This window comes from Anticarsia gemmatalis, chromosome 1 (genome assembly GCF_050436995.1).
Source record: "Anticarsia gemmatalis isolate Benzon Research Colony breed Stoneville strain chromosome 1, ilAntGemm2 primary, whole genome shotgun sequence".
NCBI classification, from domain to species: domain Eukaryota; kingdom Metazoa; phylum Arthropoda; class Insecta; order Lepidoptera; family Erebidae; genus Anticarsia; species Anticarsia gemmatalis.
The window spans coordinates 6336231-6480409 of NC_134745.1; the positions used below are offsets into that span (position 1 = coordinate 6336231).

Consider the following 144179-nt stretch of genomic DNA (forward strand, 5'->3'; position numbering starts at 1 on the left):
TCATCAATTTCATCTACTTTTGCTATTTAGCGTGTCACGCTTGGCTTTGGCCCGCATGACATGTAACCTACCCCTTCCAAAGAGGGAGACAAAAAACGTATATTTAAAATAATAATAATAAAGCTTTATTTTCAGACCAGGTCCATAATGTTTTTACATCCATAAATATACAATTATTATACATATATTAATATTATAACAAATAACTAAGTGGAACATTATTATTAATCTAATTATACATATATAGGTAAAATACTTATTTTCTATACTGAAATGACGACCGGTGGGTCGTCATCCAGTGCCACATTATGGGACTGTCCATTCTACCTGCGACAATCTTCGACATTATGTATCGAAAGGAAAATTACAACAGGTATTTTTAGCTGTTGTTAAATATAGAGAATTTCTAATTGACGTCCAGAAAGGGTCTACTAATCCCAACGTAGGTGTAATCTATAAATGTTTATAAACTTTTGCGACTAAGCAGATAGTTAATAATAGATAGCCGTAAACAATGACGACCACTTTCTAATGATTTTGCCGGATTGAATAGGCTTGAAGGAGGTTTGAAGGCTTATTTGGTACCGAGTTTTATTATAATAGTGTTTTATTGACGGCACGTGCGATGTGGTCAAGGTGATTGCCATACACTTCCAATGCACTGCGTGATGTGAGTACAAACGAACACTTATATGCGTTGCAGGAAAAGTGGTGTCGGGTGTGATTGTACTTTCTTTACAGACCATAATTTGTATCTAACAAGTCTTGTATAGAATTCATTTGATTACCAGTAATACTGTCGCAAAAAAAGATTGACAATATGCAATGTTATTTTTTGTTGATATCATGGTGTTGAAATCATATGGAGTATGTACCCGAGTATGTCGTGAATAGAAGCGTTCTCCAACTATATTCTGGATTCTTAATGATAATGTGAATATCATACAAATATTGTCTGAGTATCAAGTAATCCAAGTTATTAATGTCTCATCTGCAAACCAAATTGGTGAGATTCTGGCTGGCGTAGCAGTTTCTCTAGATTACACAATGAAGACAAGTGTTTGCTGAAATAAAAATATTCCAACTCTTTGTTCATTTGTACTAACCTTTTATTAACGAACATAAAAGTATCTCTAGTACCATATTTACAACTACAATTACACACACATAATATTGGGCCTATTTCAGAATTCACTAGGTACCAGTGATTGTAAATACCTAAAACTTTACAAATTCCTCAGATTCCGCAGTCCTTCAACTCGAGATGTGTAAGAATATCCGTATGTATAATTAATTGTAAGCGAGTTTTCCATGCCAAAGGCCCGTTAGGTCAAATTACCTAAAACCCATTATACAAACACGCAAGGCGCAACGTTTCGCTCCTTTCCCTTGTTTTACTTTGCATACGAAACTCTTATACAAGTACACTCACCCCTACGTCAAAATACAATCCCTTTCAACCTTACGAAGTTACATTTATCGCTCACAATATTTCTAACAACGTAATTTATTCCTTTAGTCGTGTTCCTTACTCAAATCTGAGCCAATAAGAGAGACGAAACACAGCAGTGCAAGATGCATTCTCCCAGTGAATGTTTAATTTCTACCTACTTTCTCAAGAGCATAACTTTTATTCGGTGCTGCACTCTAGTGAACAATATAGTTTTCTTATTCAAAATAAAACGCCTGCAATGCAGACTAGTCCCAGAAATGAAAGAAAATAATTTAAGTGAATGCGAGCCTTTTCAGAACCGGACTCACCATAATACGACGTCAACGAAATGCGTTGCGCTCTTATGTACTATGTAGCATTCAAGCGTTCTCTATAAAAAATAATATTAACAAAATGTAGTGTAAATGTTCAAGTAGTTGTCGAATTAGTTAACGTGAAACGGCGTTAGATATAGATCGATAACTATTTCAGGGCAAACTCAGCTGAATAATTTCGATTGCGTGAATTTACGTAAGTGCTACCGAATTTATAAATATGATTCCAAACGCGATAAAAGAAAATGAAAATTGTAAATTGCCGTGTAAATTTATATAGTTCACTGGTTTGATAACAGCTCTAGTGTATTTTTCACGGGGCTTTCGACTGAGCGCTGCTGATAATGTCGAGCCTTGTGATATTGTTTGTAGGTAAGTTTTATATCGCGAGCGTATTGTGTCAAAAATTATAACCAATTTTTTTATTAAAATATTATATTTGCAGTTATAGTAGCAGCAGTTGTTCCAAATGTAGTCGGCAATATCTCTTTACAGGATGTAGATCTAAACAAACTTATTGATCTTGTACAAAAACAACAACCGCAAAGAAAGATCGATATATCCTCTTCATCCGATTCATCGAGCTCGAGCTCCTCAGACGACAGTGAAGACGATTATACACGTAAGGGAAGATCAGCAGAAAATAATGTGAAACAAATACTTAGTAAACTTGCTAACAAAAACAAAAATAGTAGAGTAAGCTCAAACAACAATAAGAATCGTAAAGTGAGTAATGTGCAGCGACCTCATAAATATGCAAAGAGTAATTATAAACAAGTCATCTCTCAGAATGACAATACCGCACAAATTTTGGAACAACTTTTAAACAAGGGTCTTAAAGGCGTGGAAGATAAACCGCTGTCAAATACTGGAAATCCCAAAAAGCGTCTCACACCGAACCGTTTGTTAGGGAACCCTAATGTTGGTGAACTAGATGACTATTCAAAAATATATGTACTTTTAAATACCGAAGCTGTGGAAAAGAGCCCGCATACGAAAGACGCGGTCAATAATTTGTAAGTTAATTCCAACATATAAAGAAAATCTTGTTTATTTTATTCCCCGATTGATGTACTTAACGAGTGCTTTAAAAATGTGCAGAATATCGAAATTATTCTCATTGTCGTCGCCATCACAACGGGATCGGACGAAGCTAAAACAAAACCGCTATTTGGGATTCTCATTGAAACAAAACGCCAACAGAAGGCGTGGGAGGGAATCTAGAGAGAGTGAGTTTAATTTTTACATTTAATCACACCTTTAGCCAAGAACAGAACTATGTAAAACTACACGATCACATCTTCATCCCACAAAGTTCTTTAAGAAATAGAAGTTGAGTGCCTTTTTAGCAATAATTTCATAGTACAAGCTACATTTGAAGATTTTCTAGTTGTAAACTCAGAATGAATTGCTATATCTTTATTTTTAAGTTTAAAAAGTTTACTATTCCATGACTTCTAGCATAACTTGTGATACTACAAACTAGTCATATCAATCTGGATTTAACCTGGCTTAGAGATCGTAGCATTCCTATCCATCCTTCGCACAAAGCCTTCAGTCCTTTAATCCCTAAGGCTTTCGCTTCATAAACACGAGAAGTTATTGCATAGGCGTGTCCAAAAGCAAACTGTCCTTACAAAACGTTTCATATAATTTAACTGGAATAAATATTTTATAGCAACCTGTCAGAGTGTTACGTTTTTATTTCATATTGTAGAACATGTCTTCGTACAATTGCATATTTTCATATACAAAATTGCTCGCGCTTCATTCTTTTGTAGTTTTTGTTTGTTAATCCCCTTCAGACTCTGTTGACTATTACCTGACGGCCACGATACCCTGCATTGTATTTTTCTTTAATGAATAGTGATTAATACTTGACAATATAATGTGACGCGATTCTCTACAACTAGAACCATCGTGTATCGAGTTACGTTTAAAATGTACTGTCAAAATAATTTCTACGACGTCCGCTAGAGGCGCTGATCACTACATAGTATAAAACAAAGTCGCCCATTTTGTCTGTAGTCCCTTCGTATGCATAAAACTTTAAAACTACGCAACGGATTTTGATGCGGTTTTCACTAATAGAAAGAGTATTTTCTCCGACAGGTTTTTATATATAATTGAAATACATTGAAACTATATTAGCTGAGTTATAGCGATTTATGTCCAAGAAGTCAGAAAAAAATCTAATTGAAGATTGCATTTGTGCGTGCGCCGCTTATACCGTTGGATACAAGTAAGAACAATGTATAACAAAAACATTGGTCTTTATTAGTTCTACAAAAAAGTCCGCGATGACATATATCCAGCTTTTTTATTTAAGTCACAAAAACTACTTTTCTGTATTAAAAAAACATTTAATTCGTTGGGTGATGTTTAACTGGTGATATAACCAATAATACATATATCCTTATCAAAATAAGTAAGTTCATTATCACGAGCATTTAATTTAGATTATTTTTGCAGTTTACAGTGTGTTATTTAGACATATAGTTTAGGAGATATCACGATATTAGTATTGCGGCACGGTACGGGCCGGCCGCGGCGGCGGGGGCAGCGTCCCTATAAATAATTGTAGATAATCTTTAATTTTAAATATATGGGAAACCTTTCTCATCGTTAAAATGAAAATGTATGTATACCTTATATTATATTTCAAAAAATGTAGACAAAGTTAATCTTCTAAAAATAAATGTAAATAAAAAATAAGTAAAAGTAATAAAATGTAGAATGTAAATAATTTAAAAAGTAAACAAGAAAATAATAGTTAGATGTATATAACAAAAGTAGGTAAGTACATAAAAAAAAAACAAAAAATATAAAAAAACGGTACATAAAAAATAAATAATATTAAAAAGTAGGTACTACGACTTTGATCTATACATATAAGACAAAAAAAATCTGTGCATTACTTAAATATTTTTTCCAAAAACTGATAGGGGGGGCGATCAAAGAAGAGTCACAAAAACCAAAAAACATTTTAATATTTTAAACGCGGTTAAGGGAAAGAGAAGTTATTGTGAATTGAAAATTAGTATCCAATATGTGTTGGTGCGTTGACTGTATTTGTCGAAGTAGCGGGATACACGCAAACGAAGTTGCGCGGGTCAGCTAGTTAGATTATAAATATCATACAAAATTTCTCGAAAGCTTGGTTATCGATAGTCGATGGAAGCAGAGAATCGCTCTACATCTCAATGGTTATCAATTTGATGTGCACTAGTAAATTTTACTGACACAAAATACAATCAAAAGTGGTACCTCCATGCGGTACCGCCTTCAATATGAGGTTATAATATATAAAAAACCTGAGCAATCTTTTTAATAAAGGGTGTTTATTAAAATGAATTATAATATCTATGACTAATGTAATGCAGACGTGTTAACTTTGACCCGCCCAGTGACAATGCACATCGCGTGAGCGCCACGGTTCTTTTGTTTCATTTGTCACATACTCATTATTAATGCATTGGACTTCAACAAGTGTTCACGTGCCTAGTGTATCAAAGGAATATTATATACTTTGTACTGTTTGATGAATTATTTGTACTCTATAGTCCAAACGAATTGTTCAGAAAAGTCGTCTAAAGTAACTAGAAAATGTAACATCAAGAATCGTGTAATTGAAGACAGAAATTATTAATAAATTATAAAATAAAGTAATAAAGTTAACCCATTAATGTCCCACTGCTGGGAAAGGGTCTCCTCCTAAAAGAGGGGGAGGGGTTAGGCCTTGAGTCCACCACGCTGGCTAAATGCGGGTTGGGGACTTTGCATGCCCTAACTAAATGTATTAAACAAATATTAGGCATGCAAGTTTTCCTCACGATGTTTTCCTTCACCATTGGAAATATAATTATTTCTAATACACACATAATTATTACTAATAACTTATATTTTGAATAAATATTGATGTTTACAGTGTACAGTCCTTCAAATTCGGGGGAAGATAAGCCAAAGCGAGGGCGAGCCAGCGCCGGACACACAGCCATCCCTTACATAAGGCACCGTGGGGACAACATATACGAAAGAGATAATTAAATTGTGCGTTTAGCTGCCAGAATTAAACAAATTATAATACTATATATACACGCATATCAACAAATAACATTATGAAATTCCAAGATCCCAATATTTGGATGGATTATCCAATTATGTAGCTTATTGAAATGTATTAAATTTTGAACTTAGGAGTAAGTCGTATTTATGTACAATTAACATCTGCCAGCATGACGATCATTTGTAAAAAGAATTGGCGCAAAAACTCTGAAATTTTTATAACTTTTAATGAAAAATTACGTTTCTTGATTTTTCTTGTTTAATTTTGTTTTAAAAGTTTAACGATACCCTTTTGATATTATCTATAGCTGTGTTTGTATAATAAATATCTACTAACCAACTTTATCTATCTCAAATTTCTGGAGTTATAAACATGAAAGGATCGTACCTTACTCTTAACGAAACTAATTTACGAAATAAACAGCGGTGTTGAATCATAATACTTTGAGACTGAACCACAAAATTATTTTACAAACTATTTGTACGACCAGTTAAGACCAGACATTTTTTAATACAGTTGTTATTTTACGTGTAAGTTTCAAAACATATTGTTTTGTTTAGTCATATCAAACAGTTGTATATTAACACTAATAACTTACCCATCCAATAGGTCATGGTTATTTTCTTCTTTATCTGTAAATAGCCTTGAAATAAAATCTTCCGTACCTGCTAGCACGTTAAAAGGAGTCTTTTTTCAGATTTTGAATATGCTAACTCATAATGTAGATAGTCGTATATCGCTCCCATCGTTTCTGGTACTCCCATATCTCGAATGGCACGTAGAAATATCATCTTCAGTGATGGTCATCATTCGTGTCTTGTCGTTACTGTTAGTAAGTCATTAAGCCTGAGGTCGTCAAGAAACAAAAAAGGAAAACGTTAAGATAACTAAAAATCCTGTGGCCTAGCCCTAATTTAATTAAGTAAAAACCCAATTAGCAATTTCTCTTGCGGAGAGATGACACACTTTCCATTTTACTTGAAATTCTCGAGGGTAAGTTTGCGAGTTAAGGATTTTTTCCTCTCAATCCAAACACGGTTAATACTAGCATTCGTTCATAAAAAACGAGCTGCAATTTCCGCAAAAGCCGCCATAATGACGTTGTTTTAAATAAACCGGTTTATTTCGTAACTAGATTTCACGCGAAACTTTTGCGGTTTTTCGGTTTTCCCGGTGAAACATTTTCGCCTCAGAGGTGAAATATGACCGATATCTATTTTGTTGCACCTGCTTACTTTTAGACAAGGTTAGCCGAATCTCGCTTGCGGTTTCGGATATTCACATTCTCCAAAGTTTTGAATAGTTTGTGTTTATAGTTCAGTTATTTGAAGTTGTATGAGCGCGAATAGTATTTGAATATAGCTCCCCGAGGATATGTTTATGTTCAGCTAATAAGGGCAACATTTATTCACAGCACATGTTTGTGGTAATAAAATCGTAAATAGTCGTTTCCCACAGATTACACTGGCTTAACTGCTCGAGTTCATATGGAGTGTGTTGGCTGTTGCGGGTAAGTATATAATGCTTTTACGATGTACAATATACATACATTTCTACTTAAAACTGGTCGCTTAATTACGTAACAGGAGCTGTTGACAATGCAGTTATATCATCTATGTTTTTCACTAAGACTTTATTTTCGCATTTGATGATAAAAACGTAGGAAAATTGAATTAATCTTGTCTTTAAACCACATTCACCGTACAAAAGATTCTGACTTCTCTGCGCCAAGCCGTTAGGAACCGAGGGGCTCGAAATATTAAGCAATAAGGACGAATTAATTCACGATCGAGTTCACTCCTTTCTCGTTCTTGCACTCTCTCCTTTTATTTGTTCATATTCAACACTGAAGTGGTTTACGCATAGTTAATATGTCACAATGTAACACTCAAGTAAGGTAAGCTGCGTAATGAGCTCTGCATCTAAAATCAACTCCTGAAATTTAAACAAGGTTCATAAAGTAATTAAAACTGCTTTATAATTCAATTACGTTTTTACTAATGCATAATTATTTTCTTCTATAATAATAATTTTATATTACGAGTATATCACAGTCTTCACTTTAGTAAGTGGATTATTATAGTAGTGTATTACACAAATTGAACCATTAGGCTATAATGAATATTGACTAGATTATTAACAGTTTCAAATAATACAACACAATGGTCGACTACGTGTCGGGTGCCTATCAAATAAATTATTTTGTGTATAATATAACTAGTTGTGACTCTACGTATTACTAAAAATATTATTTATTAGGTACCTGTGTTTGCAGTGCTCTACATACAAAATAAACGACTTCCCTATGTGGATATAATTACGTAATTATACCCATTATTATTATTATCATGTATTACTGTTATATCTTATCAACAACTATTAAATGTAGACATATTTTAGGCAACAGTTTACTATAATAATCATGTCTAGGTAAATAGAGAACATAATTATCTATATTGTAATTAAATATTAACTTAACAATTTTATTAGAGGCGCCCATAGCCAGTTGCGCTCACCGGTCGGTAAACGATCTGTGGGTTAAGCAACCCTTGGCGCGGTCATTCCATAGATGGGTGACCGCATAGTGGTATTTGAACTGGGCGTCTCCGTGCTTCGGAGGGCACGTTAAAAGTCGGTCCCGGTTGTTATCTACTACGATAACAGTCGTTAAGCCATGTCAAAGGCCTTCGGGCGGCTTGAACAACTTTGACACTAGGTTGACCACTAACCATACGATAAGAAGAAGACAATTTTATTAGAAATATTTCAACGAAATCACAAAGAATATTGCATGCAAGTTTGTGTGTAGTTCTAATGTGTTGTAGTGTAAGAGTAGAAAAGAAAGTTACGTGTATGTATCCTTTTTCTTCGAAGTAGAAATGTACCTACTTAGACAAGATGTTACGAAGTTTAAACATATTTGAAATTAGTAAATACTTCCTTTTCATACATTTTGATTTGTTCCATGCCCTAAAACAGGCTATACTTGTAGTTAAACAAAGACAAAAATAAATGTTGCATCACGCATGTAAACATTATTTGTACGTAACTCGAAAACAAAAGTTCTATAATATTTGTACAAAACAGTTATGTCTGATATACATCTGTGTTACGCGGCCGCGACAGGACAATGTTCATGAATAACGTCCTTCGTCGAGTCCAACACAACACCCCGACAACAGACACACTGCCATGGAGTTAAGTAATTACCATTTTAAAAATACATGACTGTGGAACATGACTGTAATATTATAGAGCAACGTCACAACTGCCTGTTTATGCAAGAAAGTGAACCAAAATCACGTACCGTGTTTGTGCGTGATGCGTTATCACGCTCTACTCCACCAAAGTTCTATATGCAGATCACGAGATGAAGCGATAAAATGGATACACACATTTAATAAATATGCCATCCAACTTCCTTGTAAATATTTTATTTCTCTTGAAGGCAAAACATGCGCGGTGCGAGTGCGAGCGCTCTTTGCTTGTCTTTGTTCCCTCCGATTCGTATTGAAAAACAATTTCGGGATTTTCATAAATGAGTTATGAGTTTTTGAACATCTGTTGAATGTAAATTGTACGATGTTTTTATATTTCTATATAATTTGTTAATTTTCTTTAGCTTGCTTACTTTAATTAACTTAATAATTTAGGGTATTAGAATAATTGACTAGAATATTCAATTTTAATTCACGTAATAATGACTAGGCCATAAATAAATAAAGGATGTGGTGTTGTTTGGAACCCACTTAATTATTTAGTAAATTGTAAGTAGTTTTTCTATTTATAATTTGTTTTATGTGTGATAACTTATTGATACGATGTGACGTGTGGTAAATGACTAGAAATTAAAGTATATGAACATAATGATCCTGTAAGAGATGACTAGAGATCCTTATTTATTTATAAGGATATTTTAAATACATACCTATAAGCATATGCTATAGATTTCTAGATTATCAAGTAATGAAGTGAGTCGTGAGAAGAATCTACTTAATACATAAACAATCTTTAGAAAAAACTATACAGATCGAAATTAGAAGTAGACAGATATAACCGCGTAAAAAAGTTAACCTAACATACAAATATTTAATGAAAATATAAAACACGACACAGCCATTAATGCAATGACCTACGGTGCAAAATAAATACTAATTACTTGTATTTAATACTACTTAAACGCAATTGATCCCATTCCAGGCAATTCATAATAATTAAACCTATGCATGAATGTATGCACTTCTTACATGACTATTGAGTTACTTATACTATACATAAGTACATAATTGAACTACTATGATAGTACGATCTTGGAATCATCCACTCTGAACGTTTCAATTCTCTAATTCAGTTACTAATTAAACAATGTAATGGACCCATTCATTTTCTGCACAAAAACGTCATCACTGTTATTCACTTTGAGTCACACGTTCGTTTTTAGCATACCGTGGAGGCGATGGGCGTTTGTTCGAAGCTGGGCCGCCGCGTGGGCGAGACCTGTCACCCTCAGAGGTAGTTGGGCCGTGACACACAACAAAGTACACCCATGCCTTTGTACAGAGATCCTCTTCGCTTATTCCTCCATAGCCCGTTAACGTCGTCACCTTTCAGCGCAATGTTGCTCTCTGCAAAAGACGGAGAGCGTACACATCTTTTGTGAATATATTTGGGCGCATAAAATATTAAGTGTCCATTTTCATACGTCATGCTCCGCCATGCAATAGTTTCGAAGTAACGCTATTCCATTCACTACGTTTGCGTTAAACAAATGTTTTCATTGTTAGTTCTAAATATAGAAGTTGAACATGCAATAGTACTCGAATGACTACATGAAATGTTTTGTTTATATCGACTTTCCGACTATGTACCTATTACTAGTTTTATTGAATCATGATTTTTGTTGAAAACAAACGTGTTGTTAACAATTCTTTGAATATTGCAAATTAGCTGGAAGCAGTAAGATTTTTCTACGTAAAATAACCACATTGTTACGGACAAAAAAACGCGTGGTTTTATTTTGTAAGGAGATATTTATCAGGAAGGTAAGAGACAATTTGGCCGCTCTCTTCTGCAATGGTCTCAATGTAAAGACGGCGGTACAGAGGCTTAGAGTTTGTAATCCTTTTAGCTGAAATAGGGTGGTGTCTCCTTCGTTTTGTAGGAGGTAATGCGTTAACCTGTGAATGTGAGTGAGGTATTGTTTCGCCGAGAGGTGTGAGCGAACAATGGACACACCGCAGGGAATGTGCGAGTTCTTCCGCTCATTACATCCAGAATTTAAAACACAAAATGCTTGCGTTAATTACCAAAGAATGTTCACGACTTTTAGGAATATATTTTCGTTTATATTAATATCGAAGACTGATATGGAAAGGTACTAAAACAAAATTGTGAATTATAAATCGGTCAGATTGCGGCAATATTTTCGTATCAATGTTAAATGATCGGTTCATACATTAGCATGTAAATGCCGGGTTCCGATACAAATTAATTAACAAATACACGAACGTATTGTTTACCATAATGGGCCTCATTAAACCTGACTGAGTTATTATTGATTGATTATTCGGCGGAAATAGAAGTTCTACAAAATACATAGCTACAATAATATAATAATATACTAATCGAAAAGCTTTATTCACTCATTTGAAGTAGCTTTTAGGTTCTGATAAAAACTTTGAGAAACTATTAAGTCTGGCCAGTAGTTAGAATTTGTATAACGGCGATTTTTGGTTCAGCTGGCATAGTCCTGTTTTAGATGAAAGCCTAGCTCTATCACATACACAATATGATATATACAAAATAGACATCATATAAATTCTATAGCAAAATTATAAAATCTCCAATTCCTTGTTATTATTATAATAAATAGTCTTCAAAGAACAGACTCAAGGGATTAAGGGCCAGTTTCGCAGTAATCGGAAACCTGGCGGATAAACTATGCTATAGACAAAGTGACAGCATATATATTATTATATGAAAAATAACTATTAGGTCGGGGAAGTCTTTTTACTATAATACCTAGTATGCATGAACTTGTAATAAAATCTTTTCTCTACACAAAAAAGCTCGATATTTGGGTACCTCAAGAGCTCACTGAAAGAAACCTAATGAACCGTGTACTCATTTGTGATTCTTGAAGCCAACGAAATTTTATTACCAGTTCATACATACTTGCGAAAAAACTTTTTCCCCGACCTAATATAAAAACTCCGCCTTTGCTAATCAATACCTATTTAAAAGTGAAAAAACCGGAGCGAAATAAACTTAGGAATTATCAGACATTTTCTATATGACTAAGTAGATATTACTAGATTAAATAGATATAATTACCTAAGTGATTCAAGTTCTCATGCTGCGGTAAATACTCCTGTATGTCGTTGACTATTCTGGTGATTTCCTGCGTGTCTTTGACGATACTGCACAGCTCCTCCTGGTTGAAGTCCGGGGTGATCTGCTTGCAGAGCAGGATCTGACTTATCACGTTGCCGAAGTTGGACGGACCGGCCCGGTTCTCTGTATCAAAATATTTATATTAGACGTTGAAGAATATACAGCCGTTTTATTATAAACGGGTAGTTTTCCTACTACTTAATTTTGGAATGGGATTGTTTTTTTATATTTTACTAGCTGACCCGCGCAACTTCGCTTGCGTCACATAAGAGAGAATGAGTAAAAATTTTCTCCGTTTTTGTAACATTTTTTGCTGCTACTCTGCTCCTATTGATTGTAGCGTGGTGATATATAGCCTATAACCCTCCTCAGTAAACGGGCTATCTAACACTGAAAGAATTTTTCAAATCGGACCAGTAGTTCCTGAGATTAGCGCGTTCAAACAAACAAACAATCAAACAAACTCTTCAGCTTTATAATATTAAGTATAGATTAAAAGATCGAGTTTCCCTGTGAGGCCGACATAGTCTTTTGTTGGCTATAGGCCGTGCCTATAATTTGAATTAACAAAAATGTTTTGTTCTATGATGAACGGGTACTTTACTTACTTACTTACTCGCGTATGAATAGTTAGCAATGATATATCATTCAGGGAGAAAAATCTATAAAAGAAAACTCCAAAGTCTTTATTCAAAATTTTTGCTTAAAAGATTTACTTTCACCGGAACTATAGAACCTTAACACTGATGTTCTTCTGTATGGGACTTTAATGAAAATAAAAAAAAAAATATATAGCTACGAACGGCAACATCACTTTAGAGAAAGAAATGATTGAAGTTTGATTGACTTAACATATGCGTATTGCATAGTAAAACTTTATAACTTACTCATTACTGAAATTAAAGTACGGAAAACAACAATAGAAGGAGTGAAATAAGGTATGTTCTATATTTTTCATTCGTATAAAGAATGAATGTATATAAAGCCTAATGTTTGTGTATGGGGCCTACTGAATTAATTATTCATATTTAAAAACGTAGTGGATTTGCATGAATAAACTCATTCTTTTACATTTATTACACATACATCCTGTTCACGCGATTCATTGCTTTGAATTTGTGTAGGTACTGTTTGTTTTATAACGAATTTTATTTGTTAGAAACTGACCAATAAATTAGTTGGAGTGTTGTAGAAAATACTTGAAATCTATCAATGATATACAACACAGATACACGAACTTTATTTTGTTATATTCTAGCCCTCTTTTTCATAAAAATATATGAAGTTATGAAAGGCTTACAAAGAGTTTTGTTTCTTTCACTCCTCAGCGAAATGAAGAAGAGAAAACATATTATAGTAGTTTTTTAACTAAAATAGGTTTATAGTGTGTTTATGAATAAGAAGGTAGAACTACAAAAAAGAACCAAAGAAACAAAATAGTAAGAAACAATAAATTCTCTTATCCCGTAAATCCTAAACTCTAAATGTCAAATCAAAGACATTTTCATTGAAACATTTTCATAAAATCGCCTCTTCCGTATCGCGCCGCTTCAAAGTTGGAATAGAAATCGAAATGACATCCGCTTACTTCATATTATCTTCGGATTCTAACTGAATAGGCTTTCAAAAGTGAGATTAAACTTATATACCGCGGCGCCTTTAGCTAAGGCGAGTTTCAATGCAAGTGAACGTACAGTAGTGCGATTCTCTACCAATATCGACAACTATATAATAGGATACGGGAATTAAAGCGAACACGCATTTTTATCTTAAAGTGCCTAACATTTCAGCGCAGGTTGCACTCGCCGTGGTCGCAGGCTGACTGGAGCAGCGATATCCTATTATATATTAAACATGCAACGCGAGAGTTTAAAAGTCATGAATAACTGGCTAGCTATCAAGTAATCTTTTATTAAAATCTGATCAGCGCCTCTAGCGGGCAGACTAGGAACTATTTTGCAGTGCATTTTAAATGTCAAATTCTCGAGACTCGATAGTACCGATTGTGATTGAGAATCACGCTACAATTGTGTTTGAATCGAGAGAATCAGTTCACCGAAGACCTTTGTTTATGCTCACTGCTTGCATGTATTGTGTTGCACAAATATATAAGATCTTGTTACTGAAGCTCTCTGCATCCAAAGATAATGTTTTCCCGTTAGTATCGACAAAATTCGCGACATTATTGCGTAAAATCTCGACGCACATCCCGCCTGGTGTCTTTCGCAAGTGATTTATTGCTACTTATTCTTCGTTTTTGTGCGGCTGTTTTAAAATAAACATTTGCATCTAATTATTCTCAAAAATAATACTCAAACGTATTAAAAAAACGTGCGTGCATGTTTTGATTACAATGGTAGTATTTATACAGTTCATTAAAATTCCGTAGTTGAACTTAAAGTTTAACTCTGTTACATGTTCAGTAAATGTTTTATTTGCGCAAATATTTTTATACACTACAAGTGTGGGTCGACGTCAGTAAGTACATCTTTTGTAGGAAGCACATACTTACTTATCTTAATGTTATAAGTCTTACAAACTGCCTGTAAGTACGCTACAAAACATAAGAAACGAGGCAGGTACTCAATAAATTGCTGAGGTAAATCGTTTATTGTCTACCACTCCATTACCCCCAGTTACTTCCGAGCCCGGGATTGTCCGGGAACGAATACATCTGCTGCTTATACACCCAACGATTTCATTTCATTTACACAAAAAGAAAAAAGTTTTATTAAAATTTCGCAATTAGGAAGTACCAACAAATGATTTCAGAAATGTTTAAACTTTGTTTTCATTTGTTATGCTAATGTATTTTTTGTCGTAACACAATTAGAATACCTTGCGTAAAACTCCCAATTCTATAGAAACTTTCATCTTGAAAAGAACTTAAGTTCTATGAATAATTAATTAAAAACTTTATACACCGTTTATTATGAATCGAGCAGGTGTAGGTGGGTATAATCGATAATAAATATAGAAAATTGCGCAGTTCATTTTATTTTGCGAGCGTACGTATTCATCGGCAAGAAGACTAGCCACTTTCTATCTTATGACCTTTATATTATTTTTATATCACAAAAGACATAAACAAAATTACTCGAATAAATCAAATTAAATAAAATACTTGATATTATAAACGATTTCTTTGCTTAGTAAATGTATAGTTACCGTAATAAGAGGTCATGTCCATTGGCACAAGCTGCACGAGTCTGTGACACTTGGCGAGCTCCCGCAGTAGGAGTTGTGCCATGAAGTACAGCAACACCATCTGCGGCTGTTCCGTGCAACCCTCGCTCGTCGACCTGACCACAAAGTACATTATTCTATAAGTCCTGTTAAATTACATTATTTATACAATTTTCTCTAAAGAGCAGATTATCAATCTTTAGGAATACTTAATACTTAGATTTTTAAAGTCAGCCAATCTATACTAATACTAATACTATACTTATATACTAATATACTAATATAATATAATACATAATATTATTATAAAGCTGAAGAGTTTGTTTGTTTGTTTGTTTGTTTGAACGCGCTAATCTCAGGATTCGAAAAATCCTATTTGAAAAATTCTTTGAGTGTTAGATAGTCCATTTATCGAGGAAGGCTATAGGCTATATATCATCACGCTACGACCAATAGGAGCAGAGTAGCAATAAAAAATGTTACAAAAACGGGGAAAATGTTCACCCATTCTATCTTATGTGACGCAAGCGAAGTTGCGCGGGTCAGCTAGTTTCTTAATATTTCTAGGCATGCAATGTCCGCAACCTGCACTTGGCCAGCGTGTTGGACTCGAGGCCTAACTTTTCCATAATTTCGGAAGAGTCTCTCGTCAAGTAGTGGTACAGCAAAGGATTGTAAAGATTTTCGTTAAGCTCTTTGTACAATTTTGCAGAATGTTTTTCAAATGTAAAAAGTGCCTTCGTGTTAAGCATTAAACATATAAATAAATTGTAAGCGAGAATTGTTGCCAGCATGTACAAAACATTGCTTCGGCGTTAACAAGATAACAATGCTATCTTAATGCACTCGCACACTAAATTGAGTTTTAGTTGGTGCTTACTTACTTGCTCTTGTAATTTATTTAAACTTATCTACTACGAATTATAGATATGAAACTACACGAAGTATAGTGAATGAAAAATGTTTTACTTAATTCATTTTAAAATTGGGTGAAAGCATTTCAGCACACGTAATTAACAAATATTTTATAAATTGTAAGAGTATCCGAGGGCCATTCACAACACAATTTATTTTCAATCGTCAGATATTAAAGCTAGTCCAAAAATAAAATCCCACTGAACCGTGCCTAATTCTTTAATCCTGCCAATAAAAGCTTATTGATGCGAAGTTATAAATATCAAGAGACTTTTATAATAAGAATTAAACTCGATCAAAACGAATCCTGTAAACAATAATTCTTTATCAATCCGTAAATCTTTGAACTGAAAAGATTAGCTAGTTTCACATTCCGTCCATAGAGAAAGGCAAAAACTTTGAGTGACGTAATTAGTTCTCTTTCAGATTTGACACCAGAGATACTGAATCGGTTCGTCTTTTGAAATGCAAATGGCGGGGGCTTAGTCATGTAGTTAAGCGAATAAAATACAGCTTAAGACACAATTTATCTATTAAGGTGAATGTTTCGTACAACGTAAAACAGAATAATGGAATGGAGTACAAATGGGAACTCCGGGGGGCGAGGCGACGCTATTTCAGGAAATCCCTTAACGAACAAAAGAGTTACAATTTTAAAGATAAAAGCTCAGTAATACATGTTGCCGAGTGAATGGCGGCGGAGTTTTAAATGGGAAAATTGTTTTTTATACATTAAGTGAATAATATATGTATTGTTTTGTGTTAAACGGACGGCCATTTATCTAGTTGGGATGGCGCATTAATCTAACCGTAGACAACGATCCGCGGCCACACGGGAGATTCGATTTAGAAGCTCGCGGCTACTCTTTCCATTACACAATACACACACCGATATTATATCCCTCCGAATTTAATATTTACGTAGCACGATTAGTAGTTTAGCCGCCATTCAATATTGATTTAAAGAGGACGTTCTGTCACAGACAGAGTGCCCGTAGATAAATAAACAGTAACGGTGTTAACCCTCCTCAAATTGAGATATCGGAAATTTCAACTCGATCTTACACGTGATCGATTCCTTGGAATGCGCGATGAAATACGAGGCTGCCTTTTATCTAACTGTAACGCGATACTTAGATGTTCTCTCGAAGGAGCCTGGTATTTTAGTTTAGTTATTTGGCTCCTTATAAATATTTCAATAATAGATTAGCTATAGCTTTGCCGGTAATAGGAAGTGAAGACTTTGTACTCTGGAGATTAATCTGAGATATTTTGGGGTCGTTTATCAGACACAAAATACAAAATTTTTACTTACCTATCAGTTTTGAAAGGGTCATTTTTAAAGATCAAAATGTTTAAGGATATTTATACAAAAAAAGCTATAAATTAGCTTGCTTCATATAAAAATATTAGAAATATACAAACTTTTTACAGTTAGGCAGCACTAGCTGGCTGGTCTGCTTGGTGGCCTCGACGCATGCGCGGCGCAGTCGCCGCACGCGCTCGCGCAGCTCCGGGCAGTCATGGGGCTGACCGATGTGGATCAGCAGGTCGCGGAACAACGCCAGCTGCACGTTGATCTCCGTTATCAGCTAGGGAAAAAAAACCTAATTTAGCAAGGAGTTAAAGCTACCATTATAAAAAAAAGTATTATTTTCTGGATTTATCAAATAATACTATAATATGTACTTGATACTAGTTAATGTATATTTTAATAGCTTTCCTCGCCTTGCTGTCTCGTTACCTAGCTTTGGGTCTTTTTCTTGTTTCAAGACTAATGAGTTTCGGTTAGACATAATAACACGATCCCAAATAATAAACAAGCTGGGATGACCTAGCTAAGCAATCGCGAGCGCGGAAAAACTTTGCTCTCGCCCATTAATTCAATCAAAATGAACGACTGCGATGGAAATCAGAACGCCCAAACACTTCACAGCCTGTTGAACTGAGTTAGCAATATCTTGCCTCACTAGTTTTCTACTGAATTAGGTGACATTTATGTTGTGGAATTAATAACGCTGTTAGCCGCATACACTGGGCGGCCGGCCAAATAGCTGTCAGTTAACTTAATGACTCACTTTCATACTTCGCACACAGCGACCTATCAACCTTAGACCAGCATAAAATATCTACTTCACAATTTCATCAAACTTTTTCCGTCCGTTGTAAGTCCGTTGGTATATTTCCACAAAAGAACTTTCCTATTCGGTCAACACATTTCATAATAGAAAAACAAATAGCAAACAATACTGTCCCTTTCTTAGGTTCTGACAAAAAAAAAACACATAGATTCAATCGTACGGTTCACGGGTAGTACATATCGTAATCAATTTGGTGTGACCGCAAGCGAATTGAAGAAATCGAGCGAAAAAATGTAATGACGCAGTGTTTCGGCTGTGCTGGTGCGATAAATCGGATGAATTCGGTACAAGTTCAAATACTAGCTTAGTGTAATTAGTAGCGAGCGGACCGTCCATCAGTCGTCAGTCGCAGCTCCCACTCATTTTTCAATCCTCCCAATTCGTTTTTTTTTGGATTGCTTCGGAAATAGATGAGTGTATTTATTGGTTGTCTGTGTAAGGCTGTGCTCGTTAAAGTCGAACTATTTTCACGGATTTTATTTCACATTATTTACTTTTACAACTTTCTTTTATGAGCTTGTATGGGTAGTGTTATTATGTCTCTTGTTTCTCGGATTGATAAAAATGATTTGGCATAAAATAAAATCCTTACTAACGCTACAAATATAGCTAAATTTTATATAACACCAGGGCGTAATGTGAGTGAAAATCTGTTCATATTTTCTTGTATTATTGTGTAATGTATTGGTAGAAAAGTACAAAGCTGACCGACGGGAACACATGTCCGCAATTCATAACAGGATATAACAAGCGAAACCGCCGCGCCGAGTTACGGACACGCGAATGATCAATTTCATTATTTATCACGTAACGTGATCGAGTTCTGTATCGCCTTCTGCAGAGGAAATAAGTTTTTGTAACAAACGACTCCCTCAATTACAATCTTGAAATCTACCCGCTTTATACTATAACCAATGTATAGAGTTATAATATATGTTTGTACAGGTTTTGATATAATGGAAAAATATTTTCTTTTACGCACCTATCGCGTCAGTTATATTTAAGGCCAAGAAACGCTACCTATACCACTGATGTTTCGCTATATTTCGCCTATTTCCAAAATTGGAAAATAAAATTTTGTTCATGATATAGTACTTACTACAAAAGCTATTCCAATAATTTAAGAATGAAACATAATACGATGAAACTGTAAACAACAGACTAGAGTGAGCTTGTCAGGCGAGAAGACGAGCTGACCTCCATAACCACATCACTCTACGTCTAAATAAATTGGGTTTCGCAAAGTGTTATAAAAATATATTGACTAAGAAATAGGAGCACGACAGTTATAAACAATTTTTAGTACTATTTCACTGTTCGACTGTTGATCGCACCAGTAGCCATATAACGCAGGAACATAAAACACCCGAGTATATTTCAGGTCAAGTACGTACGGCGAAAAGATTTATCGAAATCCCACATGTGAAGAGAGGAAAATACAAAGCGTAATCAGAAAGAGGTGCCGCGCGACTAGTTTTATATTCGCTCGCGTGATCTTCTCACGTGTCACTCATTATTTCAACATTTCGTTACTTTATTACTTGAAGGTTGGAGTTATAAATACTTGTACTATAATTGTTTTACTCGCTTCAGTTCCCTCTGAGGTCACGCCCTCGAGAGGAGCGTTGCGTGTTATCGGCGTGGGAGTAGCGAATTACAAATGGTATGTGTAGGCTTTGCATCTGTACAAATGTGTACGAGTATCTATTGATAGTGGCACGTCACGTCGATAATATCAATCACGTCAATACGTTGCGGGAAGCCGTTTTCTACGCTAATTTATTATCGGATCTCGCGGATATTTCTTTGTTGCTATTTTTTGGCTTTATCTTGAACAAGATCCAAGAATACAATTTCTTGTAGTCAAAGAATTACATTCGGATCTTTTCATGTGTAGTATAAAGCGACTGTTACTACTGAAACTTAGTTGTTTCCCTAAATTCAAAAAGAAAAACTTAATTCCACTTTATCCGACGTGGGAATTGAACAGTTCCGCCACCAAAGAGGTTGTTTATCTTACAGCATCATCTGTTACGTCGTATACATGTTAAGATGCAAATTGTTTTTCTTAAAGCGATAGTGTTGTATGCTTTTGACAAGAATGTAAGGAAGGAAATACGTGAGACATGTTTTTATGCACATAATGGTTCTTGTTATGACGTTATATTTTGTGACTTCTGCACTTGTCTTTACTACTTTTACTAAAGAAATTAATCTTCGTTTATTTTACAGGTGAACGAATCACGGCGACGAAGGACACAAAGATACCCAAAATAAATCTGTCGTGTGAAACCATGGTTTATGCATTACTAATCACTTATCTACTACTTAAATAATGTCATAGTACATTTCAAATCTCAAATTTGAGTCAAAAAGAAAACATAAAAAGCTTTTAGTTCACAACTTAAGCAGTAGTAGGTTAGTGAGTCAGCTCGCTCATGGTGCATGTAACACGCACATGTTCGGAGTTGGGACACGAAATCTTGGACGTAGCGTGCGAGCTCGGTTCAATGAGCGCTTTTGTTCTATTAAGATTTGAACTTTAGTATTACTCGTGTTACTAACTGGCTGGAAAAAAATGTAAACTGTGCTTTAAAAAAGAACAAAATAATATTAAAGAAAGCGGTGTGTTTATACCTACACTAGCTGACGCTTGCAACTTCGCTTGCGTCACATAAAAGAAAATGGGTCAATTTTTTTTCCGTTTTTGTAACATTTTTCATTGCTACTCTGCCTATAGCCTTCCTCGATAAATGGACTACCTAACACTGAAAAAATTTTTCACATCGGACCAGTAGTTCCTGAGATTAGCGCGTTCTAACAAACAAACAAACTCTTCAGCTTTATAATCTATACTTATAATAAATCAGTAGAGAGTTCAAGGTCAGGTTTTTTCCTGTCTGTATGTTACGCTATCACGTAAAAACAACCGGATAGAATGCACTGAAATTTGGTATATGCATAGAATAAGTAGTGGAGCAAGTACTGGGATACTTTTTATCGCATAAAATTTCATAGATTTTTAGAAAATTGAAAAAAATACGTAGAATTCGTTTGAACCTGCGTTTCCCTAAAGAGACCATAGATGGCGTTGCAAGCCATTTCACAACATTCGCATATAGTTAACGCGGTGCCTGCCGTATCGATACCTGCTGTTCGCACCAACCAATAGATGGCGATATAGTCCGCAACACAGCATGTTTTTCCTAATTAATTTATTTTGATTGCTTTATTGTTAAAAAAATACCTTTGAAACAGGCTATACATTTATAAGATTTTCAAACATAAATGTTGTATGATATATTACTCAAAAATGTTGGTTTACGTGGTTCCGGTGCGATCGGGATATCCTAGATGGCAAATCGAGTAATTTCGTTTGTTGTCGTTGTTCGCCGCAACTAACAGATGGCGTTGTAGTTTGTAACACGTAACCAAATTAATTGGTTGCATCAAGGTGATACATTGGATAGCTATGAAACAGACTATGTCGTAAGTTTTAAAAAATAAACAAAGGATGATATATAAAAAATAATAACGGGTTACGCGGTTTCGAACGTATCATCGCAAGTATACCTACATTATTACGCGTGTGAAGAGCTCCGGCGCAGATAGGTCTGTCTGTACCTATAATAATATTCTGAATCCAGACGGGTAAGCAATGGTCAGTGTATAATAAAGTATTATATTTTACACTGTAAACTGGTACGGATACAGACGAGAGCGGAAAAGAAGGTAACCACAGGAAATCAGACGCGCCTGAGCCTGTGTCACATTGTGTGCTCTTCGGGCCCCTTTCGTAAATAACCATTAGATGACAAAAGAGTTGTTAGCATTTTTATGCGAAGGTGTGTAGTGCTTCGCAATTCGCGTGCTCAAACGAATAAGCAACAGTACGAAATTCACGCGAGCAGAGCCGCACGGGTCAGCTAGTATTAGTATAAAAGTATAGATAAAAAAGTAAGAACTGAAACTGGTGTCCCAATTTTGAATAAGTATCGGTTAGCTTATCTTGTTTTGTGGAGCTGGCCTTTATTACAAAAACATCTGATAAATCTTGGTTGCAACACATTTTAACCTTAAAAAGATTATTCAAGGTCAAGTATTTTTTTTAAATCACCTCTGTATTTACCCATAACACGTCAGATTTTCAATGGAAATTAAAAACTAAAAAAAGGAATAGCAACGCCTACCTTTTACAACGTAGAGCCTGTTTATAAGTACTATTATTAAAACAAACATTGTATTAAAACAGTATGTATACAAGTGTGTAATTTTGCGTGTCTGAACTATCGAACCGATTTCTGATAAATGAGGTATTAACCGACGCGTGTAAACTCTGTTGCTGAGTGTTTCCTGTCAGAATGAAATACAATGTACCGCGTATTGCCCGTATTGCTGGCTTATGCCACTCTATGGTCAGCTTTCAACCGATAACACTGCAACGCCGTAAAACAAACAATTTACATTTACCCTTTAAATCTCTCTGGCAGTATTGTTTTTTCTTTTGGTTTTGTTACTTATTATCTTTCAGTCGCGTGATTATCTACAGTCCACATTACCGAGTCACTTAAAATGTCATGCATAAATAGTTCCCATGGCGCCCGCTAGATGCGCTGATTAGTTTAAAAAAAAAACTTGATAGCTAACCGGTTGTCGATAGTCGATAGAGGTAGTGAATCGCGCTACAAAAAAGAATATTTTATTTGCTATAAATATCAAGAGCTATCAAAATAAAAATTCAAATTTTCACTTTTCTTATATGTATAATTTTATTTATGAATATATCTTAAATTTTCAACGTAGGCCGAGTCTATCATCAGTATTACACTGTATCCAGTGCTAAAGTATGCCTTTGTTACAACCACTTAACGTAATCTTTACATAGCTTTATTCGACTCTGACTTGCGTAAGTCTCTCTTTGTAGGTGTATCAAAATAATACAGGTCTATACATGGTATCGTTAAAATTATTATTGGTGTTTGTTCACGATATTTACGGCTTAAGGCTTTTCTTCCTGCTACGTTGAGTCGACAACGCGTACGTCGACTAGCGTTCCCTCGGCAGCGAATGACATAAAACGTCTGCATCGCTGTACAAAGTGTAAATATTTGTATGCTTGACCAAAGTATGCGACTGACTTTAGGTATCGGAAGAAAGGTAGCCTTCAGATATTTAAAATTGAAATTAAACGCCAGAAAAAGGAAGGCATTTTCACATCCCAAACTCATAAAATATTAAATAGTTAAATTGCAATTGTTTCATAAATCGTGGTTTTAGCAGGCATCAACTGTTTCTGGCTATCTAACTCTTTGCACCAAATCAACTAATTTTAATTCAGATAAAAAGATCCTATGAATCTCTTCTTTCATTGTCCTGTCCATATTCGCTTCTTACATTTAGACACCTTGCCAATTGGGTAACCATTGTAACTCAGTATTCGGAAATCTCTTCGAGTTTCTTTCGGCGAGATCTCGAGATTTGTCGTTAGGAATCTGTTTACATAGACGTAAGAGATGACGGTTCAATGAACTCTAGTCTGTGTTATTTGACTGCTTTTGTATTTATAAGTCGATAAGTCGTAGGTGTATTTTCAAAACAGACACTGTGCTTAATGACTTCTAGTTAGTAAGACAAAATTGAGATTTTCAGGTACATTACTTTAAAATTTGTTGAGGTGTTTAGTAAAATCTTTATCAATCCTTAAGATTAAAATCTTTTCAATGGTCGGTGTGGACTAAACGTATTTAATATTGCATGTTAGTTTATCGATATTCATTTGATCTCTTTCAATTGAGCTGAAATTATGCGTACATGTGTAAATCCGAGGACAATGCAGTACTATTGCTTTGAGATGAAACCGCAACCAGAATAGGTAGTACAGACTACGAGCATCTCAGTCCGGAATATCTATGTATGTGTAATTCTTTTGTTTGTACAATATTGTTAATAAATATATTGTCGATTAAACCTGGATACCTTATGAAAATAGTCATTTTTATTATGTTATATCGACTAACATTTGTCAAAATATAAACAGTTACGAAGTATATTAAAAATAAAAAACTCAGTTGATAACAAGTTAATGTTCATCACATAAATATTATTCTTACAAAATGGGTCGTAAACATTAAACATTCATATTTTATTGTCACAATAAAAGTTTCGAAACTGTAAACTTCGAGCAGTTTAAATATTTTATTTCGAGGATACAAATTCATACAAACAGAGAAGAGGCTTTACTCGGACTGGAATACAATTAAAATTCAGTCGAGTGTGCTTGCCAAAAGGGAATTGCATTGCGGAACCTCTGATGCCTCGTGCCAATTTGTTTAGATTATATTTGCATGGTTTCATGGCCACAAGGTCCCACAACTGTTTCAATTTTGAACTCTGGAATACAATGACTTTTGCTCGTGTTACAGTTCCATCGACTTAAAAATGTATCGACATCGACACTAATGAACACCTGATCGCTTCGATTAACGAATAATCGATGAAGTAACTTGAGAAACAGGCGAACGCTCCGGAAAATACATTATTTCACATTGTTTTCGGAAGTTCACAAAGTAACGATCCTTCGCAACTCAATAATTATTTAGACTGAAAACGTATATCAACGGATAGCGTCAATAAAAGTTAAGTCGTTGAAAATCCGACTGTTGTCATAGACCGACACAAAGCCAATTGTGGATTTTTGGTTAGCCAGTTTGGTGGGACATTGCTGTCAAAATGCCAGCCCAACTTAGGTGTTTCGTAACAAAATGTTTGTTGCTGTTGTTTTTGTCAGGTGTCATTTTCAAATCTGTTGGATTTATGAAGCTGAAATGAGCGGAATAAATATTTAAAATGATGAGCAATAGTAATATCAAAAAGATAGTGTTAGATTACTATTAAATAGTAATAAGAAATATAGGCTCGGTTTTACCACTCTTGAAAAATTATAAGATAACTTAAATCCAGATAAAATTTGACAGTCGCTTTCATCTGGGGGCACGGAAGTGCCCCCGCAAGTCGAGCAAAAAAAAAGCGGCACGGCCGTAACAACCTTTTCTCGAAGCAATTCGGGCTATTTTTGACACCCCTATAATTTCGTTGTGGATAAAACAAGAAGCCTGGATTTTCAGCAACTAATCAGTCATTGTATAAACACGGTATATTTAAAATTTCAGTCAATTTGAACCAGTAGTTTAAGAATGACAACTTGTTAAAATTTTGAATTTTGTCACTCACTGATTCACTGACTCACTGACTCACTGACTCACCGATCATCAAAAGTCTAAGGTACTTCCAGCAGACTTAGAAGCTTAAAATTTAGAATACAAATAGGGTTTAGTGTCTTAATCATGGGAAAAATTTAATATTCTCTAATTTCGGTCCACTTTTCTAAATACATCAACTGCAACAATAACTTTGTAATCCCATATAAATGTATAAGATTACAAGGTTACATTTGCAGTTAATGAATTATTATTACTGTAGAAAATAAAATAAATAGGTGTAAATAGGTACCTACTATATGAGGCATAACGGAGGGTGGTAAAGGGTGGGTAAGGGTGTTTAGCCCATGAAACTGAACAACATTCCCATAAGAAAATATGTTGAATTATGAAAAAAAAACGTCTTTCCATACAAATTGGACTTATGTTCGCTCTACAAAAAGAAGTGGGATGCCATCAAAAACATTCTGTAAAAACCTCAAGTCTCGCCGTAAAAAGTTGTGAGATCTATATAATACCAAGTCGATTAATCTATTTAGTCTCTACTTAAAGGACCTTCTGCCTTAAGTTATTACGTATGTTATTATCATGCCAATTTAAAAAAAATACCTTTAAAACAAATAGATCGACTTGGTCATCGCAAGAAAACACAAATTCGCCATTATTAACATTTCAGGAGCATTAACTTCTTGTCGTGCTGTGTAGTGTGATACATGCTAATAATCAAATCATGCGATGGCCAGGTCGGTCTATTTGTTTTAAAGGTATTTTTTTAAAATTGGCATGATAATAACATACGTAATAACTTAAGACAGAAGGTCCTTTAAGTAGAGACTAAATAGATTAATCGACTTGGTATTATATACATAGATCTCACAACTTTTTACGGCGAGACTTGAGGTTTTTACAGAATGTTTTTGATGGCATATACTTAATACCTACATAATGACTTCTAATCTGTGAAATTGAAGTTCACGCTTTTAAATTAAACAAAATACTTTTTTTTAAAGAATACGGTTAAGTTATTTGCAAAGGTAAATATGCAATGAGAATGTTATTTTCTTGGTTGACATAATATTATACGTGAGGCTCTGAGAACGATGATGGTAGCGTCAGTTGCTTCGCCGGGAAGTAATTATAGCTTAATGTGAATATATAGATGACGTGCCTCCTGCGATACTTTCCACGTTATACTTTAATAATAATTATTATAAATTTATACATTTGTTATTTTAACACGTCTTTATCTATAGTACCGACATAGATTCTAATTAGGCATAACCATTTATGTTACGTAATTAGTTTAAGTGATCAAGTAATATTAGGCTTCTGCGCTGCACAAGTTTTGGACACAATGGCAAAAAAGCAATGTCAAAGTACTTTTTACATCCATTTCCACATTAACTAATACCATAAACAAAATACAAATAGGTAAAAACATTGGTGAAAGAAAATTCGTACTTAGTACTAGTGTAATAAGTTGAAGTTAGATACGATCTTAAATTTACACATTGAAAGATCTTTCTTCTCTTTAGATAAAGAAAAATTGATAGTTAAAATTTAAATAAAGTAAAAAAAAACTTTGTTCAAAGAAACGTTTAATACATTTAGAGTGAGTGTAACTAAATCAATGCATATTTGAGATTCTATCTGTTAGTTCGCGTGGATAATCTTTGAAACTGTATAATGTATTTGAATTCGCTTAAAAGCCTTTAAAGTTTTTAAATGCCTTTTATTGAAAATATATTTGAGACATGAGAGTTTAAAATAAGCTTTGAAGCTTTAAATCCACAGATAATGGAACTGAGACGACGGGGTTTCGATCACAACGGAGTATTGAAATCTTGGAAGTCTTCTTTTACTTAAACAGTGTGGAAGCGCTGCTTATATTGCACGATATCGGAAATGCGCCAACCTATGAGTCGTCCTCAAACCCGCGACGATTTTATTTACTTCTTATGTCGCATTTTTGAGATAGCAATAAAATGTTCACGTTTTTATTTCCACATTGTAAAAATTTTACGACTTATGTCACTAAGAGGGTACATTGTAGGGACGTGTTATTCGAGCGCACCGTCCTTATTGGGATCAGACAAATTATGTTGTATATTTTATATTTAATGATGCCGCAGTAATATTGTATTCTACTTTCCGACTTTCTCAACTGTAAAGGCGTAGGCTTCGTTCGGTTTATACCGCTCGGTTTCTGAACTACTATAAAGTTACTCGCTGTTTTGTTCATAACAAAAGCAAGCTCTTTCCAGTAGGCGTTTCTTGGTAATGAATTCCAGCTTATGCTTCGGTTTAGGCTGACAAGGTCACCTTTAGTATTATGTTTTTTTAGTATTTGTTATTATGAAAACTCCATTTAATTGTGTGCTCAATAATCAATAACATGCGGTGGTTGGTTTTGACATAATAATGTAAATCCATTATCTGTTTGTAATTCTATTAACTCATGTATTTTCGTACGTCATTTAGGTTTAAACGAAGACGGTTCAAATGCATTATTTTGTAATACAATGTTTAAGTACTTTATAAAATATACTTTGTGTGGTATTATGCATGGTTTCTCCATACGTTTTCCTTTATCGTCAATGATTATTATTTAGATCAGATTATTACATGCCGGCTAATTATCACCAGTGATTTAGTTAACTATGTAATGCCAGTTCAACATTGCATCATCCGCACATTATTATTTAGTATGTTTGCTCAATATAACGTTCGTTGCATACACAAACAGATTATTTGATTTGGCCAGATTATTGGAAAAAATACCAGCAGTTAAACGCAGTAAATATTCAGTAGTTTCCGAACGAAACGAGTGTGATCTGAATTTGTACGGATTTAATGATTGGTAATTTCAGAGTAAAATTATTTGCCACGTGATTCCGGCGCGTAAAAATATGGGTCTGCAGGTTGGTTGGACTTAAGGTGAGACAATTACTTAGGAGTCGATCGAGGTTACTTAGCGGCTGAAGTGATTATAAGACGTTTGAAACATCTTCGCGTGATTATCATTATCATAATAATTATCCTGCGTCCATCTATAGCAGATAATTCAGGTGGCATCACATAAAGGGATACTTCCAGTAAAAGAACATCTTCGTTCGTGGCTACAGATCGTTTGTTCTTCTTCATTATCGACACCTTATTGAAGAAGTTGGGAGTGGTAAGTTGACTTCAAAACTGCAATGTTGAAGGCGAATGGGGAAATTACGAAACTAAGTTTAATAATTATGGAGCATTTACGTCACCGAGTAAATGCTCCATAATTATTAAACTTAGCTAGCTCCTAAATCTATAACAGTTTAGTTTCAAGCGTTCGCTAATAGTGGGGTAAAATGAACGTTTCTTTTCTATAAATCTGTGTTTCCGAACCGTTCTCAAAAAGCGACGCGTTACAGAGCTAATTTGCATAACAAAAGTTGTGCTATAAAAGTTATTACAAAATGGCTAGTTACAAAATGGCTAGTTTTACTTTTCTGTAGTTTTAAGTTTCTTGGACTTTTTGGTGAGGCTTAAGATATTTTTTTTGTATTCTGAAAAAATACTCGAATTTAATACAGCGCCTGTTCAAGTAGATATCAATATTAAAACATGTAGTGCCTTGATTGGTCTTTAAATAATAATGAGAGTGTTTTATTCTTACAATATTAATAAACGTATATAAGTTTTTTTATAACGTTCTAAATTTTTTTAAATAGTATAAAATATATCCCACATTCAAATTCAAATTGGCCTTCTTAGAGGTCAGAGGCCATGACTTAATCAGTCCAAACATTTACCGTTTACTTTTATAAATAAAAACCCTGTTTGCGTGAAGTTATTCATAAAGAATGTTTGACATTGTACGAGTGTACTGAAATTTTCATTTTTTGTAGCAAGTTATTTACATAAATATACATAATATTACGTTAGTAGATAGTGTAATGAGTTTGACTCTCATTAGAAAAATTGTACTTAGAAAATATTAGGGGTGTAATTGGAGGTTCAAGAAAACGTTTACGGGCTGGTAACTACAATATTTTCTATGTTATAAGTTAAAAACGTTCACGATTATCGTCTGTCAAAGACAAATTGGCTATCTAGAGAAGGCTATAAATTATTTGAAAAGGTTTATCCCTAGACCACTAGTAATAAAAAAAATAAAGTGTGTTCTTTTTCAAACTCACCGAACTAGCAGTAGGCTCCGATTCATGGTGGTAGGTAGAGAGATGTCGAATCGTCCCCGCCATGCCGACTTCACTCAGCTACATGTCGAGATGTCACGTGACTCTATACGTCATCGACCATTGACATATCACCTCTTTTCAACGCGACCTTCCAAATCCATGGCAACTCCCACGCATTTATATTTGGAACTAAAAGATTTGAATCTATTTTTAGAACTAACTTTTTAAAGCAAAACGTGACTTTTTGACAATCAGTAATTTATTTTTAGTGGCATTTGTTTTTTAGGGTTCCGTATACAAATGGTAAAACGGGACCGTATTACTTAGCCTACTCTGTCTGTTTGTCTGCCTGTCTCCAGGCTGTATGTCATAAACCGTGATAGCTAGAAAGCTGAAATTTTGAAGTGTTTTTTTCGTATTTTTGAGTACGGAACCTTACGTGCGAAAGTCCGACTCGCACTTGGTAGGTTTCTAAGTATGCAATCTATTTTTAAAATATAGAAAATATCAAGATATTGTCGGTAAAGAAAAGAAGCTTAGCTACAAAGTCGCGGGATTAATTCCACTTGCGACATCAGACAGAGGATTTGGTGGGATAAGTGTCCACTTTCATTGTATCCCGCAGAGATACGTGAATAATATATGCGAGCACATACGTCATTTAGTTATTAGATAGTATTAACAAAGCTATTGTTTGTTTAGAATAGATTTCAATACGATGTTATAATTTATATGTTGTAAAGTTTTGTGTATTTGAATATTCATGTACTGAAAACTAATTTAAACTATCCATCATTTATATTTTGATAGACAATAAGCTAATGACTTTGTACAATTTGTTCGGATTAGGAAATAATACTGAAAAGTTAATTACTAAAATATATTATTAGTTATCATTAAAGAATAGATAACGTTTTCTAGTCACGATTGTATCGGGATAATTACCTCCACAAAGCCTCCTCGATAAATCTTAATTCTTTTGTTAACGACCTATCTGATATAGATTTCTCTAGCTTAATAAGAAATTTATTGGAACAGATGTTACCCAGTAATATTACTTATAAATCATAATATTATTTTACAATTTGAATCACAAAAAAGTAATATTAAGTACGACAAAGACTTTACGAACTGCGTTTAGCACAAAGCCGTAACAAATACGTAAGTAAGTCGTAAGTAACCGCAAAGTTTAAAAAGTTTGTTCGGATGTATTTTTCTGTTATGTGGAACAATAGTTGAACTCACAAAGTAGGACTTTATTCACTTTGGTTAAGGTCGCGCGCACGCTACGCCCGGCTGTAGTCACGTCGCGTAGCGCTACGAGGCTACGAAGTGTTCGGGGTAGGAGCCGGCGGGTACCGGCGTAGCGGCTGGCGCTCGACTGCCGCAGAGCGCGGCGGCTGGCTAACTCCGACCCGCGCACTCCGCACCGTAATGATTGACAAAATACTTCACCTGTGTTTTCTTACAGTAGAAAGCTTGTGTAAACAAGCCTTAGGAAACACACGTCGGTGAAATCGCGTCTTTCGAACTAATGATCCCAAAAAAATCAATTGAAGACTAATAAAATACTTTAACTTTTTTTCTTAATAGACGAGTATCAATGGAAAATAGTGTAAAGAACGAGGTATTCCAATACGTTCAGTGTCTTCATTTATCAAGTTTGGCAGCTGATTCAATCGTCCCGCGTAAAAGTTAGAATTGATTGTCTGAAATGAAAATTTCTTGCATGTTCTTTTTCTTTAGTTTTATCGCGTGAGAATAAATTGCATTTGAATTTAAATACGTACAGTCGTTGAATAGTATTTTGTATAAAATATTTTAAAGCGGTGGAAAGTGTGTTATAAATTTAAAGTGGAACAGAAACATTGAATGTGGAACACATCGGCTGCTTATCGACGCGCATGAATTAACATAACACTGAATAATTATACGTTCCAAAGACTTAAAACAAACACCGTTTATATTTATAACGTGAAAATAAAACAGTATTTTAAATAAGTTACTGGCTTGAAGTGCGACTGTACAGTTTGCGGTTCAGGGTCGGGAAAAGTCTTATTAGTTTTGTGCTGTACTAATTAATTGTGTTTGGGGACCGTTGCCGATAAAAAAGTAACAAGAATGTTAAAGTTTTAATTATCTTATGTATTCGTTTTTGTAACTAAAATGTCTCGTTCTAGTGGCAAGTTAGATAGGTTGTTTCTGAATTACTATCTAATGTTTAAGGGTCGCGGCGTGGCGGTGGCAATGGAGGTAATGCAATAAAGTTTCATACATTGATAAATAAAAATCTCCGTTCTAAAAATATTTTTTTTCAATTTCTTCCTATTTTTTTCTAACTAGTTATTCACTCTTCAGTTATAATACGTAGTTTATAATTATACACTCATAAAAATCCCATTAATGTTAAAACGAGTTAGTTCCAAATAATCCGTTTTTGAAATACCCTCACTCGTGTTTCTACGGACTGTTGTGTACATTCGGAACACGAACTGTAGTTTTGCATCGCTAATTATGCACCAGTGCCGACTTTAAACCCAATCAGTAAAACCTTGTGGCCTAATAAAGAACGTTTTTATTTGTTTTTAGTCCCGAACGATGTGGTATTTTAGATTGATACATAAATTACTGTATTCTTGAAGCTTTCAACAATAAGTGTATTGCTTCATGCCTGTGGCTGCCTCTGTGCGTTAGGTGATAGTGGGATTCGATTTCCAGCTTGGGAAAGTGCTATTTTCAAATTTGTATAAAGAGTGTAGATCTCTGGGTGGTACCGTGCTCGGTATAAGGCATTAGGCTTCCCCATGTATGAAATAGATGTACGGAACGAGCAAAAATTGGTTGTATTTCATATACCTCTGCCTACGTCTTCGAAATGCGAGACCAAATTATCTACAATTTGAAATGTAGTATTTGGTCCTCTCACATTATTCATATGTTTATAATAGTATCCAACAATTTGGACGTGAACTAAGTTCTCCAGCTTTCGAAGAAAATCTCCGTCTAATTTCATTTAAATTAGTTCTGTGCCTAATAAGTTGGGAAGAAGTATTAGAAACAAACTTGCGTATTTATGAGTAGGGGTTTTACTTGGCATTGTTATTCAAAGTGGTCGAAAATATCTTAGTTAATGACAATAAGTTAAAACTACTAAAACACCAAGTTTACAATCACTGGCCTTATGACTTTACAGTTATAATTAGAAAATAAGACCATTAACATAACTGGGCCCTTTAAATAATCTTTTCACTGAAAGTACTATAGTTTTTGTGCAACCGGTAAATCGTCATTTACGCGGCCCGTCGTAATCTATTATGAGTATATGCGAGTGCATAACGAGGAGGATGACGTCTACGAAGAAAATGTGTTTAATTTTATGGTGAATCATAAAATAATAATACTAAATCTAAGTCTAATTGTAAGCTATAGTGCTTGTAAGTTCTTAAATGTTAAACATAGAATAACAGTTTATTTATTAAAAAGAGGCATCATTACTGTCGTTTTAACATTGTTCAAATAATTACCTTAAGTTACAACTACATTTTCTGTCAGTTTAGAAGAGTAGAGACAGCTAGTAAGAAGAATTTGCGAGTAACTCGGAGTCAGTTGCAGTTACTGTAGAAGTTAGTGTTTCGGGAGTTTGTGGAACTTTGACATCATGATACAAAGTTGCTACATTGATGCAATATTGACGACAACGTTAGAAAACAGACTTTGAAGCTATCTAGATTATTCTGTTAGATGATAATCTTTTCTCTTCTTACTGTATATCCCGTCTCGCGATTGGGTCCAATTTTCTATTCGACTTTTACTATCTCTTTTTTTTTTTTTTTTCGTCAGGAAAATGCATTACTGCATGTCCCGCTCCAGGGAGGAAGCGGGGGTCTGTCGGGCTCTCCCGCCGCATTGAGAAGATAGTTATTCTTTTATTTTATCATTTATAATTTATTCATAATGTCGAACAACCACTTGGAACCTCTAAGGGTCGGAGCAAGATACACGTAGGTATGTTATTAATGCAGCATTATTCATTACATGCGTAAAGGCTTTGCATGCAAAATAAAATGATTTATCAAATGGAAACATAACAACCTCGGTGAAAACTAAGTTACGGACGTAAAGGAAATACAGTGTCTGACACATCTTCGATCCCACGCAAATGAATTAGGTATTCATATTATAAACAGCCTTCTTAGTATGCAGCAAATATATTCACAAAATTAATATTAATATCGCTAAATTTATACTTGCAAATGCAGGATTAACAGCTGCCAGCATATTTTAAATATTAAGATTGGATTTCATGATAAATGCTGGTGTTGACCTTTTGTCAAATTGTCAATGTCACGTGACAATCATTCTCTTTACCTCTAGAGAAGTTGATGACGTCACACATAACGCATCTTACCTACATATTATAAACTGTTTTTAAAAACTGAGTTTTGCTATTTCGTATGCTCACATAAATTCATAATATCGCACCTTCTTCCCATAGGGCAAGCGGAGACCAGAGAACTACTAACGTTTACTTGGTATACTATTTCTAAATGTCATTTACTCCACTGTACGGGGATTTTCGGGCAGAGATACTTTCAAAAACCTTAAAGTTATAAGATCTCTTTATTGTATGTTTTCTGCAATATAATGCAACTAAAAATAACCTAAGTATATTTGATAATAAAACTCAATGCACATAAGAATTTCTTGAAAAATTAACGATTTTACAGTAGCGCAGTGAGGTACAAAAATAGGTTCACTTGTAAAATGTAGGTAAGTACAGAAAACTTTCCTCTGTTGATAAGAAAATACAGCAGTACGTAGGCGTTGTAAAGCTGCAGTTTATTTGACTTTATGTGCTACTCTTTATGTACAACATGTCTATAAATTGTTGAAGCATTAACGGAAACTTTACACCCACATCGCGTTAGTTGTCTCATGTAACAAAGGAAATGGGCGTTTAGGCGACGTTTATGAAATCTTATAAATAAAATTTCCATGTCACAATGTTAGTTACCGTACTGCTTGAAACAGCTTGACCGATTTTCATGAAATTTTGTGAGCATATTGAGGAGATCTGAGAATCGGCCAACATCTAATTTTCATACCCCTAAGTGATACTTTTTTTTCATTTATATGACAAAACAACGTTTGCCGGGTCAGCTAGTAAACATTTAAAATGAATTACAAACAAGCAATTTATATATTCCCAAATATTGTTTCTATCATATGGTTAGTACTATTCTCAAATAATTGTCATTGATATTGGTATGCTGCCGATTCCTTCGCCAACTTTAGCGCAATTCTCTACAGTCGGTACAATCGCGTATCGAGAGTTTGATGTTTAAAATGTTTTGCAGAATACGGCGCCGGCTTGAGATCAATTCCCCATGAGCTTCTCATACAACAGTTCTCGATAGCCAAGCGGTTGTACAATACGCACAAAATGTATTATATATTTGTCCAAATGAATACAGCAATTGCTTAATATTCGACAAATTAACTGTTATTCGGCTCTATTAATGTTAACAACTAAACCGTACAGCCTATATTTAGTTATGCAAACGCATTTATGTACCACCATATGGCAACAGAGAATTAATTTCACATGCATGGTTACAAAGCGATACATTCGGGGTCATGTATCAAACTAATTGATCAATGCTATACATGACTGCTCTAAAATGAACACAATGCTGTGAAAACAAGTATTGCAGCAATTGGCTAAATCTCTCTATTAGTTATTTAAACGTGAAATATACTGCAGGCATCGCACTCGGCTGGTAAAGGAAACACACGTTCTAGAACGCTTGGAAAGTATTTATGAGCAAATTTTCTCACCATGACTAGAGATGAGGAGAAAATGGTGTTGTCTGCATGCTCACTTGAATAGCTGGAGTCATTTAATAGCAAAAACTAACTTTAACGATACCTTCATCTTATTTAAACGCAATTGTACTACTTAAAATACCTACCCCCGGTTTCTGAGTACATTTAGCGGTAGTTTATCTATGCAATAGCCTTTTATTTATATGAGTTTTAACGCTATCTATTTAAATGTTTCTGAGGTACAGAAACCGGGGGTAAGTGATGGAAATACCGTGTAATTTTAAGAATAACTAAACTAATCGAGCCATAACATAACGCTGAGAACTCACTCACTTCACAGCCTCTAACTTCATTACTTTTTTCTACCATAAATGAGGAAAGGTTTTAAGTGCATTATGCCACCCAAGAATATTATATAGTTATATGCAATACAATATTCAATGTTTCCTCGAGATTTTAAAGTCAGCGCTAGTAAATATTTATCAAACAGATTTTAGACTGCCCGTCCTATACATTACATAATATACATACATTACAAGCTCATTAGCACAATTATAACTGAATTTACCGTGACAGGTTGAGTAGTCATTACCATAGTGGTAGTTTACACTTGTCACTATGTCGTATGATGCCTGCTTATCGACCAACTAGGATCACGCTATATTTCGGTCCCGTCATTGTTCATAGACATGACTTTACAGCAAATAACCTGTTTACACAAAGGCAGACACAATTTATTATGTTCCTTGACAATATTTCCACGATGCACATAATAATATATTAGCCTAGCCTTTCTTATTTCTATCCACCTAAAAGGTTGATAGATTACTTTGTGCATCACAGAAGCAGACGTTAGCTTCTAAAAAAGGAGCACAAATAACCTTTCTTGTTTAAGTTTTGGATAATGTTACCACCAGAGTTGTGCGCGAGGAAATAGTACCAACAATAACGCTAAACTGTGCTACACTTCGCTGTTTCTCTTAACAATCCAGTTTGGTGGCAGATCTCCTCATTACCGCGTACATATTAAGTAAAACGCAGATTAAATGGCAGTTTAACCGCTTCTTAATAAATATCGCTCAGATTTTCAGGTCGAATTTTGGTAGATTTTTTCGTGCTTTCATTTGCTGTCGCTTTACTTATTGGATAGGTTACCGGAAAGTTACCCAAAAGCTGTAAAATTAACCCTAAAACTCATAAAACTATAACAAATAATATTCAAGCCTAAGTTCGATCAGTTTGCGTGCGTTCAAGATATACACCGTCAATAACGACACGGCACGTCACATCGCTACCTGTTGAAAGTAACGTGAACGTATCGATACTAAACTTATTAGCTGAAGCACGTTTACACGATATCACGTAGGATGAACTTTTAATAAGATCGCTCGCTAGCATTTTTCATGCATGATCTAGGAGGCAACTTTGAATCGGTTTTGAGGTCAAGTTCACCTTGTATCTGGTTTTATTTTGATCGGAAATTTTGAAGAGTATTGCAATAATTGTAATAATAATTGTGAGTGATCTTACAGTATTGTTTTAAGATTTGAGATTGCATGTGTTATTTCCAAAATCGAGAATGTATTAATATTGTTGTTCCAAACGATCTATCCATAATAAATTGCTGTAAACCAATATCCTATCAATAGTATAATAATTAATCTTCATACTGAGAAATACTCAATTCTTGCAAAGTTTCGTAATAGCGCATCATTAACGAAAATAATTATAACGTAAATACTCCGTATTTTACTTTGAACCTGCATTTAATCATTTGTAATGATCAAGCACTTATGTTCCTTTGAAAACGTTTGTGTGAGCGATACGTTCAATTGCCAATATTATAACATGATTCATTGAACAAAGCTTTGTCATGTTTTAATAGCAAATGATTATTTATTGTACCGAGAGTACATCAAATAAATACGAGGGCATGATTCCGCGAAGCTTGTTGGTTCTGTACTTCGCTAGGATTTACGACATGTGTTCGATTTTCCTCTCAATTACATCTACTTGTACTAACAGTATTCGTGAGTATAAATAACGTAATACATATTTAATATAATACACAAATACAAACAGTATTATGATCAATGTATTCCACGTTCCAACGATGGATATCGAGGCGAAAGCAGAATACTTGCGATGTTTCGTATTCACTCAACAATACTTTGTTATCGTGTTCATCATTTGGAAGCACTTTTAAACGGGTGAAATAGCATTTGTGAATATCAAAAGTTATTTTCAGTTATGTGTCACCTCTGCATAAACATTTTAGGCGTTGTGGCTAGGAGGATCAACGGGGGCGATCAAATATTTGCACTGAGCATCGGAGGTGAGGCTATCCCGAGGGAAATCTCAAGTTGTCTTTTCGTTCGCTACAAAAATGTTCAAGAAACAGAAACAACACCTCCACAGCTCCGTCTCTGTTACATTCTAAACAACGACTCCGAGTCTTAATTAAAATTAAAACGAGATATATTATTAAGAATGTTTTGAGTTGCTTTGTTTACGGACGCTTGAAACACAGATCTGCGGAAAACGTAACAAAGTTAATTTGTGAGACTGAGACTCGTGCGATGTGATCTCGGAATTCAAGATTTATTTAAACTTCCACTTAAATATAATAAAATATCGTCAGCGAGGGAATAATTGAAAATGTTGATGATGTGTGGGTTGATACACCTGAGACACGTTACAATTGTTTTCACCCCTAGGTATTTCAAGTTTGGGTTAATTCTTAGGAAGTTTGCAAACTGTTCCGAACAATTTATCGTAAAACGTTTTGATACATGTAAAACGTATGTTCGGTATACGGGTGTTGTTTATTACAGTGGGATATGGATGTAGAAGTGTATTGTTATTCACGTCGTATCTGTCTTTGTTTCAATGTTGCGGGAACAGATTTTTCTACATGGAAGTCTGTGGGGACGACGCGGCGACGTGACGTTGGCGAGTGGCGCCCGTCCTCGTAATACTTTCAGTGGAAAGCGATCGGAAGACGCAGATACCGTCCAATACCTTACGTAGCTGAACACATACCAATAGCATAAAAGGTCAAAGGGCCACACTTGCGAAATAGTATTAAGAGCAATCTCTTGCATATTAGAATCGTGATTTCATATTAATTTCTGCGTAAATGAAGCGAGAGAGAGGATTAATTCTGTTTCTGAATATTCTAAAATTAGATCTTCTCAGAATGTTTATTTATTTTAATAGGTTCATTCACTATTTCTGCGTAGCTATTTAATTTTAGTTTTCCATTGAAAATATTTTTGTTATCATAGTAGGAGAATAAAATCATTTTATAATAACAGTGGTTGATTAGGCACAACGATTACGTTTCGTTGTTACACGTACACTTCAAAAGGAAAAGAGGCTTTTGCTTCTTAATAAGGCATTAATAGGCCTTTACGCGTATAAAGTGTATACATAAATTATACGTGACATCAAAGTTAATTTGTAATATTGCGAGGTACCAAAGAATTGGTCTTATATCGGTGTCATTAATTGGCATATTTCGGTTCAATGAGCTTACTGAAATAAAATGAAAAATTACGTATTAAGTAGATATCAAATATTATCGAGAACCTGTTACCTGTCATACTTGATATAATATTATTGTTCTGTTAAGTTCTTCAAATAACGTTGAGTCGGCTGTAAAATGCATCTAACATATATTCGAAGGTTTCTACAATATTTTTTGTAATACATTGTTTGAGATTGCAAGTGCTGGCGAACGGTGTGGGTTCCAAAAAGACGTAGAAAAATATGCAAGACCGACAGCCAACTCTCATTGAGTGGAGAGGCACTTTATGAAAATGAAGAATTTCGGACAACGGCAACAATAGTTTATATGTTCACAATAGCTATTGCACCGGGTATTTCAATTGCTATATTCATATACTTGAGTGATTTGCAGACAGTTAAATTGAATATGATTCTACCTGCATGGGATTTGCATAATCTATATTAAGTACCGATTATACTAAATTAATTGTAAAATAAAATAAATTGCTTATGTTTTTTAAGCATAATATGCAAACCGTGTCAATGACAAAGTGTTAATTGCTTGTTTACGTTTGCTATATTATAATGGTTGAGCTGTAATAATTTATGTACCCAGTAAAAAAATGTAGATTCGTACAGCTTTTATTATAAAAATAATAAAACATAATAGTTGAAGAGATGAGTATTTATGTTTAAATATACGATGCTTAAAGTTCCTTAAGCTGCAGTGCAGAAGTGTCTACTTCAGTGAAATTTAATTTATTTCCGAAATGTAACTCTAGTGGAGTTTACGTAACTATCTCGAACTACGCTCCCAGTTTAAGCTGATGATAATAAGGTTAATTACTAACATCCACATGGAACAAACGAGTTTACTATGAACCATTGAGACTAAGTTTATTTTTAAACAATCCCTTACAAAGGAATGATATGCCGGGAGCTTAATATTGTTGTCATAGTCACTCAACTTTTTGAAAGAAATAAAGAAACTTATTCTTCTTAATCATGACAAGTTTTGTTCATTTAAGTTGGTTCAACAGTTACTTTAGAATGGACAATATTAACTCTGTATGTACACGTATCTTATCACTGTGTGCTGTAAAACGCTAGACTAAAGAATACACAAGAAAACTTACTAACAAACCACGGAAAACCAAATTTTTCTACGTCGTGGCACATCATCTACGAAAACAAAGTATCACTTGCCGTGTCCATAAATTACATGGAAAGTATGGAAACAAAATAAGCGATGAGTGTAAAGGCAGGTGATAAAGTAAAGACAGTGGCTACCTGTTGCTCGCAGCGGCAGGCGGCAGAGGCGTGTTTCCGTCGCGTCCGCCACGCTCTATGATAAACAGACTCTTTGATGTTATCGTAACAACCTAACACCCGCTTTGCATAATCTGATTAAAACACGAGGTTTTTTTTTCAACAAAAACACAACCACATCTAGCTATTCTTTCTTTGTCTTTTCGGCCCATTGATGGAAACTCCGCGCAAATATTATCGCGCGCAAAAATAAAGTACCCTGTTCCACGCGATTTGCTCAAAACAGGAATATATTTTTGCTCTTCTGTGCTTATTTTGCGAAAAGTTGACGCATATTCATGGAGTATTTGAACATTATATTTTATGATAGACGTGTTCTCTATTTTGTTAGTTCTATGTTGTCCTCTCGTGTGCAACCAAAATTAGGATTAAATTCGTATTTTTGGCTGCGAGGGATAAATGCAAATTAGCCTGCGAAGTATTCATATTTTTAACATAATAAATGGTTTTAAAATTCTAAATACAGAATCGGACATAATGGGGTTGCGGGTGCTAAAGGTTTCGTGCGCATATTTAATTTCGTTTCTTTGTTCAAAATTACAATGAAAATATAAGATTTTATCGACGTTGTTTTCATTTTCTGCCGTTTAAAATACAATTTAAATCAGCCACGGCTGTAAAAAAAATTAGAGCGTATTTCTCTATGTTTTATTCATATTAAGTTTAAGCTAGATGGTTTAAAGAAACTAAAATATTTTGCGTAGCCATAAAATAAATAATCTTTTAGGCACGAGAAAAATAAACCAGATTACTTAAATATTTTATATCGGGACGTGTTCCTAAAAAAACGTTGAAATACAACATAGAACTGCGCTCACGTAAATATCAGATAACATGTTAACCAAAATACGTGACGTGAAGAATCTGAAATGTTTTACGAATGTGTAAAAATGTTTCAACTCGGAACATTTCTGTTAACTCGCGCACGTGAAATCGTTCATACGGTTCATATTCGAATATTCTCTACTTTTGCGTTCCGGTATGTTGGCACTGTTGTTGGAAATCTTAAGAAAACGCTCGATTAAACGCGATTTCATAACAAATCTTACTCGAGATTCCTTCCTATTTGACGTGTTTGCGCCAATGTTACGTAATTTATGTACAATTGTGAGTGTATCTATGCGATTCACTGCGGAATTATATGTTTATGTGTTTTGCTATCAAAACATCTTTGTATTTAGGTGCGAACATTCCGTGTTTCAGCAATCAAAATGTTTAGTCGTAGTGAAACACCTGAGGTTTATTTTCGAGATCGATGTATGTGATGATGGCTTGCGTCTACTCATCGGTTTTGCATTTTGGTTAGTATTAATATTTGAATCACGGGCAGAGCTGCAGTTTGCTTTTACTGCAGCCGGATTAAGTTGCACGGGCGTTAAGTACTATGGACGGTATAATGTTGCACCTAAACAGAATTTGCGTATATAGGTATATATCATTGCATAAACTTTTATAACCTCCGACCTTATAGGTAACAACATATGTATAACGATAAATAAAACAAATATAAATATGTATTTTAAGTAAAAATAAGCCAAAATTTCCAATAGAATAAACCGTCAAAATATTTTCAAATAGTCAGTTTTGCCGAAAAATCTTGACATTTGCAAATGCAAAGAAACATGTTTCAATAGGATGAAAAGAAAGTGCTTTATACATAGTGTAAAAAAACTGGCCTAGTGCGAATCAACTCACGCACGTAGGGTTCCGTACCATAAAATATGAAAAAAACGTGTTTATTTTATGGGGACTCCCTGAATATATATATATATTTTTTTTTTGTATTTGTGAAAACTTGAGCTCCCTAGTCATTACGGTTCATGAGGTTGGTGACAGACGGACAGACTGACAGACGGACAGACAGCGGAGTCTTAGTAATAGAGTTCCGTTTTTACCCTTTGGGTACGGAACCTAAAAAGTAATATTATCACAATGTGCGTCACTTTCCCGCCCACGTCACAGTAATGATAACTCTCAAGAAAACATGGTTCTGTACACAGTGCACAATTTGTTTATTGTTAGTTCATTATGCAGCCTGATTTATGTAGGCCAGGGGCTCCCAACCTTTTCTTAGTCCGGGACCACTTTTATATTATTCCTGATAGCAGGGACCACTATGTAAGTTTATCTATACTAATATTATAAAGCTGAAGAGTTTGTTTGTTTGTTTGTTCGCGCTAATCTCAGGAACTACTGGTCCGATTCGAAAAATTATTTTAGTGTTAGATAGCTCATTTATCGAGGAAGGTTATAGGCATATATATCATCACGCTACGACCAATAGGAGCAGAGTACCAGTAAAAAATGTTACAAAAACGGGGAAAATTTTGACTCATTGTCTCTTATGTGACGCAAGCGAAGTTGCGCGGGTCAGCTAGTTAAAAATAAAGTGTAATATTATCGTCCTGAAAATTTAAAATTTATAGTCATTCGCGGACCATATTTTGACTTCCACGGACCACCGGTGGTCCGCGGACCACTGGTTGGGAGCCACTGATGTAGGCTAATGGTGTTGACTGTCAATGAGTACGCTGAAACATTAATAGGAAATCTTGTTGCTTAGTTGTATGAGCTGTATTTATGTTTGTCAATTTAAAAATGTTATAAATACCTATCTTTTTATTACCATATCATCTATTTATCGTCTTTAAAACTTTGGTGATCTTTCTCTCTAGTAGTTAGTCAGCAATGTAGTGAAATTAAACTGTGTTTTTTCTTGCGTATTGTGAATGAGAGATTGGAAATGTGACGTTTAAAACGTTCAGCAAAAATAGTTCTGCGCCCACTAGAGGCGCTGTTTAGAATTTCTTTAAAAATTTCTCGATAGAGAATTGCGCTATAGTTTTTACCAGTTACATAGAGTAACTGGCAAAAACTATAGCGCAATTCTATTCTGCATTTAAATTGTAATTTTCTCTTTTGTGGAAAAGTATACATTGCAGACGTAATGTTCATTAAACTCTCAACAACATAATCAAACGTGCATCAGTTCTTAGAAATATGTCTTCTACATTCATAACTTTATCGCACATGCGTATAATGCCTTCACAGATTGAATGCTCAGTAATGAAGTGACGAGACTGAAGAATAACAACTTGTCTGCAACATGTACAATCAAAAGCAAAAACATGTTTACACTGTCACATTTTCGACAGCATTTTTGCAAATGAACAAAGTAAAATTACTACTGTCATAGCATTTGACAATCACTGTGTATTGTTGACTAATATTAATAACTAGCTGACCCGCGCAACTTCGCTTGCGTCACATAAGAGAGAATGGGTCAAAATTTTCCCCGTTTTTGTAACATTTTTCACCCGTACTCTGCTCCTATTGGTAGTAGCGTGATGATATATAGCCTATAACCTTCCTCGATAAATGGACTATCTAACACTGAAAGAATTTTTCAAATCGGACTAGTAGTTCCTGAGATTAGCGCGTTCAAACAAACAAACAAACAAACTCTTCAGCTTTATAATATTAGTATAGATTAAATTAAAGGTATATTAATACATTTTTGTACAAACACTTTGCCTACACCTTTGGGAATACGATATGAATGACTATACTTTTAACAATAAGTATGGTTGAAAATGTCACAGTTAATACATATTTTTGCTCGTATCTGTACTTATGTCTGTATACATCTTGTTATTACTTAGCAGTCGGCAATAAGATGCATCAATGATCCCGCTCGTTAACGATTCCAGTTAAAAGTATTGTTGCGATTCCTTGAGAAAATGATCGTATAGATTTTATGATTTATTCACAACGTTTTTTATATTAAAAAAGTGATTTACGATTTAGTTTAAAAATAAAATATTGCTGTATCTATAAATATAAAAATGTTCTATCAAATATTACTATATCTACAAAATAATGCTAAAGTCTTATTTCTACGTTGAGTAGGTACTATATTTTTTCGGACGAACAACATAACATCTTGACGTAAATATATTGTTTTCTTGAGGTGAACATTACGTATTTTTGTGCTACTTGCTCAGAGAATTTTAGTATTATGCATGTATTTAAAAAAAAGTAGTTTGTGATATTCTTCAAATTTCTATCCACCATTTTCGATCATGATTCTGACCCCACGTGGGATCGTCAGTGAGCATACACAACAAGCCCACTCACTCCCTTGCAATTTGTATGACCGATACTGTTTCCCGTATCTTACTGAGTGCTTGACAAAAGGCTCTACCTGTTTACTCAGCCTCTAGGGACGGCGGCCATCAGCAGTGCCCTCGGTAACTTACCAACTATGGACTGTGCCTCCCGTGCCTTGGGGAGTTTGTAGTCGTGACTGTCATAATAAACAGACGTTCATTTATTTATCCTGAGTTTCTACTATAGAGATAATGCTACTAAGTTTATAGAGCTAGTAGTGTGAAGGATTAAGGCTTTTAAAAACTAAGGTATTGTCTGATACTCGAGTAATTTAATGAACCTATATCCTTATAATTATAATATTTATTTATTTATTTATTTCAAACTTTATATACAGAGCTGTATAAAGGCGGACATAATGCCAGGGGCATTTTCTGCCAGTCTACCTTGGGGTGATGCAGAGATTTTTATGAAGGTGTTAAAAAGAGGAAGGAGAGTGAATTGAGAAAGGGTGTACAAATAAATAATATAATAGGTGTAGACAATATGAGGTGTAAATAAATAGTAATATAAAGTATATACACACAAAATAAAAAATACAATTATACATACATACATACATATTAGCTACATATATATAAAAAACATACAGTATATATATATACATATATATAATAGGTATATATAAGAATATAATAACACGCAGTAAATATGAAATCGAATAAAAAATATTGGGAATTAAAAAGAGCAGGAAGCGAGTTTCTCGCTGTTTCCGCGCAAGAGCAATCAGCTCTGTAATCGTAACGTGTATTATTTTAACGGACTAAAAATAAGTATAAGAATTGAAATAATAATATATTTGATATTTACCAAGTAGGTAAGAACAGTTTTGCAGCCAACAGAACAATTTTGAAAGAACTGCACATTTTGACTCAGGAATTCAATCTAGGTCCGCCAAGCAAGCGTTATATAACTAGTCTGTTTGATATTAAACTCAAATATTCAGGTACCTCTGCGTATGTATTTCTAAGTTACAAAACACCTATTCCCCGAAACTACAGTTACGTATATACAGTACAGGCTGTTATTATCGACGTAAGGTAATGTACATGACATTTTAATGTTGCCGATATCAAACGGTATTTTGAGAACGTAGCTGTATGAACGTAACCTGTATTATTATAATTCACATGAACGAACACGCTTATATTAGGTATACAATACGTAGGTATGAACAAAGATCATTGTTTACTAATTACTATAACCTACTACAAATTACAATTATGGCACAATTATCCGAATAGTGTACTTTTCCCAAGTAAAATGAGGTCTATGGAAAGTGCGAACAGAAAACGCGAAAGTAAATATCTTAAATCAGGGCTATGACTAACCTGTCGCTATTTAAAATGCAATTGTAAGCAAACATTTTCTTTTAGTACATGTTATTTTTTTATGAAGATTCACAGTAATATCAACAACACAACAATTTGCATACAAAACTTAAATATGTGTTTGTAAGTTACCCACTACATAACTTTGTACCTAAAACTCACTAAAACAGGTAAAACCCCACTAAATGGTTACACGTGATCCAAAATCACCGTAAAACCATTTCAACTAATTAAATGAAACAGTGATCATTATTAACAATGTATGTTCACGGTTGATTATGAATGATTAAATATAATAATGTTTATTTTAATATGAAAGATTATTACATTTAATCGGCACTCGCGCATAACACAATATCATTGCAGTTAATTTTAATTGGCTTCAGTATCTCGTAGAACTGTATATCGTGTTTATTCTTAGCATAATTATAAGTTGCTTGAATGGTTCAAGCATTATATCTAGAAATCTCAGATTTCTATTTCAAGTCTGTTAATTAACTCATAGGTAATATCTCGGATTTTAAAGTGGTAGTAATCTTGACTAATTGGCATCAGACTCGCAATCTATTGCAAAAATCATCAAATATACATATGTATATCTTAGTGTACACATTTTGGAAAAAGCCAAGCAAATATGTTAAAGAAGTGTAGATTTCCTATAGTATTTTTGCTCAGTAAAAAACAGTTTGCCAGTCAACTAAACTTCGTCATACCACGTCCTACCACGTGGAGAAAACGAACCGAGAAAGATAAAAAATATTAATCATTTACTTCGCTCCTAAAACGAACAAAGAAACGGAGGAAAAGTTTGGACACTAGAATTTCCCAACTTTCTAATCATACTTATATGATTACTAAAAATGTTATTCGTAAACTTGTTTCATCAAATGATCTATCGGAATATTGGCCATCAACTATCCATCAACTACATAATAGTAGATGACTACACAATCAGCATTATACTAGTTAATCAACAACAAGCCATTCAAAGGCGTCATTATCTACGTATAATAATCCTGGAGGTATCGCTCAAAGGCTCGCTATAAAGCGAATGCTGCAGCACATTAAACTTTAATGTATACTGCCTCCCGGATGACAGAAAACACTGTAACACCCCGACTTAGGGTGCATTACTCAAGAGATTTGGGAGCTTCTCATTTTTATGGTTTTTACTTTATGAATGTAAGAAATCCACTTTTAATTATAATTTTTCTTTATTTCTTAAAGACTTAACCCGTATTTATATCAGTAAGGGGGTGAAATGAGTATCTGTTTTAATTACTGCAGAGACATTAACTAAGGGCATTGCATTAACTCATTAGTATAAATTAATATTGTCTTTAAAGAGCACACTACCGTTAACTTATAACGGTAGTGTGCTCTTTAAAGACACAATCCATCAACATTCAACAAGTCTATTTGAATTAGCGATTACCCATAATGATCTGGTACCTTAACTTATAAAACTTTAGCTGAAATTCAACCAACAAAACGTTTTCTTTGTTTTCACCCCGTCGCCTTTACTTCAATATGCAAGAGAAACTTCAACGCTACTTGCACTAGAACAGAACAGCATCAGCAACAAACTGTTATTTCTGTTATTTTCAATGGTAATGGCATGCATTTTGATTATTTGCGTTCATCATTCCGAACAGAATGAAGTGCTTCATTGCTTCATTTAATTCGAAAAGGGACTTTGGGTGTTCCGTATAAATCTTTTAGTTTTCCTTCAAGTGAATTTTAAACTTCATTTTTCTGCATTAAAAAAAGGATGATAATACGATGTTTCCATTTTTGATGTTAATAAATAGAAAATAAAACTTGCGAAAAGGCCACAATGCATTGAATTAATGAAAATTACCTTTGATCTTTTACAACAGCTAACAGAATTAGTTTCATTTTAATTACAATCGACCACCGACAATTGTGTGGACATTCACGTATTTGCTAACGAACTGTCGAACACAACAATATGAACAAATAAGATAGTCCAGTAATTTGGTGCAGAGTATTGGAGAGCAGTGCGCAATCGGGCGCGAATCAGCCGCGATTTGGTCTGCCAGTGGATTGCCAATACCACAGTGAACTAATTGCGCTGGCGGCGCACGTGACCCATTACACCACTCAGTACTGACCTACGGCGAAATAAGTTCGTGATCCTACGTCTAAACGAAATTATGATGGAAATACTTAGCCCTGCCAACAATAAAGCATCATTATTTTGACGTATAAAGCCTACTGGCGCGTGTTTTGTTTTCAACTTGCAACATCAACACGTAGCTCATTTGAATTTCTGTTCAAGTTAAACATATTTTTGCTGTTATTATTTAGAACACTTTCAGTCTTGTACTCACGAACATGACCCAGCGTTTGCACGGTATTGCATTCGTAGTTTTTAATGGTTTCGTTTCAAGAATTCTAATTGCGTGGCTGGGATTTCTTTTTTCAGGAAACACTACTCTGGCTTCCTGTTTCACGGGAAAACAACATTGGCCATGTGTAATAACTACGTCTGAAAACGGTAAATTATTCTGAGAAAATATCATGACTGTTATTATTCCTATAACTTGAAGTAGACGTATCGTGCTTTCTTGGAGTTTGAAGTCTCTATAAGTTAGAGGCAAGATGTGTGGCAAGAGTTCTACACTAATTATCTTTTACAATGTTGAGGTTAATGACCGGTGTCTCAAACTCTTAGTACGCTCTTCCCCCAGTTTGTATAACATCTCACCGAACGAGGAAATTCCTTAATTTCCTCTACCATCTTTAAAATCGCTTGGGCGTAACAAACGGTTGAGTACTGAATATTATTTTTATCAGCTGAAATGTGTAGGAGCCGTGTTATTTTCAGATTTGCCTTAAGCACTATGAAACTAGGTTACCTACTAATGGCATTAAAATGTTTAAAAAAATGATACGTCAAATTTGCATCTAGGTCGCCTGTTAGCCTGGAAAACGCAGTGTTTTTACGTCTTAAGTTCAAATATAAATTAATGAAAAATAATCTTCGGCTTCCGTGGGTAAAATAGTGACTAGCAAAACCTACTTAGTCATAATTACAAGAGAATTATAGCTTTGTTTTTAATTTTAAGTTAGATTTAAGCACATAGGAAGTAGTCCAAATGCTGCGCGAATATTATTTTGTTTGTTTGTAGGGATCAAAATGTGCCGGAACACTCGCCGATTTTAATAAAGATGAATGATATGATTCATCAAAAAGTTAGGGAAACATTTGCATTGAATCATAATGAAAGGGGGCAAACTAACATTATAAGGCTATACAAACAGGGAGCGAGAGCGGCGAGCCGGCGATGCGGAACGGGTGCCAGCAACCAGGTCGAGTAAATCAAACAACAAGGGCCAATCATTTTGCATGTGCCACCGCACAGGCCCGCGCCCTCACACCTCACAACTATTCAACCGAAAAGACTCATACTTACATATACATAAATGAAAATTGATTGGCTTTGTGGAACAAACAGCTGAACAGCTTGATTATGCATTGTTCACTTAAATTACAATTGTTATTTAAACCGTACCACTCATTATTTATAGGCAAGAACTAGACCATTTTTAAACATCTAGCGTGTATCTAAATTAAAATCACGTCATGTGTCATGGTACTGACCCTTATTACTGGTACAAGGCAACGTTCAAACACATTGAAATACGCTTCCATTGTTACGTGACGTGTGTGACAAACTCGCGGTTTCACGCGAAAATTGTGCGCTAAAGTGAAACAAAAATGCTGTGTGAATAAAATTTAATCTTCGAGTTGCATAAAAATTGCATAGCGACCCACATAAAATACAAATAAAAGTTGTCAGACATTGCCCACGGGGACCGGCAATAACTTCTTTCGGCGATTGTATTTCATGCTTTTATGCAAACGGCAATAAAAATCGCTGAAAATACGAGCTGAAATGCAATTACGTAGCATACCAACTAGTTTGGTGAATTGTTTTTTTAGTGTGGCTCCAATATTTTGCGGGCAAGTTATTGGTAGGTATTTCAGGTAGGTAGAAAATAAAAGTAGTAATCTCAACACACGTAGCCAGGAGGTTTACCAATATATTTTGAAACATACAGAAGATACATTTGTATTTGTACAGTGTGAGTTCCTCATCGTTAGGTATTCTCGTAATAAAGCCTACTTCCATAGTGTTTTCCACAAGTATCTGATTTCATCGCCATCGTTTCTCTTCTCTCTCATTCTATATCTAGCATTATTCGAAAATTGCGCGATATTTAAAATTATTAGATTTATGTTAGGGAAAAGCTGCATTTTATGTACGTTATTTAAATTTTATTTCCAACTATCTACAGAAATTGGCTACTTTTCGATAAATAAATATTATTCGAATTAGTTCATGCACTGTAGAGCTTAGCAGAATGGTATAGACTCGTACTAGCTTTGAACATCAGTTCGTGTGATTCGTTACTAAGCGATTATGTGAGAGACAACATCCATCTGTGTATTTAGGACACATCAACATGCTAAGCGCAGTGATTATGGCGCTGCTTCCAAAAAGCGTTTGACTATTAAAAGCGGATCTAATGGATCGTCAAGATATTATCTCCTTTGCTAATATTATGAGTTATGTGTATGTACTGTAATCAGTAATCAAACTCAGTCTAAAACTCCATAACGAATGGCCGCGTCAAACTCGGAGTTATATAAAAGTCGCTATTAATTCGAATTTCGTAAATTCCGATTACTTGTAAAGCAAAAATGCCAAGATTAGTGGCCATCATGTGTTGGCATTTACAACGCTATGATCACTCTTTGACAGATTGTCGTGGCAGTAACGTGCGTTCTGTTTGTTCCGCGATATATTTGTGATTTAGGGTAAAAGTTGAAGTGTTTATCGGTTCAAATGTTGAGTATATTATTTTTAAAGGAGTGTTCGGTTTAAAATCAGTAAATTATTAGTGTCTTTGTCGTTTTTTCTCAAGAAAATTGGTTGGAAATTAAAATAAATTGTGGTTGACAGCTGTCGAAGCAGACAGTTTTTTCTTAATATTTTCGGCCAGTACGATATAAAAACTCCATGGAGAGTTCCAGTGACGACGAGGATGGATCCGTTCGCACTGTAAATGACTATGGAGGTTCTGACTGTGTGGATACAAAAAATAATAATAAAAGAACCAGGCAGGACAGTAGCAGCATCGACGATGATTCTCTGGGATCTGATTTTACGACTGTAGGGAAGAAGGGGAAGAAATTGCGCACTGCTACGACAAAAATCGCTGATCCGAGTCGTAATAATGGAGAGTTACGTAACAATATTAACGAAGAGACGTATGAAGTATCAATTACTTCCAAAGAGATTTTACCAAAACAGATCAGTATGTCGAGAATTTTGTTTAAGGAGGATGTTGCGAATATTTCAAAAGTAATATACAAAAGCCCTTTTAAAGTACTTATTCGGGTAAAGAGTCATGCAGCAGTAGAAAAGTTGTTGGCATGTAAACATTTTAAGGAAAATGGATGGGTATGTAGAAATACTAGTGAGGTAAATGTATCATACGGTCTTATCAAAGATGTAGATATTGAGTTGGAAGAGGAAAATTTAAAGGATATTCTGAAATGTGATATGGAAATTCTTTCTATAAAACGCTTGAATAAGAGAGATAAAGACGGAAAGTGGGTAAAAAGTGAGAGTGTCCGCATATGTGTTAAAGGTCCCACTTTACCTACGTTTATATCATCATATGGCTTAAGGCTGAAAGTAGAACCTTTTACCTTCCCAGTGACTCAGTGCTCCAACTGTTGGAGATACGGACATTTGAAGCTTTACTGTCCTTTGAAAAAAGTGATATGTCCAAAGTGTGGTGGTGAACACACTAATTGCGAAACAGTTAAATTTACATGTGTAAATTGTAAAGGTAACCACATGGCTATGGTTAAAAGTAAATGTCCGGTATTTTTGAAAGAGAAAAATATAAGAGGTGTTATGGCAGAACTCAATTGTACATATAAAATAGCTGTGAATAAAATGAAAGTTGAAAGAAATAGTTTAGAGTCTCAAGTGGTAAGAGCTACAGAGCAATCTGCTGAATTCAACAGTAGTGTGAAATCTTATTCTGATGTGCTTAAAGATGGTCTTACGGTTAAAGAACATATAAAAGGGCAGGATGTGACGGGCGACAACCCGGAAGACGATGGTATATCTTTGATTCTGCCAAATACAGTTAGCAGTAAGAAAAAATCTATTCAACCAAAACCTTCAACTTCCAAGCCTATAAAAAATGTTTTCGTAAAACAAGTAAGAGTTTTAAAACAAAGTGATATCGCTAATAAAGCTGATACCAAAGATGAGGAGGAAGATTTCAGTTTGGAGAGAATTGTTAAAAAGATCACTGGTTTTTGGAGGTCGAATATGGATTTTATAGCAAAGATAAAACTTACTTTTGAGTTTATTGTTACGCATTTAAAGAAATATTTTTTTGATAACTGTAATGTTGGATTCCTGATGAAGTTATTAGGTATGGTTAACAATAATGGATAGTTCCTTCAATTTGCAACTCAAGACTCTTAACATCTTCCAGTGGAATGCAAATAGTTTATATCCGAAATCCACAGAGTTGCAATTACTATTAAGTCAGGAAAAAATTCATATTTGTATAATCAGCGAGACATGGCTGTCTGTTAATAAAATTATTACCATGACCAATTACAACATTCTTCGTAAGGATAGAAATGATTCATATGGCGGCCTATGTGTTATTGCGCACAATTCCATAAAGATTTTGCCTTTAAGTTTTAACCACCCTAATTGCAATATAGAAGTTCTGGCTGTCAAAATATTAAATATTAAGGGACTTTCAAATATTATCTCCATTTATTGTCCTCCATCTTTGACCACCTCTCAATATGATTGGGATTGCATCTTTCGTCCATTTGATACAGAAACAATGATTGTTGGTGATTTTAATGCACACCATTTAGCGTGGTCTTACAAAACAGAGCCTAGAGGCGAATTAATTTATTCATCATATTTTGATCGTGATTATGTGTGTTTAAATGATGGTAAACCAACTAGAATTAAACTAGTTAACGGAGTTATTCAAGAAACTTCACCTGATATAACTTTTGCTACTACTGATATTTCATTAAAACTGACTTGGCAAGTTACAAATGAATCCTTAGGAAGTGATCACATTATCATTAAAATTAAATATGGCTTTGATTCTCGTCGAAGCGTCGAAATTTCAAAGAAGCGGATTGGAATAAATACAAAGAATTATCGGAAGCTGTATTCACTGATTTGAATATTAAAAATGATATCCAGGAATCTTATGATTTGTTCGAGTCTAAAATTAACTATATAGCAGAACAATCAATTCCTTGGATTAGAACTTGTCAAGACCCTAACACAAAATTTGTACCCAAGCCTTATTGGAGCTCTCAATTATCGATGGCAGTGGCTGCGAGGCGTTTAGCACTTTCAAATTTAAGACGTAATCCTACACCTGATAACTACAGAGAGTACATAACTAAAATGAAACAAGCTCGTGGCGTTATTAGAAAGGCTCGTAACAAAGGTTGGAGAGATTTCTGTTCGAGCATTGATCATGAAACTTCGGCTTCAGACATGTGGAGGAAGATGAGATGGCTGAAAGGAGGACGGTTTTCCAACCGCTGCGTAGACAAGGAGAAGAGTATTGACTTGCTCCGATCTTTAAGCCCAGATTCGGCTTCGGAGGAATCTCCCTTGCTCGTGAATGAATTTTCAGTCATTGAGAGAGAATTTTCTCTCGCTGAATTAGAGAACTGTTTTAAACATAAAGATACAAGCCCAGGTATTGATAACATTTCATATACTATGATGTACCATTTATCATTTTCTGGTAAAGTTTTTTTACTGCAAATGTACAATTCGATATTAGCTAAAGGTATAATTCCAAGTCAATGGAGAAATATTAGAGTGATTCCGATCCCAAAGCCAGGTCGCGATCCAAATAGTCCTTCTTCTTTACGTCCGATTTCCTTGATTTCATGTGTATGTAAGATTTTCCACTGGTTATTGTTAAAAAGGCTTGAATGGTACGTTGAGAAACGAGGGTTATTTTCCCCATCTACCATAGGTTTTCGAAGGTCCCATTCTTGCCTAGATAATCTTACTAGGTTAGTTACGAGTGTCCAAATAGGTTTTTCTAGTAATAGGGCAACAGTTGCTTGTTTTGTTGATATTTGTAATGCGTATAATAATGTAAATATTAATTGTTTAATTTTTATATTAAGAAACATTGGTATAGGTGGGTTAATTTGCAAGTATTTATGGAGCTTTCTAAATTCTCGAAATCTTCAGGTTGTGAGTTATGATAATGAAGTAACAGTTAGGCGGGCGAGTATAGGATTAGCTCAAGGCGACCCTCTCTCACCTTTACTTTTTAATATTGCTACTATGGATATTTGCAAATTAATAACTGATGTTTCTATTTCACAATATGCTGATGATTTTGTGTTGTTTACGTCTGCCAATAGACATAACTTAAGCCCAGCATTGTCTACTTTAAATTCTGCTTTAAGTGTTCTCCAAAATAGTTTAGGGAGTGTTGGCCTTTATTTGTCTGAATCTAAATCGTATGCTTGCGTATTTAGTCGTTCTAAGATTAGAGAAAATGTTCAGATTAGTATTAATGGCTCACATATTAAAGTTGTCGATAAAATTAAGTATTTAGGTTTGTGGTTGGATGCATCTTTAAGATGGGGTGCGCATATAAATGAAACTTGTGAGAAGGTTTACAAATACCTTAATATTTTTAAGGTTTTAGGTAGTAGTTCGTGGGGTGTTCATCCTAAACATCTGCGTAGGTTGTACATTTCCCTTGTAAGAAGTAGGATTGATTATGCCAGTTTTTTGTATGGCAATAGTGCTAATATTCATTTAAATAGATTAGATGTTTTGCAAAATCGAGCTTTACGTGCATGTGGCGGATTTATTCGTACTACTCCTATTTGTGTAATGGAGAACGAGCTCTGTGTGCCGCCATTGTTTGTGAGGAGACAGTGGCTAGCTTGTAGGTATTGGTTGAGAATAGTCTCTTTCGCCAATAACCAAACAGTGGACTTGCTTGAGAAGCTATCAACTTTAGGTAGTAATCATTTCTGGCAGAATAAGAAAATACCTATTTTAGTTGATGTATACAATAAATATAAAGATATGGTCGTTCATAAGAGTAGCAGTTTAGAAATGTTTAGTCTTGATACTTGGATATCGTCTGTTAATGTTAAACACTGTATTCATTCTAAAATTGAACATTTTGATATTCCAAAACGTAAGTGTAGTGTACAAAATTTAAAGTCTATTGTAACGACAATGTTGAATTCTGATTATAAAGATTTTTATTTGATATTTACTGACGGGTCCAAGGATACTACTGGTGTTGGAGCAGCATTTTTTGACCCCCAAAATGATTACAAAACTATTTTAAATTTATGCGATGGTGCTTGTGTTATGAGAGCAGAGTTGACAGCCATTACTGAAGCCCTTTCTTATGTAGAGTCTATAGAGGTCAAAGATGTGGTCATTTTGTCGGACTCAAGAAGTGCTCTCCAACATTTGGCCCGTTGTGTCACGGGTGTCCGAGGCATGCCGATAGCTTATGCGGCACTAGAGTCGATTCATTTATTACAATCGAAAGGAATTAATATCAAACTTCAATGGATTCCTTCTCATGTAGGGATTTCAGGGAATGACATTGTGGATGGGCTTGCTGGTCGAGCTGCATCGGATGGTATACCTTTCGGCAGCAAGCCCTACCCTTCAGAACTGATTTCTTTCATGAAATCTAGTTGCTTCGACATATGGAAGCAACATTTTGAGTCCACAATGTCAACCAAAGGTCTCTGGTACCGGACCATGCAGCCAGCGCTGTCTCGGGCCCCTTGGTGTGATGAGTCAGGCCTGTCGAGGGATCAGATAGTGGCGGCATTCAGGGTTCGTTCCGGTCATGTGCCCTGCGGCAAATTTTTGAATTTGGTGGGTGTTAAATCGTCGCCGATATGTAATACATGCTCGAAAATTTATGATTTGTTGCATATTTTAATAGAATGCAGTTTATATAATAATATTAGAGCACAGTTGCAATTGCAGGATTTTTTTTGTCATAACGGTAGTATAAATGTTATTTTAAGTGATCCATTTTCTGAAAAGGCTATTAAAATTTTTAAGTTTTTTAGTTATGTTTTTTCTGTAAATATGATAAATTAAAATATGTTCAATTTATTTTTCTCCTTTTAATTTATGTTTTTTGAAAATTTTAATTGCCTTCAGTTAGAAAATTTGTTTTTTTTTTTTTTAAAGATTTTGCTGTACACTTTGTTGTAATTTGAGTTTCCCTATGAGGCCGACATAGCCTTTTGTTGGCTAAAGGCCTTGACAATAAATTTGATTAAAAAAAAAAAAAAAAAAAAAACGCTATGATGCAGAAAGTTTGTGATCCAGGTACAAATCTTTTTTGAGTAGGCATATGGCACGCTTACACTACCAATCAGACTGCCGACTTTTCTTCTACTTTCGAAACTTAAAGCCCAAAACCTTCTGAAAAGGTTACGATAAAAATAATAAGGAAACAACGTGTACAACAATTTGACATACTTACCGAGCTCTTATCTTTAGCCGAGTAATAATGCAGATGGGGACGAAATTATTTTATCACAAAGAAAAAAATAAAGTGATTACGTTTCTTGAAAACATAACGAGGGCTCAACGCTTTATTAATGTTATGTGAAATATAACGTACTTTGTCATTGATGTTTCTCTTACGAAGATCTTGTAAGTCGTATATCCCATAAGCTCCGTGTATTTTTTATTAAGATTGATTAGATTATATTGGAAGACAGACATAATGTCGTGTTGTGTTTATTCATGCAAATATAGATGTAAGCTGTTTTTCTAAAGGTGTTGGTTTTTGCTTGACTAACTGTTTTAACTCCAGTTTCTCTATTCTCAATAATATTTGAAAAGATTCTTCGCTTAGAAGATTGTCAACTAATAGTGAATAAAACTATTTTCAAAAGACTCGAGTGTTGCAGATGAGCTGTTAATTACAATATTGTAAAAGTAATTTTGACATGACGGGAATAGTCGGTTATGAAGAGCTATGTTGTGATAAAGGTTGTAGATGAGTGTTATTTAAGTTTAATTAAGACTCAAACGAATTGAAAGTTCAATGTTATCTTAATAATATGTTATTGGTCCCAGCACGGTACCAAATTAACTCATATTAATAACACCACATTAGGTAAGTGGCTACCTAGCTACCTTTAAGATTTTCAGCGAACAGAAAAGACTTTGGTACCTACAAACTTCTTTTTAAAAATATTAAACACAAAGAAGTTAAAAGCCATAAAGCAGCTATTAATTTAGTACCTGCACGTAGCAGTGAATCAACATTCTCGTTTATTACCGTCATATATTAAAGTGAAGGCATCGCGTTATAGTCCCACGGTCGTTAGTTCATTCAGTTCAAGACGTCAACTCCTAACCATTTGCCCCGGTTAATATTATAGTGACCCGTCAACACACACTTATGCTCTTACTTGAAGTTAAAGCAAGAAACTACACGTATTTAATTGTCTATGCCACCTATGCTGTGCCAATACCAGTTGTAAAGGTACAATAGTGAACTTTTTTACAATAGTGAGATTTTTTTTTTCATTTCGAACGCAAAAATTTCTGGCATCTTTTTTTTAAACACTGGAATTTTTCTTTTTTTACTACCTAGTTAAAAGAAAAATAAAATCTACAACATTTTAGTTTTGTGGTTTCAAGGATACGTTAGCCGAAGATGAAATCGCTGCACCGCGGCGTATGAAGCGCGCCGGTTAAATTAATACCCTCGGCGTATATCGTTCTATTTTTTCCTCAAATCCGAAAAGCCTAGGTTATGAATTTTGTACCCTACATTCTATGCGTATAAAATTACTGAGTCTAGATTTATTTTGATGAAAAATGCACGTTCCAGAATATAATCACATACCTAAGTCTATAACATTTTTATGCATGCCTAAAATTTGTTTCATACTGCTACTCGTACTTGGCCAGCGTGGTGGACTGAAATGTATATGCACTCTTCGTTCGGGAGGAAACCCTTGCCCAGCAGTGGGACAGCAACAATATTTTTTATGACTTGAATGAAAAAACTATGGCTTTTAGTCTATGTACACATTTGTTAAAGTACAGTTTAGTCCGGTTTATTTATTGCGAGTTGTTTAACAAAGTTTCTACGTCGGTCACGAAAGGTCGGGATCGCGTGCGATAGCGATTGCACTCTAAATTAATGGGAATAGTTTTACGTTTAGTTACAAATGTCATGGTGAGTTTTATCAAGATTTCTTTCGGGCACAGCAGCACTTTCATACTAAATAGATAACATCGCAGAACACAATTTTCAACTTACGAAATAATCGAACGCCTCTGCAAATGCATAAAATAATACCCTTTGGCAAATTCTAAACTAAACTATATTTCTCAAACGATATAAAAATGTGAACGGAAATGCGGAAAGTGTATTTTGAAGCTCCCAAAAGACAGAACTGAATTTATTTTTTGGGAAATTATCTTGAGTTGTAGCAAATTTGGCACACGTTGGAGCAAATAGACAAAAAGGGGATTTATTTTAGACCTGTATAAGCGTATTGCGACAAAACATATTGACTCTTGCTTAATCTGTAGTAATGCCTGGTTTTAGCAGCTGCGTTCGATTAGATGCTGTCAAATAGACCCCCACGTATTTCCGATCTTGAGAATAATGAAACACGAACAATATAATGAAACAGTCTGATTTTATCTCCCACGCTTGTCGCGCTCGAACCTTCTAGGAATTAATGAAAGAGGGATCATTTTCGTCATCAACTAAACAGTCCTTTGACACGAGATTCTTGTTCTCTGACTCGGAATGCAAAGTTATAGTGGAAATTAACTCATATTGTCTGCCATACTTTGTATGACTTTCAATTCTTCTTATTCTTAGCGTGTCTATGGCAAACAAATTATAGTATTAAAACTTAAAATAGTGTATGACACTTTCTGTCTTGCTATACACACTGCCAGCCCAGTATTCAGCTACGTGTACGGCGTTTTCTGTTCAGCTCATAAGGTTCTGGTATGAGCAAGAGTTAGGGCACTCCGGGCATGTCAACGTGTGTAACATGTATTTCAATTTATTTCAATAAGCCGCGAAACTTACTAGGTTTTTGTGTGTTGGAAATCGGACCCTCACCTGGCACAATAGTAAAAATCACCGAGAATACTTCAGCCATGTCCCGTGACATTAACTGAAGTAGTTCTGCAGGAAGGTTAATTAATCTTCGTCTCTTAGTAGCAAGGTCCTATTTTCGATGACTTTCGTTACATTGTAAACAGCTGGAAGTAAGTTCTACTTGCCTCACGTTTGCAGTGCTTGTACTACATTGTTGAACCACATCACGACTCCGTTTATTCCTATATACGAGCTTCTAATACTATGTAAAGTAGCTAGAGAGTATCGGTGAAAGCAAACTTTGTGTGCTTTTCTGTAATAAATATCTAAGGCCTAAAAATGTGTGACTTTTACTAGTAAAGCATCTATAAAAATATTTCCGCGATATATTTTTACATCAATACAAGTTTGAAGTCGGACCTAGTCGTTAATTTTACATACATATTTATCTATTTATTTATTTAATGAATTACTACGAATATTTCTTTTTAGACTTTTATTCCCTAATTATTCTTATTCCTTTGGGAAGAACCAGTTCCAAAATGAAATAAACCTAGATAAAAATCGAAAATTAGGGTACAAATTTCGCTATCGTAAGTAAGTTTCTAATTCGCGGTAGACATTATATGAGAAAGTTAGATATGTTAGCACAAAGTGTTCGTGTGCTATGAACGCACGACCACAGCTAAAGGCCTGGAGTTAATTAGGCTTCACCGACATTTTGCCGGCACACACTACGTTCGGTCGCGCGGTAATTAACCACCGAGTATTTCAAGTCATGTGCTCGTGGAACTTAAATATAAAATTATTAGCAGTGTCTTGATGCAGCTAGTAGGTTTTACCTTATAGTTGCATAGTGTTGAATTAATTAGACAAACATTTTAACCGGATCATTAAAATTTTTAAGAATCGTGCTGGGAAAAATGTCGTAAGAGGTGCACAAATTTTCCCAGCACTAGTTTTGATTAAATTCTCAAAAAGTAAATGGTGTATCAGATATCCAAATTTCTGATAGGTTAAACAGACAACCGACAAGTTCGTCTGTTACAAGTGCGAGCTAATGGCATTTTCTAGACATCAGTGGTAAATGCCCCGTAATCCTTTTTTTTTATTGTCACATTTACTACCTTGGTAAGTGACTACTGATAATTATTATTCAATCAAAACTAGTGCACTAAACTTGTGGCTTCACGGTTAGTGGTAGATAATACCAAATACATAGATTGAAAGCTAGATTAAAACCGTCTCAAAGTTTTATCCAAATACGTCTTAAGATAAAACTAGCCAGTGCCAGAACGGTAATATTGCATCGGAGACTTTACATTTTGATACGAAATGTCTGGCAAACTTCAATGTGCTTCTAATCAGTACTAGAAAGTTAGAAGACTTGTTACATTGTATTGAGAACGGCTCGCCTCAGTTTAGCTGTCATGAAGCCGGACTCTATGAATAAAACAATGTTCAATGTTGCTTTATCTAAGATATTATGAAAAGGAAATCTCGATTGTCGTGAAAATTCCCTTGGCTAACACCGTAGATAGCGCCACGCCGATACCACTGTGTCGGGAGGTCGAGGGTTCGATTCCCACACGGGACAATTATTTGTGCGATCCACAAATAATTGTTTCGAGTCTGGTTGTGATTTGTGTCCGTTGTTTGTATGTTTATAAAAGTCCCCGCGACACAAGAGCAATTCTTAGTGCGGGAGTTGTTCCGAATTAAAACAGACCTATTTACGAGAGTCAGGACTAGTTGTATTACTTATCCGTCAAACATTGTAAGAGGAAAACCCATTTCAGTACAATAATCCTAAACCCCAACGACATCGAAACTCGCCTTGAACTTGAAACGCCAAGAAAATGACATCCTTGGAAGTGACGCGGCGACCTTAACCTCTGGTTCTCGCAATAAGGTTTAAGTCGACTGCACTAAAGTTTCATAGCATTCTCGATTCAAACACGTACCTGTTTAAGAAAGCAAGCACAATCCGTGGAGTGTCTCGCGAACCGTTTTAGGTATTTCTTTGAATTGTCCACGGCACTTGTGCTCTCAAACTGAATTGAATTCGCCGATGCCAGCGCAACTCGAGAATGCTCGGTTTACCCGAAAAGGAGTCTTGAAAACTGTACCCTCTTGAATTTAAAGTTGTATGAACTCGAGTTATCCACAGCTGTGCTTTGTAAAGCCCTAGACTTTATGGAGGATGGAATAAACTTTGATATATTGTCGTTTCTTACACGAGCGAATAATGTCTCGGCTTTGGTTTTGATATTACAGAATGTTAATGTAGTAAATTATATAATATTTTTGTGACTTAACTAGTAAACGATTTCTAATAAAGATTTAAAAATGTAATCTCGCCCATCAGAAAACCTTGATTTATTTAATCTACTCATGTGTTATGACTTTAAGTTTCTTCAAGTGATAACTACTGAGAAGACCAGCTACTAATATTCTTTTAAAAAGTATGAAATTTATTCAGAGAACTAAGTTTACGTCGTGAATTCCTTCCTCTTCCTTTCTTCACTTAAAGTTTGGACAGGTAAGTAGTATTTGTTACGGATTTAAATGCAAATTGCGTTTCAGAATTCGTAGTAAAGTTATCTCTTTAGTGTCCAGAGTCTAAGTTATTCGGGAAGTTGGTTACTTATGATCACTATTATGGTGACCGTCTAAGTTCTTGGTAAAAGTGTATTTATGGAAAACTTATTAACAGTATTTTGCGCATTCATATCTCTCCAATAATATTAGTAGGTAAGTGAATTGATGCTTCACATACTGGTATAATTTAACATTACCATTTAGCAGTCCCAAATAAGCTGCCTCAAAACGTTACACAAATAAAACTATTTGTCATCTAATGAATAATAAATAATAATAATTATAAAAACTCTTTATTGTACACAATGTATCAGTAAGATATAAGAGTAGATAAAAACTGTAATCTAAGGCTGGATACAATTCTAATGCACAATCGGCGGCCTTATCGCACAAGGCAATTTCTTACAGGCAACCATAGGATGGAAAGAGATGTTTACCAGAAAAGAGGTAGTACAAGTAGGCGTACAAGTCACGTTAACCTAAATATATGAGTTATATAAAATAAAGAATAAATACAAATGAATGTCGACTCTGATATCTGATAGGCTATCAATTATCACAAATTGCACATATTATTACCTAGCATGTAAAGCGAGCTTTAGTTGCACAAAATTTCATATGAAAAATATTCGATGACTTGATAAGATTAATTGCATACGTTCTTATATTAAACGCATATAATGAAATTCATGATGAAAAGTAATATATCGTCCAGACGATTTAGTTCAGTGAAATAAAATAGGTGTTTAACTTTTATAGGTTCACATATTTAGGCGATCGTACACGCGACCAAACGACGCTGTCACGATAAAACAATGTCGCCCACACATTATATTGGAATTCGGGCCATAATGTTTATAATTAAAATTGTATTACTAAACTGTTATTCAAGAAATCTACGTTTAATATGTCAATGAAATGCAGAGGTTACTGAACTCGGTTACTATATTTTACAAGTAATACATTTGTATAAAAAGTATTTTATTTTACATGCATACTTTTAATTTAATATGTTACGTCTTTAACTTATTATTAGTGCTGATTTCCAACTCCTTCGGTTATATGTTAGCCTCCAATAAATTCGGTTGTGAACTATTTTCGTCGCCATCAAATCCCATAATAAACTGGTAACTATTTCTTTATATACTTTACATTTAAATTAAATGGTTTATGTTCATATTTCTTTAAATAACTCCTAAAATTTTAAGTGCCAACTTTTCCGGTATGAGACGACACCTAGCGACAAAAGCTGAAAGCACAGCAGAGGATTGTTACCCTAGTTTCCACAGGAGAAATGCGTGCCTCCCGCCTTGACTACGAATCTCCCTTAGTTTATTTAAACGTAGCGCCAATAGATGGCGTTATGAGTCTGTTTACTTAAGTTGCGTAGACAAGTGTGTAGTTTTACGGGTAAAAATATGTGTGTTTTTCATTTTGTTATTATAAATCACATTATTAAAATGCTTGTTGCAAATCTATGATAAGAAAAAATTGTTTCGCTAAGGGTAATATCGGGATGATTATACATCAAACTTACTTAATTCTATTAGCTTTCAGTTTATTATTTCGCCAGAGGCCAATATTACAAGAAGTCATTGGATGAATTTGAAAGTTGTGAAATGGAGACGACCGAATTTCTATTTATGTTGATTCAAATTACAATGGACAAATTAAGTCAACAAACACTGTCTTTGTAAAGCTAAAATGAGCATCCAATTACTAATGTTTGTTTCCATTTTATATTTTACCAAAATATCACGACAAATAACGTCGGAATGGCAAACAAATATTTACGGCAAGGGAAGCCAGGGGAAGCCATCGAGAAAGGAATATAATTTCAATTTGTGATACTTTTATTTAATAGACGGTACGCCAATATTCATTTATGAAAAATGAGGAAGATTCAATACTAATTTGTAATGGGCTTAACTCGTTTTAGGCTGGTTCCGAGAAGTATTCATAATTTATAAATATTACCGTTGAAATGGCACGACGAGTAAGAGATAAGAGACAAGTATAACGTAGGTGGCATTTTATGGAGAATATATTTTCGGTATGCTTAAGGCTTTTATAAAACGGCGCGAAAGGTAGGCATGTGTGTTCACATACTTTTTCATTTTTGTAAGTAAAGAGGGAGCATTGCACATCAATCTCTTGTTAAAATAACAGCAAACTGGCATCCATTGTGATTTCTTTATTTTAGCGGTCCGTGTACTAACATTGAACATGAAACGTCCGGCTGTCGGCGGTACACAGTTGATTTTTACGAAAAGTTATTGTTAGTTTTAGCTGGAACATAAGAATTAATGGAACATTTTTCAAGAATACACGTTTCATTTTTGAACGAGCTGTCTAAATGTTAGCTCTACAATTCCTCACGTTGGATAGCTCAACGAAATTAAACACTCAACAAAAACACTGAAAGTCTCTTTTTCCTTTCCCAGTTTTATTATGTTATGATTTCAAACATCTTTTATTTACTTACAAAATTGTTTTATAACTTTTATTAATCTTTTTTTTCAAGTCAGTAAAGTTACAACCAAAAACACTTAAAAGATCACACAAATATTTCTAGGAATCGAATCCTCAAAACCAAAACAACTATGTTTTTTTATTCTTCAAGCGAGTGACCTCGGTACCCTAGTTAAAATAAATGCACAACTAGCAATCTTTTCACACTTTGAAACAAAAACTCATAATAGGTGGCTGTTTTCTTGTACCATTTTCCACAATTTCACATCTTTAACAAAAGGATTTCACGGAAGCGGGGAAAGAAAGATTTCGCATTATTACACGACTTTTAAACTGGAGGTATAACGAGTGTTTTTGTTTAAAGTACTGAATGGACATTTTAATAAGTTATCTTTTATAGGTATTTGGTAAATCTTGTTTCTTCTGCCTTTCAGGAAGCCGAGGCATCGTAAAACATGTTTGATAATATTCGGTGGGGCGATTTTGTACTACTTCCGACAACCGGCTAGCTATCGACAAAAGTAGGATTAAAACAGATCAGCGCCCCTTGCGGGAGCCATTGGTACTAAATTGTGTGTAACTTTCAAACAACGTGAATGTCAAACGCATGATACTCGATAGTCCCGATTGTAGAAAATCACACTACAGAAATAGAATATAAGTAATTTATTTATAGGTAAAAAGATTTGATTAAAATATAATAAAAGCTTTTTGTGTCTAAGCTGGTGTTAAAATAAATTGTTTACTCTCTACATTTCAATTACTTAGGTCCAGGAAAATTTGAGTAATAAGTGCAAAATCGACAGAGAAATCTTTATTTTCTCTTTAAGTCGACCAATTTGAAGATTACAGAGCGTTTCTAAACGAATTGAAACTTTTACAATTGAAGCCCATTATTCCTTCGTGAACCAATTTTAAGAAATGAGTTTGACTTAATGCGGAACATTAAGTTTAACTACAAACAAAGTTTAAATACTCAGATTCTAAAATAACTAATAATTCTGTTAAATGCTCCTTATTTTTATTCATGAAAACAGTTTTTATAGTGTAAACTGAATCTATCGTTTGTTATTGTTTCAAGTAAGTAAAATTATCGCACTAGGTAAGTAGGTACCACATGTTATCACAAATTAGGTATGACATGTAGGCCCAAAAACTTAAAAAAAGACTCCGTGTTCTCAAAGCGATACGTATAAAAGAGTAAGTAAGAAAATAAATTTAATTTCTTTAATATACCATTGTATAGATCTTGGTATTGGGTTGTTTTTCTGAATCAACAATTTATTGTGTAAGTTCCACTGACTCAGAGGCAATAGACACCTTACTACATAAAATACTTGATACATCAGTGATTAAATTATACCAAGTCCTAACTACAGCAATTTATCATTCGATAGAAACTTCAACAACTTTCTAAAGCTGCTAAGATGTTTGCCAAAAGAATTTTCGAATACCCTTGAAGATATAAAATAAAAATTTTCATTGAACTGTTTTTTCGTAGTCAAGAGGAGAAATCAAATCTAAACTTTGGAATAACATGAACAGAGTTCGTAGAAGTGGTTCTGTTTTTAATCGAGTTATCTGTTGACAGTACCCGATGGTAGTCCTGTGATAGAGATATGTATTATATCGACAGTCCAGATAACTTTGTACAGATGAAATGGAATCGAATCACGCAGGTGCAATCCCCCTGTGCATTGAAGCTGATGCACTTATAATTACGATTGGTTGGTATTGCGAACACTTCAGTGATGTTTATAGAATTTCAAGTTGTTGTTTGATTTTCTAATCAGTAAACCAGTTTAGTTTTATGAGTTATTTGTAAGGATGGACGCTGTTTTGGTTTTGATTATCTTTAACAATGCGAACCAATGAAAGAGAGAATTTCGTAGGTCTGTATTCAAATCATTATCTCATTTGACCATTTAAAAAAAAAATCATATTACTATGAAGCCGTAACAAAAATTATCCGACCTATTCAGATTCCGAAAACTTACAACACTGTACTCAATTACAGTAAAACGACTTGCAATTATAAATATCAGGAATAAATAAAATAAAAAGAGAGCAGTGATTTTGTCCTTGCATGTTTCGTACTAGTTACCCTCGCTGTAAAGAAAATGTTGTTCGTGCTTATCTCTCATACAATATAATAGTTACCAGTCACATTAAACTCTGGGATTTACTCTAGGCTTTAGACCCAAATAAGTGGAGTAAGCTCTGCCATCCATTTAAAACGAAATGGGTTGCTCTTTCTTGTTGTCCTCTGCTTTGTATTACTGTTTTTACAACGCCGAATTTCTAATTCTAGCCTGTCCAAAATAACTTTATTCAACGTTACAACTTTATGTTTAAAAAAATAAACGACCAAACACAACTCGAAAAGGTTCTAAAGAAAGTCATCTGCAAAATGGACCAATAAATTCTAAACTTATAAACAAACAGACAAAAGACAGATCTTATAAAAGAACCGGAGATAAAGAAGTTGTGTTAAACTTTGATATAAAAGTCTGGTAATAGCTAGTCTACCTAATTGCTTTTGCTTAGGACTTTTAACGATAATATAATTTCAGAATGGACTTTCCATTTCGGGTGAAAGTTAATTTTAGTTTGTTGGGGTGTAATAAATTGTGGGTGAGACGTGCGAGCGGTTACCTCATTTTTTCCAGTTCAGTCGGTGTAGAGCGCAATCTGAACGCTGCAAGAGGTTGTTTATCAGTCAATGTCCGTGAGCCACTTTAATTGCGTCCTAATTTATTGTCCTACATAACAAAGTGAGGAGAAGACTTTCGTAACAGTATCCTGGCATTTAGATATTGGAGGGAGCGCGGAGCTCCCGCGCCGTCCCACAGTGATTACGACGATGAGACAAATATTATGGAACGTTGGTCTTTGGAGCAATGACGATATAATAAATGCAAACGATTTGTTTTGATTGCTTACACAGAGATTCCCTATGAAAATTTGGGGCATTGAAAACATTGATCTCGAATTAATTGTTATTACAATCATATTTCTCGTCCTCTGCAATTTAGCGGCTTGTTTTGCTATCGATGTTTATAGATTCACTTCATACCATTCGTAAAGCACAGATCGCTCTTCATCTTTGCTATACCACGCGGTACTCAATCTTGAACATACACGACTAGAGGGCATTTACGATTACAAATGCACGTGTTATGTTTTCATAATAGTAATTTACACAAGAATAGTTGCGCGGCACCCATCTGGATTAGCTCACTTCGCACACATCATCGCTTTTAGCCTAACTCTCATTAATCTTCTGACTCAGAACTGTTTACACAATCTTCATAACTTTCATCTATCCCACAAAAAATATTTATTAGGCTATTCGCCTTTTGAAATTCCCAAAAATAAATTTTAAAGAAAACAATTACCGTATTTCTGTGTTAAACCGAAATAACTGTATCCCACAAAAGCTTGCTAGGATCTATTATGACGGAAGGTATAGCCTTCCATTGCGTTTTATAGCGGCCGTTTTCATTACATTCGTTTACGCTGATGTAAATTTAGCGCAATGGACTGCGAAATAAAGACGAGAACTTTGTATTTTTATAGGTATTAAAAGGATATACGTCGTGATTCATCTTGACTGAGTTTCATTAATAAAGCGAGCGTTTTTAGGTCATGTTTGTAGACGAGAGATGACTTCGGCCATCCATCTAGAGATTGGTTTACAGGCTTTATCCTCTAATGGAACAGCTGTAGCCATTAACGGATACAAGGTTTGGAGGCTGTGACCACAGGTCGTTAGATCACGGCCTTCGAGTGTTTCACGATGACTAAGTGATTGGACAACTAATTGTTTCGCAAAATTCTTACCTGAAAGTCACTCCGGTATCCAGGTGGCAGGTAATTTGAAACCGATTAACTTAATTAAGCTTGGCTCCTTGAAATATTCCTTTACATTTCCGATCGCTCGCAATTTCTTCGAATTGCTCTTATTTGTTATTTGGCATTGATTTATGACAATCTGAATTAATGTACTGATGAAGATTAAGTAAAACTTTTTTGGCAAGAATTTGTTGTTAGTGTACAAATAAACAAAACATTTTATTCCCTTGCTAATAATAGTTGTAAACCTGAAACTTTATATCTTAGTACAACGGCTACTGATGACAACAACAGGGACTAAGTTTCAAACTCCAAAGCACGTTGTCGCTTAGCTAAAGTACCGCTGTATACCTATCCAATATCCGAGATTGATCTCGCTAAAGATTATATAAAATCTACTCAGCCACAATAAGAATATTAGATACAAGTGAAATTTTATGTTATAATTCTTAATTCCATTAGTTGGAAAAATAAAACAAACGACAAACACTAAAGGCGTCACAAATATTTCAATGATTCTTTCTATAATATAATTTGTCAATACTTCGATAGTTCTATAAATTGTTGAAAATTACTTTTTATACATAATTTTAAACTATCTGCCCACTTTCGAATAAGATATTACGAAATACTTTCATAACAACTAATAAACAGTCTAAGATACAGACTGCGTTCTGTTTTGTGTACTAATAAATAAATTGAAGTGGTTTAACAGTTATCTATTGCACCAATATTATTTATGCTTTTATAACACGTGGAGATAATATAAATATAAATCAGGCTGGTTCATAAATTATAGAACAGGAATCGTTAAATTATAATGAAGGAATATTTAATGCAAATTTCGTTAAGTGCAACTATACACTTAACTAAAGCGACTAAATAAAGGGATACAATTTCTTTGATTTAGCATCATTGCTCCTGGAATTGATTATGCAATAGCGCATTTTTTCACAAATCAGTTTGTCAAAACATTCAGTGTTTGATAAAGATTTTCCCCAAACTTCTTTATCAGCCCTAATTTCCAATACTATACCTTCCAATATCCTAGATCGGGGAATACAGACTCTTTATACCCTGCCTTAGTTTTCTTTCTAATAAAATTACTGATCCAGATTCATGTTAAAAGCAAAGGATTAATACAAAGGTCGACCTCGCTAGGAGTTCATATAGCAACTGGCATTATATGAATTGTAGATTTGGACAGTGTTTGGAACAATTAAAACCTTTGAAATCCACAAATCAAGTAAGATGTCACGAACGGCTCTGCGTCGCGCCTCGCTACGTTGTTGAATGACGGAGTTATGAGTATATCATTGTACAAAGTCCGCACAAATTGTCTTACGCAGGAAATTTAAAGACAGCTTGCGTATTTATATTTTATTGTGTGAGAAGCTACCCTGTGTGTACATTATAGTTTTATTCCCAACCAGTTTTTTCTGGTTTCTGGCTACTCTCATGGAAAAAAGGCACGATTTGATGTAAACAGTATTTCAGTTTTAAAAATCTCTAAAATGTAAGTAGCAAAGCTTCTTAACTATAAAGTAACTTTCAAAACCATACTACAACTAACTATAAGTGCATCATATTTAAACGACTGAAGTTATAATAACATTCAGCATGTTGTGATTTATTGAATAGAGATTCATGATCAATGCCAACAATTTGAAGAAATCGAACAGTTGAAATACAAAATACGCTATGGATTATATAAGCAAATATATATTTCCTTATAGCCGTTTCCGTTTCCTAGTTTTACCGCAGATAAGACAATGTGTGGTCACAGATTCATCCGATAACATTGCCAGAATCCGTTCGACCTTCACACGGCTTTGCAGAACCGGGCTTCTGTTTGATCTCCATTATAGAGATCACAATCAGATATTTATGAATATCGGGTGGACCATATACTTATCAAAAGTACGATTTTCCAGCGAAATCAGTAGCGTGATTCTCTATCACTATCAAGTATCGACAACCGGCTAGCTATCGAGAAATATTGTATGAAAATGTGATCAACGCCTCTAGCAGGTGCCGTATTATGTATGTAGTACAGCGAAAATATCAAACTCTCGATACTCGATAGTACCGACTGAAGAGAATCGCGCTGCAATACAGTGGTTGTCGAAAATATCAATAGTAGTAGTGATCGCGTTTCAGGAGGACCTCATCTCAAGTGATCACAATGAGGACTAACTAATCATAAAAAGGCAGGTACGATATTGCGGCGTGAGTATCAAAAACTTTGATGTAATGATGGTACAAATTTATGAAGTCACTTCAAATTATGTTTTTAGGCATATGATAACGTGACAAAATAACATTTAATTAATGATGATCCAATTTGAAACGTTAGAGTAGACATAGCACAACTAAATTCACGAGGTGATTAACCTCAACACATTGTTCCAACTGTTTGTAAATGATGTTATTAAAACTTGAAACTGGCTGTCAAAATATAGATTGAAGTTGTGAAACTAAGGTTATGTTGTGTCTGAATTAATTAAGAACTGTTTTGATTCCAAGTAATGAATCTACGGAGCCGACAACAAACAATAGTCAATAATTAGTGGCCGTCTAACGAGTATCGTAAATTAATGATTCTCAATTTAGATACCTGGATAGATTTCCTTTGATTTCGACGAGTATTGTAGTGATTTATGCTTGTTCCTCTGATTAGTAACGCCGATATTATGAATTTACACAGATAGATACAACAGTACCGCGATTTTTTACCACTATCGACTGACGGCAACCGGCTGTCGAGAAAATTTTTGATTGAAGATCCGTTCAACCCTCTAGCCGTAGGAACTATTTTTGCAGTACATCTTAAATGTCAAAGTCTCGATACTCGATAGTACCGATTGTACAAAACCGCGCTACAGATTCCCTGTAAAATCGTTTAATGTAGAATTCAAACTAAAGTTAATGACGTGCGTCTAAAAACAGTTTATAGAAAGTAACAAATAAGAAGACCTAATTTAGTATATTTTCTAGGTAATTTACAAAATGACGCTAATTTTATTAGAAAATTTGCAGTTAAAAGCATAATCCAAACAAGCAAAGCCAATTTATCTGATTATTGAAAGTTTGTTCAAGTCATTGAAGCTTTAGATTAGGTCGGGAACTCTTAAGAGATTAGTTGAACGATAAAAGACTACCACTTTTATTCACTACATTATTTACAAACATTCAATAACTCGCTTTTATTTTATGAATAGATTATGTGGAGCTGTGCTTTTATAACCGTTAAAATAACACCAACAACTACTGACTGCCTGTATGGCGCAGTCGGTTGTGTATTTGACTGCTGACTGCGAGCTCCCTGGTTCGATTCCCAGGGCAGACAAAGTGCTATCAGTCTTCTTTAATTTTAATGTAGTCCAGAGTTTGCTAATGTGCCCAATATATGGCTAGCCCCTATTATATGGGACTAACATTGTTATTAAAGAAACGCGGGTGTATTTCATACATCTTTGCCTACACCTTCGGGTGTAACAGGCGTAATACTATGTATATATCTACCAACAACAAAATAATGACACAGGAAGTCTATAAAGTACCAAAATCAAAAAGCCAAGACGTAATAATAAAAATAATGACAGCATTCTCATCTTCAAAGGTTGTGTTGATCCACTTAAAGCCTCCGCCACACAGCACAAAGTCACAAACAACAACTTATTGTGAACTAACGTGCGAAAGTCGAGCGTGAAATGTAGCCCCGCCCTAATACTCAAACCAGGAGATTTGTACTACGTTTTCACTCCAATAAAGTCTAAAAGGGTTTTAGAGAATACGGTCAGCTCGTACTTTGTAGAAAATATTTCTTTGCGAGATTTATGATGAAAGTTAATATTATTGAGAGCTTATTTATTTAATTATCGTATGGTTAGTGGTTAGCGTGAAAGTTCTTCAAGTTCGGAGACAGTTCGGCCCAGCAGCTTGATTCGCTATCACTATTGACTATAGAGAATTTTTGTATGAAATTCGGATCAGCGCCTCTAGCAGGCGCCGCAGAAACAATTTTTGTAGTACATTTTAATATCAAACTCTCATTACTCCATACATTCGTTCTCATCTCTCTCATCTCATTCTCTACAATCCGTACGATTATAGAGAATCACGCTACAGCAGAGATACCACCAAAATTAAGCGTTCACCTATCTATGGAATGCCCGCGTAGAGATTGCTTAACCCATAGTGCATTTACGGACCGGTGTGCCTCGTGAAAACTACCTATAAGCGCCTCTTTAGGTGTATGAGCTACATTTTATATTGTTTAAAAACTTTCACAGTGGTTTTGATCACGTTTGAATAATTAATCGGACGTAAAGCACCATCATGTCAAACTTTTCCCTCGAGTGTTGTTTTCGTTTGTTGTGTTACATTTACGTTTAGTATTTACACGGTTGGCCAGTATGAGTTTTTCAGGTCTGTGGGAAAGAGAGAAGCACACTGACTGTGTTTATGTTTGAACTGGATTAAGGAGCGAGATAATATGGTCTGTTTCGTCTACTATCAGGGTTAACATTTAAAATGTACTGAAAAAATAGTTTCTACGATGCCCGCTAGAAGCGCTGCACCGATTGTCATACAAATTTTCTCGGTAGCTAGCCGGTTGTCGATAGTGGTAGAGAATCGCGCTATGGTTTTGATTCTTGAACAGCAAGTTGCTTCGAATCTTGTAACATTTTAAGTGTATGTCCCGGGGCAAGGAGGACAATAGCTTAGCCTAATACTAAAGTTTTATGTGGTGCTAAATTGAGACAGCAGGCTATACATATGTATTTCTATATTTCCTTCTAAGCAAAATAGTTTTTGTGAAACTATATTTTACCATTTTTGCGCCATTTGGTTACACAAGTCCTACTTTATCTATCCGCCTTTTGCCTTTTCAAACGCTCGTAAGATTTCACTATGTAAATAGCTGCCATGTATCCGGGCACACTAGATAAACCAATGGCGTAGCGTTTCCTAACTTCTAGAATGATCGATCAGCTCGTTTATTCACAGGCCCCTCTAATTAGACGCAAAGCTTTTCTGCTTTTATTCGAGAAGAAATGTCCTACTTTGTTGTCAATTTGTGATGAATCACCTTTTTCATTAACCACAGTGAAATGATTGCCGAAATCTTCTTTTTCAATGTTTTGATTTACAATCAAGTAATAGATTTAGTTCGTCTGGTCGATTTCTGTTATAAGCAAGCTACGGACGGGTACTTTAGTAACATTTCAAATTGCTCGAAATCAGAGCATTTTCAAACTTTCTTAAAATTTTTGTTGCTGTGTCAGATGAGAGAAAACAAAATCCTTCATCGAAGGTGAGATGTTATTAACCCGTTAATTAGATTCTTACGTAAATCAGCTCCTTACTTATCCGCCACTTATAACGGCGTTGTGCAAAATTGAGCGAGTTTCCTCCCAAGTGCCGGCTTATCTTCACTAATTAACTTTTCACGAAAAACACCTGCCTTCAACGACTTACTAACTGTATTTGTTTTAAACTCCCGTTTAATAGTGTACTAAAATGTTCTATTAAACGCCGCTTCTCGTATGCGGAAATCGTTAGGGAGGCTTGCCTCTAATTGAGACTCATACATAGTTGGCGAACTATTCGTGGCCACGTACATCTTTCAATGACACTTGTGTTGCTAAGCAATAACACGATTTTAATGGCCGCTCTTACGAGATATTAATTCAACGGCTTTGATAATAACACTCGTAAGACGAAGGCGAGATGAACAATAAGATTTTGTGCGAAGTGGGAAAAGTTAACAGCTGAATAATTTCACAATACCGAACACTTTTAGACATTGTTTGTTACCACCTAGGCATCCAATATGTAGTACATCCTGAGCTGTCGAATAAAAACTTTTGTTCGTTTGCTTTAAAACATTACATGTGGTGTGCGATTTAAATTTTCACAACGTGGTGAGAGAACAACAACAACACATATTCAACGTCGAAACTTTCGTACGGTTAATCATAAATTCTAAACATGTGAAACGTCCGCAGAATGACAAAATGAGGCTCAGCGCTGGTTAAACAACCGAAGGAAAGTACATTCATCAGGAAACAAACATTTTCCGCAATCATTAACGTTATAGGAAAGGTTCTCTGGTTACCGATTCTAGCGAACATGTTTACAGGGAAAATTCCGTGAATCTTCACACGTTTTTACTTTTAAGTCCACAGGCGGGTGCAATATGGTTTCATATTTCAAAGTTACACTTTGAGTTCAGAAAATTCAATACGTCACAGCGAACAAAGACGAAATACCAAGTCTTAATAAATTAAGGCGTTGTAATTTTTTGTGCGGCGGTTCGGAGGCAGGCGGCAGGAGGCAGGAGGCATCGTCGTGACCGCACAAGTTTTGAATGCTTTCATTGAAAGTTGCGGCTCTGTTCGGCGCGGCTATGAATGGCGGATGGCACAGTTTGTCTCGACAACTTCGTCGATTTAACTCGCCTCTGTCTGTCCCACTGTTCCAGGCTTATTCACAGTTTGATAGCTTAAAAATTATCCAGCCTTCCGCTCTGATTGTTTTCTGTATTTTTAATTAATTTTTAATTACTTTCATTCTAATTTCGGCTGACATTTACATTTTTATTTCAGCTTTTACTGACAAGTTGTTAATTCATTTCAAGGGTTCGTCTTAAAATAATCTTTATAATTTTATATACTTCAGAAAATTCTTTTGTAATACAATCAACGAAATGTTGCAATTATTAGATTCATGCTATACGAAACATTATTGATTCTGATAGGTAATAATGTTAATGCCGGTTAGAATGTTTATAGACACCATTCATTAAAACAATAAAGAAAAACATTCTATTAAATGTACCAGATGTCATATAAGCAAAGATTCACAGATAGGCAGAATCAAATGAGACGAACTATTCCAAAAAATATTTTCTCTTCTTTCAAATTTTATCCAAAAGTAAACATGACATAGAAACGAAGGCGTTAGTGGACGGCTAGCGTATCGAATAAGATTATTATCAATAAGTGGAGGTCGTATCTATCTGCAAGAGGTAAGGCATTCAGCCGTGAACGTAACGAGGACCGCGTCGATCTCATATCGTCGTGATCTTATGGAAATATCTCACATGCCTTTCTTATCGTACCGCTGAATACATAAATACGTGGAATGCTGCACTAGGATTGTTTTAGTTGGCCTTATAATGCGTGTTGTTTGTATAATTTACATTAACGGGAATAAGTATAGAGTTTGCAAAAGTATACCGAGATTATGTAGATGAGTTTATATAGTCTCAGTAAAATTTTACGTACTTTTTTGTCGGAGAATATGTATAAATACACGATTTGGGAACAATAAAATATCGATGTTACAAAAGCCGGTAGCGTAGTTCTTTACTCTAGGTACTGTCGAGTATCGAGGGTTTGACATTAAAAAGTACTGCCAAAATAGTTCTGACGGAACCCGGTAGAGGCGTTAAACAGATTTTCGTGTAAAATTTTCGACAGCTAGTCGGTTGTCGGTAGTCGATAGTAGCAGAGAATCGAGCTCAACTCCCTAAAGTATCATCCGTATTTACGTCCAGGTACCACTTACTTTTAATTGCAACATAGTAATGACAGATATGGATAAGAACTTTGGTCGTAACAGTAAATGTTTGGTACTTTTACAATAGGCTTGAAAGTTAAATGAATGTTCGGCCCAGTACAGCGGTTTTTCATTGCGACGTACAAGCTGGCAATTCGCTTGGATGTGTACTGTGTATAGATTGTATAGGCTGCCTAACTTAATGACTTGAGCGCTTGAGTGACAGTGATATTGATACTAACTCTACACGTCAGAGAGGCTGTTTCCTCAACTACTATCGGTTAACTATCGGTTCTATACAAAATCTGATGAGCGCCTCTAGCGGTTGTCGTAAAAACTAATTCCTGTATACATTTAGAATGTCAAGCTCTCTATACTCAAAAGTTATGACTGTAAAAAATCGTGCTGCAGTAAGGGCTACAAACCAATAAACACAATAATGATAATTTTTGTAATATTGGAGTTAAGAATGTCGAAGATAGGATGGTCATGATAGAGATATAACTTAAGACATGATCATTGCGGAACGGTGATGTATTTGCGAACGCAATACAAAATTGGTAAATGTGTTGTGAATTACAAACAAATAGAAATAAATAAAACAATTGTATTAAGTACTCAAATAAAAATAAAAACTTGACATTGAACAAGTACGCCTAATAATGACAAAATAGTCCTTCGATTCAACAAAAACACGTACGAAGACTATTTCTATACAAGCTTGTAAGTCTATAAAAAGGAACATAAAATCATAACGGCGGAAAATATCCCGCCGTCTATTGAAAGTTGAAATGTGAAAAAAGGTCTGCAGACATGATTTCGGTGCGAGCAGTAAAAAGGGTGACGGTCACGAAACGCCGTCGATCCGATATCAGAAATAAATAAATTGCGAATTATATGGAAAAATGCTGTGCACTTTGTATAATAAATAGAGCAACAACAGCATGTACCCTTCAGTGAATGGATTCTCTACGACTATCGACTACTAACAACCGGCTATCTATCAAGAAATTTTATATTAAAATCTGATCAGCGCCTCTAACGGGCGTCTCAGGAACTGTTTTGGCAGTACGTTTCAAATGTCATACCTACTTTCAATTCCCGACAGTACCGACGGTAGAGAATCGCGGTACTGATGCCGTTTGAAAAAGTTTTAAACATTTCTAGGGACACTTAAATCGACTTTAAGTAAGGAGGAGGCTTTCAATTCAACTGCTTGTTGTTTGTTACATTTAGGTTAGTAAATTCTTTGAGGAATTAATGACGATATGTATACGCTTAGAAAAAGAAGAAAACTACACTTGTCTGAGCCTAACAAAGGAGGAGAAGTTTGTTTTGACATTGATATGATTAAGATTAACTAGCGTAAAACTAGATTCTTCGGACTTTATTTTTATCTTTTTGCTTCTAAAGCAAAAGCAGAAATATATGCAAGTAAAACTCAACAAAACAAGTTGGCACTGTTTATCACGATTCAGGAAATAAGTAAAGGAGATTGACAAAATGAAAATAGAAATAGGGAAGGAACGAACTAAATTTACATAAGTTCTTCCAAGAACTTTGCCATTACATGTAATGCTTGCATTTATATTTATCAGAGAGCAATATATGACGTTTACATATAATATCTTGATATCGGAGTTTTCTTCTTTGTTGCACGGCAACATAATAGTCGAATTTTCTTTCCTCTTTCATATCCAAGAATTAAAAAAAAGTTAGATTCTTGAAACTAAATAAATATCTTTTGAAATTATAGTAGCCAATATTAACACCACTATAAGTATATCAATAAACTATCTCAGTCAAAATAACGACATCACATTAAAATCACTTTGAAGCTATCGTAAAGCAGCAATGAACGCAATATTGCATCGTAATAACAGCAAATTGAAACACTCATCACGAATCATTTTCACAAACTGTTCGAATATCATTTACCTAGATTTACGCGCCCATAAAGTGGTTAAATTAAAATCTGTTTATAATACGCTGGATAATATTCTGGAATAACGAATGACTATTCATTTAACCACTTGCACGTGTAACATACTCGTTTATATAAATTAAAATATGGTTGTGTTTTAAACACGAAGATCAGCATTTTACTGAGAAACTGCAAAAACAGTCTTCGATTCGGCGTGGTTTTAAACGTAGCCTTTTGTCTAATTAATCAAAATCGATCTAGATGTTTAGTTATCAAAATATGCTTAGCTCAAGCTGCAATCTTTTTTCGGTAGGTACTCAATGTCTCAATGGGTCTGTAGCAAACGGCAACGCCACGTTTGACAGGCTAAAATTATGAGATCAAGAAATTGTCTAAACAATTTACGACATACGAAAACGATATCAGTATTATTTTTAATATTACTATTAAACTAAGTAGAATGTAGACCGAATGTACACAGTTTTATATGCAAAGTAAGTGCTTTTATAGGCATCTTGACCGAAGAGCGGCAACAAAATATGAATATAATACATTTCGAACATCTCGCTATAAACCAGTAAGAGAGTTAGCCAAAGAGTTGCGTGAAAACGTAACACAGAAAAAAATCCCACGGTTTCTCCCTCGAAAAATATATTTCCCTATCTCTTACATAACGTAGGTATAATGATTATTGAACAAACTCATTCGCTTGTACTTGTGGTTGCATACTGAGTATACCGAGCTCGTCACTTCACAATGCGTCGTCTGCTCCACATCGATAAGGAGAGACGCAGCCGGCGACGTGCGGCTTTTACACCGCACATTGAGGAGCTTATTAACTGAATTGAACCTCGTATGTATTTGAGAATAATTTATAGGTACGGTTACGAAGAAAAATATAACCTACATACAAGTTGAACCACAATATATAGAAGATTAACCTTGGAGTAATATGTAAGAGGCTACCAAAACGAAACTGACTTTTAATGATATACATTCCCATAAAGGTAGGCAGAGACCAGAGAACGCCACTTGGTACGATACAAACTTTCTATGTTTCATTCACGTTGATACTATCATCTTGTCGTACAGGACCGCCGGTTACGAGTACTAAGCACCTGTCCTTTTTGCAAGACATTACCGTTATGATCCAAATGCAGAATAAACACTTCTTTAAAGAAATGATCTAGATTTCATCCACGAATATGGTAAGAAGATATTAAAAAAGAAATTTGTGTGTGCTGTCAGAAAAAAATATTATTTATTTAGATTGAGTACAGGAGGTGCTGATAAGTGTTAATGTGTAAAATAATTTGAGTAAAAAAATCTTTAAAATATGAAACTACTCTTTCAGTTCTCGTAAATACTTCTTTAGTATAAGTTCCTTAAACTGCAAGTTCATATTAAATTGAACAAGAGTTATGAGTGTAATATTAGAAGTCGAAGTAATGTTTCAAGTTTAGAATATAAGCACCACTATATTTCAAAATAACTGAGAGTGTTCCTAATAGTAAATTATTTCGCAATTCTATTGAATTCTAGCGCTAGTATAATTGAATTTTAGTACAAAGTCGAACATTCTAGATCCACTGGCGTTAGTCCCGTAGTCCGGGTTGAACTTGTGCTGAAATCCTAAGACGGAAACCATTCTTCTTCGTGCCTATCCGTTGTCTGACAACAGACGAACTTTCCGATAAAGACGTTTCTCATGTTACTTGTACAACAGAACACCACTAAATCTTATTCGTTACTAAGCACTTCATATTACCTACTTTACTATATCAAACTAGTGATTTTGACACGAAGCAAAACATCTCAAGCAAAGTAATTATGTAAATAAATCGATATTCATGTTTAACATTTTTCCCGAAACCATGTCGGCCGAAAAGGTTACTAAATCAATTTAAAAAAGGTTTGGGGCGGCCCATCAATCGCGATATTGTTTCCATAATTAAGTAGATTTTCCGATACAAATAAGTCACATACCTAAAGACGTATGAGGAGAGGAGAATTAGGTGAAGAAAAGAGTAAAATAAAGCGAGACAAACCACTTTGTAAGTGGAGCTATAAATACTTGTCTATTTCCTCGGAGTAAAATAACGCGGTCACTGCTAAGTTTGTTTGGCAAAGTAATATCTTTTTCATGTGTAAGTGTAGCGATGCGGTAGTGTTTCTTTAGGTTTGTTCATTGATACCATCGGCTAAAAGGCTTACATTACAGATGCCAATGGCTTGCGAGGTCAGCGAACATTTTTTCACGACCATCCCTTTCTGTGCGAAAAAGAATTTGGAACAGAAATGTACATTCGCGGTGAATTTAGAATATTGAACCTTGAACTTGCGTATAGGCATTTTCTAACTGAATGTGTTAGAGCTTCGGTAAATATTGAAGAATATTTTTAGCATATTCTAACTAAATTGGTTAGAGCTTTAGCATCTTACTTTTTAAAAACGATTATTGACAAAAAAATATAAATAAAAGTTCTACCAACAAGTAATATTTGTAAAGCTATGAAACGACATCGTTAACTTTGCGAAACTGTCAACGCGATTGCGAAGATAGTAGGTTAACAGTCCCAATGTAAGTTATAACAAACGATGCAAGTGAAGACAATGTAATTTATATTCACAACGAGATTTTGATATGTTTTTCAGCGACATCAGTCGTACGACAAACAATTCTGTTTTCTTCCAACTCAGAGATAAATCATCACAAACTTATTCCTAAGTAGTGCAAGTCAAATTAATTAGACACACATAGTATTAAGTTTGGAAACTGCGATATCATGTAAGGTTCCTATATTCATGAATTATTAAACAGTGTAAGCCAATTCGGAGTGTTTAATAATGTAGGAACCGGTGTCAAGTGACTCCGTGGGACTCACTGAATTATGTAATAAACTCATTCCACTAGTTTCATTCATCTCTATAATGTAATGAGCGGGATTGTAAGCGCGGGTATAAACAAAACTGACGGTGTAAATAAAGCTAGGGAGTGAAATACTGAGAATGTATTATGAAGTATCCCATCGATAACATTATCATTGGCCTGTTACGTGATTAGGTTAACGTGATTGATATCAACAGTACGAAGAAATCTCGATCTAATAAGGCAACGTCACATAAACGGTACTGATGGCGCAAATGTATCACGTAGGAAACTAAAAGTAACAACAATAGTAATCAATGCGAAAATTTCGACAAGGTTTCTAGCAAGCAAAAAAATGTGAATGGTGGTACAAAGATCGTTTATAGTCTGTATTAACATTTGACACTTAACATCCAAAGAAATGTTTACATGCGAACAAAGTCGAACAAAGGGTAATCGATAGTTTAGTACAAAAGTCCTAAGCTTTTTTTTCGATTAATTTGTTAACAGGCCTTACTGCCTACCTGTTGTAATTTATACTAAAATATTATTACTATCAAATTGTATTCTAGCTAAAATATTCGTCGAGTGTTGACGTAACTAAATGTTCCAGGAATATTTTACAAAATTAATATTAGTACGTAAACAGTTGCTCACAACAATAACTGGAATTTTTAATAAATCGTTATTTTAGGAACTACATAGCTTTCGTAAATAATTAAAATAATAAAAACATTATTATTGTGTAGTAGAATGACCTTTGACCTCCCACACTTCAATTCAAATCCTGGTTGAAGTTCTGTTATTTACGCGGGTTATTTCAAAGCAATACAAAGTAAAGTATCAAAGAATAAAAAATTTCAATCCGACCCAACATTCAAATGTAAATGTGTGTATCTTCTACTTATGACCCTTAAACTGCGATACCGATTTAAGTAAAATTTTACATCAAGATAGTCTAAATATAAACTAAATATTGTTAATGTCCTAGCCAGTATCCGGCTACGGCGGTCAGTTTCATTGTACATAACTGTCAACGTGGACTGCAGTACTTATTTTATTGTATCCAAGTGTTTGACTCTATTCCTTCACTCTCATAGTCTGGTGGGACAGATAACCGACACGACCAGTGAGAAGTCAGGCGCAGGACCGACTACGACCGAGTACGACCTTAATTCCTAACTGCAAATCTGTGAGAAATTCTTAACAGTAAGTTTCAGAAATACACTATCGACAGCGCCACACAGTCAAACCATAATTTATTTAACCGAAAAAGTGATTAAATATGGAATAAATCGACCAGCGCGCATCACCAAGCTTGTGACACTTAAATGCAATATACTCGTTATTTTTTCCTTTTGAATATTAGTACTATAATAGTAATGAGTCAACAAATACTTGGAACTCAACGATAATGATAATCGTAGAACAGTTATTTATTCACAAGATAATCGAAAAAAGCCATTTATGAGCTCATTGGCGGGTGCTTGAGGATGTTATCGCAACTAAACACAGTTGATTAGACGGGAAATACCAGCTACAATCAAAGCTTAGTAACTTTCGTTTGTGTGAAATGATTTTATTGCGATAACAATCCGCGTTTGGCATTCGAGATGTTACATTGTCATTACAATGTAATAATGAAATGTGCTGATTGGTTTTTGTACCCCTCAGTAATATTTATGGACAGCATTGCGCTGACTGGGTGATTATTTGGTGATATTTGTGCTAAGCATCTCAGCCGATCCCGATGGATGTCGATCATGAATTGACCATTCATTCTGAAAAAAATTGAGTTGATATGCCGTGGTATTTGAAAAAAAATAGAGGAGTTCTTAATTTTTTTTTATATAAAAATGGATAAGAATATTTTAAACCCCAATCTGGAGTAATGTCACATCCTTAAAAACATTCTAAAAAATATGTGTGGTAAACATAGATTTGTATACTATATCCTTCGGGCCTTCTAATCACATTTAAAAACTGTCAAAAAATTGTAATTCTAATAACTAAGCAAGCACAAATACCACCGCTCCATTTTTAATAATGGCTCCAGCAACGATATTTTACAAGGCTAGCAATATTAGTGCAGGGTTAATTCGATATCCACGGTTCAGTAATTTTAAAATTTTTCAACGTATATTCCAGAAAATAAAATGTTAAATATGATAACGTGTCGCTAACTTTATTATATCAGTAACTTTATCACTGAAAACGGTTTTTAGTAAAGTATTTTGGCACAAGTCCATGTAATAAATAAAAGTTATTTGCATTACGGTATGTAGTAATAGCTTAATGTGATATTTAAATTGAAGGCAACACATTTTTGGATTGAAATGCCATTCCGTACCCAGGAGGATTCCCTAACAACTTTCAAAGACCAACTTTAGAATAAGTAGGTAATTCTCGTTATCTATAAAAAAAATCGTGAAAGTAATACTAATGAGTACTTGAGTATCAAATATTGCGCTACTTATTTTTTTTTACTGAACACAATTGCTGAGCACTCGTCTCGGCTATACTTTTGATGAAAATAATTTCCATAAAATTTCATTACTGTCATTTATTATAATGTCAAATCCAATTCAATTTCAGCAAGACGTGGACCGTGTGAAGATCTTTTCGGTTCGGCAATGGACATGGAAAATAACGGACAAATAAATTGTGCCGCAACTTTGCCTAAAGCCTAGATTCCCAGTATTCACACATCGGACATAATGGAACTAGCCTTTGGAAATAGCTTCAACTTGGATCTTTCAGAGTTTTGGGATGTTATGTAAGTATATAAACGATGAAAAAGGTTTTTCTTTACTTATGTATTCGTAAATCGTCGCTGAGAAATGACAGGGCTTGGAAACCGTCCTTCACATGCTAATAAGGTCAAAATGATTATAATTTTTTTTTTCTAAGATTGGGCCAATATTATTGTGAGGCATTTTGATAACTTCTTGAATTTTATTAGCTTAATACATTGCTAAGCATCTTGAAAACAACCTTTGAATAATAATGACCGTTGATACAACATTAACTAGAATAACATCAACACATTCGAGAGGTTATAAATACGATGCTTGAGACTAATCTTTTATTTTACAGCTTCATAACTATTAATTCTCAAGTACTTTCATGGACCATTCACACATATATATATATATACCAGCCAAGTACTCGTATATCTTCGAACATAAAAATTCTATAACAACAAATTGCATTTCATTTCTCTCACTTAAATTGTTCATTTCGTAAAAACGACACAAGGGAATGGCAGAAGTTGTGAAAAATCCTGCGGTGAATGCACGTGGGTATTAAATTTATTTTCACATTCGTTGAAAGTTGTTCAGCGTAATGGTCCCGATTAATTAATGGTGGTCAGGCCGGATCACCGCGTGCATTGCCATTTTTCGACCAGCTTTTGTTTTCTCGCGAAATTTGTGATAACATTGTGTTACAGGTGAAATTTTAATTACATTTCGGAAGCAAACCACATGTACAAATATCAGCTTACGCAATCAATTGCAGGTAAATAAATATAGCAAACTTCAGTGGTTCACCGAAAACGTCAGGCACTTGTATTTCATATACTTAGGTATCTACTTTATTCTGGTTATTATTTTAAACAGAAATCATGATCAAAATCTAGACTGCTTTTGCAACTGAGCTTGCCTTGGAATAAGCTTCAGATTTCAAAACCACTAAAACTATACATACATATATCTTATCTTTTAAATAGTTATATATCATTGTATGATCCTAAAATCTATTTGCTTCCCGAATTTACTATAAACAAGTTCAACACGACGACAGATTTGTATCAAGTTGTTTTGTAAATAAGGTTGCGCTGTTTATCATCTCTCGTACGTCGCGCACCAACTTTGTCAACTTCACGACACTATTTATGGCACACTTTAAAATATCTAAACTATCTTCCACGTAACCTTAGTAAGTTACGTTTAATTTTGTTCAAGAAAAGGGGAATCGAGACATTGTAACGTGAAAAATTATGTTCACGTAATGGCTCATTTGTTGTACGTCTAGTCCTCTACGTTATACATTTTAATGTGATTCACATAAGGCCTCAGATTTTCCCCGAAAGCCGTATATTGAACCTGATTGTGATAGATTAAGTCTTCATTTCCTCGAATCCTTCATTCCACGTTCTCATCATGTTCAGGTACATCATTTATATTCAAAGTACCAGCTATTTTAAATCTTCACTCGTACCCTTTTCAAAGTGGCCGTGACTCCACTGTCGTTCAATGTGATTTGGCGCTGGTATTATCGGAAAATTGCCTTACTAAGGATCATTTATTTCTTTATAATTATATTGGAATCAAATATTTGAAGAAAATCCCGGGACACCAATTTATATTGGGATTAGTACGATCGGTGATAGGTATAAATAAATTACCACACACATGCGGTGACGATAAAGATATGTTCTCTCAAATACCTTTCTATATGCAGAACAATAAGGAAAAATGCGTACACGTACGTTAAACTTTGTTAAAAGAAACTTATTACGTACGCAAGCACACCCCTACATGCCCACAATTTAACCAAAAATACTGCCAACGAACGTGTAGTTCGCGTTTTAATTTAGCATATTCGCGAAATAAGACATTGTTCGTTGGATGAATGGAAGAATGGAGGCGAGCGTTGAAGCGTCGTCGGTTGTATTACCTCACCGAACAAATATCGCACGCAGCGAGCCTCGTAATAATATACAGCTCTGTGTACCCCGTGTTTGTTTGCATATCGCTATGCCTCATACATTCATACCATCGTTACGAGCGTATACCTCCACCAAAATTCTACCATGGAATCTCACTCGCTTATTCATTCCCTAATGCAAACTTACGCGTTTTATGTGAGTTTCTACGTCGCTGCACAGTATAATAGAGCAATATTATCACCCCATAAAACTCGTAACCCGCTCAGCAGTTTATTTTAGCTAAGCTAGCATATAAAATGTTTGGTCTAGATACTAAAGTGTAATAAAATAATATATTCGGGGTCATATTAATCCTCAACATCAATCATGTTAGAATCTTAGAGACACACGCACAATAACTAACTGCTAACGGGCTTTTAAAGTACGTATTTTAAATCATAAATCTTAACAGTGCTAGAGTTTATGTAAACATTAATATTTCTTAAACACTATCACAAACACCACTCATATAAATCGAGCTAACATAGTTCTTTGATACGCCCATAAAAAATTGTATACAAAAAATAGCAAACAAAAATGAAACGTTTATTTATATTGCTATCGAGCTGTTCTTATCCGAGCCGAGGATCTTATTATAACCTTAATGTTATTATTCGAGGCTTCGACCCCATTCATTGTTGTGTTTTATTGTGTTCAATAAAATGGTGAAAGTTTGATTGACATCGTTTCAAGTACTCGTATATTTAGATATAAATTCATGAAGCTCTACAATATTGGCAGATTCAACATATCTATGTATCAATCGAGCGAGTTGATGATGTATTTATGTATATTAGATTGCGTGCGATAATTCAAATTCAATTCACGTGGAGAAACGTTCACACACGGCCATTAAGACGCATCTGTAATCCAGATTGATAAGCGTTGCGAGCTAATTGACTCGTGTAAGCGAATATACGAAATTTACGTACGCACGTTTCCGACGATTTATAATGCAAATTTAGCTCAGCTGTTACCGAATCCCGTCGGCTCGATCGTTGAGAAAAAACTCTGAATCCAACGATCGAATAAATAGTATAACGTTATAGCTCACGAACTATGTTCGCGATTTTGAATTATGCGGGTAGCTGCTATTGTTCACAATACCCGTATTGTGAGGATAAACTGAGAACCTACTGTTGTTGGTGTTAGTTAATAAAGAACACGAGAGTCCCCAATTTATGCGATTTGAATAAAGATAAGTAGATACTGTCCAAGACCTTATAACTATTATGAATCGATACTGGTAGAAATTTGCTCTAAGAAATGAATCGCTTTTGCGAAATCAGTTTTATCTTTGTAAAGAATATTACTCTTTACACTTTACAAGTAAACCTACATAATACGATAACTAAGGAATTACCACATAATTTGTTCAGTCGTGACCTTATTGACAGCGGCAAATAGGTTACCAAGTCGAAGACCCTGAAGAAAAACAGTAAACAAAATGTGATTACCTTCGCAGGGTCCTGGTGATTGCCACTGACGTAGACCGAAGCTCGTCGACCAAGCAGCGTCCGACTGACTATCGAACTGCTCCGTCGACCAGACATACGATCCTGAGGTACCGGCAACATCTTCCTTGGGTTTCTTCACACACACTCACAAAATATCCTATTTCTTTACTACCATTATACACTACACTCTAATTTATTGTCTGATAGACGATTTTGTTAATTTAATATAAGTTATATCTTACTTTATTTCTACACAAAGTATTTGATATATTATTATTAGATCGGAACCTTAAAGATCCTTCACTTAAGCACTTAACTGATTTATCAACTCAATTTTAAATAGGCACTATAATTTTTCACATAAACTAGACTAATTTATTTACACAAATTCTACGAATAAGAATATTATTATGGTTGACTTGACTTATCTTGACGTATCTGAAACAAGAAAAATTTATTATTTTGTACTGTTTTAGTTTTCGAAGGACTTTAAAGGGAAAAAATGGCGGCGGTATGACAAGGGTCATCATTTGCGAACGCCTTCTACGCATCCGCCAGTCACGAGAGAATGATATGGGTTCTTTTTCAAACCGCCTGCTACATTGAATGGACATCATATATATCTGCTGAAAACATTATTTCCCCACCTAAACATTTATACTAAACAACATGAGGTTATGTGCAGGAAACGTGTGTGCTTTGTCCATTTTCTTTATTGTTCCACGTAGTAAATGTAATGGAGATATGCCACGGCGTGTTAAAGATACTACTGGTGATAAGTTTAGGGTAACGGCACTACAAAGTAAGATAACAAACGTGAATGTGTTATTGTTCGTATGCGGACTACGCGGTTTATATTTCTACGACAAACGGCTGGAAGGTTCAAACAACATCTAGGAAGAAGCCTGCTATTTATAGCATATAGGTATTATATATACTTTTAGAAGAATAACAAAACATAGAGCTTGCAGTATAAGCGCTCCTCAGAACGTTTTCTACTTCCTTTGTCTATTCGTTGTCCAATGCTGACGCTGACTCTTCGCCTACGAGAGCGGTATCGTAACGTCAAGAAACGTAAATTATGTGTTCCTGCTCTCAACAATATAAATTATTGCCACGATTTTGTAGTCGATACTAGCTGCCATGTGCAATAATAATTTTGCAAAGCTTTATAAAAGTTTGCGGCTCCAGTAATAAAATACGCCATATTTCATCGCGTTACGCTCACAGGGCTGAGCTAAAGTGCAGTGAGCAGTAAACATTTTTACTTAATCTCAAAGGCTTTGCTAACAAAAATGTTGAACAAAACCTTAAGCAATAACTGAGAAATGTTTTCATTCGCCATGTGTTTACACGTATACTCAGAGAAACATAATGGGTGGGAGAAATCCGTTACAAGCATCATAAGGCACGATACCAAGCTTAAGTGCTGATCAGATATAAGTAAAATAAAACGAGCACTTAGCGGTCGTATGTTTTCCCTTTCCTGTACGTTAAGGGAGGAAAGTTTTCTTCTAGGATTTGTGAGTTTCGCAAATGGGCTTGAAAGCTTCCGTGCAGCTCATTTAGTGTGGGTATTCGGCGGCGAGACGAACACCGCAACGTAAATGCAAACCTTCCCACGCAACCTATCAGTCCAAATTAGACGGCCACACTATTTCCTCGCTGTTTTGGGAAATGGAACTTCACTTTAAGTGGTACAGTTGAGCGGGAATGTTGCTCATAAAATATCTTTTATCGAAATAAGTAAATACATAAAAGAATGGAAACATTTATTTATTTTAAGCATTTTTTTACATTAACAAACCTCTCGTGATCTTACATCACGATTGCGCCATACTCAATTATTCAGTAACATAAACTATTCAGTTTCAGTAAAGTATTAATCTTGTGTAAGGTTGGCAATTACAGTCACATTAATAATGAGTTATGTTAACCATTACGAACACGAAAACTCTTTTACAATTTGAAAGAATAAGTAGTTTCATTCAAACAATAAACTAACTACCATTAGTGGTATTAATGTTTGGTGTAATTTATAAACAGAACAAATAATATGGTTCATTAGTACTTAAACTGCATAGCTGAGGTTTTGCATATTTAATCACTCAGCTGGCGGTGCTATTCAGAGGGAAATAATAAAAAAGAAAGAGGGTATTCTCCGTCAGTGGCAGGTAGAGGGCTCGTTAACCTCGGTCCTCGGCGGTACGCGGACAGTCGTGAATTAAACACGTGCAAATACGTGACGACGGCCGTCTCTCCCGACCTGCCTGCAACCCATCCACTTCTAGACATCACTGATAATATAATATGTACTGTTATGCGCTGTTTGACTCAATTCCCGGAAAGAAGTGTTTCTTCTTTTAATTCTTGAGGACTCGTGTAAAAAATATAAAATTTTGTTTACCAAAAATGATACGAAAAAAACTTGGCACGTATAATTTTTCGAATATGGAAGAATGCTATAAAATAAAGCGTGCTAAAAACAATAGGTTCGTATCTGGATCCGATCACACGCCTCGAAAAATTCAATTTTGCTAAAAGCCGTGCAGTTTTTAAAATATATGCCGGAGTCACATTGCCGTTACGATACATTTGTTCGACTTTCGGTTCTATATATAAAATATTTCAAAAGACAGACACCTGGGACTTTGGGAAACCTAGAACGCTAATGGAACATTCGTTTACTAACAAAATGCACTTCAATGTTTAATTCAGGCTTTGCGCATTTATGTTACCTAGAGCCTGTAAGACTAAAGACTGTACTCAGATTGCAGACACTGAGAAACTTACAAATCATTTACAGTGTGGAGCACCACCTTAACAAAAATAATTTATTCTAGATCACTCTTTTAACTACCGTTGCTCCTCTTCTGGCATTGAACCTACAAAACCCGAAACTATGATCGTGAAACTATCATAGTATCATATCACCAATAGCAACTGATGAAGAGCAGCAGTACTCATCATAGAAACAAAAGGTCATATCCGAATACTAATAACGGTAGTTAATACGCTATCTTGCCCTGAGCTAAGTCGCCTCTAAAGCTTCAGCCTTGATAGCAATTAGTCAGCTAGAGCCGTAGAGTCGCTTACACATAGGCATAAACAAACTAAGAACATAGTTTATATAATAGTGAATTTCTATAACCGTATTATATGGACAATAAGACAATATAAGTAGCAGTAACGCTTATGTGTATATCACCTAATTATCTGTAGTTTCCGATTCCAGGAGTTATTAGTGGCTCTATTTAAGTCAGTCAGCCGGCAATTAGTTTAGTATTAAACTGTTATTATGTATGTATCTGTTTACATACTAATTGATAGATTAATCTAATCCGGCTAGACCTTGAACGTAAGAATTATCTATATAAATATAAATTTATTATCGAAACGTATGCATGCGCATTACTTTTGAACAACTGAACTAAATTGGATATTTTTTTTACGTCGGGACATGGTTTGCAGGAGATAGATCAAAATTCTCACGGAATGGAATAAAAGGGATAAAATTGTACTATACCTGGACGAAGTCAGGACAATCCGCTAGTATACTATAGAAAACAACAATATCCAATTTAATACTAACTCATGGTTGTACAATATTGCCAAGATCATTTTCACTTAATCCAATTGACTTTATTGGAGATCTGCAATATCAACGATTATGGCCTTAGGTGGAATTTGAAATAAATTGAAAAGAAATTCTTTGTTTTCATTTGAAAGGGCTTTTGCTTTTTAAATAAGCTGAATAAAAGCTGTAATTCGTCTTTTAGATACATATGTCTTATGCTTTAATAGTGAAACTTGCTTTTAAGGCAGACTGATTCATTACAGATAGATTTGATAGTTATTGAACCGTGGTATTGAGAGTAGTGTGATATATAGACGATAGTTGGGTACTTATAGTGGTTACAAACGGGAATGGTTATCGTTTGAACTCAGTGCTCCATTATATGTATAAAATTCCTGTCGGTAGTGTGAGCGACTATCGCGCGGAGGTTCGGTAGGACTAAAAATTTGTTTGTAAGTTTTTCTGTCAAGAAATTATCTGTAATTTCCTGGAGTTAGGAAGTTGAGGTCGTAGACTTCTGCGCCTAAAAGAACCTGTCGTTTCGAATAAAGCTGTCGGTCTTACACCTGATCTTTTGAAGGGCTTTTCGGTCATCCGTGCTACCGGGCTATGAAAGATGATGAGGGAATAGAGTATCTGTGTACTGTGCACATACTTGGACTGTACAAATAAAGGTGGTTGATTTAATTTAAACTGGCCGTCACAGCCAAATATCAACCAGGAAACCAGGAAATAATTATTATAAAATACCTGTAAGTTTACAATATTCAATATAAGTGGGCACCAATATCGCGCCCGTTCGCCACGATTCGGACACGTTCAACGTTTTACAAAGTACGACGATATTTCAACGACTGGCCTCATCAATCTGTCTTACAGACTCGACTCATAATGCATGTAGGCACTATGTATATGTCACTTTCTACTAAACTAAATCTGACGATCAATCATATAAATAAACTACTTTTTTTTAGTGTTATCGAAATAATATAAAGCAATATGGACGATAGAATATTGCCAAATGTACAAAATTATATGCCCAAAAATTATCTACAAGTAATCCATTTCAAAAGTTGTTAAAGTAAGATTCATAAATAACGAAAGTAGAACCTTATAAAAAAGTCTTCGAGTCTACCAACTCATTAAAATTTCACATTTAACGTTACATCTCTAAAGTTTAAAAGCCGCGTCGTTTTCAAGTTCACATGATATAAAACTTAATTCAACGAGACTTTGAATCTCTTCATTAGACATCACACTATAATTAGTTGAGTAAAGTACTATGTTGTAAGTCGGGAAGTTTGAAGTTTGCTCTTTGCCACTATAATTCGTAAATGCTTGGTTCTTAGCATATTTAAGGTATTATGAGGTTAATGGGCAATGACGGCGGGCGTTCGTGTTCCCGTCGCTCCACGGTTCTGGTGGTAATTTACCCCCAGTTCTGAGTTAACGGGACGGTGCCAATCCTCGCCGCAGCTACACTCCACCTCGACGATTTACTGCCTTTCAAATACAATTTGCCGTAAAATTGCAGTTGTTGAATCATGTGGAATTTGAATGAGCATAATTGCAGCTTTTGATTGAGTGGTAAAAACATTTTTAAATTTTGTTTAATCGTGACGTTCCTAGCTATCATAGTTTTCTTCTTGTAACTGTTATTTCTTAAGTTACTGCATTCATTACGCTTTTGAAGTAAAGTATTTATTATATTTTTATTACAATAAGTTAACTTGAGGAAAAAATTGCTTTTTTATACCATAAAGTACTAAAACGATTGAGTTACAACAGTATTCAAACATTTCATTTAATAATACCCGTATTTTATATAACTTGAACCTTGCACTTATGCTTCACGCACTTAGCCAATTAATTTTATAATAGTGGAGTAAAAAGTTGTGGTAAAAAAAAACTATTACGCTTTAAAATTCTGCTGTAGTTTTTGAACAGCGCTTCATAAACCTTAAACAGTCTCTTTATATTCGAGTCAGGAAGGTTAATAGTGAATTAAAAAATAATTTAGGGACAGTTTAGGCTAAAGTCTAACTAGACTAGCTAGACGTGCCTGAAGTCTGAAGTCTGGCTCTCAAACGGTGAAATCAACGAATAACATGGTACGGGACGGCAAAGTTTCTTATCCCAACATTAGTAGATTAACGCTCCCCCTAAACTTTACCCTTGATTAAAACCACAAGGCACCGTGATGTGAATTATAAAACGGGATAATTTATTTTCTTTGCGAATCTCAACCCGTTCGAGAAGAAATCTGTGATACGAACGTGCGGCGAGGTAGAGATATGTTTTCGAAATGTTTACGTGAATTTTCTATGAATCATAAACATTATATTCTGATGGTGTTTGTTTATGAAGTTCGTATAGCTTGTTCCGGTTCAAATATGAATGAGTGTGGGAAGATATTCAGAAACGTTTTCAATTGGTGAGTAAATCATTCTAGTACAAACTTTTCTAAACAAAATCCACTATCGTATATCTGAAACTTTCGCTTTGCATGACGCAAATGTCGTATTATACATATATTAAGTAGATACATACATAAAATCCTGCCTTCTTCCCATAGGGGTAGGCAGAGGCCAAGGAACACCATACATTTTGTAATGAATTAATGCGTAGTCGTATTTATCCCATGTAATAGAAATGGACCTATCGTTGAAACACTTTATATAAATGAATTATAAAGGAAACAGTTACCTTCTGCGGCCGCCAGAGGGCCGAAGATGTAAACTAAACAGTGTGTTGTAAGCATCAAGTGAGTTGTCTTAAGTACTGTAACTGTAGCTCGTCTTACCAAACTGAGTTGCAAGCACTTTATGCTCTAAGCCGAGCTGGATGGACAACTTACTATGTTAAAACAACGTTCTAACTGAAACTTATTGTTTAGAGCAACTAAATATCACTAACCCCCGGTTTCTGAGGTACATTTAGCGGCAGTTTATCAATTCAATTGCGTTAAAACTCATATAAATAAAACGCTACTAAATAGATAAACAACCGCTAAATGTACTCAGAAACCGGGATTAAGTGCGTGTGTTGGCGCTAAAACGAAGGTTTTTTTTTTGTTCAAGTACAGACAGAAAGTATGACCAAAACCTAGCCAAGAATTATCTGCTTGTTCCAAAAGGAATTGTGTTCAGGAATTTAGTGCAGCAATTATAATGTGATATTCTTCATTTTGTGTTTACATACATATCCTAGAACACACTCACCTTTTATTGATATTAGTGAAAGTGCTTATCGCAAAATATTTTTAAAACAATAAATTAATAAGTCGCGTCCAATTCTTCAACATTTACATACTAGTCTTTGACAAAGAAGACGAAAAAAGAAAAATCCAATAAAAATGTAAAACCAAGGTGGACACAGCATTACGAAAATTTCATTAACTCAATGAAAAGTATGGTGGATTTTCGTAATTACCATATTAAATGACGTCACGTCCCTTATTATTCACGCCCTGTATACGAGTCGCGTGTACCACCGACGTAATAATTCATTATTGTACCAACTTATGAATAGTTATTCGAAACCGAATTATCGGAACAATCAGTACATGTATATAATTATAATTATACGGCATGCAAATTGTTCTACGGTTTTACGGTTGTTTTGGTTACCTAGAAGTGTATATTACATGTGTCATGTCGCATAAGTTATAGTTACTTAAACTAGAGCAGCAGGTAAAAACTGACTGCTTGCACGATTGCCTGAGAAATTTCTTGCCACGGACGGTAGGACCTTATTCAAGTCGTATTTTGACGCTGTTTAAGTAAATATATGCCGTCGTTTAGGTATCACTGCTATACCTTTGTATAAATATAATTAGAACTGTTATCAACTGTATAACGTAACGTATTATTCTTGAGCAAACTAAATACTTCATAATTTAGCTTACTTTGTGTTCCACAATCATCACAAAATTTCAATTCAAGCTGACCGTTTTATGGCTTACTTAAAAATATACATATAATTTTTTATCTCCCTTTCTCTATTTGAATTTAAATAATAACATCTCGCTCGCACGCTTCATTTGTCTTTAGCACACAGTTCTCCTAGACTGGCTCCACTCAGAAGCCCCTCTCGAGAGCTTTTAGCTCTACGTTTAAAACACCTCAGAGGTTATGTCGAGCTGTAGACTGTTTGCTCGGACATTAGATTAATATGTTACGCGAGAGACAGTATCGTTAAGAAAAGTGTTTAGAACGAACGACGTACAGACATACTGAGCCATTAACATATAAGAATAGTCAACTCTAAGTTCAAATACATTTTTGTGGATGCAATAACATATAACACTAGTCCAGTACTCTGGATTCTGATACAATTTTGAAGATTAACAAAGATATAATATACTCCTATCTGCTCATTTATTAATGGCAGATAAAAGTGACTATATCTGTATTAAAATTACAACTATATCATATGAATGAAACATGTTAAAATTGCGTAGTCCAGTGTGCTTTGGAATGTATAGGCTACACTTGACTGTAATCACGAACTTCAGGTAGTTATAGTTTCAATTTAAACTGCCAAGTCGTTCCAAATTTTATCCAAGGCTTATATATTATAGTTTAGTTATAGTTTATTCCCTTGAAGAAGATATCCAAGTATTATGTGATTAGTAAACGTTTGGCCACAGACTGTAAACACCGTTCAGTCAGATTGTACATGTTCTTTAAATAACACGACGGATTAATGAATGGAATTCCTACAACTCAAGCGGATCTTTTGACTGATAACTCATAAACATGTTCAGAATTAGTAGCCCTATCGACAAAAACAAGTTAATCCAGCCAGTGTTTTGAAAGATAGAGTTGGCGATAAATATATGGCAGAAAATCAATATTATAAATATTAAATATGAGACTAAAATCAATCTTGCTTACAACAAAACAACAAAAATATTATAATTTGACTGTCAATACTAGTAAATCAATCAAATATATGTTTGAACTACAACAGCCTTGGAACCAATGTGAATAAACTCCCTATTGTCAATACAGTCGTAGTTGAAAACAATCATCCGTATATCCACGAGGTAGCAATTAACACTGAGGCTCAAATCAAACACAGACAAAATAAAGCTTAGAGTTCACTGAAAACCACGTGTTTGACAATCTTTGATGAAAATGACTCGCGTGTGATCTTTAAATGTTTGATATAAAACACGCTACGCCGCGCCTTTGTACGCTCTGCTACATACGAACTAATCGTCCTACTTTTCTTCATCCTGATGAATGGAATTCAAAACGAGATTGTGACGTGAAAATATAGAGAATGGAACGTAAGCCCGCCTCAGAATTTGAGGATTTTGAACGTGGGTGTCATTATACCTCACTTGGAGATTGTCGATCTTCTACTTAGTGTGGTTTTATTTTAGGTTCACTAATTTACTTCTAAGAAACATCTGCTGTAAAGCACTTTTTTCTAGCCCCAAATTACACGCTAACTAAACGCGTGAGATCAAAAGATAGCTAAAATTATTATTCGTGGAACACGCTGCTTACGCACTGAGAACAAAATATACAGGCGAATATCACAGCTAATATAACGAGATGAAACTTTGACTCTTCAAGTACGTACAATTTATTTTATTTCATATGACATTTAGTGCTTACAACATTGCTTACGACAGAGACTGCTCACTATTCCAAAGGGACAAAGTAATCCAGTGTCATCAAGTCAAGATCGTACGAATCAAAAGTGACGATTATAGTTCCCTCAAGATCCTTTAATGAAGAGAGCAGTTGTTGAAAGTGACTGTGTACAGTTGTGAGCACAAATAGATGCTGTAACATACTGTAACATTTTATTAAATAACTTATATTGGACCATTTTGTTTCCACATATTGTGGCCAGAACCTCAAGCGAACAAGTCAAATAATAATAATTACTGGTTTTATATCTCCGTGTCATAAGCAGATTAAAAAATACCGTTTTTATAAGTTGATTGAGAATGCGGAAACATAAATATGTTATAAAGGTAATATGTTATATACCTAAATAAATATAATTCAATAAGTTTTTATTCCTAATAGAACCGTCAAAATGTTCCGTGTTTACATATTCGTGTTCGTGATTGTACTCGAATAAATGTTTACAGGCGGGATTATTAGTTTAGTGTAAAGCTGCGGCCGCATGCAAGCCTTGCGCCTTAATTACTTCTTACAACACTCCAGATAAGGAATATGGGCACTTGTTGTTTGTTGCCGGAACAACACTGATAAATGGAATCTGATAAACAAAGCACGAGAGGGCGAACTTACTGATTATATTTAGGTATGTAAAAAAGTTCGTGTTTTTGTGGGAAGAATCATTTTTATTATAGAGTTAAATAGTTTACAGCTGTACTGTAATAGGATGAAGAACTAAGCTGTGATTAAGACATGTTTTAACTGTGAGCGTTTACACAGAGCTTGGTAATGTATGTACTACATTGTGAGTAATGTGTTAATGCTCTACTAAGTAGTTACTTAAGACATGCGAAAGCCGCAGATATGATGTAGTTGTTTTTTTTGCTTACTTCTCTTGCTGATGACTTAACCCGTATGGAAAGGTTGGCTATAAACTGTGGTCTAAAACATCATAGAAATCCGTTCAGCTTCTACGGGTTTGTATAACATCCGCACACGAACTTATACTTATTATAGGTTAAGATTCTCCATAATCTTATTGAACTTATTAAGCTTAGGCCACATAACAAACTAAACAGACCTAAATCAAAAATCTCTATTGTTTGTAAACACAAAAATCCTCCAAAACCTTTATACATAAGTACATGAGTGTCATAGTACATTTGATAAATGTTTGAAAAGCGTGCGTGTGTGATTCACGCCTGTAACGTTTGTTTTAGATCACGCTACGATGCACCGCACCTGTCACGGTCTATTACACTCGAGTACAATTCACACGGAAAATTTAATCAATTGCTTGGAAACTGGAAACAAAAGCGATATTTATGTTGTGCTTTTACACGGAAATCGTGAATCAGAGTTCATGTTCATATTGGTTATACTGTAATAGATTTATTGAAAGCTAGAAGTGCTTAAACAGTCCCAGGTATTCTGGAATTCTGATGAGATCGTTACGTATATCTGATTATGGAGAATCTGTATAAAAATCAGTTTTTTATAGAAGTGTTTTGCTTTCAGTAGAACGAGTACTGTAGACTGAAGAGGAAATAGAATAACATATTCATAGCGATAATAATATAAAAAAAATATCTATTAACACCCCACTACTAGCATGCGCTGGCCAGTGGCGGATTCGTGATAAGATGGGCCTTCAATAAAAATGTGGGAAAATTTATTTTGTACCATCAGCAAAAAGTCAGGTCCTGGTGACGAGTTCGATAATCTAGTTAATTTTTAATATCTCTTTTTATTTTATCTCATTGTTTATTACGTTACGGCCCTTTATAAGTATATCATAACAAATGCAGTATGATATAACAATACCAAATAGTGAATGTCAGAATGCAAATGGATAGTTGAGGAATGACAAAGTTGGTCATTCGTGGGTCGGAAATTACTGGATCTACAGACATCAACCATTTTCTGCGACGCATTCGTCACAATGGCGAAATATTCCTTGGTAATAATATTGTGGAGAGGAGTACTAACAGATAGATATTTCAGTAATATTTTTTTGTGGGGCACACTGAACGCCAAAGGACGCCCGCAACATCACGTAAAAATATTTTTTTGAATTAATAGTATCCTATGTATTAGTTTATAAACCATGTGTAAATTACATCGAACCCATTCATATTTATAATATTAGTATTGCACTACCATAACCGAAGTAACATTAAAAGTAGTAATATAACAGCAAATTCAATTTTAACTTTTTAATCTCCACGGTTGGTTTTAAAAGACCGACTTTGAAATGGGATCTGATTTATTCACACGGTCGTATCCCGGCACATTTTCCCCATAAGGTGAACGCCTATTCGGTTTAAACGAGGTTCGCTTATCAATGAAACGTCTCAGAAAACGAGTAACGTTAACGTAAGAGGCATCGTTATCGGACGGGATATCGGACTATGTTCCGCTACCGGTCCTGAACATCAACACCCACACATATGGATAACAGGTATCACCCTAGTTCGGACGTATCGACCGTTATCAATACCAAATGAGCTCCATACTCCTAATAATGTATTCTATCTGTTTACAAACGATATAGCTGATGCGTGTACGTATATTCTATTGGCTGTCAGTGATTGCATGTTCAACGAGCCTGAAACGATAATTCCTAATCCGTGGCTGTTCACCGTTTGCTATTTCGGGAATAAAGTTCATGATTTGCGCGCTTAGATCACTGTGAGTTGTAAATATTTTGATACAAATGTATTTATTTTATTTGTGTGTTGTTTGTTCTTTGTGGTTCTATTCGAATTGTTTGCTCAAAAGAACGACCGGATTATCGAAATATAAAGACACAAAAGCCGTAATATTTTCTCCGAGTAATCCACAATTTTACTTTCAGACAAATCACAATCGCATTTAGACACATTCGCAATAACGTCCCAAATAACAATATTTCAAATAAGTTCTGCTTAACTTAGATTACTGTATGAACGCAGTGCCATCTTTTACTTTATTTGTTCCGATACAAGCGGCAAAAGTGTGGAAATTCCATAAAAACGTTCCGTCCAAAAAAGATAAAACTCATGCGGAAGTTTTTCAATCTTTGTGAACTGTTCGAGTCTATATAAGTACTTATCTGGAGGTAAAGCGTTGCGAGTCTGAACTTCTTTCTTTTATGAAACCTTTTTCTTTCTTCTTATACAATTACAACGTTGAATGGTTGGTGTAGAATTAGGAATACTTAATTTGTATAGAACTGTCTGGTTATACAGTGAGTAAAGATCGTGGGGAATTAATGAGGCTTGTCCTTTCGTGTGTGAAGGGCGGCTGCTTAATAGTGGCTGTTTTCCGGCTGTTGATCCGCACGTCTAATCCGTTGAGGGACAATGAGAAGCAAGTCTAAATGGAAAATAATCGCTGACGTTCCACGGCTTCTACGGTCGTTTTATAATTCATACAATTTTGCAATCAGACATTGGTAAAACTAAAGGTAAAACCACGTATACTTGATTATAATGTAGAGTTGTTAAGATGCTGATAGTAAATAGAGTTCGAAAGCTAAAACAATTTAATAGGACTGCTAACCACACAAAAGATAGAAGATCACTAATTCAGCCTTTAACACTTCCCCTGGCTCTCATAGAATGAATGAATACGAATTTATTCATAGCCTGTTCCTCGTATCAATCAATATACCATTGAGATAATGAATCCGCTCGCCAAGGTTCTTCAGTAATATTAGATTATCCTTCCGAAAACCATTTGTGAGACTAGGCGAGAAAAATATTTCATCGAACATAATAATATTGTTACAATGTTATTATTTTTTTCTCCTCAGCTTTGTGTAACACCAAACAATTTTTAATCTAAAAATAATCGTCTTAAGTTACCCGTAATAATTTTCATTGAATATTCTGCAAAGTTTTAGATCCTCGTTCGTGGAGTTATGAGAACAAGGCGATACTTCGCTAGCGATTTGGAAGATACGCAACTAGCAATAAGAGCTTTAAAGTATATTATGCGCTGGAATATTTTCTCACGTTATTCTTCGATAACTATTTGCATTTAATAGCGCCGTTCTTGCGAAGTAAAGTAGCTTTTAAAGTTAAAAAAGGTTATAGTTGATAATATTGGAAACTTTAAATCTCGGTACACAAATAAAATAGAAGTTCTCCACCGTCTTCACCGATTGTGAACAATGCGTAGCTCTAACGGAACTCAATTTAATTCAAAGACTGACTCTATTTTACGAGTGCATCTTATGAATCGTATAAACCAAATGAATAACAATAGAGTAGAAAAACCGTATGTCACATTTTAAGTGTCTGCTAAGCTAAAATACGACGAAAATTCAAGCCATCGTCCTCAGAGACGCCATTCAGCGCACACTGCATAAAAATTTTGCACCACATAAAAATGTTATATATCAAAATATTCGACGGTAAAGAAGAACATTTTGTAATCCAATCTCCTGACGGCGGGGGATCGATTTATTTTACACACCCACTTTATGTTTCAAGTCATATAAGTTTTTACTTGATATAAGATGGTTTAATACATATCTGGAGATATAAACGACCGTACAGCGAGTGTAAATTGGAGACGTTTTAGATGAAATATTATCGCGTTTTTTCATTTACACTTTCATTAGTCTGGAAGGGTTGTAGTAAGCACTAGTCTCAATGTTGACGCCTAACGTCTTCGGTTCGTATAAAAAGAATACTTTCCTAGCAATAGAAAGGTTTTTTGGGTATAAATGGCGATAAGCCGGCACCCTATCACGTACCATTTGGTAAACAGTCGATATCTACCCCGTTGATTCGTTTCGATGACTACAAAACGTAGATAATTTTTATCCGAACATGGTAAAAGAAAGAAGGGTGCTTTTTATAACACGTATGCTTTTGTTTTTTTTTTGACCTGTCTGTCCTTCCCAGAGAAGTCGACCACGTAAGCCGAATACATCTATACAGTTTCTAATCATTTCACAGAATGATTTTACAACTTTAGATAAATACTAACCTTACAACATTATTACATTCTACTATAAACTTTTTGAGGCTAATTTGTAAAACGAAACACGAAGCTTCAATATTTTTTATAAGTAAGTTTATCTCAAAAATGTATATCATGCCTTTATCCCTAAACCCATTTGAGTGGTGGGTAAGTAATCAGCAAGCATTACGGGCCTCTGACACGCTTGACGCCGAAGCCCCCTAATGTTGGCTGGGGCCGACAGCTTAACGTGTTGCGACTGGCCATTAATCTAGTTTAAAGTACCGACTGACGGGCCCACTAAATGTAGCCATCTTAGCCGCGCCACGACGTCCTATTAACTTTGGAAATCGTTTAAAATTTTAGTAGTAGTGTATGCACCGTGTATTTTTTATAAATTAACCTTCTTATTCATAAAATTATATGAAGTTATGAAATGCTTATAAAGAGTCTTGTTTCTTTCACTCCTTAGCGAAATGAAAAAGAGAAAACATATTTTAGTAGTGTTTTAACTAAAATAGGTTTATAGTGTGTTTATGAATAAGAGGGCTAATCTTTTTAATTGGAATCATATGTAGTTAATACCTGCGAATGGATTTCTTGTGCAGGGAAGTCTGTTACGAAACCTTCGAATTTGAATCTTTGGCGTACCGTTACAGTTAAAAAATATCCACTCGGAAACTTTTTTACAAACAATAACAGACGAGTTTTGTTTCTGTGAGGATTACAGTGTATATGTATAAAACTGAAATTGGATTAAAAAATAATCCACACAACAAGAAAAAAGAGAGTTCAATCAAAAGTTAGCATTCCTCAGCGGTATCAGTGTTCGTCCCAAGCCTGTACATTGTACAACGGCAAATCTCGTTTCGTCTTGTACAACTTCTATCGCAAAGCGGTCCCTTTTGCACTGTGCAAGTTTCCAGCTAGTTTTCTATGTCTTTTATTTCTTTCAATTAAAGACACGAAATGCTGGTACTGTTTTAACAAGCTTTAAACTTCACTTGTACGAAGAAATTCTTGTTCTATTTCAATCCTCTTGACTGCTGTTGAGCTTATTCTTTGCACACAATAACATGTTTCGGATGACAATAAAATTGAGTATTGATGTTGTATCCGAGTAGCGGACGCTGCCGAATATCTCGAGAGCCTATACCGGATACTTGTATGTCCCGTTTGAATTTATAATGATCAATTTTGTAACGCAAACTGAAATTTGTTTAAGAATAACATTTTATTTTATTTGTGAAAACACAATTATTGCGTCCAGTAGAAAGAATAGTTTCTAATTGTTTGTAGAGCGGGAATTAAATTTGGGATAAGCGCTGCAATGACAATGGCGTAGCGACCGACGACACACGCCGAAAACGTTTTGTTTCACTCATGATTGTGTCTAGCCGCTAAAATAATAAACGTTGATTAGCATTCATACTTAAAAAAGCGAACATATCGTCAGTTGACTCATAATTTAAAGCTAAGCCTACACGAGACACAATGGTACGGTATATGGGTGACCTATTTCCATAAATTAGAATGTACAATTAAAATTATTCGGCTCACATTTGAACATGAGCACGATTCTTTGGATTTAGCCTTAATACGTTGCAGATGTGCAATTTAAGCACTTTGGAAACCGTGACTCGGAAATTGCGAGCAACGATGTGTAAAGAAAAATCTGGTGGCGCCTCGGGCTCTTTGCCATAGATAAATGAATAACGTACCTGGTTGGTTCGAATCGAAAAATTGTGCTTTGAGTATCGAGACTGCACAGAATGCACTCTATACATTAAAATTGAAAGGTTAAAGTGAAACTTTTGCACATTTCGCGCTTTTGGCTTCTACTTTTCTCTACTTTTTTTTGGTGTAGGGAACAGATGCGGTGAAAAGTCACGTAGTAGTAGACACACATGCCTTTTTAGCTTTCTGTAAGCGTGCCTTCAAGGGTGCTGCTTTGTAGATCCCAACAGTTTAAATTGCGCTGTTATTGCATTGCTAGGAGCAGTTGCGTCTAATTTGAAGAATCTTATGTGTTAGTGTTAGAAATGCAACTTACTTTTCCTTTGTAAAGTTTTATCTACAATCGCTTTAGCACAACGTTATCTCGTAGTTTCAAACCATTAAACTTTAAATATGTATTAAATGTTTAGTTTATTCATTTCAATATATATGCCAGGTAACTCACAGTGACTTCTTAATAACTAAAACAATTTTAGAAAATCTATGTGCTTTATTCAATTCGTATTTAATTCTTAACTACCTTTTTCAAAACAAGACATAATAAGCTTGTATTAGTAACACGGTCTTTTTCACTCAACAATAGTTTTGTACTTCAATACAACTGACAAAACATAGATACTAGTCCGAGTTTATAAACAGTTAAAAATCATTTCATACTATAAACGTATGACCTATATCTAAATCCTATTTCATAGTAAAAAGGACGGTACTATCACTTCTGATTTATAGTCGCTTGAAGGCATCCCCAGTAAAATGTGGGTTTAAAGATCTCAATACTGCATTATAACCTCGCCCGCGGCCGTATTCAGGCTCCTTTTACAACTAATGTGCTATGATAAGGCAATAAGAACTTATATCTACTATCAGTATTTTTTTTCGAGTGGTGTAAAGTTAGATGTGTAGCGGCCTGTCTTTTTCTTCGTCGGTAAGTTTATTAGATTGAAAAAGTGGCGGAATATTTATTTTAATTCAGAAATTCGAATATAAGGACAAATAGTTACTAAAACTTTGACATTGAAACTTAGTTTTTGGAAATTTTTGATAATGGGAAACTTTACCAATGACCATATTACTATCATTTCAAGATATTTTAAGTACCGTATAATGATTACAGTAATAATTTACATCCATTTTTTACCGATAAACAGAAAACCCAGTTGCTCTTCATCTGTTCTCTCTTTCTCATTTTTATCTATTCAACACAATGCTATCCACTCACATACCAAATTAAACGCAACACCAAACCGAATATACTATAACTACAGCTACATACATGTATTGTTTAGTGTTGACATAAAACAGATCATGCCTTACATGTGACTTAGCAAAATAATGAGCTAAGCCACACTCATATTTCACTAATTATGTTACGACCAATGTCACACAAATAATGTACATATGTACTTAGGAACAAGCGTAATCTTCATAAAGTCTACCTTCAACCTCGTAAAATAGACGCAGAATATGGAACAAAGAATATTGGATCTGAAGAGGCAGGCATGTTGTCGTTTACTAGACAAAGTTAAGACTCTAAGAATCAATTCTTAAATCTTTAAATTTTATTTACATGAACTCAGTTAAGTGTAAAAGATAATATTATTATTCTATCTACCGGTTGTTGCTAATATAGCCGTTGCACAAATTTTTTTTTTTTTTCGTTAATACATACTTTAGCAGTTTATATTGAAATACTGCACTTCTGAAACTGAACTTCTTGATATCTAATTTCCTCCGTACAATGACCCATGTAATGTAGTGTGCTTTGACAAAATCCCACCTTATATCTTAAATTTGCCAATACTTTTATATTTTGGTTACCACACACTAGATTTCCCTGGCGACACACGCGAGACATAACCAATATACAAACATTTTTTATTTAAAGTTCGATGTTTTCGGCCTGTAACACGATACTGGCCTTAAATGATTAATAGCTGAAATAAAAAACTTACCTGTGTTAGCACATTTTTGATCGATCGGCGTTCTAGATTCAAAGATATGGTTTACTAGTTTTTTTTATGCAAAGAGAGCAATGGTATTTGGCTTACTCATTGTTAGTCCCGGTGTTTACGAATTATTAAAATGAAAACGAAGGGTGAATAATATTTCTACTTGTGTATTTGCAGCGGAGCGTATTAATTATATTTTTTTAGTCCATTCATTCTACTGCAGTCCACACTTTATAATGCTTTTTGCATTCCCTAAACAAAAAAAAATATTGGAGTAAAAAATTCCCCTTTTTTTGCTTAGGTCAAAATAGTATCTTGCAAAATAAAAAAAGGAACCTGCACTATTCCGTTCCCACTGTTATCACTTAACTTTTAAATTACTGCGTCCGATAACACCACGGACATTAAAAAAGGACCAACACGACCTTTTTTCTATGACACTATCTACGACCCGAATCCGGACTCGGCTAAGTCCTATTTACACATATTACTTCTATCCTGACAATACTAAGACAACATTATTAAATAACAAAAATACTACCTTATGACGTCACATAAATATGATACAATCTTATGTCTTAAGTCTTTAGTTTTGAAATAACATCCTTTTACTATTCATTTAATTGAACATCTAGCAAGCAAGCTAAAAAAACGCCTCTATCAAATTTTAAACGTTTTTTTCATTCGTCGTTTGTGTCGCAACGCAAGTTTTTTTTTTATTGATACTGCAAACGTTGTACATATGTAGAAAGTAAGCCAAAAAGCCATAGAATGATTTCTCTGTTCGTTCAAGATCATGCAGATTACTTCAAAATCAATACTCAATATACCAGTTGATTGTGATTGCAGTTGCTTTAGTAATGATTATTGCACAATTCGCATCTCGTCCGAGTGGAGTAGTGAAGAGCGTTCTGTAGTGAAGATTTACGAGCTTCGGAGATTGCGTTGGGTTTACTACCCGAGACTTCATTCACTACTGAACTTGGATGTCTTATAAACAACAATAGTAGCGATAGAGGTTTTCTAGCTTTAGCTTAAGATCACGCAAAACACCCATATTGGTCGAATTTTGATAGTCTTCTTCTTGTTATCGTATGGTTAGTGGATAACCTAGTGTCAAAGTTGTTCAAGCCGTCCAAAGGCCTTTGACGTGGGTAAACAACTGTTGTTTTAATTGACAACAACCGGGACCGACTTTTTACGTGGCCTCCGAAGCACGGAGACACCCAGCTCAAATACCACTATGCGGTCACCCATCTTTGGAATGACCGCGCCAAGGTTTGCTTAACCCACAGATCGTTTACCGACCGGTGGGCGCAACTGGCTATGGGCGTCTGAATTTTGATAGTGAATGATATAAATAAACCTAAAAGTTGGCATAGAGTTTAACAAAACCGACTTTTGTGTACAAGGTTTTATAAGGTGTAGTCTTAAAAGATTTAAACCCAGCTGATATCTTTTTGACGTTTATAAAGCTACCCCTGATATTTATTCATTTCATTTCCCTCACAGATTAGGGTTAAATAAACGTCAAGATATTCAAAATAAATATTGCTTTAAAAATATAGGTGAAATTTTTCATTAGGTTCGACGTTCAAAGTTCCTCTTTGTGGTTTACTGTGTGGGTAGAAGTAAATTCCATTTTGAAATTTTGGCCGCTACGTGGCGTCACCTTGCGGTACAAGGGACGGCGAAGCAGACTCACGTGTCGTGTCACCGCGTCCTATATTTAAAAAATAAGCTTTACCGTTTATAGCCAATAAATGGACGAATATTTTTTTTATTGCTTTAGTATTGGACTTATTTATTTCACATGAAAGAGATATGTTTTTAAATTGCAGATTAGATTGATATCAATATTTGGAGAACTTGAAGAATTGCGTCGTCAATAATTAAACGTTGAGTAACCTTTTTTAAAAGTCGAAATTATTTGCAACATAAACGCTCAACTAAACAAATATATTGACTAAGAATCAATTTTAAAAAGTAATTTAAACTAAAATATACATAAGAACTGAAACTACAACACTCTTTCAAGAATAGAGTAGGCACGTTATTCAAAAATCTACATTCCAGTTTCTACCAAAAATAACCTTATTTATTCGCCAATACTTCACATCAATGAACTTAAATCATATACAAAAACGTCTATACAAAATGACGAATCAGAACACCCTAGAGACTTTGGGTCCGGGATCCTGAACGTACCGTGAAGTTGCCTACAAACACACGAGCCTTTTTACTTGTGAGCTGTGAAAAGGAAATGCATATGATACGAAAACTAATGTTATACGGGGTCTTCGTGTTCATGCATTATTTAACTTACCTTGTTATGTGGTAAGTGAAAGCTGTGCCGAAACGTGGAGCTAACACAGAAACTATTATGATTTAATTTTTTTACGATAATATGTAATGTAAATATATTATGTAAAACAAAGAGGCTTGTCAAAGAATGAAGAAAAGTAATTGTTGTGAAATTTTGTAGTTCCATTCTCTACTTCTGTCAACCACCGACAACCGGCAAACTATCGACTGTACCGACTGTTGAGAATCGCGCTTCTGGTCATATCTCGCAATTCTGTACAGTCGGTACTGTCGAGTATCGAGAGTTTGACATTTAAAATGTACTGCCAAAATTATTCCTACGACGCGACGCCCGTTACACGCGCTGATCAGATTTTCAGACAAGATTTCTCGTTAGCTAGCCGGTTGTTGGTAGTCGATAGTGGTAGAGAATCGTGCTACAGAAAAAAAATTATGCAAAAGTAAGCCTACTACAAAAAGACGATCAATATAATACGTGTACGCATAAGCGTTAATAAACATGGTTCATACCACAAGTCCGTGGCGACCGGCCGTATTGGTCTAATCACCACACTCCACGGACACGAGATTGGAGTGTTGTCAGTAAATACAGATGCTATCCAGACACCAAATACAATCCAGAGACGATGCGAAATTGCTATTGAATATTCGATATCGGGAGCGTGTGTATCAAATAATAGCTTTCTCGGCTCAATCTTACCAACTTCTTTATATAATACATTTTATTTAGAAAATACATGGTTTCTAGAACATGTTTTTATAATATGGATTATAATATTTTTGACTTAAAATTAAATATCAGTGTTTTCCTATGATAAAGGAAATATCAATTATAGTACTATGGGTATTTTCATACAAACATATTACACATTCTTTGCCTATTAAACAAGAAACCCAGTGATCCCTATACTAAATTCATACTCTATATACAAAAAAAGGCTATTTTTTCCTTGATGCTATAACCAAGTGACGTATATTTTCCTATAAAACATATACAATAAAGGGCAGAACTTTAAACAAAATTAATTAAACTGAAAGAAAGCAACACGTTGTATGACATATGTCCGACAAACGTAAGTAATTAGTTAAACTATCTAAGTGCATTATTCATTCAATTTTTACGTAAAAAATTACCAAACAAATTGTAATAAACAAAAAGCAACAATTGATCATTCGTCCACAAAAACTAGAAAAAAACATCTATCTACAATCTACATGTTTTAAAAACACATTTAAGTAATGGAATCGCCATGTGTTGCGGAGCAGTTAATTACTAGATCCATACTAATATTATAAATGCAAAAGTAACTCTGTCTGTCTCTCTGTCTGCTACTCAATCACGCCTAAACTACTAAACCTATTTGCATGAAATTTGGTATGGAGATATTTTAATACCCGAGAAAGGACATAGGCTATATATCATCACGCTACGACCAAAAGGAGCAGAGTACCAGTAATTAATGTTACAAAAACGGGGAAAAATTTCACCCATTCTCCCTTATTGGACGCAAGCGAAGTTGCGCGGGTCAGCTAGTACGTCATAACGTTTTCCCAGTGTCATGAGTGCAATCAAAACCCATTAAGTAATGGGCACCATAAAATAGGCTTAGCTTTACAACGGACGATTTACCGTTAATCACTTAATGTCCTTAGAGCTATTGATCATTATTAAGCCATAGATATCAGGCAGATAACGTGTATCTCATTATTGATTGCCACGTAGTTTGTTACGCGAATGGAATTTAAATTTGAATGAGATTTTGTTTTATGAATTGAAGTGTTATTTTTTGTTTTAAGCTTTTTGTCAGTTGTTGCATTGATTATGTATATGTTTTCTAAATTAGTTTTTTTTTTTAACGCGTTGCTGGTCTACAGTTTGGCAAGGGCCTCCTCCCGAAAGAGGGTGAGGTTAAGTCTCAACAATTATGATTGTACCCCATTTTCCATGACCAAAGGTGAAAAAATCGCCAAGCATTATTGTTTTAGAACCTCGTAACTGGCAGTCTTAACTAATTTTGTGATTTTCAAGTTTTCTTTAACTGTTACGGTTTTTCACTTTACAGGAGATGTGAAAACGGGGAGACAGTCAGTAGCTGTAGTCATGGTTACTGGGTAATTTTAGCGATATGTTACGTAAGGAACTAATATTATTCAGATATAAATTACACGTGAAATTTGATATTACGCCCATATTTCCCGTGAGAGTTGAGCAGAATTATATACACATGTCGGTACAAAATATGAATGTTGGCAAAATATTCTTTATTTTGTATATTCCATTGATAGATCGGATCGTATTTATAGTTTTATTTTGTTTGCTACTAAAATAGATTGGTACAAAGATTCAAACATAAGACAATATCGACTTCCTATGTTTCACTTTCCACTATTTATCTCAAAAGTAAAATATCCGTGTCTTGAGACACGAATTGCCTGGACTATAAAGAATGTAGAACCTATTAAAACTAAATGTTTCCTGAAGTTGATGATAGAGTAATATTCTTAGAGATTAGGTGATACTTTTCCTAGGTCTGTCATCATCAGTCAAAAGAAAAATAAATGAGTAACCACTAGGTACAGTTTATAGGATACATTTCATTTCAGAAACTTATATTCTTGAACTGGTGTCGTCAATCTAACATCATAGTAAATGTTTCTTAACATAACAGCGACAATCATTACACGATCACAATTTAAACTCATAATTTCTACAAATGGTTTGTAATCCCTGCATTTGATTACCACGTAGCGGTACTCCCGAAAGTGCCACAGAAGGTCGAGGCAGACCTATTTGTTCACCAGAAGTGCACGTAGAGGGTATAAAGATAAAATACCATAAGTGAAAACAAGTCACTATCGCTTGCGAGGGTTCTTAAGCTTCCCTAGTTGACTGTACCCGCGTGTGACGAATTCTAAGCAGTTACGTACAGGAGTAATAACCAAAGGGATTTTTTACTTCCTTTTTTGGTATACAGGAATGGATAGAAAGGTTATTTTTCTATCATTTTCCATGTCTTAAGTCTGGCTTAAAAGTCTAAGTTAACATTCAAATGGTTACGAGTAATCAAAAAGGTAAATAAGCTGTACATACGTAGGTTTTTTGGTAATATGGTATTTTCTATTGAACACTGGTTTTCAAAACGTTTTTAAAATTAAAAATATTTTTGTTTTTGTAAAACTATGAATAAAGTAGATAAATTAAATATTGTTTTATTAAAAGATGCACTTTCTTACTCTCAAAAGGTTTACAAGTAAGGAGAAAGCTAGCAAAGCTGCCAACAGCATTATTTTCTTTGAACCAGAAACGTAAAGGAAAAAGGGGCAAAAGCAAGCAGACTTACTTAAGTCTGAATAACATTATCTAGTCTCCGATACTAAGTTACTGTTACTATGATATAGTTAAACTTTCGCGTAAACGCTCGTAGTTTCAGTAGCGCTTTTTCCTACAGTCAGTAATAAAAAATATGGGGAATTTTACGTTTACAATGTACGAAACAACTATTTCGTATCCATAGAGTATCGAGAGTTTGACATTCATTAAAATATACAGCCAAAATAGTTCCTACGTAGCCCGCTAGAGGCACTGATCAGATTTTCATGCAAAGATTTCCGATGGCTAGTTGTCGATAGTCGGTAGTGTTGAGAGTAGCGTTGCTGGTTTTCGTACAAAATTTCACGATAGTAGTAGGGAAGCGCCCCAGGCCTGACAGTGTGACAATGTTTTAATAACGATAAGCCCAATATCTCTTTTATTTAAAAATCATGAAACGATAGCGTTATTATGTAAATGTAACATTGTTTGTGAACGAGATAATATCAACAAACGGCCAGTCCATTAGGGACTTATCGCAGGATTTTAACCCTTCATTTATTAAATAGAATTTGAAAGGGGATGGTCTGATATATATTTACTTATTTTTTGCTAAATATAGCCTTTGTTAAGCAAGTGATTTATTGAGATTGCTGAGATTTTAGAATACGTAGACAATGTATGCAATTTACATTCGTTCATATCCTTCTTTATGAGCTTAACTTTTTCCTTAATATTTATTTTAAGTAAGCATGATCATGTGCTTTTAGAATGACATGACATAATTTTACGCACTCAGTCAGGATTGTGGATATTTTAAAAACAACCTCACGATTGGATGTTACTGGTACTGTAGTGCGATTCTGTACAGTCGGTACCATCGAGTATCGAAATATTGACATTAAGAATTTACTACCAAAATAGTTTCTACGACGCCCGTCAGAGGCGCTGATCAGATTTTCATACAAAATTGCTCAAAGACTAGTCGGTTGTCGGTAGTAGATAGTAATAGAGAATCGAGCAGGTCTTAGATATTATACAATAATATGGTAAATCTAATATTATCACTATACGTAAATTACAATGGAAATCACAATGCATAACTAAAGCCGACTTCCCGGAATGACTAAATTATTAACTGAAAGCGCACATTGAAGATAATCCAGGAATAGGTAATCGTGCAGCTAAATCACGCGGTGGAATTCAGGGATTAAGTCAATATCTAACTATCAATCAACCGGAGATATCCTATATTGATCATTATTACTACCTACTGCGAACGTTATTGCTGTTGCCAGATACGCAGGTTTACATTGAAATATCAAAACTGTTATTTTCAATATTGATAGATTTTTTTAAAAATATTGCAGTATCGATTTTTTTTGTTAGTTTCTTTTGCATTCGCTTTTGGCTCTGCCTACATTAATACAAAGTTTGAGCGAGTACCTAGTAGAAAATCGCCGAAGAAAGAGATGAAATTGCCGAAAATGTTTGAATCTTCAACTGCAGACTATAATGATAAATTATTATTATCAGGCTTTAATTGTTTCTGTCCTCTGATAGATATATGTAGATACTTTTCTACAGAATCTCAATAGGTACCTCACTTTTTAGGTTAACAAATGTTGTAATTTTATAGCCTATTCACGTAATATATGTACTCCTATGCTAGATTTAAGATTAGAAATCTCAGTTTTCGATAGTACTTTATTTACAGATACATAGCTCGTTATTTATAGCTCACCTAATTTATATACAAACACTACACCTCGGGAATTCGCTAAATAGTTTTAAATGATATTCCTGTCCTATTTGTGTATTTGGAACTTGCAAAGCAGATTGGCATCAGAGAGTTTTGACAGCAGATGCAAATTAGTTCATCGCCATCTGCTGATGTTGTTGCCTAAAGCTTCGGCTTTTCATAGAATTTGTTCCTAATTTACGTACCCACCTAAAATTATATCTTCTTAATACTTTTTAAGTAACGTTATTTGTAGTACAATATGAGTTTAAAAACGATTACCTTTACTAAACCAAGTAGGTACATTTTTACAAATAAAAAAAGTCACAGCTACATTTTTAAAGAAACAATTTTTAACCTTTTATAGATTCATTTAAATAGATTCTGGAGTCCCTTAAGACAGGCTTGTGTAGATAATTAACAAATAAATGCATTTGAAAAACTGCATGTTTTTGCAAAATTAGCCCCAAACAATAAGAAAATGCTGCATCATCTCCTTAACTTATTATCCCAAACGAAAAGTGCCAAGTCATTGTTCTTTAAGCTTTCATAACAATATAAAAAGGACCGTCTGATAATAAAATTAGGTTTATATAAAGTGATTTTTACGCGTTCGAGGAAAAATGATGTGAGATATGTTAATATGCCACTCACTCTGCGTTATCTTGAGACGTTTTGGCAACACACGCTGTAACCGAGACCGTCTACCTAATAGTTATTTAAGAGCTCCCCACAACACTGTCTAACATTCTATACTTTTTATCATATTGCCTTCAGATATTATTTTGATGAAAGCAAACTTTGGTTTCTCGAAAAATATATTCTGCGAAACGAAATTCAATCAAGATTTTTATCGTAAATTATGCCGGAGACATCAAGAGGTTCCTCAATGGAAGCTCTTTTCATACTTTGTTTAGATGGCACGGAAAACTTTGTTGTTTAATAACGTTTCATTAACCCGTCGATAGTAATTAGCTAAAAATATAAACATTTCAATTTTGAGCTACAACTCGGACGGAATAAACAACAACAAGGTCTCAATTTGTTCCCCAGTTTGCCGATACTTGGTGAAGGACCGAGGAAAACAGCGACCCCGGAGATTTATGTCAATCGTGCAAAACTTACTAGGTCATTTTGGAAAACCGCTTCAGCAATATTTAAACAGGTCTATGTGCAGTGACCCCTAACCTTTGAAGAACCGAGTATTATACGAAAAACCTGGAAAATGTCAGAGTTCAATAAATAATGTATGTAACGCAGAAACTGTCAGCGCAGATACATTATTCCCGCTGTGATTTACAAGGGTTGTTGAGATAATGCACTCTGTAATGTACATTAATAATGCATGTGTATGTCGTTTCCTTGCTTGAAAGCTCTCGGAAAACAAAGTGACGAAGTAAATATTAAATCAAATCAAAACACCTACCCATCTTTATCTAATATAACAAGAGAAATAACAATGGAACTGATCAAAAACCGACATGAAACTCCTTTTGCTAAATTTAAAACAAGGTGATCATGAATCTCTTGCTACTTTCCGATGCTGAATACTAAACAGCAGTTCCTACCCTATGTTTTACTGACGGTAGAATTGTATAATAATTTCCAACATCAAACTTAACCAAAAAGTAGTAACATGAACCGCTATTGATACTGGTGCATGAAAATATTATGTTTAATTTACAAACTCCATTCTCTCCAACAATTTACAGTTCACTTCCAAAAACACTAAATAAAGCAATCACAACAGTATAAAATGAATTGTTCTAATTAAAGTTTCGTTCACGGAAACAATAATTTACAACGAGAGAGTAGCGCAAAAAATATCGGGAATTCTTTCCCTACCCTAATTTTGAGATGAAACAATACAACGTTGGTGTACAGCCAGAAGTAATAATATGTATATGTTACTGTAAAAGCCCGAACGGTGGTAAATCCTAAGATTTTCCGGTATAACCTAAGATTTACCAACTCGCAATGGTAAAAGTCCGAACAATTCTATTATTTCGAACTTTTACCTATATTCACTTGATGATATCGAGATGTCGCCGGAGCCCCGCTTCGCGGGGCTCCTCCTTCTGGGTGGTTAAAAAAAAATAACCACGAAGGCTAAGGTGGGAGCTTCGCTTCGCTCGCTCCCACCTTAGCCTTCTAACTTAACCTACCCATGTCGCTATGCCCAAAACTCCTACTTTATAACTATGTCACAGTATATAATTATACCATGAAATAGTTATAAACATAGTTATGAAGAAGGATTTTTTTATATATCGTAACATCGTTTTTAAACTCTGGCTTGTTCGGACTTTTACCATTGAGAGTTGGTAAATCTTAGGTTTTACTGGAAAATCTTAGGATTTACCACAGTTCGGGCTTTTACAGTAACATATACACTAACACATTTTCAACAGCATTTTTATTCAATAAAAATACTTGAACAAGTAACTACTATTTATTAAAGTAATTTTACAATCAGTGTACGTTTCTATTTGGCAGTCAAAGGTATATAAAATTAGAAATTAGGAACATCACTGACTTGCTTGTGCAACTGTGGTCTGTTTGATACAGCAACTTTAATTTGGAAATATGTACATAGAATTGTCAATTACAACTAGATTAATCATGAATGCCAATGCTCTGTACAAAATTTTCACACAATTTACTAGAATTTGCTCATGTCTCTATCTATTCTATAGTACAATAGTACAGAGTATTCTGTGCTAGTTATAATTGTGACGTCATTATCATGATCGCTCTTGAAAGTTTAACGACGTTAAGTGCTTAGCGGTGGTTTAGTTCCGTTCATTATTGTGTTATACAGTATATGAGATACTGTACAAACTGTACAAATTTATTTATATGTACGATTCACTATTTTAGTCCGAAAGTGTATGCGATTATCGGTAGCTACTGATTCGTCGAAAAATGTTGTAATGCTTTATTACGACATTTTTCTACTTAAGCTGTTTCTTGTTTGCAGCTCCGAAGTTATTGTGTAATTGCTACGGATACAAAATGCATGTATCGGTATATTATATGCTATTTTATATGTTGTATTGGTTTACTATTGTAAAACCGATACAACATATAAAATAGGTGCAATTTCCTAAAAGTTTATTGTAAACAAATAACAACTTTCAAACACTTTTGTTTATATTTGCAGTACAGGAATCCCATGCATTTTACGCAGCTTAAGTCTAAAGTTTAAAGTAGATTGATGTCGTATGCCATCGGTAGCGGAATTAAATCGTCGTAAAATAAATTTACGTGGATTTAAAATGTATTGACTGTGCACACAAATTACAGGTGATTGTTTTAAATTGCTTCATTGCTACTCTTCTAGCCGTTTAATCTGTGCTAATGATTCTTTATTGAATTCACAGGGACACTTCACGAATGGCGTCTATTTTCAGTCTTCCAATTGTTATTTTCAAATTAAAAGTATTGAGGATAAAGACTTAGGAACTTTTGGTAAAAACACCTTTTTAAATATAGGTACGAAAAGGATTTTAAAAAGGGTTTGAAAAAATAGATATTGGTTGATTCATAGAGTCAACATTGATCATTAATGTGTCTTCTATGGATAACATGTTAATCATCGTTTAACTTTGGCGCTTGTTATAAGGACAGCGTATATTAAGTAACATTTATAATTTAAATATATTTTTAGGCATAACAGTAGACAACATTTTTAAAAACTAAAATATGCTGTCGTGTCATTTAAAGGGTGTGAAAACTAATTAAACGCGTTAATAGCAGCCATAATTCTACTTAAAATATGAGTCGATGACAGTTTTAAAGTTAATATGACTTTGTAGTGTTCGTGTCTATACGCATTATGTACTCACATCCCACAGATTCCCACAATCCTTTACGCATATTTCATCTAAACAATAAGCTGCCAGCACTTCTATAACAATAAAGATTATTCAGCCATTCGTAAACTGTAATCCGTAATTCAATAACACATTACTCTGTTTCTCGAATAACAGAACAATATAAGATAACGTATATGTAGTCCGGTCGCCTTGATCTGCAAGCATGGCTGCGCTCCAGTAAGCCTCTTATTGCCACAACACTATTTGTCATTTACGTGTCAGACGTACAACACTATATTTCTTATATACTTAGTAGTATATCTATCCTCGTGTTGATCGAGGGTTGTTTAGGCAACGGACAGCTCGATCAGCAACCGTGGGAGTAATTTGATGAGAAACTGAAACCACGACTCTTTCCAGGGATTAAGTGATGTTTACTAAGTAAACTATTGGATGTTTAGACAACTGTTCGATTTTCGCTAATATCACAACCAAAGTTCAAGGATTTTGTACCATGCGTAGCTTCAAATAAAATATTTCGGTTATTTGTTTCCGTTTCATTAATTTCTACAAACATTTAAACCGCAATATATGGCGATAGATGTTAACAAATATTAACTTATGACCGCAGATCCAAATTAGTTTGAAGCGAAAAATACGTTTCATGTTTGTTAACAGTAAAAAAGTTATTACTGTATTTAATGATAGCGCTTACTAATGAAATGTTGTTAAAGTTAAGTCATCAACTACTAGTGTAATTTATTTACAGTTCGACGTTTGTTACATAGTACAGTAGGTATTACGTTTGAAGGAAACCAAGTCAAACGAAGCCGAATGAAGGTTGCAATGGCGCGCCGTTTAGTACAAGTGTGTAATGAGAACTCAAACTACTTACTACACAAACGGCTTCACCGCTTGCTCTAAACATTCAAAATTAAGCACGTACCCGGAACATTACCAACAGAGACGTAATAGAGACGGTAATAGTTTTTGTCGCTGGAGCAATTGAATGCAGTTTTAAAATTGCTCACCAAAGGAAATGTCCAACGAGATTTGAACTTTCTTGAGTGTCACCAGCACTAACGAAATTTCCGCTTTTTTCGCTCATTTTACCAACGAAAGGCGAACCGCTTCAAAGAAAGAGTTCAGTTGAATATAATATTAATAATTTGTGTGAATGTTTCACGCCTAACAAGAAAAGTAAATCTTTCCCCAACATGCCTTAATGGGGCAAAAGTAAGAAGTCACGTAGTCCCTATACTTTACTTTTTCATTATTTTAGTCTGACTTATGGTTCACAAAATTTAGATGAAGATCTACAGCTCTCTGTTTAGTATGCTAATCAGATTTTTTTATAATTGAATGAGCTAAACTACGTGTACAAAAGCCATCTGGATGTTCCAACGGTTGATATTATTCAGATTATATATCTACTGGGGTTATTATATTGGAGTCTCAGTCAAGATTCGTGATCTGAATACTTGCGTCGACGTTAAGCCGCTAGTCTATTGCAACAAGATACGCAGTTCAGAATATCTTACAAAAACATTTGGATATTTTTTTAGATGTTCAGAATCTTCGCGCAGCTGGGCTCGGGTTCGCCTTCTAGAATATTTTGTTTTGCGAGATCATGAAACAAATTATCAAGAATAATGGTCTGTCCATTTTTTGTCGGTCTTGAAACTCTTTAAACCTATTCTGTTTTGTAGTGGCTTAATGATAAATTATGAGGACATTGTTAGTTTACGACAGGCTTTTCTCTTTAAGTACAAATTTTTATTTTGGTCAGTTTAATTTAAAAGATTTTATGCGTATATTATTGAGGCAACTATTTGGATCTATCTACAAAGTTGGTAATTTTTTACTGATTATGTTAACTAATATATTTAAATTTGATTGAGTCTCGGATACGTATATCAGCGGTATCCGCGTGTTTGACATGTTTAAACATTCAAAAAATTATTATGTTTAGTAACCATGAATAAACGTTTTTAATTTCTCTCTTAAGATTAATGACATTAAATCAACTAATGTGAGTAAATATAAGTAGGACAGGATTTTAGCCTAATAATAAACGTATAAGATTATATCCGCCCACGTTGTCACTGGCATTTGCTGATTCTGATGAAATCATACAAAATGTCAACACATAGTTAGCTTTTTAGATATATTTGGATAATATTGATTTTAATATATCACTGAACATTTCTCAAGTGTTGAGTCGTGAAAGTGTAATGACAGATATTGGATGCGCAAAATGATGGAAAAATACAATGTTGAAACTTTTATTAAATCTTTTGTCCCAATATTAAATATCCTTTAAGCTTCGGTAGGTATTTATCAAAACTGATTTACGTGTTAACATCATATACAACTCTTAGAAAAACAAAAAGTAGCGTAAAAATAAACTGGAAAATATTTTTACTTTTTCTAATTTTGTTCTTTCTTCCGTTCCGAGGGTGTCACGCGGCTAGAGCATGTTGACCTCTATTTTTTACAAGAACCCGCATGATTTATCTCTGCAATTCCCTGCACAGCTCCATCAACATAGAAATGTGCTCTACGAAAACTGTTTCCGAAAAAAGCTGTTTAATAATTTAAGTTTTTTGGAGACGTTCTTTTCTAGAGTAAATTGTGTAGGTTTGATACTTGCCTTATAAACACGTGAGCTATTAAACTATAGAACAGTGAACTGACACTTAAATCTGTCGGTGAATCGTTCGTGAAGTTGTGAGGAAGACGTGCGGGTTCGAGTCGCGGGCGATGCGGGCGGTGCGGCGCGCGGCCGGCTCTCTCGGACCGCACTCGCTGACTGCCGGCGCCTACGGGCTCGTAGCGCGTAGCCGCTACGACAGATAAACCACCGCCAATATGTGCCATAGTTTTTACTATTTTCAAGGTCATTTTCTTTGCTAAACTTAGTATTTAATAACAAAGCTCTTCTACACAGTACTGCATTATACAAAAATAAGTTAGAATTTTTGTTTGTAAAACTTATATTGCTTTAAAAATAAGGGAAATTAAAATACGCTGTTGCTAATAAATTAATTCACTGCTTCCACTTTCGCGAAAGTTTATTCGCAGCTCGTAAAGTAAAACACTTTGCTTAATCAAAATAATTAAAATCCATTACACTATTGCGAAGTTGTTCGTTGTGGCGCGGTAGACTCGGAGGCTATAGTTATTTTTATTTAATCGCTTCGGGTGAGAGGAACTCTTTAGTTTCGTTTAGATAAAGTTCCACGGTAAACGATTCTAAGTACTCGTTACAAATAAACACGAAGTTTTCACAAACATTTCCAAGTATTTGACTCTTCGTTTAGCGATAAAAGATTAGATGGCCTTCGTTTTTCTCTAGCTGGCTGTTAAGGAAATATCGAAGTTCAAATTACTGGAGTGAAATAAATTGATTCAACTTAATTTCCTTGTTATGTTACTGGTATATGTATATTTTTTGCATCCTGAAATCATTTACACGCACAGCCTCTTGAAGTCACTGTCTTCAGGACATGGAAATAATTGGTCTCGTAAGGAGTTATAATGAATAAATTTACGTATATCTCGGGTGTTATTTTAAAAGCTTATTAAAAATCCTAATTGATACATATATTATGTACAATTCATCTTGATACAGATGTACCTACTAGCACTGGTGATTTAAAATGCGCACGGCACATATACAGATTTCTACATAATTCGTAAATATATTACCCTGTGAGTTTTCTAGACAACACAACTGACATGAAGCTTTATCTTAAATCTGTACTACCTAATCTCTAATACAAATAATTACGTGTATTTAGAGTACGGCGTACAAAACTTTAGAAATCACCGATAAGAACCAACTGCAGTTTGACATGGAAGACGGCGAAGTCTCAAGTAATTCGTATTAACCGCACGCACTAGTTATCAAAGTAAGTTGGACGTTATCCGCTATTTGCTTCGAGAATACATGTATTTGGTGAACGTAGATAGCGATATTTTGGCCTTCAACGCTGCTGTTATGAGAACAACATGCGCTCAAAGTTTTAGATAAATCTACGTATACCTTCGGTGGATCTTGACTTCGTATTAACGTTATATTGTTGGTTATATATCTCCGAGGTCATGCCAATTCTATATAGTTGGCAACGTCAAATAAGACTAATATTCCTACTTTTTCATCTTTCTCTACAAACCTCTTGAAAGTAAAGCTGTGAAACTTTATACCTATTGATTGCCTTCAAATTCCGCTAGATTTTTATCGGTCATCAAAATTCGCGTCAATACGCAAACTTGCAAGAATACTAACATCGTGGGAAATTTTATTGAATAAATTTTTATCTTCGAAGGATATTTTGAACTAGGGGCAAATATTTGTATGCACAAAAATGACAAGGGCAAAATGACAATTACAACATCATTATTTTGTATGTTTTAAAAGTTTTGTAGGAAAGGTAAAATTTTATTTAACTATATAAACTGAATCGTCCAAGGGGTATGCGTATTGCATTGTGAATTCGCAAATAAATAGCAAGTATTTATATGAAGAGTAAAACTAGCGCAAATAGTTCGCAACAGCTAAATCCACTATGTCAGATGCTACAGCCAGATGAATTTATTACCCTACTGTATCCGAGCGTATTAAAAACTATGAACTCATGCTGCCAGCATTGGTCATGGATGACAGGCATTCTGTCATTCTTATTTTGAATAAATAATATGGAATTTTGAAACTATACCTGTCCATCATCATGCCATCACATTCTTGCGAGTAAACCGTTGATTTTTCGATTTATAGTATTTCGTATGTTTATACACAGTACGTATACAGGGTGTCCCAAAACTCAACGATAATCCGTGACAGGGTGAAAGGCCAAGTCATACCGGTTCTAGGAAAAATAAAAAAAAAATCCATATCACTTAGTTCAGCAATAATAGACACTTTTCAAAAAAGTTGAAATTCCACACCCTTGGTCGCATTTTCAAGTCCTGTGATCACCAATGTCACAATTTCGCTGTGTTTTTTGAATTTCGTGATCTTCATTAAATATGCTATTAATCGTAAAACAAATTAATGCACAAAACATTGTTAATTTAATAAAAAAAGTTAAGTTTTAGTGAGTCATGGTTCACAAAAATATCGTTAGTTAACTTTGACGGTTCATATTGAAAAAAAAATGTACTACACTACCCTTGGCAAGTTATTTCAAAAGTTGGCGCATTTAATCAAGATTTCAAAACGGTGCAACACTTGTCACTTTTCTTGCCATTAAAAATGTTATTTTTATTTGAACGACGAGTATCCTCGAAAATGGATCGAACGCTGTGGTACAATTGTATGGCGTCCTCGTTCCCGCGATCTAAATCCAGTAGATATTTTTTACTGGGAATGCGTAAAAGAAAAAGTCTATTCGAAATCAATACAAAATCTATCAAAACTTCGCCAGAAAATTGACACAGCGTCAGAGGTAATAAATACAAGGAATTTTGCTTGACTGGTGCAAAGGTCTTTTGTAAGGCGTTGCAAAGCCTGTATTCGTGCCAGAGGAAAACAATTCGGAATTACTTTAGTTTAAGGAGAATAATTAAATAAGAACGATGGTTCGTTCATTCTTTTTTTTTATTATCATTACCTATTATGTTTATTACATTAAATATTGGTTATGTACTGACTCAATTACATCTTTACTAAAAATAATTGCTTTCCTCTGGCACGAATACAGGCTCTGCAACGGCGTACAAAAGATCTTTGCACCAGTCAAGCAAAATTCCTTGCATTTATTTCTTCTGACGCTGTGTCAATTTTCTGGCGAAGTTCTGATAGATTTTGTATTGATTTTGAATAGACTTTTTATTTTATACATTCCCAGTAAAAAATATCTACTGGATTTAGATCGCGGGAACGAGGACGCCATACAATTGTACCACTGCGTTCGATCCATTTTCGAGGATACTCGTCGTTCAAATAAAAATAACATTTTTAATGGCAAGAAAAGTGACAAGTGTTGCACCGTTTTGAAATCTTGATTAAATGCGCCAACTTTTGAAATAACTTGCCAAGGGTAGTGTAGTACATTTTTTTTTCAATATGAAGCGTCAAAGTTAACTAACGATATTTTTGTGAACCATGACTCACTAAAACTTAACTTTTTTTATTAAATTAACAATGTTTTGTGCATTAATTTGTTTTACGATTAATAGCATATTTAATGAAGATCACGAAATTCAAAAAGCACAGCGAAATTGTGACATTGGTGATCACAGGACTTGAAAATGCGACCAAGGGTGTGGAATTTCAACTTTTTTGAAAAGTGTCTATTATTGCTGAACTAAGTGATATGGATTTTTTTTTTTATTTTTCCTGGAACCGGTATGACTTGGCCTTTCATCCTGTCTCGGATTATCGTTGAGTTATGGGACACCCTGTATAGAGCCTTCTCATAATGGCTTTTGGGCAGCGATTTGGCCCATGCCTTTGCCCCGAGTTAGGCAGAAAAAACACCTTAGCATTTCGGCTCCAATGTATACCTGAAGCATTTTTTTTAAATATTCTGAATCACATAACTCTTCTTGGGTTGTGCAATCGCAGTCGCAATAAAAAAAAACGGTACTTGATCACAGAGCTTTTTTGTTATTTTTAAAAATAAATGAGAAAGCTTATTACCAAACGATTACGAATTAAAGAAAGAAAAAACATTGAGGCCTATTTCACGGCTTTCGGTCACACGACGCAGCTCTCCCTTGAGAGGGTTTGCTCGCAAAAGACGAGGCGACTTAATCCTAATCCGTAGCCACACACAAATCAGCCTCATTCGGAAATAAACGGCTATATTTTGTCAATAATATAATTTATTTACTTTTATTATGTAACGTCGTTTTTAATTTATTTCTAAAGGGAGGAAACAAGTAGTACTAATCTGCGATTATGGTACCTGAAATTTTATTTTTGTTGATTCATAAGAAGGTTTTAAATATTTTTTACATTTCGTTGATATTCAATTATAGAATGAATCTGATAATCACTTTTGAATTCTGTTATGATCCCAAAAAATATTATAACTTTCAAATTAGCATTGTACGATCTCGACCTTGAAGAACGAATAGAAATCCGTCACATTTGTGACAAATTGTATCCTACTCGGAGATGTAATTTTTATCGAAAAACGTTTAAATATTGACTATATTTCTTGCAAACACGACGAGGCCTACATAACTCTATTATAAATATTGAATCGAATAAAAAAGGCGACATGTTTTCTCGGATAAAAGCTTGTCCCGTGGATTCAAAGAATCAGCGTCATTCAATATTCAGTTGAATCCGTCAACGGAACTCCTTGATGCGTGAAAGCGTTTTAAGTATAATTCCATTTTGGGGTGAGCAATGACTCAAGCAGAAAGGCACCTATTCCCGGAAGTGTCTCACACCAGATGTACGCGAATTAATTAATATGTGTCTGACATATAGTACGTATTGTTATGTGCAAATGGCACTTGGTAACTGGGGCACGTTTGTATCAGGAACAGTTGAACATTGACCCAGTGCAGATAAAAGGTCAGGAGTCACCAAACATTGCTTGTTACTATTGAGTTAACGGTTAAACGTAAAATCGCTACAAGCGCAATTAACACGGTCGACTGTGAAATTATATTATTGGGCAACGATTTCATAATTTAATATATATCTTATGATATTTTCTATAATAATGGAGAATGTTACCTAATTTTGATTTTTAGCACTCCATATTCTCGTTTAAAAATAAAAAATACTGGTGAAAGAATTACTTCGATACGTCAATTAGTTTTCGATTTATAAGTAAAACAAGTTGTAACCGCACGACGCTAGCTCTCGGTGACGGTGTGACGTCACTCTACACTTGCTCAGTCTGGCTCACACAGTCCGCTTGAGGTCGCGCGCTCGGTGCGTTGAAATTATTCCTAAATACTTTTAAAAATGTTCAATTCAAATACTAGGAAATCATATGTTGTGCCTAAATGTAATTTAATATTATGTAAGTAAGTACATAAGTAATAATAAATAACTTCATCTTCCAATGAAACAATTTCTAACCGGATTGATCGCCAGTTTATTGATTTTACTGTGGCAGGAAAACTGTAAAATCGATAAGTATACGATTATTTCGGTTAAAAACTGTTTCATTATACCTAATTTGCAGTGATCGTAAATATTTATCTAACATTATTACTTATTATACCTATGTATAATATACTAGAAGCCGCCCACGACTTCGTCCGCATGGAAACCCTTCCCGCGTAAATCCCGATCCTTCGAGAACTCGAGGATAAAAAGTAGTCTATGTGTTATTCTGGGTCTTCAGGTATATATAAAATTTCATCGTAATCGGTTCTGTCAAATTTGCGTGAAAGAGTAACAAACATCCATACATACTTACATACCTACATACCTACATACATACATATACAAACATACGTACATACATACCTACATACTTACATACATACATACATATACAAACATACGTACATACATACATACGTACGTACGTACACACATACATACGTAAATACATACATACAATGACATATGTATGTCATTGTATGTATAACTTATGTACTTATGTATGTACATACATATATACATTCTCACAAACTTTCAAATTTATAATATTAAGTAGGATTTCGGAAGCAACAAAACCTCTATTTGTTTCACAAATAATTCTTTTTTTTTAAGTCATTTATTCATATAAAATACAAAATATTGTTTTGCATGTATTCTCCTCGCCAAGCTACACAGCTTGTTGGCGAGATACGCTCGTTTACATTATATTATTACGTACATGTATGCATGCATTATGTTTAAAAATGGAAAAATTAATAAAGTTCTTATACTTATCTAAATATTACTATTACTAATTATAGTTACAACTAAACAAACATTACAATCAAAGCTTTCTTTCTCTTACTATCGTTTGCTCACGGCCATGAACTTCACTTATAGTGACGTCTTTATTACCTAGCAATAAGTCCCTGAGCTTTGTTTTTATACATTCTTTACTTAACCTAGGTTCTGCTCTGAGCAGTTCAAAGTTATTAAATATTTTAGGAACTATATATTCAGACAATCTCTCTCCATAGTAATTAATAATTTTTGGTACGACTAACTTTCCCTCCCTGACAGATCTAGTTTTATATGGGTTATCTTTTTTTATTTTATATTCGTCTGTATAATAGTGTTCTATTGCAATTAAAAAGTTAACTTTTAGATCTATTGGTAATATTTTAATAATGGGATACAATAGTTCATATTGATTGTTACACAAGGTTTTGACATTTTTACTGACCAGAGATTTAATTAAGCTAGTTTGTATACATTTTATTTCTCTTAAATATGAAATAAATGTCCTCCCATATATACTAAGACCATAACTAAGTATTGAGTCAGCGAGGGCATAATATATCATCTTTAATGTTTGTGTGTTAACCACATGTTTCAGGGCATAGAATTTACTTACCACTGATCTAAGTCTATTGCATACATTACTGACATGTGATTTCCAGTTAAAATTCTTATCAATAGCCAATCCTAAATAAGTGAATGTGTCTACTAATTGTATACTACTACACTTACAGTTTATTTTATTCTCATGCAGACAATGATAAGTGTGTCCAACTATTGACGAATCGCATTTACTGACGGACTTAGCACGCTGGTTGTAGGGCGAGTATATGTGCATACACTTAGTCTTCGCTACATTCAATATAATACCGTTGTCATGTGCCCACTGTGTGACTCTCTCGAAGTCTTTTTGTATGTTCACTTGAGCTTCAGAGAGATCTTTAGATGCAAACAGTAGGCACATGTCATCGGCATACATGTAAACACGACATTTTTTAACAACGTTACACACACTATTTACGTGCATTATATAACCTACTGGTCCAAACACCGACCCGGTTGGCACACCCATATCAACGAGAGCCTCTTCTCCCGCGGTTCCATCGATCACAGTACAAATCTTTCTGTTAGTGAGATAATTCCTGAACCAGTCGTTTGTGGGCCCACGTATGCCGCACTCATCCATTGCCTGTAGCAATACATCGTAGTCCAACGTATCAAATGCTTTTTTATAGTCTATAAAAAGAGCTAAAACTTGTTTGCCTGAATTAAGACTCTCGTTGATACTGTCCGCGAACCGAGTAAGTGCTGTGACCGTGCTGCGACCCTTCCTGAATCCATGCTGCGCGTCCGATAATATGCTGTTACACTCTAAAAACTGATTAACCTGGCCTACAATAACTTTTTCTACAATTTTATCTAGTACTGACAGTATTGCGATCGGTCTATAGTTTACATATTCTAGATGACTTCCACCCTTGTACAGAGGTCGGATAATTGCGTATTTTAATTGATCCGGGTAGACAGCTTGACACATACACATGTTAATAAAGTGCGCAACTATTGGGCTTAATTTTTTATTTAAGTATTTAATATCCTGCACTCTTATTTTATCAATTCCCGGAGCTTTTTCTGTAGACAATGCATTAATCACTTTCTCTATATCTGTTGAGTTAACTTTTTTATATCTAAAACTGACTAGACTAGGATTAACATATGACGACCTCTCTAAGAATGTTGAATTACAATTATGTTTAATATTTTTTATCTCATTAGTAAATGTTCTGGTAAAATTTGTGCAGATGGTTTTCATATTTTCTTGTTGACCCAAATATCTACTAATAACACTGTCTAAGTTACTTTTATCTCGCCCAAGCCATGAATTTATATTTGCCCATATCTTTCGGTAATCACCGTTACACTTTTGTATTTCCGATTGCCTATATTTATGTTTAGCTTCATTCACTAGTTTATTAACCTTATTTCTGAATCTCGTATAATCTAATCGTTTATTCATATCCTTGGGAGACTGTTTCCAAATTCTAAATAAATAATCTCTTCGTTTTAACATATTGAACAAATATCTGTCAACCCATGGCTGTGTATGTCGTTTATTGTTTACCGGCACCAAAATAGTACTGTCTTTATATATATTATCGAACACCGTAAATAACTTTTGATATAACACCATAGGACAGTCAATTGAAAGTAATTGCATCCAGTCGTAATTGTCGAACTTTTGTATAACAGTTTTATCACATATCACTTCCTTCACACTATTTCCACCGTGTTTGTTTACATTTTTAGTGCACTGTCCGAAGTCTAAAGATATTCCAATTGCGTGATGATCCGATAAATGCGTTTCAAGGACCATTTATTCGGAACCATTATTCCATTTATTTTAGGTACATTATCCGATTGCCCTTTTTAAAATCCTTTATCCATTTTATTAACCGAATAGTATTTACTATTATTATAAGTTATTTTATACATAAGCGGACGAAAACACAACAAAATACTACGCAAACTATTACACCTACAACAACGATTGGCGACTTAATACTAAGCGGGACGCGGCCCGCGCGGCGCGGTAAAGTAGTATGACGTCACAGCCGCTCACGCGGCTGTTAGCGGGACTCGATATTTTTCGAAACTTTGAATGCTTATAAAATCAAAACTATTTGGTATTTTTGACTAAAACAAACAAAATTTCAAGCGATTTGGCATACCTAGTAACATTCTCCATTCTTAGTGTAGATATGTAATCATGAGCAAATACAAGAGTTCTAAAAACACAAGCGTGCTTTCAACAAGAATGCCAAACTAATAAAGCAACGCCATTAACGCCATATTTACTAACGATTCTGAATTTTCCTTCAGTACACAGCCAACTGGCAACCGCCTTCCTTAATGGACGCCATTAGATATCTACCGCAGATCGAAGTGTTAAATACATTTCCAAGATAATTTGTGGTAAAGTTAGGTAAGTCTAACTTGTCCTATTAAATTCTTCTGCAAAAGTTATAATTTCTTTGTTAAAGCTTTTAACGACATCCTGCCGAATAAAGTCACCTACTCCTTTATTTAGATATCAACAAACTTTGCACTTTCACAAGCTTATTGCATAACCGAAGTTAAACTTGAAAATGCGGTTATTGTGTCAACAAAAGATTCAAAGCGACGACTTAAAAAATGGCTTCCGGATCGTGTTTCGTTGACGCGAAAAATACGCGGTGTTTTTTCAAACGCACAGAATCATAAAGATGACAAATGTTAAATGCGTTTCGCGTGAACAGCTTGGAGGGAATGAATGGAGTGGATGGGGTTGTATGTAAGTGGAGTGACATACATGAGCGCTTTACTCGAAGGCGAAGTGATCGAGACTCGCGTCACTGGCGACGACGTTATTCCAATAGCTGTATTCCTATTGCCCGCTACTGAAATTTGACCATGCTTGGATATATAAAACATGAATGTCACATATCAACATGCTTTTATCTCCACCAAACAAGTTAAAAGTTATATCCGATTGTAAAGATTTTTTCTTCAAAGAGTTTACTTCAAAATGTGATATGTTATTCCACATTTTTATGGAACTATTTGCAGTTTTCGTATTTAAAAGTCACATAGAAACTCAAAATATTAACAGGCTGTTTTCGTTACTAAATAATTTGTCAAAATGAACGCGTATTATATTGAAGAGTTCGAACCGTGAATAACTTCAAAGGGAAATAGGTACTAGCAACGGAACGAGGATTCAAATTAATAGCGTATAATGTGACCGGTACATACCTGGACTAAATAATATAGCAGATTTTCGCCTTCAAAAATAAAGGTGTTACTGTTTCGCAAAATATTTACATAACTTTTTGTGTATTAATACTGTTGGAGCCGCTTATCGCTGATACATAACAATGAGGAACCGGCGGAACGAACACGGACATTGAAAACGAAAATGTTTGCCTCAAACAAAAAAACTCAGTATTTCGTTTTCAATTTATCGTCGCTTTAGGAGCAATATTATAAAAGACATTAAAGATCTCTAAAGTCGTATCAATCAATGTTTTATTTAAAGTCCAGGTTTCTTTAAGGAAATACCACGGCAGTTTCAGACAACCCTCTTGTGGTGTACAACTTATGGGCCAAAAAAACCACTTGTTCTTGTTCTTCCTGTCTGTCACACTTTCAATTTTGAATGGAATTATCTAAATATAACCACTAGCACTTGTTAATCGACTGGATAAGGGAGGAGTTTCTCGAATTCATATTTTCTATTTTTTTTTATTATTGATGTCTACGACAGTTTCAAAGCTATAAAGCTTTTAACCGTAGTATTTCAAAATGATATCTCACAATTATAAACGTATTCTACAAATATCACACACATCGACCGCAATAATACAGCTTAACGTGCGGCATTGTTTAGAAAACGAGCAAGCGATCGCATCCAACATATTTGCACACAATTAGATTGCTTGTTCTGCTCGATGGAACCACGATGGCACCCTTAACTTTTACATGGCGGGCTGCCAAAACATCGCGAGTCAAAGCTTTAAAATTTATGTGTGTGGTTTGAAAGATCATGAAATATTTAAAAAGAAGTTTAAAATTGAACCCTTAAAATATGAATGTTATGAAAATAAGGAAAAAATTTGCCTTTTTTTTGTGGTCTATACAATGCATCAAATTAGGTTGCTACATAGGCGTATAGGTATCCTGAGTAAACACAGAAATTTATGTTTACTTTTAAAATCGTGAAACTGTAATTATTTATACAATTATACATACTTAGTCAGTTGTTCGTGCTTTGGAAATGGTATGTTTATGTATCTTCAACTTAATGTTGGTTACAAATCACAATTTTACTACAGTGACAGTTTTTTAAATGGGTACACCAATAACATAACTCACTCTTTATTATAGTAAACTAGTCTTTAAAATTATGACCTATAAATTTAAAAAATGTAATTAACGGTACCACTAAATAACCGTTATTACAAACCATAAATATTCATACATCACTGCAACAGCAAAAATTAAAATAAGTAAAAAGATGATCGCACAAGTAGCGCCTTGTCCAGCCCGCAGAAGACTTTGTTAGCCAATCAAAATGCAAATGCCGTTGTTTCTGAGTGACGTTAAAGAAAATAGTTTCAAAAAATTACATTGTCTATCAAGTTTTAATAGTAGGGGAGGCTTTTACAGCGTTATTTTAAAGAGAAAAAGCTGTTTTAAAATAGACTATTAATGGCCTATATTACTTTAAAATGACACTAACGTTTTATGAGCCTTAGATAGATTACTAAAATAATTAAGTCTATAATTTAAACTAAATGATCAAAATTTTAAAACTAGTTAATGTTTCGATTCCAAATTATATTATTTCTAAAGGAATTGTGATAATATTTTTATATTATTCATCAACCTATGTTACTATTTTATGTATAGTGTACCTTAGGTATTTAACCTCTCTTATCTAAATACCTACATCATATATCAATATAAATAAATAACCAAACCATTAATTCTCAAAAGCAGTTATTTAAAATAGCTCTATTTTGTGTTATCGTCAGCAAAAGTAGCAGAACCACGTTGTAACAATTATTCAAAATTATCGCGTTACGTTGTTGTGTTATCCAGTTAACTAATGGACGTGACTGGCCGCTGAGTGCGATTACACTCGGGCACATCCTTTTACTTTTAAAAGTATTTGAAAATGGAAAAAGACGCTCGTGGCTTGGAATTTTGCCTGGAAACCATTGCTGTCAGAGGGATATTTTTCATATGTTGTACTCCAATAAATCGTAAATCATCTTGTTATCATAACTTTCAGTGTAGCTTCTTGCATCGATAAAGGAGAAATTTAGAAAGCGAGAAACAATATAAATTATCAAAATTTGTTTCTTAAACGTTGAGTCGTCTTATCATAAAGACATGATCTACCCAATCTCCCGTATCATGATTTTATATCAAGTATCGAAAATCAGACATAACATTTTCAAAAATATTTCATGCGGAACCCGCTAGAAGTGCTGATTACGACAAATTGCCTTTTGTCGTTAGCTGATAGAAGTAGGATTCACCCCTATAACTGCATAAGCCTTAGGTATATGAAAAAGCATGGTCAACTTACGTAACCCATAACATAATCCAAGCTCTCTCATAAAAGCTACAAAATTTAGTCAATGGCAGCTATCTCCTAGAAATTAACCTCGAAATAGTCGTACAACCATTGAGTGCACTGGCTTAACGTCCGATTCAGTAGGCACTGATCAAAAATTTATGCACGGGAGCAGAGTCCGAATAAAATAAATGGCTTGACACTGACCAGTAATATGCACTGAACTTACTAAAGTAATGGATATGCCTGCTCGATAAGGACCATTGCACCCAGACGTACATTATTACTTTAAAAAAAACCAGCCAGAATGAAAAAAATCTGATATAATCTTTTTAATATTGTCGGTAAAATTTATGTTTTTTACTTAATATAGTGGCAGATTAATTGCACCCGTGAACTTTTGTTCAGCAGTAAATGAGCTGCTGACCCAATTTGGTCGACGGAGAAATTTATGAATAACATGCAACCACGATAATCAGTACACATAATATGAAACTAATTACCTACTCTTTCACTTTATTTCCAAACCAACCAAGGAATCATAATATTTACTTACAGTATTCCGGAGTTTAAATAAGGTACTTGAATTAGTCTTTGATTTTCTCAAAGCATTGCATGCGAGTACCTACCTAATGGTATCAATTTTTCCTTTTACACTCGTTTCATGCATTCAATTCCAAGCAACATTATGCTCCACAGCCACTCCTTCTTAAACACACTCATACAAAGTGAGTGTTTTTAATTAATTTCATTTAGACTATAATTTACGGCTTATGTTAATCTTTCTTATTTTATAGTGTAAATAATAAATTGCTATTTAGCATGCAAGGCACTGGATTCATTAAGCAGTGCACTCAAATTAATTGTACGGAGAGATTACAGGAATATATTTAACCAGTTTTACGGCCCGCTTTTTTATGGATTTATTTACAAAAATGTGAACATTTTCGTATGGTAAATATACATAACGCTGTGTAAGTGAAGTTTATTGACCTGTGAAAGAAAAAGTTTACGGTTATGTTAAATTCATGCGATTTAATATATTATACCTTAACTCCCTTCATATTAAAGTATTGATAATAATCATATAATAATATCATTTATCAGTACTATTTTATTGAGTAGAAGTGTTTGTAGGTAAACCTTTGAAAATATAGGCAGCTTTTTCAAACGCTCACATTTAACAATTTCAATATTCATAAACCGAAACACTATACGCGTAATTGCAAATCAAAACAACAGTACTCAAACAGAATAAAGTAATACAAAAATGAATAATCTAATAAAAATAATCAAACAAATTCAATTGGAAAGAGAAAAACGTGATAGGCCGGCAATACTAAAATCACGTGGTATATTTTCATTGCCGAAGTACCTATTACTGTCGGCAACAGCGACCGTGTGGGCAGATATTGACAATTCTACGAACAGATTAAAATACAACGCAGTTAAGGAAAGTCCTTAAACACTTGAAATGCTTCAAAATATAATATTGTCGAGAGTAGTAATAAAGGCGAGTGATATTTTTATTCAAGAATAAAGTCATTAGTATATCGCGCTTCCAGTACCATATTACACTTTTGCTTACTCCTTCAGGTGTAACATACGTGAAGGTCCAAAAAATAATGAGTACGTCATCTTAATAGTGTATAAAATAAGAACCTTTAGTCACATGTTCGTTCCTAAGTCAGAGAAATGACTATAGAGTAACTAAGTTAGAAAATTATAAGGTTATTTCATTTAAAAGTAATTGGTTTATCTCGGCTTCTCGGGAAATTATTTGGGTAAATACAAACGTGAAACTATAATGTATTAGGTACGATTTAAAAGATATTTCCATTGACCAGATAAATCTTAATAAAAACACTTTAATATCTATCGTGTCTGTATTAATTTATCATCCTCGCCAAATAAATTAAGTGCCTTCAAAATCCATTACCAAATAAATATTATCAGGGCGTTACGTCTTTAGAATTTTACGTAAGCGCTCTTTAATTTGGGAATCAAAGAGTGATCCATTCAAAAGAAAAATGTAAAAGTTTGATGGAGATTGAGTTGGCGATTCGGAACATTAATTATGATCTAGTCAAAGTTTAACAGGGTTGACAATGACCAAGATTTATTTTCTCTCTACCGCGAGTATTCTTCCACTATCGACAGCCGGTTAGCTATCGACAAATTTTGTGCGAATTCCTGTAGAACATTTGTAGTCGCCCACATTAGCACATTTCTCAATCACTATAGACTTTCAATAACCGGCTAGTTTTCGAGAAATTTTGTAAGAAAACCCGATCAGCGCCTTAAAAGGTCGTTGTAAGATTTATTCGTATTTTTACAGAACACTCTTAATCTCAAACTCTCGATACTCGATAGTACAAACAGTACAAAATTGCGCTACTGGAATGCATTTTATAAATTAATCCTGATTCTTAATTCTTATCATGTATCTCGACCTCGGTTGTGTAATAAAATTGTTTCGGCTGAACGGCATACCGAATAATTAGGACGCGAATCAGATTACGTCGCATCCAGTTATCTCATTACTGACCGGTAATATAATCAGCCACATTAGCTGAGATACTAAATTGAACCTTAACCGAATAGTTTTAGATCATAATATACTATAATACGACCAAACAAATGAAGAATAGTGGGCAGTATACGTCACTGCTTAACCTCTCAAGAGAACGTGCTATATTGATATTACGACTTTATTTAATGAAATAAATTAAAGCAAACTTCGTAAAATGAAAGTAAATTACAAGGGTTGGTCACAAATAAATTGCTCCTAATAGTTTTATTTAATTTAAATATATATAATAGTTTATTTACAAAGTTTATGTTCTCAACTCTTAACTGAACACTCTACCTGCCGGTTACAATTATTTCCTATCCTAAATCTCCACTGTGCACAAAATGGATACCATGCAAGCTACACTAGATGAGATGAACATCAGCATCCACAGCAAAATGGCGGATTTTGAAGCACGGCTGCTGAAGTCCTCCCCTGCAACTGTCTCCAGTTTAACCACTGACTTTGCAGCATACCGTGCCTTTGTCACCCAGGCTCTGAAAGTGCTTCAATCACAAATTGACACACTGGCGCGCACTGTTGATGGTATGGAGATGCAGAGGCGGAAGAAAATCTTGCTGATTCACGGTGTGGCAGAGAGTGAGCAGAAGGTCGAGGATGTGCAGCAGACCATCACTAGATTAGTCACCAACCAGCTAGGCGTTAGTGACTTCACTCTTCACTGCATCAAGCGCTGCCAAAGACTGGGCAAAAACCACTCTCCAAAGCGGCCTAGACCCATTCTTGTGAAGCTGGTGGACTCGGATGTTCGTGACAAGATGTGGTTTTCCAAAACGAAGCTGAAGGGCACGGGGGTCACAATGTCCGAGTTCCTTACGAAGACGAGGCACGACGTGTTTATGGCCGCACGGGAGAAGTTCGGTGTCACCAGATGCTGGACTCGTGATGGCGCAGTGTTTGTGAAAGGCCCGGATGACACGCGGTATCGGGTCACTTCGTTGGTGGAGCTGGGCAAGATTGGCGAACTCTTGCCAAAGTCGACCTCAGCCCCTAAGAAGCCCGAGGTACCAGTTGCCGCGAAGTCCAAACGCACGGTTGCCAAGAAGTAAAGGAATGGCCCTACTTATTGTTAATAGTTCAGGTACACATTTATTTTCCTTCATTTTTCTTAACGTCTTCCTAATACCTTCAATTATCTTCACTTTAGGCAAATTTGCATATCACGGTACGTGACAATGACAATTGACAAGTTGTTGAATGTCATACGGTTTTCACTAATGTCATCTGTCACTGCCGTTCCTACCTTGTTACGTTTCGTTTTTCCTCTTGATTTATATATCTACGCCATAACTTCTTAAACAATTCCTTTATTTATTTACTTCCTTCTAATTTCCTATCTTAGTAGTTTTATTTATTATTTTTGTGCCTGAACTAGATTTTTATCTGTTATTTATTTCTTTTTTCTTGTCATTTTGTACTTATATACATTTTTTATTTTTTTTATTTTTACGTTTAGTTGTTACAGCCGGCAGATGGAGCAATAACGTTTCGTTATTGGTTTTAAAATATTTTTATAGAATTAGGTTACATATTATTTTAATATTTTATTTATACTATTTTTACTTACATATTATTATTATTGTTATTAAAGCCTATTTATAGTTTATTATTTTTTTATATTATGTCGCTACAAGATGTTAGTGTCGATAGTGATGATTATTTTTCCGCTGACAGTAATTCTAGTTATGTTAGTGTCCCTTCTCTCGCTGAAACATTATCGTCTCATTTCTCTGATGCTCTTAAGAATCTTAATGTTGTCCATATAAATGCCCAAAGTATTCCGGCCCATTTTCCAGATATGCTGACTAGCTTTGACTGTACAAACCTACACGCTATATTAGTCTCAGAGTCATGGCTTAAGCCGTGCTTAGCCTCCTCCGCATACTCACTCCCTGGTTATCAGCTCATCAGAAATGATCGGGCTGTGGGAGGTGGGGGTGGCGTTGCCATATACCTTAAAAATAACATCCCATTTTCCATTATTAGTTCGTCATCACATACTGATGTGGGCGAACACCTTTTTCTAGAGATTGAACTGCTCCACTCGAAAATACTGCTCGGTGTATTTTACTGCCCCTCGTTTCGCATTGATTATTTCTCATCGTTTGAGATTCTTTTAGAAAACTTTACTCCAATGTACAGTCAGACTATAATCATGGGTGATTTCAACACTTGTCTCCTAAAAAACGATTCCCGCTCCACCACACTCCAGTCTATAGTTCGATCCAACAACCTGTCTATCCCTCCTCTCAGTGCCACTCACCATTTTCCAAACTGCAACCCCTCCCTACTTGACCTCATTCTTGTCTCCTCCTTAAATCGTGTATCTAAACATGGCCAGTGCTCAGCTGATGCTTTCTCCTACCACGATTTACTTTTCCTATCCTATCGAATCCGACCACCTAAACCCAAACCGAAAACCCTTGTGCATCGCAATTTTCGTGACATGGATGTTGTTAAGCTTTGCGAGGATGCCGGCAATATTGATTGGAGCTCACTCCTCGACTCTGACTGTGTAGATGACAAAGTGGCTATAATGACAACAAAATTGACCGATCTTTACGACACTCACGCACCATTTCGTCAAATTAAAGTGAAACAGCTTCCGTCGCCCTGGCTTACTGACGACATCAAATCTCTGCTCCACAAAAAAGCTACAGCCAAATCTAAATTCAGATGTCGCCCCTCTGAAGCTAATAGAGATAAATATGTAGCTATTCGTAATCACTGCAGCAAGGTGTGTAGGAATGCACAACGCCGTCACATTCAAGAATCCGTTGAAAACGGAGATCCAGCCAAGGTCTGGAAATTTCTTAAATCACTGGGGGTCGGCAAACCACAACAAAACCCTGTCCCTAAAAATATTAATATGAACGTCTTAAATCAACACTTCTCTGCATTATCACATTTAGATAGTACCACGAAACGTAATACACTCAGTTATCTTTCTTCTTGTTCGACTCCTGATTGTTCTCCATTTGTTTTCAGTCAATTCACTGCTTGTGGTGTTAAGAAGAGCATTTTGTCCATCACATCGAATGCGCAGGGAGCTGATTGTGTCAGCCGTAATATGATCCTTCCCATCCTTGATGAAATACTTCCTATCATATGTCATATCCTCAACTTTTCCATCTCTAGCGGCATCTTTCCGTCCATATGGAAGGATGCCCAAATTATCCCTATACCAAAAAATCGTAACCCGTCTACTTTCTCTGAATATCGTCCCATATCCATACTTCCTTTCCTATCCAAAGTTCTTGAACGCCTTGTACATTTGCAACTCAGCACCTATCTTTCTTCAAACCTACTCCTAAATCCTTTCCAATCGGGTTTCCGTCCTGGTCATAGTACTACTACGAGCCTGGTTCATATTACGGAGGACATCAGATCGGGTATGGAAGATGGCAAGCTTACGACCCTAGTCTTGCTAGATTTTAGTAGCGCTTTCAATTGTGTTGATTTTGATGTTCTGCTAGGTATATTGTGTTCTCTTAACATATCTCCATCAGTGGTTGACTGGTTTCGTAGTTACCTGTATGGGCGCCGGCAACGTATTAACATTGAAAACAATGTCTCTGATTGGTGCTCTGTATCCGCTGGCGTACCGCAGGGCGGCGTTTTATCTCCCTTACTTTTCGCAGTTTTTATCAATACTATATCCAATCACATCACTTCTTCCTACCACCTCTATGCAGATGATCTACAAATTTATTCTTCTGCTCCCGCGGATAGGTTGGCGGAAGCTGTGGAAACGATAAACAGTGATCTGGTTCATATTTGTGAATGGAGTAAGTCGTATGGTCTCAATGTCAACCCTCACAAAACACAAGCCATTGCCATTGGTAGCCCCAGGATGCTCGCAAGAGTGGATTGGACAGTAGTCCCCACTGTGATCTTTGATGGCACAACCATCCCTTTTAGTGACCGAATCAAAAACCTGGGTCTATGTTTTGACAAGGGCTTGTCCTGGAGTCCTCAACTCCAGGAACTCAGCCGTAAAATATTTTGTTCGGCGGGGTCCTTACGCAGGCTACGCAATTTTCTTCCCATAAACACTAAAATCGCGCTTGTACAATCCCTTCTCTTCCCCATCCTTGATTATGCCGATGTCAGCTATCCCGATCTAACCGAGGACCAACTTAATAAGCTTGAGCGCCTTCAAAATTTCTTTATCAGGTTCATATTTGGATTACGCAAATATGATCACGTCTCAGAGTATCGAAACAAGCTCAAGTGGTTACCAATACGTTCACGCCGGAATGCTCACATTCTCTACCTTCTGTACAATATCTTGTTCAATCCCTCGACTCCCTTCTATCTCAAACAACGTTTTGTTTTCCTACATGACACGCATTCAAGGTTTTTACGATCATCGGAGAATTTAAGACTTAAGATGCCTGTGCATTCCACTAAATTCTTAGACAAATCATTTACTGTGCAAGCTGTGCGGTTGTGGAATGCGCTGCCGCTATCCATTAGACGAGTACAGAGCTTGCCAATATTTAAAAATCGGGTGAAGGAACACTACTTAACACTGCAAGACACTTTTTCTTGAATACCTCTCAACTTTCACTACTCTACGTTCTTTACTTTCCCATGACTGTCTTAATAAACTCCTCTTGCTATCTCTGTATGAATATAATTATATATTATATATTTATTTATTTATATATATTTTATATATTATATATTTGCTTATTTATATATATTTTATATATTATACTTATTATATATGTGCCTTTGTATTTATAGATGATGTCTATTTTATATATACAATTTTTATTTATTATTTATTTTATATAACTTATATAATTAGATTAATGTGACATGTACGCAGTACTACCTCTTTTTATCTCAACTTCTCTTTCCATCCTATGGTTGCCTGTAAGAGATTGCCTTGTGCGATAAGGCCGCCGATTGTGCATTAATATTGTATCTAGTCTTAGTTTATACTGCTTTTATTTATTTTTATATTTTCCTGGTACATTGTGTACAATAAAGAGAATTTATTATTATTATTATTTATTATAATAAAATTCAGCGGGAATAATTTAACTTTCAACAGATTATTCAGTATAATTCTAAGCTATATTTTCTCGCAATAAAACCGTTCGGAGCAGTAAAACAATAATAGTTCACGGCCATAATCCGTAACAACAAAACATTTTCTTTTTCCACAAAAAAACGTGTTTGTAATACTAACTGTGGACCTTTTCGATTGCACTGTTTAAGTACGGGCGACGGTAAACGACTTTATTGCATAGAGAGAGAGAAACGTGCCTCTATTCTCAGCGATTCGGTACTCGGCACGCTGCCCATATATTTTCTTTATCACAACTAACGCCCCTTGACCCTTTCACTCGACTCCGATTGTTTAGTGCTTTAAAAAGCGAAATGTGTGTCTGTTATTACCGCCCGACGAATAAAACGCAAGCGCTCTGCTCTATACGACTAAATAACATTGGTTTCATGTGTTATTTCACAACGTTCGGTGTCAAAGCTCAAAAGTTTCACTAGAATTTCTCATAAATGTGTACTAAATTCGTATGTTTAGTGATGTTTACAAACGAGTTCGTGTATTGAATAAAATCGTCTAGACTTCATTCGTGACCACGAACGCTTTAAAGGACTGGAATCGTCGTAAAAATAATATTTAAACGGTCAGCTTAATGTAAAGTCATATTTGAACAAAATGCAGCATGGAACCAAATTCCCAGAAAGCGCTACTTTGTTTTGAATTAAATATGTGAATCTGCTCATACAGTTTACAAAATTTACTAGTATTACAAAAAAAACCTTGGTAATTTTTATTCGCTCTTGTTCGAGTCCTTAAATAATAGTAATGCCATCAAAAACATTCTGTAAAAACCTCAAGTCTCGCCGTAAAAAGTTGTGAGATCTATATAATACCAAGTCGATTAATCTATTTAGTCTCTACTTAAAGGACCTTCTGTCTTAAGTTATTACGTATGTTATTATCATGCCAATTAAAAAAAATACCTTTAAAACAAATAGACCGACCTGGCCATCGCATGATTTAATTATTAGTATGTATCACACTAATCAGCACGACGAGAAGTTAATGCTCCTGAAATGTTAATGGCGAATTTGTGTTTTCTTGCGATGACCAAGTCGATCTATTTGTTTTAAAGGTATTTTTTTTAATTGGCATGATAATAACATACGTAATAACTTAAGACAGAAGGTCCTTTAAGTAGAGACTAAATAGATTAATCGACTTGGTATTATATAGATCTCACAACTTTTTACGGCGAGACTTGAGGTTTTTACAGAATGTTTTTGATGGCATCTCACTTCTTTTTGTAGAGCGAACATAAGTCCAATTTGTATGGAAAGACGTTTTTTTTTCATATTTCAACATATTTTCCTATGGGAATGTTGTTCAGTTTCATGGGCTAAACACCCTTACCCACCCTATACCCCCTCCCGTTATGCCTCATATAGTAGGTACCTATTTACACCTATTTATTTTATTTTCTACAGTAATAATAATTCATTAACTGCAAATGTAACCTTGTAATCTTATACATTTATATGGTATTACAAAGTTATTGTTGCAGTTGGTGTATTTAGAAAACTTTACCGAAATTAGAAAATATTACATTTTTCCCATGATTAAGACACTAAACCCTATTTGTATTCTAAATTTTAAGCTTCTAAGTCTGCTAGAAGTACCTTAGACTTTTGATGATCGGTGAGTCAGTGAGTCAGTGAATCAGTGAGTGACAAAATTCAAAATTTTAACAAGTTGTCATTCTTAAACTACTGGTTCATATTGACTGAAATTTTAAATATACCCTGTTTATACAATGACTAATTAGTTGCTGAAAATTCAGGCTTCTTGTTTTATCCACAACGAAATTATAGGGGTGTCAAAAATAGCCCGAATTGCTTCGAGAAAAGGATGTTACGGCCGTGCCGCTTTTTTTTGCTCGACTTGCGGGGGCACTTCCGTGCCCCCAGATACGAGCTTCATAATTGCATATAGAATTTAATGGAACATCATTTTCTAACCGTACTATGTACCGTGTCCGTATACTACCTACCATTAAGTAAGGTCAAAACATTTATTTTATTTACTTTTTTATTATATCTTAGTCGCAAGAGAAAAATTAAAAATTATAATGTTATACTTACCTATAGGTACTTCATCACCAGAATATTTTCAAAACAATTCATCTCTAGTACATAAATGATGCCAAAAATAGATCCATTCAAACTCGAAGTTTTTGTAACAACTTGTTTCTATTCATTCAATATTACAGTTGTTGTTTACTCCCAATACTAAAATACATAAGAAGTTTACTAACAAAAGATAAAGTTTACTCAAAGTATTAGAAATCGATGATTACCTTTGTAAAGTATAACAATAAGTTAAAGACGTAACAAAAGTTTATGAGAAAATTTAATTTCCATTTTAAGAAAAGCAGACAATTTTGTAAACACGTTTTGCTAAATTTATGGAAAAACAAAAAATAAATTTACTTTCGCGCGTTCCACAAAACATGATTTTTTTATGCTATTTAAGAAAGTCAAGACAAACATTTATTTTCACCTATCACCTTATAAGAAAAACTAAGTAACTGAAAGAAATCAAGCAGTTGTAACTCAGACTCAAGCTAATACCACTTGCGATCAAAGCAGTCACCAACTTACCTATTACGTGACAAAATTGTACAGCAGCAAATCTTTCGTAAGATACAAAATATCTTGAATAAATCTAATAGATTATGTCGCGTTTTTCTCGCTATAATATGAGTTATTCTTTCGCGATATCTTATATTATTTCCCTTCCTGACGTGTTCAATATATTGTATTAGTGACGGGTCGCGGCACACACGTGGTATCACACTGTCAGCCTGCTCTGATTGTCTCCACCGTTATTTCCTACCGTGTCTATTCATAAACAGTACAATGCATATTACTTTTGTTCAGCCATTTGTTTTTTTTCTGTTATGAATTGAGTTTTTTTATATGCTATAATTGCAATGTCTGTGACTGTAGGCTCTGTATGATATGAAAGCGGTTCTATAGGCAGCCTATTCGGTATTAAGTAATTATTTATTCCAAGCCACCCAGCATCTGTAAGAATAAAAAAATGGTTTCCATTACAATCCATCCAGTCGGAACACCAAAGATCATTGTAGATATGACTGCCTCCGTGGCGCAGTGGTTTAGGTCGCCACGCCGATACCACTGCAACGGGAGGTCGTGGGTTCGATTCCCACACGGGACAATTATTTGTGCGTTCCACAAATAATTGTTTCGGGTCTGGTTGTGCTTTGTGTCCGTTGTTTGTATGTTTGTAAAAGTCCCCGCGACACAAGAGCAATTCTTAGTGCGGGAGTTGTCTTTTAAAAAAAAATAAAAAAAAAAAAAAAAAAAAAAAAAATAAGAGATCCGATACGACCGCGTCAAGAACCTATCAAAGTAAATGTACTTACTTAAAAAATAAGTGCAAAGGACGTTGAGTTATTTAAAATTATTTTATTTTTACCAGACATTGGCCCACTTTGAATCCTACTAATATTATAAATACGAAAGTTTGTGAGTATGTATGGGTGTTTGTTACTCTTTCACGCAAATACTATTGTTCCGATTAAGATGAAATTTTGTATGTAGGTAGCTGTAAACCAAGAATAACACACATCGGGATTTTCACGGGAAGGGTTTCTACGCAGACGAAGTCGCGAGCGGTCTCTAGTTCTTAATAAATACTCAAATGAACTTTCATATTCCTCACGAACAAGTGCAGAATTATATAACATTTAATTCTACGGTAACATGCTATTTATTGAGCACGTAACGTACTCACCGTTATTTTATCGCTGGGACCGAAACTGTTAGGTCACACAAAGAAATCTAGACCAGTAACTTAGTCAGGTTGATAAATTCTATTCCAGTCTTATAGTCCCTAGAATGGTCAAACTTTTAGGTTAAATTGTGGACACGGTCTGACTACAAATGTATGGTATAGGTAAAATTTAACTATTTTACAGTAAAATATAGCTTTGATTTAGAAGAGTTTAGAAAGAAGAAGCTTTGAAGAAATTTTATATCAGGCCTAGCCTATAAATAATTAGCATTGTCCTACCACTGTCCTTTGAAACGTAAAATCGGTTTTCAGAACTAGCACATTTTGCAGCTTTAATTCCGTTACCATTACTACCTACAACAAGAAACCTTAATAATTCAAGATATCGAAGTAACCAAAAAAATATCTCGTAAGCGTCGTAAAACCACAATCATGAGAAAGCCGAGGTGCCAGACCAATTGACATTTCCAATCAACTTTTTTTTCAACCCAATTATCGTCGATCGTTTTCTTTCGCCGTCGCTTCCTCAGCTTCTGAAGAGGAATAAAAGTGAGCTAATGAAATAATAGAGGGCAGCACCCGCTCGTGACGCGACCTATCGCCGTTAATTAACGGCCTTCATTCGAAATGTTTACCTACACGAACAATATTCAATTATTGCAACACTTTTATCGGACACCGCAGACTGCTGTAAAAAAGCAGTGGTGAAATATTTCAATAGAGAGCGCGTATGTCCGACGCTGCGATGTTCATTACGAAGCATGAGTGACTCTCGGGTTTTAATTTAAAAAGGAATATGTTGCAATACTCGTTATAAGCCGGAGCTACATTGAAAGATTTTTTGTGAAGAATATTTTTTTTATTAGGCTGGAACATTACTAAATTACTATAGTCTAAGAACTTAGTAGAAAGCCTTGCTAGGTTTGGGGCTGACGGAGGTATATTATGTAAAACTCACAATAAAAAACCTTAGGTACCCAAAGTCTGATAACAGCTATCTTATGTCTTAAACATTACACACTAAGTTGACGACTATAGCTCTCCTTGTCTCATTAAACATTTATAAATATCCTAGAATTTTGTAGGAAAAATTACTATATTAGTAATAAATATATAGGTAGGCTTAATATTTATATTTGTCTATTTTCATTCATTAGTTCATCGTAGGTTGAGTTCAAGAGTGTCAGATATTATTGAGTGTTCCACTCTTAATGTATTTCTGACTCAATATTGCTGTTTGTTTTCCTTTTCATTGCGTGATACGAACACACATTTACCTGATTCATCTGTTTACGTATCGACAACATAATTAACAGGAAAACATAATTCTGACCATGCCAAATAATTGACCGTTAATAAAGAGATTTGTTTCTGAAGTTAACCTTAAAATTATCTTTGTAATAAGTAAAAAAAATTTTTTTGACTGACTCTTTGATCACTCGTAACCCAACTTAATTTTTGATTCCAGGTCGGAAAATCATGTATTTTTGTTAGTTAAAACTTTGAGATACGAGGCTTACGTTGATATAATACACTGCAATCTAAGCCTTATAGCTCACTGTGCCAGCGGCCTGTTAATTTCAAAAGGTACTACCATACTTGATACCAAACACCTTACATATTGTAAGGGCCCATCAGTGACAATATGTAAAATCACACATCTTACATAGAAAACATCATGTATATTTCCCAGAGGGCATCCATTTTTATTACGCTAACGTTGGGCCGCGGCCGGTGTCCATCCAATCTGATCCGTAGCACTCCCGAACGGCCGTCATGTCTCATAACTCTATGATATTGCTAGGCACACTGAATTGCACTCGTGTTCACGACATTATTTTAAACTTTTATGAATAAGCGAAATGTCAAATGTTGATGGCCCGTCTCTGCATATTGGTATTAAAACTACAACAGAAGTATAATTTTATTGGTCGTTATGTGATGTTTAGGAAACTGTTTAAAATAGCTTTAGGCTAGAAGCAAACATAAGTTGGAAAAGAACGAGAAATTTTAACTGA

General features: G+C 34.8%; 2 protein-coding genes across 4 annotated transcripts; one reads left to right on the top strand and one right to left on the bottom strand.

The window, feature by feature from the left end:
- Nucleotides 1-1979: 1979 nt before the first annotated feature.
- On the top strand, nt 1980-6082 carry LOC142973492 (uncharacterized). The gene is made up of 4 exons (XM_076115234.1): nt 1980-2139; nt 2213-2783; nt 2869-2996; nt 5696-6082. The coding sequence occupies exons 1-4, from the start codon at nt 2112-2114 to the stop codon at nt 5812-5814; spliced, it is 846 nt and encodes a 281-aa protein (XP_075971349.1). The 5' UTR covers nt 1980-2111; the 3' UTR covers nt 5815-6082.
- Nucleotides 6083-7840: 1758 nt separating this feature from the next.
- On the bottom strand, nt 7841-87133 carry dcma (decima). 3 transcript variants are annotated; one of them, XM_076115257.1, is made up of 6 exons: nt 31109-31298; nt 29864-30052; nt 17753-17919; nt 15395-15528; nt 12167-12349; nt 7841-10458 (listed from the first exon to the last, which is right to left on the bottom strand). In XM_076115257.1, exons 2-6 carry the CDS (start codon nt 29924-29926, stop codon nt 10340-10342), a joined length of 666 nt encoding a protein of 221 aa, XP_075971372.1. In that variant the 5' UTR covers nt 29927-30052; nt 31109-31298; the 3' UTR covers nt 7841-10339. The 3 variants fall into 3 exon arrangements, with proteins under 3 accessions (XP_075971372.1, XP_075971382.1, XP_075971365.1); XM_076115267.1 differs by lacking the exon at nt 31109-31298 and adding an exon at nt 30809-30853; XM_076115250.1 differs by lacking the exons at nt 29864-30052; nt 31109-31298 and adding an exon at nt 86700-87133.
- Between the last annotated feature and the right edge of the window lie 57046 nt (nt 87134-144179).

Bases quoted from the DNA above. Each gene is read 5' to 3' on its own strand.
- dcma (XM_076115250.1), bottom strand. From the start codon at position 86,819: ATGTTGCCGGTACCTCAGGATCGTATGTCTGGTCGACGGAGCAGTTCG. The intron at 12,350-15,394 runs GTAACTATACAT...ATTTTGATACAG, and splicing joins GGACATGACCTCTTATTACG to AGAACCGGGCCGGTCCGTCC. The intron at 10,459-12,166 runs GTAATTATATCT...CGTCTTTTGCAG, and splicing joins TGAGAACTTGAATCACTTAG to AGAGCAACATTGCGCTGAAA.
- LOC142973492 (XM_076115234.1), top strand. From the start codon at position 2,112: ATGTCGAGCCTTGTGATATTGTTTGTAG. The intron at 2,140-2,212 runs GTAAGTTTTATA...TTATATTTGCAG, and splicing joins CCTTGTGATATTGTTTGTAG to TTATAGTAGCAGCAGTTGTT. The intron at 2,997-5,695 runs GTGAGTTTAATT...TGATGTTTACAG, and splicing joins TGGGAGGGAATCTAGAGAGA to TGTACAGTCCTTCAAATTCG.